Source organism: Rana temporaria, chromosome 11, assembly GCF_905171775.1.
Source record: "Rana temporaria chromosome 11, aRanTem1.1, whole genome shotgun sequence".
In the NCBI taxonomy this organism is placed as follows: domain Eukaryota; kingdom Metazoa; phylum Chordata; class Amphibia; order Anura; family Ranidae; genus Rana; species Rana temporaria.
The window spans coordinates 124852802-124982607 of NC_053499.1; the positions used below are offsets into that span (position 1 = coordinate 124852802).

The 129806-nt window shown below is 45.4% G+C and overlaps 2 protein-coding genes, 1 long non-coding RNA gene and 1 pseudogene across 3 annotated transcripts; 3 read left to right on the plus strand and 1 right to left on the minus strand.

Annotated features, from left to right (window-relative positions):
- Window positions 1-13794: 13794 nt before the first annotated feature.
- Window positions 13795-22630, plus strand: LOC120917624. The gene is made up of 2 exons (XR_005744219.1): window positions 13795-13973; window positions 22219-22630. It is a non-coding gene; the product is annotated as an uncharacterized LOC120917624 (long non-coding RNA).
- Window positions 15817-15922, plus strand: LOC120918042 (annotated as a pseudogene).
- A 26185-nt stretch (window positions 22631-48815) lies between the features above and the next one.
- On the minus strand, window positions 48816-61561 carry LOC120917625. The gene is made up of 4 exons (XM_040329066.1): window positions 61359-61561; window positions 59392-60080; window positions 54298-54606; window positions 48816-49958 (listed from the first exon to the last, which is right to left on the minus strand). The coding sequence occupies exons 2-4, from the start codon at window positions 60074-60076 to the stop codon at window positions 49693-49695; spliced, it is 1260 nt and encodes a 419-aa protein (XP_040185000.1). The 5' UTR covers window positions 60077-60080; window positions 61359-61561; the 3' UTR covers window positions 48816-49692.
- Window positions 61562-75943: 14382 nt separating this feature from the next.
- On the plus strand, window positions 75944-118470 carry LOC120917626 (rab9 effector protein with kelch motifs-like). Its single transcript, XM_040329068.1, has 11 exons — window positions 75944-76129; window positions 87175-87360; window positions 88433-88523; window positions 89837-90023; window positions 90192-90314; window positions 91558-91745; window positions 91849-92045; window positions 95519-95610; window positions 107445-107499; window positions 114733-114830; window positions 117795-118470. The coding sequence occupies exons 1-11, from the start codon at window positions 76065-76067 to the stop codon at window positions 117998-118000; spliced, it is 1488 nt and encodes a 495-aa protein (XP_040185002.1). The 5' UTR covers window positions 75944-76064; the 3' UTR covers window positions 118001-118470.
- Window positions 118471-129806: the final 11336 nt, after the last annotated feature.

Here is a 129806-nt window from a genome sequence, read left to right on the forward strand (position 1 = left end):
TGGTCGGGTTCTACTCGTCCCTTTATGGATCCAGGAGCACGTATTCCCTGGATTCGCTGAGGGAATATTTAGACCCAGTCCAATTGCCACAACTATCTGTCTCCAATAGGGAGATGTTGGAGGCACCCCTGACCCTGGGGGAATTACAGATGGCGACCAGCCTGTTCCCAAATTCGAAGGCCCCTGGAGACGATGGTCTCCCTGTGGAGATATACAAACAGTACGGGGAACTGATGCTTCCACATCTCTTGAAGGTGTTCAATGCCGCAAGGGAGGTGGGCACTCTCCCCACGTCCATGACCAGAGCAAACATTGTCCTGATCCTAAAGCCCAACAAGGACCCGCTTGACCCAGGATCCTACAGACCAATTTCCCTGTTGCAGAATGATGTAAAGATTCTCGCCAAGGTCCTGGCGGTCAGGTTGAATGGTGCCATATCCACTATTATTCACTCTGACCAGTCAGGGTTTATGCCGCAGAAATCGACGGCTATAAACTTGAGGAGACTTTTTTTCAATATGCAATCCCAGGCGGATAATATGGGGGACAGAGCTTTGTTGTCTCTCGACGCACACAAGGCGTTTGATAGCATCGAATGGGAATATCTTTGGGCGGTGCTGCGAAATTTTGGGTTTGGAGAGGGATTCATTTCTTGGGTCCAACTCCTATACTCATCCCCGGTGGCGGCGATAAGGGAGGGTGGTAGGGTGTCGCGCACTTTCGACCTGCACAGGGGCACGAGACAGGGGTGCCCGTTGTCGCCCCTCCTCTTTGCCCTAGCCATTGAGCCTCTCGCGGTCATGATACGGACGGATCCATTAATTCATGGATTCCATTTTGGGGACCTACACGAGAAAATTATGTTATACGCCGACGATACCATGCTGCTTCTTGGGGACACGACCGGGTCATTGACGGAGGCCATGGAGGTGGTCCGGAGGTTTGGCGTATATTCGGGCCTGACCATTAATTGGACTAAGTCCTCTTTGCTGCTGCTTGATCGACGGCCTCTCCTACCCATACATACTATTCAAGACATCCCGGTCTCCGAATCTTTTCGGTACCTCGGTGTCCAGGTTACCGCATGCCCGCTAGACTATGTCAGACTCAACCTCACCCCCTTGCTTAATCGCTGTAGGGACAGGGTCAAGGTGTGGAGCAAACTTAAATTGTCACCGGTGGGAAGGGTGAACTTGATAAAGCTGATCCTTATGCCACAATTACTATATATATTGCACAATTCCCCGATGGTCATCCCTCTCAAAAAGTTCAGAATCATTAATTCTATTTTCCGCTCTTTAATCTGGCTAGCAAAACCCCCCAGGGTTAAACTTGAACAACTGCAATGTCCAAAAGAGGCCGGTGGATTGGCATTGCCCAATCCCTGGCTTTACTATTTGGCCTCCCAGGCGCAGCATGTTGCGAGGGTGGTTGGCCCTCAACAGGACCTCCAGCTGAATCTGAGGGACTCATCGGTTCCACTGCTCAGATTCACGACCGGGGGGGAAGTGATAGAAGGACTAGAGGCCCTGAGATACGCGAAATCCAACAAACGGTTTCCCACATATGCACTCATGCAGAAAGTCTGGAACAAGGTCAGGATGATGCAGGGTGTGACTGGGTACACTAAATACAGCCCCGTATGGGACAACTTACACTACCGTGAGATAGCGAAAATACCGTATGGTTCAAGGTGGAAACAACATGGCATATCCCTCATGACACACATTGTAAGGGCAGGACGACTGAGACCTTTTGCTGAGCTCAGGGCTGACTTTCAACTCCCGACTTCCATGTATTTTTACTACCTACAACTCAAACATGCATATGAAGCCCAAAGGGAGGATGACATATGGGTCATGAATGTGGCACCGGTCTTTAATTACCTATCGGATGTGTCCTCCTACAAGGGTTTTATATCCAGCTGCTATGCTATGCTGCTCAACCTTTTTTTACCAGGTGCCCCTCACAAGGCGGTGGCGAGGTGGGAACAGGATGTAGGAGCGTTTGAGGATGAGCAGTGGGAAGAGGCCTTGCAGGCGGTTCCCGCTTGCTCCCTAAACGTGGCACAGAGACTTTCACAGCTGTACATACTCCTACGGGTTCATTACACGCCGGCCAGGCTGGCGAGGATGGGACTGGGGGTAGACCCCTGCTGTACTAGATGCTGTAGAGACCATGGAGATCTCATTCACCTCCTGTGGCGGTGCCCGAAGCTCCATCTGTATTGGGCAGGGGTGGTGGAAACGATTAACAGGGCCTTCCAGGCTCAGGTTCCTTTGGAGCCCAAGGTGTGTCTCCTGGGGATTACGGAGGGTCTCCTGGCAGAGGATATACCCAGGCAGGCTATAGGTAGAGCTCTGTTTCAGGCCCGCTTGTTAATACTGAGACACTGGAAAGACACTGAACCACCGACAGTGCAGGAATGGGTTAAACAAATGGGAGTTACTCTGAGGTTGGAGAAGGTGGTGTATCAGAGACGGGGGACTAGCGGCAAATATGAGAAGTTATGGGCCCAGTGGCTTGACACTCCTGGACTTGCCCCAATAGATTTGGTATACGACAGGTTATTTTAGAACCCTTTTCAGCCGGGTTGGGAGCAACCTTATAAGCCCCGCAGGGGGAGGAGACGGGATTTGTTCCAGGGAATTTTACCATGATGCAGAGTTTTGAATGTAGTACAAAGTTTTGTTTTATGTGTACTCTCCCATGTGATTTTCAATGTGAATATGCTCTGGAGACTGTAAACTGTTTTTTTTTATATATATATGCTCAATAAAAACATTTGTTTGAGAAAAAAAAAAAAAAACGTTTGTCCTAAACTTTTTTATGACTCTGGACACAGCTCTATTCAGTAAAACCTTGGTTTGAGAGTAACTTGGTTTGAGAGCGTTTTGCAAGACAAGCAAAATGTTTTAATACATTTTGCCTTGATATACAAGCGATGTCTTGATATAAGAGTAGCATCATGTCACAACTGAGTATAAAAGAGAAGAGAGGAGCCTCTAAGTTTAGCAATATGGTTACATTTAATGAAGGTACAACATTTAGCAACTTATTGCTACACTTAGAGGCGCCTCTCTTCTCTTTTTTATACCCTGTAAAAAAAAAAATGCTATGATATACAAGTGCTTTGGATTACAAGCATGTTTCTGGAACAAATTATGCTCGCAAACCAAGGTTTTACTGTATTATCTCATGTGTCCATACACATTGCAGTATTTAGATGCATATTAATTTGCCTATTTTAGAGCAGCGTTTAGGAGCAAATGGGAAGATGCTTCAAACCTGCGTCCAGAGAAGCGTATTGGCATCATGCACACATATAAATGTGAAATTACATGTATTAATTAATGCAAATGCACACATCAACCTATGTCTTACACCTTTGCAACAGACTGAGCATATTTTATGCTGGATTTTTCCATGACAGAATAATCCAGTGTAAATGTGATTACTGTATTTCCATTTGCCTGTGTGCATCATGTAGCCTAAGAGCCGGTTCACACTGGGGCGACTCGTCAGGCGACTCAGCCGCCTGACAAGTCGCGTCCCATTCTATTCAATAGAACCGTTCTAATAGGAGCGATGCAAGAAAAAGGTTCTTGTACGACTTTGGGATCGACTCGGGGCAATTTGCATTGACTTCTATACAGAAGTCATTTTGCAGGTCGCCTCTGAAGTCGTCTTCAGGACGCCTTGCCGAGTCGCCCACGAAGTCGTGCCGCCCCAGTGTGAACCGGCTCTAACACTTTTTTACACTATCCGAAAAAAAAAAGTTTTGCTTAAAGGTACACTTTATGATAGGCGAGAAAACATCTTGTCACCTTTTTTAAAACATGTTTCTCTCACTTCCTCTTGCATCTTAAAGCGGAACTTCACTCTCTCAAACAGCATTGACTATTTTGTTTTTAAAAGAAACGTTTTTATTTATCTCCAACAGGAGATACATTTTCACATACAACAAAAAGAAGAAAAAAAAAAGAGGAAGAAAAATAAAACATTTACACAAAGCAAGCAGTACAATAACGTGGGTCATATTAGTTTACAGGGTGTTAGAATCCAACAGGTTAACAAACACGGTTCTACAGCAACAGTAGGTAATACAGTCTATTTCATAGTGCAGTAAGAGATGGGTCTATGAGACAGTTTGGGTACATAGTCGTTCCTCTGGACCTATGCGGTCTACTGTAGTCAGTCACATAACGCTAATGTGTTCACCGGTGGGGGAGGGGGGGAAAGGAGGAGGAAGAAGATGGGGGGGGTGATACACAAGTGAAGCGGCTATCAGTTTTTCATCCAGGCTCCCTACATTTTTCAAACTTCTTGGGACACTTACGGCTCATGTATGTAAGTTTGTATAGCGGGAGGACAGAGCCTATCAGTGCCCTCCATTGTGCCACCGTAGGGGGTTCTGGTTGCTTCCACTTAATCAGTATAGCTTTTCTGGCATAGAAGGAGGCATAGAAGATGAACAACCTTTTGTGTGTGTAGCGCTACCCCCGAAGGAGCTGCTGGTTGATTTGGGATCTACTCTCTTCTGGCTCGACCCACCCCTGTTTAACTAGCTCGAACCCTCCCTTGACACATCAGTCTAGTGGTGGGATATTGTGACCCCTGCTGGGCTGAAATCACAATAGCAGGCATGCAACATACAATGACAAAATGACAATGAATTACCTGCAGTGACGAACAGTCCCTCCAGACAAGAAAATGTACTCCACACAGTGAATGTATTTGAATGTAAAGGGTAAGTTTACTGCATCAGGACTCAGGAAACAAACAGGTATAGGATTTAGACATAAACACAGTCAATAAACAGTAACTCAGTCTGATTCGCAAGGGCCCTTGCAAGAATCAGTAATTAATGTAAATTAGTGAGACTCTCATGAACCTAGGAATGGTACCATTCATCTAACTAAGAAGGCAGTCTATGCTCGCGAACGCCCCTAACGGGCAGTTCTACAAATCAGTCAATATCTGTGCTGCGGCCGGGTGGTGCACAATAAAATTGTAATCCACGGGGGACAGTTAATGAAGAGACTATGCAACAAAATGTCTGAGGTAGTGGAACGTTGGTGGATTGATCGCTCGTCAGCGTCAACCGCTTCTGTGTAACACTGGAACAGTTAACTAGGCCGTTAAGCTCCGACTATGGGCCGAATGCGGGTTGGTGGCCTGTGAGATGGCGCTAGGTATCTGTACTAAACAAGAGTCTGAAGTCGAGCAGGTGTTCTCTCACCCAACAGGCCGATCCGCCTGATCTCTCCTCAGAAAAGGGGCGCGTTGATAGACACTACTCCGCAGTCTGAAGAGTCCCGAACGAGGGTGCTCCACTGTGTCTGTTGTCAGCTGGGCTGCCTCTTCGATCTCCAGGAACACAGGCTGGATGCTGGGGTCTTACTTCCGTCTGGATGGCTGGTCCCCCGGTGAATAGGCCCAGGCTTCTGGCCTAGTAGCACGGCTGGGTTTATCAGCAGCTCCGCAGAGGAGAAGAATGCAGGTCCCGAGAGAGCGAGGTAAGCCCCTCCCTTCTCTTAAATAACTTTCCACGTCCGTTCTAACTGGCTGAATGGAGTTGTCATGTGCTCCAATGGCACATGGCATTGCAAGGGGCGTAGTTTGTTTTCTCCTCAGAGTCAAATGGAGTCCATATCTCCTGCTACTCATAGCCCCGCAATGCATAACTTCATAACAATGTCTAACATATTTTACAAATGTGAATGTAAATACAGCGGGGGAGGGCCTGCCAAGATTCTGACAGGGTGACCCCGCTACATGTGTGTTGGGGGTGACAGTGTCGCAGACACCCAGGAGGGGAATGAGAGGGTTGACCCCTATGTTCAAGCCACCCAGAGAGTTGACAGTTCGAACCACATCCTGCCAGAACTGCTGCATATAGGGACAAGACCACACCACATGCCCAGAGTGCACTTCGGGCATCTATCAAATTGCGCTGGGTAAATTCTCGACAGCCTCTGAGGGGTGTAGTATGCCCTATATAGGAACTTCAGCTGGATATATCTATCCATGGCTGAGATCATCAGGGGGATATATTGCTGGGTCCCCTCCTCCCAGTCATCACCCACTAGGTGTGGTATATCCTCCTTCCATTTCTGGAAGAGTCTACTCCCTCTGTCCTCATCTGCACAAGACAGATGGAGATAAAGAGACGAGAGGAGGCGGTCAGCACCAGTAGAGGAACCGCTCCACCACATGTGATGGCAGTTGTATGACCGTTGGAAACTGCGCCCGAACCGCATGCCGCATCTGTAGGTATCTGAAGAACATTTTTGATGGTAGTTGGAAAGCGTGTTTCAGATCATCATAAGAGAGAAGTCTACCCTGAGGCATGATATGTTGCAATGTCTTAATTTTGTGTTGGGCCCATATCGCAGGGTCTGGGATCAACTGAAGGTGGCGTAGCCTGGGATTGCCCCATAGTAGAGTGAAAGGGGACAACGTGGTAGGATCGTTGAATTTGGCAGACATCTGATCCCAAACCCGTGCGACTGTGCGCATTGGAATTGTCATCGTCGGATACGCTTTAGGGCCCCTGAACAACAGATTACTCAGCGCTGAGTAGGACCCCAGGATGGCCGTCTCCAAGTTCACAGATGGGTTGCTACGTGACTGAACGAACCACCAGCGCACTGGTACCAGAACCACCGCCCAGTAATACAATTTAAAGCATGGGAGCGCTAGGCCCCCCCTAGAGATAGGCATCTGTAAGGTAGCCCTGGCCACCCTGGGGGCCCGGGCAGCCCATACGAAGACGCCCACCACCCGATCTAGTTTTTGGAAAAAAGAGTTTGGAATAGGAACTGGAGTATTTCTAAATACGTATAGGAACTTGGGAAGGAACGTCATTTTGAGTAGATTAATTCTCCCTACTGGTGTCAGACACTTAAGTGTGAGTTGGTGTAGGATCGGGTACACGTTATTCTTCAGGTAAGCAGAGAGATCGTTTTGGATTTCAGAACTGGATTTCAATACCCAAATATCTAAATTTAGTAACTGCCTTCAGGGGTATGTGAGCCGGCGGAGGGGGAATACCCCCTGGGCATTGGAAGTATTGGCATGGGAGATATTGGTATATAAGCGACGAAGATTAATGTCTGTGCCTTTACCCGGCATGAAGCCTGTTTGGTCTCCATGTACCAGGGAAAGGATAACCGAGTTGAGACGATTCGCTAGGATCTTGGTGACTATTTTGGCGTCTACATTGAGAAACGAAATGGGGCGGTAAGAGGCGCAGAGCTCAGGGTCTTTGTTGGGCTTGGGGATGACAACTATTACCGCCTCTGACATAGAAGGTGGGAGGCAACCTTCCTTCATCATGGTCACCAATGAGGCTTGGAACTGGGGAATGAACAGTTCACTGTGAGCTTTAAAGAATTCCGCCAGGAGGCCATCGGGGCCAGGGGTCTTTGCGGGTGGAAGTGAGACAACTGCCACCTGCATTTCCTTAATGGTGATTGGTTCATCTAGTTCATCTAGTCTATGGTGCTCAACCGCTGATAGGGCAGGGAATTCTACCTGGCCCAAAAATTCCTGTAGGGAATCTGGTGTGAAGTCAGCCTTGGATGTGTAGAGGTGTTCATAGTATTGTGCAAACCCCCTGATCATTTCTGATATTAGCAATGTGGGCTGTGGTGGAGCACTCCCTGGCCAGCCACGCCAGCAACCTACCCGATCTCTCTCCCTGCTCAAATATCCTCTGTGACTGCGACAATAAAAGCTTCCAGGTCGAGGAAGCTCTCAGTATCGAGATTTCCCTGTGCAGTGATTGCATGGCTGCATAAGTCCCTACATCCCTGTTAAGCACATAGCTGCCTTCTAGGGCCAGGGCGCATCTTTCGACTTCCTCCAGAGTTAGTCCTGTAATCTTTCTGACCTTATTAATAACCGTGCGGTACTGCCCACTAATATAGGGCTTATAGGCATCCCACAGCACCGGCGGAGGAGCTGTCCCCCTGTCGTGCGTCCAGTAGATGCCCATCTCACCCCCAACCTCAGGGGCCACCCTCTCATCCGTCACCCAGAAGCCCGAGAGTCGCCACAGTCCCGAGCTCGGAGGCGAGTCCGTAGCAAAGCTTAGCAGTAGGGGACAGTGGTCAGAGATACCACGGGGCAGGATCTTGATCTCCCGGGTGCGGGCGAGGAGGGGGCCATCGGCAAAGAACAAATCTCTCCTGGAGAAAGAGGCATGCGTAGCAGAATGACATGTATATTGCCAGAATATCGCCACCTCCACACATCAGTAAGCCCATACACATCCGCCCACCTGGCCAGTGGGGAGTCTGTGGCTGGGTCAGGGCTAAACTTATTCAAGCTAGGATTCAGAGGCACGTTAAAGTCCCCTGCCAGTAAAACAGCAGCCGCTGGGTAATTTTGGGGCTATTTTGTGAAGGACAGTAAGGTTGGCTGGAGGAGGAATGTACACACCTACAACAACTAATTTCAACCTATCACACAGAGCATGGACAACAACATACCTCCCTTCAGGATCTAAATGTAAGTCCAATAGGATAAAGGGAAGTGACTTATCGACCAGGACACTGACTCCTCTAGAGTAGGAGGAGAATGTGGAGTGGTAATATGAGCCCACCCAGGGTTTTCTGAGGGCCAGTATCCTGCTCCCTGTCAAGTGTGTTTCCTGCAAAATTGTTATGTGGGGGCTATATCTCTTGAGATAGGTGAATACCAAGGATCGTTTGTGCTTGGAGTTCAGGAGGGCCATCAGCTCAATTGAGGGGATATCCAGGGGCGCCACAGCAGCCCCAACAACCTGTATAACAACAGAGTCATCCCAGCAAACATTTTAATAGATATTGTCTCAACAGCATAGTAATATACATTACCCTCTCCCTCTTGTGGGAGGAGACCCGTACTGCACAGCCTGCAACCAAACACATAAAAGAAGGACCAAAAAAAATAAAGAACACAATGGAGTGTAGCGCCTGTGTACTTTCAGTCCAGGTGCTATGTTAAATTTAGAGGGGATGAGAGAGCTACTTTGCTCTCATCCAGTTGATTCATGTAAATTGGGTTTCTGTCAGGCTGGGCTGTCCTGTGATTCCATTCTGTGTTCCAGAGATACCTTTCCATCTCTGGGTGACAGGTGGCGCCAGAGGGGTGCAAGCGGTAGCGCCTTCCTGCCAGCAGCCAATCAGAGGAGCTTCTCCCTCGCAGACGCCATCTTTTTGGGGAGTTCTGTTCCTGGTTCCGGGTGCGGCACTCACCTTCAGGGTGTGCGCACATCACGTGCCCCGGCCATATGGCCTACCAGGCCGGGGCGCACGTGCTACGCAGAGTTCTCGGTTCTGGGCCCTCATGGCCCGGAGCAACTAAAGCTGTGGAGGGGCCCCAGAGATCGACTGGGTCCCCACATTCTGAGAGGAAGATCCCAAGCGAGTTGTGCTGTTCGATGGGGAGTCAGTCTGAGGTGAGCCCGGAGAAAGGTGATCCAACAGGGCCTAGACAATCCATCGGGGATCGGGGTCGCTGGACACTGGGAAGTTGTATGTTGCAACTTGTGACCCAAAACTAAGGAGGTTACCTGAGGGAGATTCAGGCAAATTTGCATTCATTGAGAAGACTTTGCTCTATCATCTACATTCCAGAGCACGGGCCTGTGGCAGAGGTTCCACTCTTATTTCTATTTGAGCCAAGTCTGTGGCAGAGACTTGTTTCCTTATCAAGGTATTCTCAAGGCATTCTGCCCGGGGAGTTGGTCTGCTCTCCTAGCTCAGAGTCTGTGTCTGCCGCCTGCGTCGCCATGTTGCCATGTAGTGGCGGGAGCAGGCGGCTGCTTGGAAGACGATTTAGGGGTATTGTGAGACTTGCAGGAGGATGTATTGCCCTTCCCTCTTCTCATACCGCTCCTGGTCGGTCTGTCCTCCGTTTCGGGCAGAATGCAGGTGAAAGGCTGCAGGGATACAGAGAAAAACTCGGACAGGGTCTCAGAGCTCCCTCAAGGCACGTCCACTTCGGTGGCTATCTTGGACATGCCCCGCATTGACTATTTTTAATCCTTCTGCTGCTACCATTAGTAAATGGATAAGTGTATCATATGTACAGTACTTATTTTAACCACTTAAAAACAGCCCACCATAGATATACTGCGGCAGGGTGGCCGCATATCATGTGCCTAGTACATGATCTGACACTTGCGGGCCTGATTATACACAGAGGGACTCGATGTCCGACGGGCACCCACCGATTACACAGGACACAGATGTAGCACCCTGGTGTTTCGGCAGGGTTGGTAGTAAATTTAGTTTGCCAGGTGGTAGTTGCCCTGGATAATTGTTAGTAGATCCACTAATTCCCCTCTAGTTCTGGACTTGCTGCGCCTTCTCTCTTCTGTCGCTAGGTGGCGTTATGCTGGTGACATTAGATAGACAAGGGCTTAGCAAGGTCAGGTTTTGAATGGATGGGGTGTCTCAGCCAATTGGTGGGGGTCTCTTTAGCCCCTTGGCCTGCTGGGAGAGCCTATTTATTTGAGTGGAGTCAGGTGATTGGAGTTCTGTACCACCTGGACGGTGATCCAGTGGCGATTGGGTCTGAGAGTCCAGTGAGAGACTGGAAACTCGGAGGGTGAAGATCTACAGTGAGAGACTGTAGAGTGCGGGGAGAACTATTTGTGTTACCAATAGTTAAATACAACTACCGTTAGTGACTGTTACAAGTTTTGTTGCCATAGGAGACAGCGGTCCTACCTATACAGAAATGGTATCCGGCTGGAGGCCTTCAACTGTATAGCTGTCCACCTATAGAAGTCTCTGAGTCTGCCAATTAACATTGCATCTACTAAAGGGTGTCATGGCCCTAACCACAGTCCTGTTAAGAGACAATAAATCTCTTTTGCATTCAAAAAGTGTCTGGCACCCATCACTTAATTTTGCATTACACCCACCATGCCTTGTAACCTACTCTACAAAGATGTATGGCAGCTCTCTCTAACGCTGGAGTTCAACAATTTGGCCTTTAGAGGTCCGGGACCTTGCTAGGCAAAACGACATTCTGCCTATGTAAACAATGGCTGATTGTCGTTCTGTCAGAAGGGAATACATTGATCAAGTGTTTATACAAAGAACACGGATCTTTGCCTTCCCATAGTCAAAGCACCTCCCCCACAGTGAGTAAGCACATTCATCATGCTGTAACAGACAGAAAATCGCGAATCGTCCTTTACTAACACAAAATCAGCTAAAGCAGCCCAAAGGGTGGCGTCATCCAAATTGAACTTCCCCTTTATAGTGCCGTCGTACGTGTTGTACGTCACGCGCTTTGCTAGAGCATTTTTTTTTTTCACGATCGTGTGTAGGCAAGGCCGTTTTAATGATCGGGTTGAAAAAAAATCGTTTTTTCTAGACCTTTAAAAACGTTGTTTTTTTACAACCCGAAAAATGATCGTGTGTACGCGGCATTACTGAAGAAATAAAAAAAAGTTTAAAAAAGTAAATATGATATACTTTCCTATTTATTTACTAAAACTAGCAGCATGAGGATTAAAAAATAATCAATGTTGATTACAAGTACACTCTATTGAGGGATATGCGTTATTCATATTTTATGTTTGAGGTTTACCATCACTTTACGTGTTCAATAAATCTCACCTTGCTAACAGTGCAGATGGGAGAATCTATCACTTCTGGCCATCACATATAAACAAAGCAGGCATAACGTGATTGTAAAGTCAAAAGGTCACGCTACTCACCACAATGAATCCCTAAATCCTTTTTTACCCATAAAAAACAGCTTTTCTCCTCCTTTTTATGGGGACCCCAAACCCCCAGGTATAAGTGGTCCACATTAATGCGCCCTACTTCTCAAGTGGACCTGGCATTTCCTGATTTTTTTAAATATTTCCTAGCTGCTCAACTGGTCACGGCTGCTTGGTGGCTGAACCCAGACCCTAATAATCCCTCCACTTTAGTGGAAGCTGCAAAGGTAAATTCTCTTGAAGCATTAACCACTTCGGACCCGGGCCATTGTAGAATGACGGCCACAAGGTGGCTCTACAATGCCGGAAGGACGTCATATGACGTCCTTGGGCCTCCAGCCGCTGGGGGGTGTGCGCACCGGATCACTCAGGTGCCGATGCGTGTGCCTGGTGGCCGCGATGTCCGCCAGGTACCCGCGATCGGCAGTCACAGAGCCAGGGACGTGGATCTGTGTGTGTAAACACACAGATCCACGATCTGTCAGGGCAAGGAGACCGATGGTGTGTCCCTTGCAGTGTTGCCAACCGTCAGTATTTTTACTGGCAGCCAGTAAAAAATGGGCACTCTTCTTCTGCCAGTAAGAGGCAAAGGTTGTCAGTAAAAAATATGGATGCGACACTCTGCTCGGAACTGCGCATGTGCAGTTCTGGTCCGGAGTCGACCGAGACCGTCCAAGTGCCTTCTACAGTGTGTTCAGTCAGTGCCGGCAGGGGACGGGACTGGTGGAGGTGGTGCCTGAGAGTGTCGTGTGATGTCATGGTGCAAGGGTGCCAAGTGGAGTGGCCGGAGTCTCGTGTGCAGATCTGAGGGACAGGAGCAAGGCAAGCCAGGAGCAGGACTGTCAATGCTGTTTGGAGTGGAGGGACCACCTGGTGTGGAGAGAAACTGTCATTGTGACTCCGGAAGGGACGTGTTCTGTTGGGGATCTTTGCTGCTACACACTGCTGTCAGTATCGCTGTGAGAGTCAATTTCATGTTTATGTGCTGCCCATTCTAATTCCTTGCCCTCCTGAGTCCTGTCCCTGAGCTACATACTTACTATATCGGAAAAAGAATAAGAACTATGTTTTTTGCCTTAATATCTACCTTAAATCACATATTATACTTATTTGTAGCCGAAATACTGAAATTTTAAAACTGTAATTTCGTAACTTTTGGAAATGCCAGTAAAAACTTGGCTTTGCCAGTAAATTTTGGATGTCGTGTCCGTAAATTTCAGTCTGGTAGGTTGGCAAAACTGGTCCCTTGTACATAGACATTATTTATGGGTTTGAAATATTGTTCAAGGAAAAGAAGGAAAAAGAGACAGGAGGGAAAGGGGGGGGGGGGGGTTGAAAGAAAGAGAAAGAGAAAAAATGGGGGGGGGGGGAGAGAAGGAGGAAAAAAAGAGTAGGAGAAGAGAAACTTACCTGAAAAACAAAAAACACAGGGCCCTTGATAAGATTGATAGTAGTTTATAAAACCAGTGAAAAATGCTGGTGGGCAACTGTTCTGGAGCATATAGATTAATGAGGGGATCCCCCACTAATTACAAAAACAGTGACGTTCCGTTGCCGCCATCTTGCTATACCCCGCACAGCGGACATCTTGTTACACCCACCGAATTTTTGTATTTTACACTTATATTTAACAGTAAAGTGAGATGATTTACTGAATTCCAGTACTTAGAACTCCGTCTGACTGTTATAATGTTGCATTTTAAAAGCAGCGGCAAGCCTGCTCATCTCACAGGTTTACTAATCTGACAGAAGTTTGCTGCTTTTAAAATTCAACATCTAACCAGTCACATGGAGTTCTAAGTACTGTATATCACTATATAAACTCACTTTCCTGTTAAATATAAATGTAAAATGCAAAAGTGGGTGTAACAAGATGTCTGCATTCCCCCTTCTCAGTGTATCATTACTATTGAGGAGTGCGGGGTGTAGCAAGATGGCGGCGACGGAACGTCACTTCCGTTACCAATTCTGACGATTCACTAGCTCACTCCGCTGCGCGGGGCTCGCGCTGGCTGGGAGGCCGCTGTGTTGTCACATTCTGCTCCGGAAGTCATGTGACACTGCACCGCTCATACATAATGTTCACTGACAGGAGTAGCGTCATATAGATGGAGAGAGGATTGGGTTTTTTCCTCCCTCCAGCCTGCAGGTGGCAATAGAGAGCGCCACTGTGCAGTGAGGACAGACTGCAGTTTATTGTCTATCCCCTCGTCACTTAGCTGGAGGGAGAAAGGAAGAAGGTGTAAGTACATGGGGGGAAGAGGGGGGGACAACTTAGCCCCAGACCTTCCCTCTCTACTCCAGACGCCCCCCTCTGTTCCTCAGACCCCCCCATCTCCTCACCTACCCCCTCTTCTGACCTATCCCCCCAGACACCCCCCTCTTCCTCAGAGCCCCCTTTTCTCCTTCCCTCTCTCTTCCTCAGGGCCCCCTTCTTTTCACCTAGCCCCCCCCCCCCTGACACCCCTTCTCTTTCCCCACCCCCCTCTTCACACCTAGCCCCCTTCTCTTCCCTAGACCCCCCCCCCCAGATGCCCCCTCTTCTTCTCCCCCCCCCTTGCCTATACACCCCCCCCCCCATCTCTTTTACTCAGAGCTCTCTCTCTCCTCTTCAGACCCCCCTCCTCACCTTTTTCTCCCTCACTTCCTTAACCCCCCAGACACCCCCTCTTTCTCAGACCACACTAAAACACAAAGCAGTACACACACTACTCCTAGATTGTTCTACAATTCATGTAGACCTATGCCTTATCATTAAAAAAAAAAAAAAGTTATTCTGACAATGTTTATGTCTCTGTAATAAAAGTGTATAGAATATCATTTGTATTTAAAGGCACCCATCTTGAAACAAAATGTAATAATTGCATCCATATTAAATCAGAACTAAAGACAGCTTTCCGCCAATGGTCCCCGTCCCTCCCTGGCTTGCATACTCATTTGTGTGCCCTTTTCTTTCCTCATCTTTTTTGGTCCGCACAAGATGACATCACTCCTGTGCATGCGTGGGAGGCCATGAGTCTGGCATACGTGAAGGATTCTGTCCCCTATTTTGTAAGCGCTATAACTTTTGCGCAAACCAGTCGCTTATTGCGTTTTTTTTTTTTTTTTTTTACCAAAAATATGTAGAAGAATACGTATCGGCCTAAACTGAGAAAAACATTTTTTTTTTTTTTTTTAAATTGGGATATTTATTATAGCAAGAAGTAAAAAATATTGTATTTTTTTCAAAATTGTCGCACTTTTTTGTTTATAGCGCAAAAAATAAAAACCGCACACGCGATCAAATACCACCAAAAGAAAGCTCTACTTGTGGGGAAAAAAGGACGTCAATTTTGTTTGGGAGCCACGTCGCACGACCGCGCAATTGTTAGTTAAAGCGACGCAGTGCCGAACGCTGAAATTTCACCTGGGCAGGAGGGGGGTATATGTGCCCAGTAAGCAAGTGGTTAAAGCCTTACTCGACATTGAATAGAGTAGGGAAGTGCTACATTTCTGTCAGGTTCCTATTTTGTCTGGGATGCAGTTGTCAGCTGAACATTATAGACATTCACAATAAACACTATTTCTATTCTACAGAATTCCACTTTTCTGTGATGGCATCAGAGAACAACACACTATTAGTAAGGGCAAGATGCCAGTATTTTGAAAGTGCAAGAAGTAATTATCAAAGTGAAGTAGCAAGAAACTATTACAGCCGAGACACAGGGGGTGACTATGGAAGAAGTAAAGCAAGCTATCACAATCAAACGGGAAAAGCAAGAAGCCACTAATAAACATGAATTGCCAGTTACAGTGTGGAACTCCTTACATGAAACTGCCCCTCTCCATGAAACTGCCCCTCTCCATGAAACTGCCCCTCTCCATGAAACTGCCCCTCTCCATGAAACTGCCCCTCTCCATGAAACTGCCCCTCTCCATGAAACTCCCCCTCTCCATGAAACTGCCCCTCTCCATGAAACTGCCCCTCTCCATGAAACTGCCCCTCTCCATGAAACTGCTCCTCTCCATTTACTCCCTCTCTCCATGAAACTGCTCCTCCCCTAGTGAAAGTAGAATCTCTAGGTATCATTAGTAAGGTAAAAGAAGAAGCTTCTCGGCCTTTTGACTAAGATCAAGTGTAGTATCTATTCTTATCAGTTATCAGAGGAGCGCTGAAGCACCTCCTACATGGGAGGGTGGATGCAATCCAATGATGTCATTGCACCTGGAAGGATGGTTTCAGCAGGGACTACGCCGAGCTGCCCGACAGATACTGGGGGCCGGCCTATGGTTGCGTCTGAGCCATCTGGAAGGGTCCTCCTTGTGAGGATGGGCTGATCCCCGCTGAGCAAGAAGATGACAGGTCTGTCTCCGCTCACTGTGCAGAGTGGAGATGGAATCTGTCCCACTCTCCTCTATGGGGAAATTGAGTGAAAATAGACCGCCTATCTGTTTTCATCCAATCATATCCAATCCACCAAATGGATGGAAAATAGGACCGCCATCCGTCTGGATTTTGCGGACAGGATCGGATAGCAGCAGATGTCAGCGTACATGTCACCGCTGACATTCGCCGCTCCATAGGGTTGAATGGAGGGTCCGGTCAGGTCTGCCTGTCAGTTGGACCTGACAGGTGGACCTGATCGGACATCCTGTGTGAAAGGGCCCTTAGGGAGGTCTTCTGTCATTTCCTGCACCAATTACCACACAGAAAGTGAAAAGGATCTGTTCAGTAGGCGCACAGAGAGCAGTTAAAACCTGACAAAAGAACAAACTTTCCTCCATTCTCCAAAAAAAACAATTAAAATCTGTTGCATGTGTGTTTATAAAGAGAATAGACCCATCCTATCCCTGTGTCAATGCTTTAAAAAAAAAATTAAGCATTTGCTTCTCTAAATGTGATGAGCGAAAAGTTGTGTGCAGTGTCGCATGCATAGGTGTGAATGAAGCCTTATACATAAGCAGGGCCGTTTGAAGGAATTTGGGGGCCCCAAGCAAAATGGACATGGAGGCCCCCAACCCCCCCCCCCCCCCGCACACCCGCAAAGCCTACAGGAACCACAGCACAGCGATCCAAATACGAACAATTGAACATTTGCAAAAAAACATCACTGTACCAAAAAATCAGCCACTGTGCCGCATCAAACGCAGCCACTGTGCCCCATCAAACGCAGCCACTGTGCCCCAAACGCAGCCACTGTGCCCCATCAAACGCAGCCACTGTGCCCCATCAAACGCAGCCATTGTGCCCACTAAATGCCACCAATGTGCTTTTGAAGCCTATTAAAGCCTATGAATTCAGCCACCCGGCTTCAGAAAAGGGGCCGGATGCATGAATAGGGGGTGCAGTGGTGACGGTGTCCATGGATAGATTCATGCAATGCATAAATCTATCCATTATTCATTAAGGGGGTGGCTGGAGAGAGAGGGCAGCCTTAATGGGTGCACCGCCATTGCCTGGGTGGTGGACACAGAGAAGCCTCCCCATCAGACCAGCTATATAGCTGTGTCTGATAATAATTGTCACCTTGCAATCCACTTACACCCCTGTGAGAGTAGTGTACATTTCTGGCACCCTGAGCTGGTCTGATAAGGGGGGGGGGGTACTGTACAGATAATATAGCTGTGTCTAGCACCCCCCTCCCCTTATCAGACCAGCTCAGGGCGCCAGAAATGTACACTACTCTCACAGCACATAAAAAAATATAGCAGTTACAGCTATATTAGCTATATAGAATATATAAATTATATAATACAGTTATATATATTATAAAAATATAATATAAATAATCTGTGACTGCTATATATTAATATATATGTATAAATAAAAATAATAGCTGTACAGCATCAAAAACTAACATCTCATCATCAAGCCAGAAGTGCCCCCCCATCCCCCCCACACACACACAAAAACAAGAACAGGGCACCGGAGTTTGACACAAACACTGCACTTATTATCCGACCAAGTTCTCTGAGCGGCTCAACCCACCCATCACAATACCTTGGCTCGGACGGCGAAAAACAGGACACCCCACTGTCCCCAACCATCACAAGCTGACCCCCGCCCGTTACTGCACCAGGTACACAGAATGCGGCAGCTGTAGAGGACACAGAGCGTGCAGCCGCGCCGCCCAGGCAGAGAATAGATAGTTACACAGGCTCATCAGCGCAGGAGTGAAGAGAGGAGGAGGAAGACACAGGCTACGGTGCTGGAGGTGTGTTCCGGGCTGGCTGAAAAAGACTGCCTAAGGGAGTCTGGGCTTTTGTTAGATTCATGATGGTGTCACTCCTCCAGCGGGACCGCACCCACCTAGCAACGCCTGTGACCGCAAGGGCCCTGCTTGGGGGCCCCAGGCCAGTTCGGGGCCCCAAGCAATTGCTTGCATTGCCTCTCCTGTTCCGACGGACCTGTACATAAGTCTGCCATTGATGGTTTGAATTCTGGCGGGTTCAGCAGGAAGCAGCTGAGATTCAAACCATGTATGGGCAGGTACAACCAGCATGTTGGATTTTTACATGGGATTATTGCCAATGGCTATAGACGCTAGCAATGATCACTGTGCTCTCCCAGCAGGGAGAGCTCCTTGCGCCCCCCCATTTGGAGAACACAAAGCTCTGCGGGACAGATTTCCCCAACACTGACTGTGTTCATGGAGGAATCTAGCTAATTTCTTTCCTGCTACCAGAAAATCGTATCATATTTGTCCGGAGTATTACGCTATGTGCCTGTTTTCTCTTTACTCTTCTGGCTACTCCACACTTGGCTTCATGTTCTGACCACCGTTGGGTCACGGCACGCCATACACATATCCAATCATCCTCTCCTGGATAACATCGTTTGGAGATCTGGAGGTCGTCTGTGAGCTACAGCATTGTTCGGTCCAATCGCATCCACATTATGTCTTATTGACCCTCTCGAACATATGTTCCTTAGGGTTCAATCCCTCCAGTAAGCCTCTCTTCAGTTGGTGACGGCTTTTCTCTTTTTTTGGTTTCACGTTTGGAATTGTTTGGAGCACCATCACTTTACAAGTTTTTGGACTTTCATTCACTTAAGTGACTGTGTTTACACATATCATTCACCCATGAATTTATGAGATTCATATACATCATTTATTTAGTGCATTCATTCTTGTTTGTACCTTAGCGCTACATTTGTTTGTTTTACACGGAGCTACAGCTTGGCTTGGGTGCCCCTTCAGCAATCTGCTTGCTGTGGAGGCTCTCAACAAGACAGAGGGGCCAGGAGCTCCAGCCAGGAACCTGAGAAGAGGAGAATCTTGGCTGCCCTGTGCAAAACCACTGCACAGAGCAAGTAAGTATAACATAACTATCCAGACAGAGGGTCAGGAGTCGTGCAGCCTCATAGGACAGTCAGAATGACAGATGAGAATGAAGACTGACTGGATCCATTCATGAAAGCTTACTTACTATTGTGATGCTGTGATTGGCCCTCAGCCATCACTTGGAACCTGGGCCAATCATAGCACCTTGCACCATGTGATTAGTTGTAGCCAATCACAGCATCGCAATAGTAAGCAAGCTGTCATGAATAAATGCCATTCATGACAGTTACAACAGTGATTGTCACTGTTATAAGAAGTAACCGCGTAAAAAAAAAAATCTCTAAATACCCCCCCCCCCCCCCCCCCAAAATAGTATAGTTTCTCAGCTGAGGAATAGGACTGGGACACTACTGGTCAACCGGAATTATCAGTTGTGAGGAAGTCAGGCAGCCTATGTGTTAACCGGTTCCATAGCGGTCCGGACGCTGTGCACAGGCTCTTAGCCATCCTGTCTCTTGGACATTTTGATATGATGCAGCCTCAATCCCCTTTTGATTTCACATTCTACACAGTCCACCCTTGTGAGTATAGTTACAGGTCATACTACACCTAGTCTGCACTAGGTGTAGTATGACCTGTAGAGGCTTTTTAAAGCAACGTTTATGGCCAAATTTTGCATACTTTCATTTTTTTGCCGGTTTACAAGTGTGCAGTTATATGGCTTAACAAGTCTTAGGTAGAATTAATATCTCCTAAACCTGTACGGTTTAGTAGATATTCACTTTGCATGCATGCGCTCTGAATGCCCGGCTGGACCTTGCCTGGAAGAAGACTCCCACGCAAATGCGCGGGAATTACGTCATCGCAGGTCCGGCTACTCACAGCGCTGGAGCCGCGAACCCGGAAGAAACGCAGAGGGCAAAATGTCAGCTCCCTTGGCGTGGACCGGGCTACGATATGGGTGCTTTGATCTAAGGTAATTATTTCATAATGAGCTAGTATACGGTGCATACTGGCTCATTCTGCCTTTGCCTTGCAGGTTTTTTTTTTTTAAATGCAAGCGCTTTAAGCTCATCTCTGTGAGGAAAGACTTTGTTCTGTCCAGTGATCTCACCTAGGTGTATGTATAATTAGTGAGATCACCACATTTAAATCCATTGACAGACAATGAATGACAAATGTAATTCTCATCAAGATAAAGAGTAAACACTGACGCAGACTTAATTTTCCAAGAACTGTGATGAGAGGTCTGGGCAAGGGTGAGGTCATGCATCTATAGTCTAACCTGTGAGTACAGAAATGTAGGCATGCAGCAAAATGCTGCATTTGCTGAATTGTTTTTAAAGGTGTGGGCTCCAAGGCTGTCATCCTTAACTTGGCTTGACTAACTAGTAAGTCACTGACTTGCCACAAGCAAGACAGAATTTTCAAACTTCGTTGGCTGCTTGCTTGTCCAAGGTCAATGACTCGCTAGGTAGCAAAGCCAAGTTAAAGATGCCTGCACTTTAAAAAACAAGTAGGCCATTGTATTTTTCATATTTCTGTCTTTACAGGTTCACTTTAAAGGTGAGGTTCCCCCTTAAAACAAATTTCTAAAAATACATTTGGAAGACTGCTTACACTGCGGGTAGGCTGGCTTTTTTTTTTTTTTGTTGTTGTACATACCTCGATATCGCCGTTTCATCCCTCGACTTCCGGGTATGAGTCTTGTGGCGGTGGGCGTTCCTAGTTGATTGACGTTCCTCCGACCGACGCATACTTGACTTCACGACTTTCCGAAAAAAGCCGAACGTCGCTGGGCAGGCGCCGTATAGAGCCGACTCTATACGGCGCCTGCGCAATGACGTTCGGCTTCTGTCGGAAACTCGTGACGCGCAGTATGCGCCGGTCGGAGGAACGTCAATCAACTAGGTCCAGCAAGACTCATACCCGGAAGCCGAGGGATTAAACGGCCATATGCGATATGATCGAGGTATGTACGGAAAAAAAAAAAAAGCCAGCCTACCCGCAGTGTAAGCAGTCTTCCGAATGTATTGTTAGAAATTTGTTTTAGGGGGAACCACCCCTTTAAGGCTAGGTTCACACATGTCTGGCACAAATTTCCCCTCAGTTTTCAATGTGAATTTCTAAAGCAGCGGTTCAGCTGCGATTTAGATGCGGTTCAGATGAAAATTTTGGAGCCAGAGGCCACCGGCATCTTTAAAGTAGAACTATAGGACAAACGTTTGTTTTAATTTTGGATAGAGTGAGGAAGGTTTATACCCCTGTCAGATTATTTTTCCCTATATGTGTGCCTTTGTAGAGATTTCACTTCCTATCCCATAGGCAAACATGAATGAGAGGAAATTCCTGCAAATTAAGGGAATTCCTTGGGGACTCCTAGCTCATCAGAACTAGTGTCCCCATTGGAAGTTTTTCAACCTTTTACTTTTCTGGGATTTCTTTTACTTTTTCTTTGATTTTTAATGGTAAACAGGACAAATGGAGAGGGTGAATTTTCCTAACGTGAGAACAGACAGCAATAAAAACTTGACATGTGTTTTAATTCCTATTCAGTCTATCCAAAACCCCCCCAAAAATATACTTTAACATTAGCTGGTTGTTAAGGAGCAAGCTGGGAAACCAGCCGCGGTGTCCTTACCAACAGATGACTTATCAGCTGTCATTTGAGTGTAAAAAAACAATGACGGCAATAAAAAATTGTAAAAAAAAACGGCGTGGGGCTCCCCTCAATTTTACCAGGTTCTTTTGGGTCTGGAATGGATTTTAAGGGGAACCCCCCAACGAAACAAAAAAAATATATATGTATTAAAAATAGCATGGCAAAATACCAGGTCACCTACCCTCAAAACACCTTGTCTCCATGTTGATGGGGACATGGGCCTCTTCCCCACAACCCTGGCTGATGGTGGTGGGTGCCTGTGGGCAGGGGGCTTATTGGAATCTGGGGCCCCTATATTTTGCATTGTACCCCAACTCATTCACCCAAAAAAGTGTAAAAAAGAAAAAAAACAGAGACATTTTTTGACAATTCATTTATTAAAAACAAATAAAAACAATGCCCCCCCCCCCCCCCCATGTAGATCTGTCGTCAATCACGAAGCATGGCAGCAACGCCTCCACAACTCAACAATATCACTGTTATTTGACAATGACAGTTTAAGTATGCCAAATCTTCTTCTAAGTAAATTGGTATCTAAATCTTATTTTATTTTTTTTCAGGACTGCATGCATGGCAGGAGGTTTGTAAGGAAGAACTTGGAATAAAAAGATTGCAACTATGCAGGATAAATTGACTCCCATTGTCCAGCATAACGATAGACTCCCAGCACAGCAGAAGGCACAGAAGTGTCTGTATGCCCAGCAACAACAAAGCACAATTAATGAAAGTAGGGTAAATAATCAGAGTATTTCACTGTACAGTGTTCAACACAATGTGAAGATAAGGAATCTTAACACCCACTTAAACCAGCCAGATATCCAACACATTTGGAATACCCACAGAAAAAAAGAAATGCCGCAGTTGGTATTAAAAAAACAAAAACAGATGCGTAATTTCCAGGAACACTGGCGCCAGAAGTTCTTGGTAGACTATGATTGGAAGACAGAGGAAGCTGTCTGTATACTGTGTGGGTTGCACATGCGGTCACTAAGAAGCTGCACTTTGGAACGTCATGCCCAACGTCGCCATCCAGAGTCTGTCCATTACCCTGAGAAAACCTGCAATGCCCTGTGGAAGACTTGGAACAAAGAAAAGCACATCTACCCTCTATGTCAGTGGTTCTCAACCTTTCTAGTGCCGTGACCCCTTGATAGAATTTCCCAAGTTTTGGGGACCCCTAACGGTAAAATTATTTTCCTATTGTGGGTTGTCGGCACAAGTAATTTGCACCCCTAACACACGGACATTTAGCGCTCCCTGAGTCCCTTCCACTCGTACAATATTAAAACCCCTTATAGTACATTTTAAGATGTACCACTCTTTTTCTTTTTCCTCCTTTCTTTCCCTTTTATCTCTCTCTATCCTAATTTCTTGTTTGTTTTCACCATCCCCTCTCTAGCCGTCTTTCTTGTTCTTTCTCTTATTCTTTCTCTCCCTTTTTTTTGTTGGTCCTCCCTCTCTTTTCCTCTCCCTTCCATGTATTCTCTATTTTTATTCCTTCTCTTACTCCCTGGTGGGCAGTATGGGATCAGTTGCAGTGCTGGCGGGGAGTTGGGATCAGTGGCAGTGCTGGCGGGGAGTTGGGATCAGTGGCAGTGCTGGTGGGGAGTTGGGATCAGCCAACTTAGGTGCTCCTGATCAAGGTCATCTGCTGATCTGAGAACTGTAGTGGGGACTTTTTAAGGCAGCTCTAATCACAGGTAGTGTTACTCCGACTTTGTGGTTTCTTGTAGAAGTGACACCTATGCTGAAATCAGCAGATAGGGTCTCCACCAGCCCCTCCCACTTCACATTCCTCACCAGTCAGCTGACCTCTAGTCCCTGCCCCCCAGCTATGCCGTGAACTGAATGGGGGCGGCTGTGAAGATGCTGAGTTGGCCGGCCGCGGGCTTCAGGAACAGCCCAGGTTTTGGTGACCCCTGGCAAATCCTCATTTGACCCCCAAGGGGGTCCCGACCCCCAGGTTGAGAACCACTGCTCTATGTCATGCTGGAAGCAGTATAAGTGACACAAGCATGTGCCAGGAAGAGATGGAAAGTCAGCCAAATTGGCACGAAAATCATAATCCAAGTATGAACGCAGAGGGCTATATGGCTATGCAACAAGAGCAAATAGAAAGTGTTTTGAAGAGCACAAATTCACAGCATGAAGGTGTATAGCTGATAAAAAGCTGATATACACCAAGAAAGATAGGCTATGCAATGTGACTCTATTTTGTGCTATATAGGCACACTTGGCACCAGAAATTATTTGCTTTCTGTTAGTAATGGTTACACTGTTTAGTGTTTCTTTTTAATAATAAAAATTACCTGAAATAACCATTTGTGAAAAGCTTTTGTCCGTGTGCATAGGACTGTCAGGCCTCGTACACACGACCGAGTTTCTCGCCAAAAACCAGCAAGAAACTTGCTGGGAGATATTTTTTGCTGAGGAAACCGGTTGTGTGTACATTTTTCGACGGGGAAACTGTTGAGAAACTCGACGAGCCAAAAAGAGAGCAAGTTCTCTATTTCCTCGACGGGAATGGAGAAACTTGCCTTGTCGAGTTCCTCGACAGCCTAACAAGGAACTCGACGAGGAAAACGATGTGTTTCGCCCGTCGAGTTCCTCAGTCGTGTGTACGATGCTTAACTCTCAAAACGCTGGTGTTTTTTTCTCCAGTTTAAAGAAAAACTCTGCTTTTGCTAAAGAAAAAAAATTACCCTTTCCATTTCAGTCTGACGGCAGTTATGATTTTCTAAGATTGGCAACCTGGCATCCTTATATGGATACCTCCTGTATAACGGTTATGTACAGAACTCCCCACAAATGTATTTTTTGCTCAGTTGATTGATTTGTTTATTAGGCTGGCCATACACACATAGGTTTCTTTTGTTTTTCACTGCTGGCTATTGTATTCTGACAGATGACACCTGCGGCTGTCAGATTACCCGAATAATGGCTGCATCTGTTTTGATGCAATCACTGTTCGGCTGACAGTTTCCACCCAGGTCCTTCAACCCTACCCGTCGATGGATTGAAATTCAGGAGGTCCATGCTGAACCAGCTGAATTTCGATCTATGGCTGTCTTAAAGGAACACTAAAGGTTCGTTTTTTATTAGATCAATTGATTGCTGTAAGCTAGAGCATTTAAATATCACTTACCTCGTTTTTCCTTTTGACCTCCAAAATACAGTAATCCAGGTTTGAAAATGCCATTTCCTGTCTCTCCTCTTCTTGCTTTCCACCAGCATCTGAGCCGTTTTGCATGGTGGAAAGCAGAATGTGCTCACCCCCTCCCTATGACTACAGCCCTGCGTGAAGATGCTCTCTTATCCCTCACAGGCATGGAGGCTAAGCCTAATGGGAACTGTAGTTCCCATTAAGCCATGATGTAGCAAGAATGAATGTGCACCGCAAACCAGGAAGTCAGTGAGAATAATGATTCAGGAGTGACGGAGGTGAATAAAACAGCTCGATTTCAACAGGTATCAAACTAGTTATAATGCAAAATATTACTTTTTACTTAATCAGCTACTGTCAGACTTTAATTTAAGAGGAAAATATTTTTGTCTTTACAACCCCTTTAAGGAACAATAATTAGAGGTAGAGAGTGAAAGAGAAAATAAAAGAAGATTATGAGGCCCCGTACACACCTCCGAGAAACTCGACGGGCAAAACACATCGTTTTGCTCGTCGAGTTCCTTGTGAAGCCGCCGAGGATCGCGGCGACCCAACTTTTCACATTGACTAACGAGGAAATAGAGAACATAGAGTCATAGAGTCTCTTTTTGGCCCGACGATCCTCGTCGGTTTCCTCGGCGAAAAGTGTGCACACGACCGGTTTTCTCGGCAGAATACGTCTCCCATCGATTTTCTGGCAGAATTCTGCCGAGAAAACCGGTCGTGTGTACGGGGCCTGAGAGTAGATGATCCAGTTTGGAGCCTATCCAGTGATTTCCTTAGTTGACAATAAAATCACTGTCTAAAGTTTATTGAAAGGACTGAAGTTTGACTGAACAAATTAAGTTATTCCAAGTATACCAGACATCCGAAAGCTTTGATTGATGCTCTCTTAGGTTTGATGTTAGTTCCTCCATCCTCATATTATATTCCCTAATGCTAGAAATTTGGGTCATCTTCCAGTGCTTAAGAATCAAGGCTCGACCTGCAGAAAGGAGGAATCAGAGCAGGCCTTTTTCACTGTTGTAACTAATCCAGGTATGATGGATAGTAACCACTTGGGTCTCCAGGCCAAGCAACTCCCATGATTTGGTGGCATAATTTAAAGATAAATCTCCAATAGGATCTGATAAGTTGGCTGGACCACCAGATATGGAGCATAGTGTCATCCTCCCTCTCCCATCTGCAATAATGGTCAGCAATCGATGGAAACGTCCTGTGCAATATGGCAAGGCATCTATACCATGTAGTTAGTAGCTGTAATTTCTTTGATTGGCTATACTTGATTTAAAGGTCAAGAAAAATAAATTTCCCTCAATCATCTTCTGAGATGGGGTGTCCCAGTTCCCTCTCCTAACCTCCGGGGGCTGAATGGCAGTTTTGCATTGCAGGAACACGCTGCAACTGTGAGCCAATAGTTGTGTTTGTGGTTGTGGCAACCCCATACACTTACATGGGAGAGTTTGACAGGAGGTGCCACCTGTCTAATGCTGCTGTACCGTTAAAATTGACCCGGCAATGTGTACACACCTGAGCAGCACTACGACCGTTTGTAGGAGAGTGGTAAAAATGTGAAAGAGCACTAAAGAGATTTACCCTTGATTTGTTTTTTCCTTACTTCCTGTCTAGCAAAAAACTCCAGCAGGACAGGAAGTGAAGGTAAATCTCTTTGATGGATCCATGGAAAACAGCACAACCTGACAGCACTTCTGTTCTCATCTGCAAAAGGAGCTTGGACAGGTGGGGGTGGAAAAACAGCAGGACACTGATCTTTCCAGTGAATGGTTGTGCAAAGGGGGCGTGTCAGCACAAGTCTGATCATTGAATTACAGGCAGGCTGTTCTCCCACCACAGTCAGAAAACTGGTCACACAGAAATAGATGTGCTCTCATGTTTAGTATGTTCAGTTTGAACAGGAAACTGGTGGCACTGGCAAAATACAAAGAGAACAGGATACTTGTTAACACAGGTACATGGTACAACAAACACATATCTGGAATATGTAATGTTGGGGTAACAACTTTTTTAAGAGAGTTTTTAGAACACAGTTTCTTACTACTTATAGAGCAATTTGAAGAATCAGCAACAAGTCTTACAAGGGCTATCTTGTGTCTGTGGCAAGTCTTTACCAAACCAGTCTTCAGAGACCACTTACTGGTCATAGCTTCCAGATTTACATGTGCTTAAAGTGGTTGTAAACCCTTACAGACCACTTTAACCTACAGGTAAGCCTAGATTAAGGTTAACCTGTAGGTGCAACAAATATCTCCTAAACCTACACGGTTTAGGAGATATTTGCTAAAGAAAGGCACCGATGTCTACGGCGCATGCGCCATAGACAACAGCACGCAAGCGCAATGAGCGTGCCATTACTAACGGCGATCATGCGCATGCAGGAGTTACGTCATCGTGGCTCCGGCCAGTCACAGCGACGGAGCCGCTATATGCAGAAGTGAATCGTGGAGAGATGGCGCAGACGGAGATAGCGTGATAGGTGTTTTAAAAAAATAGAATAGGGTTTACTTCCTCTTTAACTGCTTGCCGACCAGCCGCCACAGTTATACGGCGGCAGGTCGGCTCTGCTGGGCGAGAGCACGTAGTATAACGTCACCTCGCCCAGCAGCCAATAGGGGCGCGCGCGCCACCGGAGGCACGCATGCTCGCCCCTGACTCCCATGCGCGTGCCCGGCGGGCGCGATCGCCGCGGGGAACCCGCGATCGCCGCGGGGAACCCGCGATCGCTCGTTACAGAGCGAGGAACGGGAGCTGTGTGTGTAAACACACAGCTCCCGGTGCTGTAAGGGGAGAAATGCCTGATCGTCTGTTCATACAATGTATGAACAGCGATCAGTCATTTCCCCTAGTGAGTCCACCCCCCCTACAGTTAGAACATACCCAGGGAATATATTTAACCCCTTCCCCGCCCCCTAGTGTTAACCCCTTCCCTGCCAGTGGCATTTTTATAGTAATCCAATGCATTTTTATAGCACTGATCGCTATAAAAATGCCAATGGTCCCAAAAATGTGTCAAAAGTGTCCGCCATAATGTCGCAGTACCGAAAAAAAATCGCTGATCGCCGCCATTACTAGTAAAAAAAAAATATTAATAAAAACGCCATAAAACTACCCCCTATTTTGAAAACGCTATAACTTTTGCGCAATCCAATCAATAAACGCTTATTGCGTTTTTTTTTTTACGAAAAAATATATATATATAATATTTGGCCGTTCTGAGTAAATTTCTAGCAAAAGAAAATATGATTTTTACATGAAGGAGAGAAGTGCCAGAATTGGCATGGTAGGGAAATGGTTAATTAGAGATTTTGAGCAGACTAGCTGGGGAATTTTGTTTTGTTAAGTGAAAAAGAATCACAAAGTAAATCTGTCATAAGTGTTTGCAAAACTGTTGCAGTCAGCTATCTGGGATTGCAGAGACAGAGGCCTAGATTCGCATACAAACGCCTATCTTTAGGCGGGCGTAGCGTATCTCAGATACTCTACGCCGCCGTAACTTAGTGAGGCAGGTCCCGTATTCACAAAGAAATTGCGCCCAAAGTTACGGCGGCGTAGTGTAACTGTGCCGGCGTAAGCCCGCGTAATTCGAAGTAGGTTGGTGTGGGCGCGTTTTATGGTAATTAATAGTGACCCGACGTGACTGACGCTTTTAACGAATGGCGCATGCGCCGTCCGTGAATGTATCCCAGTGCGCATGCTCAAAATTACGCCGCAAATAGTCAATGCTTTCGCATAGTTGTATGTGTCCTTATATGAACCTGTTTGATGGGTACAAGGGATTACATTTAATCTCCCTGGAAACAAACAATATTAAGATATAGTTTCTTCATTACTTATATAATACAGCACAGGGATACATTTAAATATGACATAATCTTAAACTGTTGCCCATTTTTTTCTTTGTGCCTTTTTATTAAATTATTGCACAATCATATTTTTCGTTGAAGCCTATCAGTAATGTGCTGACTGGAAAAACTGGAAACAATACTGTGTTCTGAGATTATATTCACTGTAGATTTAGGGCCCTTTCACACGGGGCGGATCAGTAATGATCCGCCTCCGTGTGTCCGTAAGCTCAGCGGGGATCGCTCCGTATATCCCCGCTGAGCCGGCGGCTGACAGGGCGGTCCCCGCACACTGTGCAGGGACCGCCCTGTCTTTTCTCCGCTCTCCCCTATGGGGGGATCGGATAAACACGGACCGTGTGTCCGTGTTCATCCGATCCGCAGACGGAAGAAAAAATAGGATTTTCTTCCGTCCGCAAAATCGGACCTTTGCGGAGGCGGGTGATTACGGGTGTCAGCGGATGTTTATCCGCTGACACCCGCAATCACATAGGGACCAATGTATGTCCCTTTTTCATCCGCAAACTTTATTCCTTTATTCCTGATGGGTCCACTGCCTTGCTGCCAGAAGAGGGGATGGAGGGGTGCAGGAGCAAGCGGGGGATTTTACATATAATGGATACAAATAAAGATGTGAGCCCGACAGAGATATATATACATCCTCATGGTGGCCCCATCCCACTTGAGTATATATAAGACCACATCATAAACTCTGTGAAAGGGAGAAACGCATGCTCACAAAGAGGGGGAGGGACTTTAATTGTGCCAGGAAACAAAATGAAAAAGTTCAACTATAAAAGAAATTCATTTTATTATATCATATTAAAAATAAAGTGCTATCAAGATAAAAAACAGAGGGCCAGATTCACAAATGAGATACGACGACGTTTCTCCTGATACGCCGTCGTATCTCTGTTTCTATCTATGCGCTGGATTCATAGAATCAGTTACGCATAGATATCCATAAGATCCGACAGGTGTAATTGTTTTACACTGTCGGATCTTAGGATGCAGTACCGCGGCCGCCGCTGGGGGGAGTTTAACGTCATTTGCGTAAGCCGTCCGGGAATACGGAAGTACACTACGTGCGTCGCCGTTCAAAAAAATGACGTCACGGCGCGCAAAGCACGGCGGGAGTTAGGAAACGGAGCATGCGCAGTAGGTCCGGCACGGGAGCGCGCCTAATTTAAATGGCAAGCGCCCATTTCAATTGGTCCGCCTTGCGCCGGACCAAAACATGTAGTTTTCATCGCAAGTGCTTGGTGAATCAGGCACTTGCGATGAAAAATTGCGGCGGTGTAACGTATCTAGAATACGTTACGCCGCCGCGATTCTATGTGAATCTGGCCCTAAAGGTATAAAACCAGTGAAGTATTGGAAAGTCAACAATGGGTATGATAAGCCTGTGTAATCAATGCGTTTCACTGTAATAGCTTTTTTAGGATTCATGCTTAGTGATAAACACTGGAAAAATAAAGAAACACTCAACACAAATCAAAAAGAACAACTTGATTACACACATTACTTGTTAAAAAAAAAAAAGAACAACTTGATTACACACGTTACGCGTTGATTGCACACGCTTATCATACACACTGTTGACTGTCCAATACTTCACTGGTTTTATACCTTTTGGTCTTTATCTTGTTGGCACTTTATTTTTTGTTTCAAACATTTTATTAAAGTTAAAATAGGAATACAAGTAATTTAAGTATACATACACGGGGTTTTACGGCACTTTATTTTTAATATGATAAAATAAAATTATAATTTTTATACATTTGATCTTTTTAATTTTGTTTCCTCAATTGTTGGCACAATTAAAGTCCCTTCCCCTGTGGACAGCGAGGCTCCTTCCTCCTCTTTGTCAGGTTGCGGTCCTCCCTTTCACAGGGTTTATGGTGTGGTCTGGATTTTACATACAGCCCGCAGCTGCACCTCTCAGGCCTCGTACACACAACCGTTTTCCTCGACAGAATCCATCAAGAAAATTGGTGGCAGAGCTTTTTTGCAGAGGAAACCGGTTATGTGTACGTTTTTCATTGAGGAAACTGTGGAGGAACTCGAAGAGGAAAAAAGAGAACAAGTTCTCTTTTTCCTCAAAGGGAGTCTCAATTTCCTTGTTGTGTTCCTTGTCGGGCTGGTTTTCGACAAGAAACACGTTTGTGTGTATGCTAAGAAACCGGCACATGCTCAGAATAAAGTATGAGACGGGAGCGCACCTTCGGTAAAAGTAGCGTTTGTAATGGAGATAGCACATTTGTCACGCTGTAACAGTCTGAAAAGTGCAAATCGTCTCTCACCAAACTTTTACTTAACACGCAGTAACATGAGATTAGCAAAAGCAGCCCCAAGGGATGTGCCAGTGGAATCGAACTTCCCCTGCCATTGTATGTGTTCTACGTCACCGCGTTTGAGGAGATTTGGTCTTGACCGTGTGTACGCAAAGGAAGCTTATCGAGTTCCTCGACAAGCCTAACAAGGAACTCGTCGAGGAAAACGATGTGTCTTTTCCAACGAGTTCCTCGGCCGTGTGTACGAGGCCTCACTGATCTCAGTACAGCCGCTGTGTCACTGCCTTGCTGGGGGGGGGGGGGGAGGTAGGGTGACCACGTGTCCCGGTTTGCCCGGGATCGTCCCGTAATATACATTTTTGTCCCGTGTCCCGGGAGCCTTCAAACCGGGACAATAGACAGTCCCGGAATCAACTGCCTGCCAGTCTGCCACACTCACTGCCACTGATGACACAGTGCCGCTGTAATAAAATCATTCTAAATCACTGGTTGCTAGGGACGCCCCGCTTGGCGTGTAGCAACCAGTGACGTCACCGTGTCCCGCTCTCTCTCTGCGGCTCCGACGCCACCCCCACCTCCTCCTCCTCCAGCGGCCAGCCGCAGCAGAGAGAGCAGCAGCGTCACCTACCGCGGCCAGGGCCGTCTTACCGAGTGGGCACAGCCTGGGGCCCAATCAGGGCCAGACATTTGAAGCAGTAATCCGCCGCTCACCGCTCTCTGGCATCGGCACTTTTTTTATGCAGCGGGCTGCGGGAGCGTGACAGCAGCAGGGATTCGGAGAAGGTGGCCAGAGAGGATGTAAAAGCTCCCTGACCACCGAAGAGATGAGGTCTGCCTCCCCCCCCCCCCCCCCCCCCAGAACTTGGATGCCTCCAACTCCTCTGCTTCAAGAACCGATCTTACTGCTACACCGGGCCGGAGGAGTGGAGAACAGGCTGGCTGGGAACCCGGAAGAAAGACCATGCGGAGCAGCGAGCAACCCCGGATCTAGAGGGAGACTCGGCGCTGCCACACTGCTGGCTATCAGGTACCGTCTGTACTTACATGCCAGCACACTGAGAGGGGGCAGGGTGAGCAGAGGAGGGACAGCGCTATGTGGTCTGTCTCAGCCCCCTATTCTGCCTGTCAGACCCCCATCCTCTGCCTCTAAGACCCCCATCCTCTGCCTCTAAGACCCCCATCCTCTGCCTCTAAGACCCCCTTCCTCTGCCTCTAAGACCCCCATCCTCTGCCTCTAAGACCCCCATCCTCTGCCTCTAAGACCCCCATCCTCTGCCTCTAAGACCCCCATCCTCTGCCTCTAAGACCCCCATCCTCTGCCTCTAAGACCCCCATCCTCTGCCTCTAAGACCCCCATCCTCTGCCTCTAAGACCCCCATCCTCTGCCTCTAAGACCCCCATCCTCTGCCTCTAAGACCCCCATTCTCTGCCTCTAAGACCCCCATCCTCTGCCTCTAAGACCCCCATCCTCTGCCTGTCAGACCCCCATCCTCTGCCTCTAAGACCCCCATCCTCTGCCTCTAAGACCCCCATCCTCTGCCTGTCAGACCCCCATCCTCTGCCTGTCAGACCCCCATCCTCTGCCTGTCAGACCCCCATCCTCTGCCTGTCAGACCCCCATCCTCTGCCTGTCAGACCCCCATCCTCTGCCTGTCAGACCCCCATCCTCTGCCTGTCAGACCCCCATCCTCTGCCTGTCAGACCCCCATCCTCTGCCTCTAAGACCCCCATCCTCTGCCTGTCAGACCCCCATCCTCTGCCTCTAAGACCCCCATCCTCTGCCTGTCAGACCCCCATCCTCTGCCTGTCAGACCCCCATCCTCTGCCTGTCAGACCCCCATCCTCTGCCTGTCAGACCCCCATCCTCTGCCTGTCAGACCCCCATCCTCTGCCTGTCAGACCCCCATCCTCTGCCTCTAAGACCCCCATCCTCTGCCTCTAAGACCCCCATCCTCTGCCTGTCAGACCCCCCATCCTCTGCCTGTCAGACCCCCATCCTCTGCCTGTCAGACCCCCTATCCTCTGCCTCCAAGACCCCCATCCTCTGCCTCTAAGACCCCCATCCTCTGCCTGTCAGACCCCCATCCTCTGCCTGTCAGACCCCCATCCTCTGCCTCTAAGACCCCCATCCTCTGCCTGTCAGACCCCCCATCCTCTGCCTGTCAGACCCCCCATCCTCTGCCTCTCAGACCCCCATCCTCTGCCTCTCAGACCCCCATCCTCTGCCTCTCAGACCCCCATCCTCTGCCTCTAAGACCCCCATCCTCTGCCTCTCAGACCTCCATCCTCTGCCTCTCAGACCCCCATCCTCTGCCTCTAAGACCCCCATCCTCTGCCTCTCAGACCCCCATCCTCTGCCTCTAAGACCCCCATCCTCTGCCTCTCAGACCCCCATCCTCTGCCTCTCAGACCCCCATCCTCTGCCTCTCAGACCCCCATCCTCTGCCTCTAAGACCCCCATCCTCTGCCTCTCAGACCTCCATCCTCTGCCTCTCAGACCCCCATCCTCTGCCTCTAAGACCCCCATCCTCTGCCTCTCAGACCCCCATCCTCTGCCTCTAAGACCCCCATCCTCTGCCTCTAAGACCCCCATCCTCTGCCTCTCAGACCCCCATCCTCTGCCTCTCAGACCCCCATCCTCTGCCTCTAAGACCCCCATCCTCTGCCTCTAAGACCCCCATCCTCTGCCTCTCAGACCCCCATCCTCTTCCTCTCAGACCCCCATCCTCTGCCTCTCAGACCCCCATGCTCTGCCTCTCAGACCCCCATCCTCTGCCTGTCAGACCCCCATCCTCTGCCTCTCAGACCCCCATCCTCTGCCTGTCAGACCCCCATCCTCTGCCTGTCAGACCCCCATCCTCTGCCTGTCAGACCCCCATCCTCTGCCTGTCAGACCCCATCCTCTGCCTGTCAGACCCCCATCCTCTGCCTGTCAGACCCCCATCCTCTGCCTGTCAGACCCCCATCCTCTGCCTCTCAGACCCCCATCCTCTGCCTCTAAGACCCCCATCCTCTGCCTGTCAGACCCCCCATCCTCTGCCTCTAAGACCCCCATCTAAGACCCCCATCCTCTGCCTCTCAGACCCACATCCTCTGCCTCTCAGACCCCCATCCTCTGCCTGTCAGACCCCCATCCTCTGCCTGTCAGACCCCCATCCTCTGCCTCTAAGACCCCCATCCTCTGCCTGTCAGACCCCCATCCTCTGCCTGTCAGACCCCCATCCTCTGTCTGTCAGACCCCCATCCTCTGCCTGTCAGACCCCCATCCTCTGCCTCTAAGACCCCCCATCCTCTGCCTGTCAGACCCCCCATCCTCTGCCTCTAAAACCCCCATCCTCTGCCTCTAAAACCCCCATCCTCTGCCTCTCAGACCCCCATCCTCTGCCTCTCAGACCCCCATCCTCTGCCTCTCAGACCCCCATCCTCTGCCTCTCAGACCCCCATCCTCTGCCTGTCAGACCCCCATCCTCTGCCTGTCAGACCCCCATCCTCTGCCTGTCAGACCCCCATCCTCTGCCTGTCAGACCCCCATCCTCTGCCTGTCAGACCCCCATCCTCTGCCTCTCAGACCCCCATCCTCTGCCTCTAAGACCCCCATCCTCTGCCTGTCAGACCCCCCATCCTCTGCCTCTAAGACCCCCATCCTCTGCCTCTCAGACCCCCATCCTCTGCCTGTCAGACCCCCATCCTCTGCCTGTCAGACCCCCATCCTCTGCCTGTCAGACCCCCATCCTCTGCCTCTCAGACCCCCATCCTCTGCCTGTCAGACCCCCCATCCTCTGCCTCTAAGACCCCCATCCTCTGCCTCTCAGACCCCCATCCTCTGCCTCTAAGACCCCATCCTCTGCCTCTCAGACCCCCATCCTCTGCATGTCAGACCCCCCATCCTCTGCCTGTCAGACCCCCCATCCTCTGCCTGTCAGACCCCCCATCGTCTGCCTGTCAGACCCCCCATCGTCTGCCTGTCAGACCCCCCATCGTCTGCCTGTCAGACCCCCCATCCTCTGCCGGTCAGACCCCCCATCCTCTGCCTGTCAGACCCCCCATCCTCTGCCTGACAGACCCCCCATCCTCTGCCTGACAGACCCCCCATCCTCTGCCTGTCAGACCCCCCATCCTCTGCCTGTCAGACCCCCCATCCTCTGCCTGTCAGACCCCCCATCCTCTGCCTGTCAGACCCCCCATCCTCTGCCTGTCAGACCCCCCATCCTCTGCCTGTCAGACCCCCCATCCTCTGCCTGTCAGACCCCCCCATCCTCTGCCTGTCAGACCCCCCCATCCTCTGCCTGTCAGACCCCCCCATCCTCTGCCTGTCAGACCCCCCATCCTCTGCCTGTCAGACCCCCCATCCTCTGCCTGTCAGACCCCCCATCCTCTGCCTGTCAGACCCCCCATCCTCTGCCTGTCAGACCCCCCATCCTCTGCCTGTCAGACCCCCCATCCTCTGCCTGTCAGACCCCTCTCTCAGACCCCCCTCCTCTGCCTCTCAGACTCCCCACCACCACCAGTGACCAGACGAGGAGTCAGTCAGACAGTCACTCCATCTCCATTATATGACTCCATATCAAAAGGTGAGCAAATAGGGGCAATTGACACTGGGTGGCAGCATCTGATGGGGCACAGTAGCGACAATTTATGGGCACACTGGCATTTGATGGGGCACAGTAGCGGCATTTGATGGGGCACAATAGCGACAATTTATGGGCACACTGGCATTTGATGGGGCACAATAGCGACAATTCATGGGCACACTGGCAGCATCTGATGGGGGCACAGAAGGCGACAATTCATGGGCACACTGGCATTTGATGGGGCACAGTAGCGACAATTCATGGGCACACTGGCAGCATCTGATGGGGGCACAGTAGCGACAATTCATTAGCACACTGGCAGCATTTGATGGGGCACAGTAGCAACAATTTATGGGCACACTGGCAGCATCTGATGGAGCACAGTAGCGACAATTGATGGGCACACTGGCATCTGTTGGGGCACAGTAGCAGCAATTCGGCACACTGGTAGCATTTTATTGGGCACACTGGCGGAAATTGCTGGACACACTGGCAGCATCTGAAGGGGCACAGTAGCAACAATTGTAGGACACACTGGCAGCATTTTATGTGGCACAGTGGGAACATTTGATGGGGCACAATGATGGCATTTGATGGGGCACAGTGGCGGCATTTGATGGGGAACAGTAGGTGCATTTGATGGGGCACAAGTAGGTGCATATGATGGGAACAGTGGCGGCATTAGATGGGGCACAGTGATGACATTTCACGGGCACAAGTGACTGCATTTGATGGGGCACAAGTGTCTACATTTGATGGGGCACAACTAGTGACTGCATTTGATGGGGCACAAGTGACTGCATTTGATGGGGCACAAGTGACTGCATTTGATGGGGCACAACTAGTGACTGCATTTGATGGGGCACAACTAGTGACTGCATTTGATGGGGCACAACTAGTGACTGCATTTGATGGGGCACAACTAGTGACTGCATTTGATGGGGCACAACTAGTGACTGCATTTGATGGGGCACAAGTGACTGCATTTGATGGGGCACAAGTGACTGCATTTGATGGGGCACAAGTGACTGCATTTGATGGGGCACAAGTGACTGCATTTGATGGGGCACAGTGGCGGCATTAGATGGGGCACAGTGGCGGCATTAGATGGGGCCTAGGGCCCACTTTTGATCTTGCACACAGGCCCGCTGATTTCATGATATGCCCCTGCCCCCAAAACTGGCAAAAAAATATGTAAAAAAACGTCTTTTTTTGGGGGGGGGGGGGGTGTCCCTGAATGGCAGTTTGGAAATGTGGTCACCCTAGGGGGAGGTTGAAGGCAGAGAGCTAGCACAGGGATACACAGCCTATTCCACACACAGCCAGCGGGCACCTGGCTACACATATTCTAGGCCAACTAATAAAAACTATTCCAAGCACCTTCCCTCACCATTTACAGAATATATATTAAAGAGAAAGTAAACTTCCTCTGCTGACATTTACCTATAGGTAAGTCTATAATAAGGCTTACCTATAGGTAGTGTAAATATCCCCTAAACATGTAAATTACATGCAGCCGCTGACGTCATCGGCGCATGCGTTCTGAAGGGTTGGCCACCAGTGCCGTTCCTTCTGAGCCCTATGCGGTGAACTACAGGAGTGACATCATCGTGGTGCCAGTCAGTCACAGAACCAGAGCCTGTGAACCCGGAAGCAAGAAGGGTGAAGCTATAAGCGGCTGCAGCTCTGACATTGCGGTGCTGGAACAGCTTTGTTTATAGGTAATAATGCAATGGGATGCATACTAGTACATTATGACTTTACCTTGCAGGAAGAAAAAAAAAGCCAAGTGGTATAAAACCACTTTAATATTTATTTCTCCTTTTATTTGCATAAACAGAAATTCTTGACTTAGTAGGTGCTATAGTGGGGTGGTTATACAAAGTTGGGGAGGGCAGTGCTGGGCATCACGGTAGAACTGTTAGTAGCGTGCGAGATGTGAATTGCTCCATTGCAACCCATTGCTTGGTTTGTTGGTGTCTGGTAGCGTGGGAGATCTCTGTTACATCAGCAAAAAAATAAAATAAAAATCCAACAAAATGCAGAGTACAATAAATACAAGACAATGTAAAAAAAAAATTAATAAATACTCACCTAGATGTCTGCAACATAAATCTGACGTTATAGCTGTCCTCTGAGTCAAAGTGTCAAAGACTGCTGATTGCTTAGTTCTCAGATCTTTCAGTCACTGGCTCTGCCCCTCCAGCTTTATTGATACTGGCCTGGATTCAAGAAGTAATTGCGCCTGTGTAACCATAAGTTACACAGCGCAATTGCTTACTTGCCCCGGCGTAACAAATGCTCTAGATTCAGGCACCTCGTTACGCCGACTGCAGCCTAAGATATGCGCCGCATAAGGCTCTTATGCCCGCATATCTTAGGCTGCATTCTTGCGATGGCCGCTAGGTGGCGTTCCCGTTGTGCTCAGCGTATAGTATGCAAATTGCATACTAACGCCGATTCACAACGTTGCGCGAGCCCTGCGTACGCAATTTACGTCGTTTCCGGACGGCGGTTTTTGCGTAAGGCTGCCCCTGCTATTAGCAGGGGCAGCCAATGTTACGTATACCCGTCGTTCCCACGTCGCGAAATTTAAAATTTATGTAGTTTGCGTAAGTGAATCGTGAATGGCACTGGACGCCATTCACGTTCACTTTGAAGCAAATGACGTCCTTGCGACGTCATTTGCCGCAATGCACGTCGGGAAAGTTTCCCAACGGAGCATGCGCTCTACGCTCGGCGCGGGAACGCGCCTAATTTAAATGATTCCCGCCCCCTACGGGATCATTTAAATTGCGCGCGCTTACACCGGGCATTTTGCCGGCACGCCCACGCAATTTACGGAGCTACTGCTCTGTGAATCAAGGGCAGCGCAGTAAATTTGCGGGGGGCGCAGGGCAAAAACGTTGCCCTGCGCCTCCGTAAAAAATGTGCAAAACTACCTGAATCCAGCCCTCTGTGTATACCTAGTCCTTACCACTCAACATTCTGTATGCTAATAGTATTACCATCATTGTTGATTCAACCTTGTGCTTGCTTTTTTTTTATCAACTTTGTTTAGTGACAATATGTTAGGTCGCTTTACTGACTTACCTAATGCTTGTTTCTTTGACGAAGTGTTGCTGATTGCCAAAGACTAATTCCAGTGAGTTCCTATATCATTGCACTCAACCCAGTGTGTCAGAGAATCTGAGGTTCTTGAGGAGGTCAAGGCAGAGAGCAAGGGGACCCATTCTATTTAGTGGCTCCTATGGGGGTAGTGCTAGGGTTGCCACCTTTTCTTTAAGTCAAACCCGAACACTTTAGCGGCGCACAGCAATTTTTTTTATACATAGATTTTGCTAATAAATAACATTTCTAATCATATGAAGTTAATAACAATAGTCCCCCTTTACATCAGAGTCCACAGAGTTCCCATTTTACATCTGAACTCGCAGAGTTCCCTTTCACTGTAAGGGGGGACTCTGCAGACTCTGATTTAAGGGAGAATGCTGGGGACTCTAACATAAGGGATGCTCTGGGAACCCTGATTTAAGGGGGAACACTGAGGCCTCTGGTGTAAAGGGGAACTCTGATATAAGGGGTGCTCTGAGAACGCTGATTTACCTTAGTGTACTTATTCAGAGGCAGGAGAGAGAAGGGGGAGATTTCAATCACAGACAGAGATGGTTGGTGAGCTCACTCACCCCCTGGCAGTCAGCACCTCTCATCCAGATGTATCTGAGGCTGCTGGACTTCAAATTCCCAGCCCCCACTTTACTTTTCTGAGGCACAGCCCTAGGGATTGGAGTGTAGGCAGGCACAGAGGTGTAGGGGCAGGAGGAAGAGGTGCAGATCGAGTCCTCTCTCCTTTCCCGTCTGTGTGTTGTAGCAAGAAGAAAAAATATTGAATTTTTTTTCAAAACAGTCAGTCTTTTTTTGTCTATAGCGCAGGTAATCAAATACCACCAAAAAAAAGCTCAATTTGTCGTCAATCTTGTTTGGGTACAGTGTCGCACAACCGCGCAATTGTCAGTTAAAGCGACTCAGAGCCGTTTTGCAAAAAATGGCCTGGTCAGGAAGGGGGTAAATTCTTCCGGGGCTGAAGTGGTTAAAGGAAAAATCTAAAGAAAATTGAACAATAAAAATTGTATAATGTGTAGCCAGCTTAAAGTGGTTGTATAGTCAAATGTTTTACTTTTACCTACAGGTAAGCCTATAATAACGCCTATAATAAGGCTTACCTGTAGGTAAAAAAAAATATCTCCTAAACCTTTACGGTTTAGGAGATATTCCCCTTGCAATGAGCAGCTGACTGCAGCGGCGCATGCGCGGGGGTGACGACATTGCAGCTCCAGCCACTCACAGCGCTGGAGCCGCGATACCCGGAAGACACACCAAAGCAACATGTCAGCTACCTCTGTGTGGACCAGGTAAGTTACCGACACCTAGTTCTAAGGTAAGTATTTTATAATGAACTAGTATGCGGTGCATACTAACTCATTATGCCTTTTGCCTTACAGGTGACCAAAAAAAAACTCTATTTGTTATGGGACTATACAACCGCTTTAAGGTCAAAAAGTTTATTAGCCTATTGTGCACTTTTTTGTAGATATGGTGGCCAATTTTAGTCAATGTGACTGCTTGTTCAGCCGGGGGACGCCCAAGTAAAATGTCATCTTGCAAGTGCATTGAGCTGACAATGGGTAGGTAGGTATCTCTTCTGCGTCTCTGTGGCCTCACGGCCATCCTGGTTATTACCACAGGATCATTGGCTCCCTTTCAATGGGTTATTGCCATATGCTATTTGCATAAGTTCCCAGTCATGCACAACCCTATTTGCATAGTTCCAATTCTACTAAAGCCCTGTACACACAATCGGTTTGTCTGATGAAAACAGACCGATGGACCGTTTTCATTAGACAAACCGATCGTGTGTGGGCCCCATCGGTTTGTTTTCCATCGGTGAAAAAAATAGAACATGTTTTAAAATTTTCCTATGGATAAAAAAACGATAGAAAAAAACGATCGGTCAAAAATCCAGGCATGCTCAGAATCAAGTCGACGCATGCTCGGAAGCATTGAACTTCATTTTTCTCAGCACGTCGTAGTGTTTTACATCACCGCGTTTGGACACGGTCGGATTTTTGACTGATGGTGTGTAGGCAAGACTGATGAAAGTCAGCTTCATCGGATATCCGACAAAAAAATCCATCGGATTAGATTCCATCAGATATCCGATCGTGTGTACAGGGCTTTAGACGCCCTTAATAAAGTGGATGTAAACCCAACAAAAACATTTTTTTGATGTCACAATGTTGAGTATAAGATTTCCTATCATCTGTGCCCAGTCTTGCCACACAGAGTTAATCCAGCTCTGAGCAATCCTCTTTTATTGTTCAGTGAAATACAACAGACTTCCAGATAAAAACCAAAGTCCTTGCTTCTGAAAAAAAGTGCACAATTAACATCCCCTCCCCTGTGTTTTGATTAAATGTTTTCAAAATATGGGGTGAGTCACAGTTCAGTGCCATGAGAAAATGCAAAAGCCATCAGAATATACATAGAGCTGGAGGGAAGAGGGGAGGGGGGTGTGAATTGAGCACTTTTTACAGAAGCTGTGCATGTCTGCAAGCTAGTGCACGAGATATGTAAATAACCTGTCACTCAAGCAAGGACTTTGGTTTTTATCTGGAAGTCTGTTTTATTTCCCTGAACAATAAAAAGAGTATTGCTCAGAGCTGGATTAACTCAGTGTGGCAAGACTGGGCACAGATGATAGGAAATCTAAGGGGTAGATTCACGTAGATCCGCGTATCTTTGCGGCGGCGTAACGTATCCGATTCACGTTACGCCTCCGCAACTTAGACGGGCAAGTGCTGTATTCTCAAAGCACTTGCTCCGAAAGTTGCGGCGGCGTAGTGTAAATCGGCCGGCGTAAGCCCCACCTAATTCAAATGTGGGACAGGGGGCGTGTTTTATGTTAATGTTCTGTGACCCGACGTGATTGACGTTTTTCCCGAACGGTGCATGCGCCGTCCGTGGAATTTCCCAGTGTGCATTGCTCCTAATACGCCGCAAGGACGTCATTGGTTTCGACGTGAACGTAAATGATGTCCAGCCCCATTCACGGACGACTTACGCAAACGACGTAACTTTTTCAAATTTCAACGCAGGAACGACGGCCATACTTAACATTGGTACGCCGCACTTACGCCACCATATAGCAGGGGTAACTATACGCCGGGAAAAGCCTAACGTAAACGGCGTAACTGTACTGCGTCGGCCGGGCGTACGTTCGTGAATTCGCGTATTTAGCTGATTTACATATTTTGACGCGTAAATCAGCGTACACGCCCCTAGCGGCCAGCGTAAATATGCAGTTACGATCCGACGGCGTAAGAGACTTACGCCTGTCGGATCTAAGGGAAATCTATGCGTAACTGATTCTATGAATCAGGCGCATAGATACGACCCCGCAACTCAGAGATACGTTGTCGTATCTCCACTGAGAATCTGGCCCTTATTCTCTACATTGTGACATAAAAAAAAAAAAAAAAGTTTGGGTTTACATCCACTTTAATTAAGGGCATCACACTTATCTAGCTTTCTCAGTAAATCTAAAACTATGTAAATTATTAGGAAACATAAGCTTGCTGTAAAAGGAAACGTGAGCTGTTCATGTGTGGGGAGTATTATGATTGTGGAAATAAGCATAACCTTTATACATAACACTACAACCATTATTACACAAACACATAACAAAGCACTTTTTTGTAAAAAAGACTTTATTTTAATAAATAGCTCAGAATAATAAATAAAGACCATTGGTTCCCCAGATAAAATTTAGGGAGCAATGAGGAAAACATAGGGATGAAGGGCATTTTTGTTGCTACCTCCTCCATCTTTGGAGGATGCCCAGTTTCACAGTGTAATTAGGGGATTTAACGCCCGAGGTAATTCAGTCTCCAGCACGGAAGATTTAAGACACACAAAACGGAGGTTGGGCAGAAGTTGGCATTGAAAACACCCCTGGTTCTGGACAGGAATGGGCAAAGGTTGCTACGTTTCTGGCAAATACCTAATTTTTCCTACAATGAAATATTAAAAAAAAAAAAAAAACACAAGTCTGTCACGTCCTTATTGCACATGATTATTATGTTGCAAAATGTTTTAAAAAAATATTGTTCGATGTTCATTTTTTTTTTTTCTTCTTATTTTTTACAAGTAAAAAACCCTGGTATACTTTATTGTTCTTCTTTCCATTTGTCGTTCCATGCAGCGTGGTTAAAAAAGAGATTACCTCCGTCATCCTGCAGATTAGTGTTGTGTAATTGTGTAATCTCTTCTTGTTCCATGTGAACCTCTGCTGTACTTGGTAATGAAGGTTTATATGATGTAACAGTTCAATGTATAAAATGCAAAAGGCATAAAAAATCGTGTTTAGTATACAGCCTTTGCATATTAATAGCGTACATCTATCTCTCTCCATGTCTGTATAGATATATAAATATATTAGTGCTGTCAAACGATTAAAATTTTTAATCGCGATTAATCGCATTAATGTCATAGTTAACTCACGATTAATCTATCTAATTTATGACGAATTTCCCCACAAATATCGCACAATTCTGCAAGTGATTATAATTTATTATCGCTGTTTTCTAGCTGATCTAAAACCATTTTTGACATAAAGGGACACTTTTGGACAATCTACAGTTTTTCAGGCAGAAAGAATAGTTTTTATTTTATAAAAGAACATGTAGGGCACTGGGCAGACCACTAGGGACAAGGGGGGTGTGTATTTTTTACATACAGTACTGTAATCTATAAGATTACAGTATACTGTGTGTATTGTGTGTGTTTACTTTTTTAAATTTGGCGCCGTTCTCCGCTCCCGTGCGTCGTAACGTCACAGGGAACGGAGCTCGGCGGCACACAGGCACTGTGAATCGAGCGAGGAGGACCCGCCAAGCAAGGAGGACCCGCCAAGCAAGGAGGACCCGCCAAGCAAGGAGGACCCGCCAAGCAAGGAGGACCCGCTCGATCACACAGCGGGGTGGCATCGCTGGATCCAGGGACAAGGTGAGTAACTTGCCTGTGAATCCAGCGAGAAGGTAAGCCGCGCCGCGCCGCTGCACACTCTGCATGTCCACCCCGAGGGGCTCCTGCGTTAATCGCGCGATAAAAATATTGACGGCGTTAACATGGGTTTGCGTTAACGCCGTTAATATCGCGTTTAACGCACAGCCCTAAAATATATATATATATATATATATATATATATATATATATATATATATAATATAAATATATATAAATATATAAATATATAATATATATATATATATATATATAATATATATATAGCTATATATATATATATATATATATATATATATATATATATATATATATATATATATATATATATCTATCTATCTATCTATCTATCTATATATATATATATATATATATATATATATATATAGCTATAAATATATATATATATATAAATATATATATATATATATATATATATATATATATATATATATATATATATATATATAGCTATATATATATATCTCTATATATCTATATTTACTCAATTGGTATGCAAAGTCTCCACCAATCCCATTTAAAGCTGGACGCCAAACAAACCGCTAAATACACAGTTCAAATGCAAATATGTAAACTAGCAAATTGTAAATTGTATCTAGCCATGCTTGTGATTCATACACCACTAACCAGAGGTGGCTCTAGGCTTTGTGAGGCCTTAGGCAAAACTTGACATGGGGCCCCACTCACACCCATGATGGGAAAGATAATTCAAGGACAAGAGGCTTATCGGAATCTGGAAGCCCCCTTTAACAAAGCGGCCCCCAAATCCTGCTCTTTAATAACTAAGGGGCGGGGCCACCCGGTGATGTCACCTGGTGAACCCACCCCCTTGTGACGTCATTGACTGAGGGCATGCTGGGCCATTGACGTCACAAGAGGTGGTGTCACCGATATTTACTGGTTGTTAGGGACGTTGGTGGCCCCTGAGTCAGGGCTCTTAACGCTGCCTGAGCGTTAAGGTTCCCTGTCCCTCAAAACTGGGGTAATGCATTGGGTAAGTTAGGTCAGCAAGGCCCCTGTGAGTGCGAGGCCTTAGGCGACCTCCTAATTTGCCTAATTAAAGCGCCTCCTCTGCCACTAACACATCGCAAAGTCGGGAGGCCGACACCAATTTCTCAGTTACCAATAAGGGATAAACTGGTGTCACATCCCTGTCTACAACATACTTATTGAAAAATGAGGATGAAGGTAAGTCATCAACTCTGCTCTCTCATTTCCATCATGTTCCCGTTCAGCACACATGCATGCAGCGGAGCCTGATTGGCTCTAAGTGCTACCCCTCCCTCTCCCAGTCTCCTGTACAGGGGAAGACAGAGGCTGATATCAAGGCAGTTTGGGGTATACTAGTTATATGTATCCATTTAATAATGTACCTTAAATGGTATTAAACCCAAAAGCAAACATGTTTTATATTGCAGCTTACCAGTTTTCAGAGGTGATGGCTGCATTTGTTTCCTATTTAGGTCTCTATTTCTTTTATTTTCACCTGGGGGTCCAGCTAGTAAGCTAGCAAGCTGTTCTGCAAATGTATCAGTCATCCCTCTATGAGACAAACCATTTTACACTGACAGCTGTGCTTACAATGGTCAGCTTTTATATATTTTTTAGTGTATCTAAATCTGCTAACACTCCCCTCCCCCAGATTAACAATGGCCCTGATTCAGGTACGACTTGCGCATTATTTGCGGAGGCACAGGGCAACGATTTTGCCCTACGCCCCCGCAAATAATTTGCGCTGCCCTCGATTCACGGAGCAGTAGCTCCGTAAATTGCGAGGGCGCGCCGGCAAAATTGCCCGGCGTAAGCGCGCGCAATGTAAATGATCCCGCCGGGGGCGGGAATCATTTAACTTAGGCGCGCTCCCGCGCCGAGCGTACAGCGCATGCTCCGTCGGGAAACTTTCCCGACGTGCATTGCGGCAAATGACGTCGCAAGGACGTCATTTGCTTCAAAGTGAACGTGAATGGCGTCCAGCGCCATTCACGATTCACTTACACAAACGACGTAAAATTTGAACGTCGCGACGCGGGAACGCCGGGTATCCTATAGCATTGGCTGCGCCTGCTATTAGGATGTGTAACGTTACGCGAAACCCGACGTACGCAAACTACGTAATTTGCGTACGCAGGGCTCGCAATTTGCATACTATACACAGATCACAATGGGAGCGCCCCCTAGCGGTCATCGCTAGAATGCAGCCTAAAATCTGCGTGGCATAAGAGCCTTATGCCACGCAGATTTTAGGCTGCAGTCGGCGTAACGAGTTCTCTGAATCAGGAGAACTCGTTACGCCGGCGCAAGTCAGCAATTGCGCTGCGTAACTATGGTTACGCAGGCGCAATTGCTACCTGAATCTGGGCCAATGTTGCTGTCCAAAGGTGTCTGAAGGCTGGGTTCACACCTATGCGAATTGGATGTGGTTTTCACTGCATCCAATTTGCATAGCAGGAGAATGTGACTGGCTCTCTATGGAGCCGGTTCACATATGTCCAGAGCGGCTGCGGAGCGCACTGCACAGAAACGCTGTGGGTCTTTATCTTAGTTTCAGGGCCGAATTCAGGCGAAGATTCGACCCTGATTCGTCCCTGAACCGGAGAATGGGGACACACAGCATTCCTGTGCAATCCGGAGACGGTTCCAGTGTGAACCATGCCTTATTGCTCCTTCATCCAGAGTGTAAGCATTCTAACTCAGGCAGTGTGTTACTGGCCAGATCACCAGGTGTAAATAGAGGGAAGAAATAAAAAAAAAAAAAGAAAACTAATGCAGCCACCACATCTAATGATTCCTAAGCTGCAATATATAACATTTTTGGTTTAATATGGCTTCAGCCCCAGCTCACACTATGAATGGCACAGGAATGTGTAGCACATTCCTGTGCAGTTCACATGAGATTCAGTCTGGGGCAATTTGGGCCCATAATGGGCTACAATTGCACTGCATCACACCAAAAGTAGTACATGGATTACTTTTGGAAACGCACTGCAACCAGCTATTTGCACCATGTGATCTGCTGCAGGCAACGCACTGCATTTGTGACCTGCATTTGGGGCGTCGTTAACATTGCACTGACACCCGCTGCAGATTGCAAGGCAGTGCGTTTTGAACACCAAGCATTCTAGTGTGAATATAGCCTTAAAGCGGAGTTCCGGCCACAATTTCACTTTTTAAATATAAATACCCCTGTAATACACAAGCTTAATGTATTCTAGTAAAGTTAGTCTGTAAACTAAGGTCCGTTTTGTTAGGTTGTTACAGCATTTAGACACTTTATAAAATAGAAATTGACTGGGGCCATCTTAAGTGTGGGCATCATGAAGCCAGACTGTATGACTTCCTGGATTTCAGCCTTGCAGATCTCGCACATGCTCAGTGCTGCACAAGCAGTGTAATAGGTTTCAGATCAGGTTTCAGCACCTGTACTGTCCAAGTCACATGATTCTTCGAGACTGGGGAGTGCACAGACTCCTGGAAAGTTACACCCACTACATTCCCAGGAGTCTGTGCGGTGTAGGTTAGGAAGCTTAAGCACCTAGGTGCAGGAAGAGGGAAGATTAACTATTCTGCCTAGCAACAACACTTTGAAGGCATCTAAAAAAACATTTTTTTTTCTTAAAGGACTAATGACATTTTTTTAAAACTACTGATGTAATGTTATATTTATGGGTGGAACTCCACTTTAAGGAATATACAACTACAATGCATGATGCTTTCCTTCTGCCTGGGATAAACTTTCAGAACAAATCAGCCCTAAAGCAGCCAATTAAATACGCAATTTTCTTTCCTTCCACCACAGGTGGATAAAAAAAAAATAGCTTGATTCCCCATCAATACAGTTAGTGTTCATGAGGCAATCTCTACCGCAGCACTCTTGTGTTCTGCCGATGGAGCCTTCCCTGCCGGCAGAGCACAATGATCAGAGCTATAGCCGCCAGCAGTGATTGCATGAAAAAAATCCAACAGGTTGGATGTACTGCTGTCGATTAATGGATCAACTTCAATACAACCAGCCTATATAGCATTTACTGCTCACATGGGTAGTAAGTGCATTCTGGAATAATGAGAACTTGCTGGCTGACAAGAGATAAATTCACAAGCTTTTAGGCTGTCATTTCTAAACATGTATAAAAAGATACATACACTATATTGTCAAAAGTATTGGGACACCTGCCTTTACACGCACATGAACTTTACTGGCATCCCAGTCTTCATCCATAGGGTTCAATATTGAGTTGGCCCACCCTGTGCAGCTATAATAGCTTCAACTCTTCTGTGAAGGCTGTCCACAAGGTTTAGGAGTGTGTCTATGGGAATGTTTTGACCATTCTTATAAAAGCGCTTTTGTGAGGTCAGGCACTGATGTTGGACGAGAAGGCTTGGCTCGCAGTCTTCGCTCTAATTCATCCCAAAGGTGTTCTACCCGGTTGAGATCAGGACTCTTCCTCCACCCAAAACTCACTCATCCATGTCTTTATGGAACTTGCTTTGTGCACTGGTCAGTCATGTTGGAACAGGAAGGGGCCATCCCCAAACTGTTCCCACAAAGTTAGATGCATGAAATTGTCCAAATTGTCTTGGTATGCTAACGCTAAGTATGCCAAGTGCTAGCAGATTTCCCTTCACTGGAACCAAAGGGCCAAGCCCAACCCTAAAAAACAACCGCACACCATAATCCCCCCTCCACCAAATGATTTGGACCAGTGCACAAAGCACGGTTCATAAAGACATGGATAAGCGAGTTTGGGGTGGGTGAACTTGACTGACCTGCACAGAGTCCTGATCTCAACCCGATAAAACACCTTTGGGTGGAAAGGGTGGGCCAACTCAATATTGAACCCTACGGACTAAGACTGGGATGCCATTAAAGTTCATGTGTGTGAAAAGGCAGGCGTCTCAATACTTTTGGTAATATAGTGTATATGTTCTCAGTGTAACACTTTGGGGGATATTTACTAAAACCGGTGCACTCAGAACCTGGTGAAGCGGTGAATGGTAGCAAATTATCATCTAACTTTAGCTTATTCAATTAGGCTTTGACAATAAAACCTGGAAGCTGATTGGTTTCTATGCAGAGTTGCACCAGATTTTACACTATACAACTTTAGTAAATAACCCCCATTGTCTTTGCTGGTCATGAACCTAGTGCTATACTTCCATCCAACAGTGTGTATGCAAATCAGCATTTAATTATGAGTGTTGCACATAGCAAGGCCATGTTACCATAAGAGAAAACAAAAACATTAGCCATTACCTGCTTACACGGGCAGATGTGGCCTGGCAATGACTAAATGATCTGGCTAGGTTTGGAGTAGGCGGTAGTAATCTGATGTGGAAATGCAGACATCCAAACTAGGTTAAGCATGGCTATGGTCAGTGAGTAAACAGAGACAAGCCTTAGTTAACCTAAAGTAATTTGAGGGCATCTAAATAATCTCCACGACAGAAATCGCACAAAATGCCACTCTTGCACGATATGTGTAATATCGCAGTCCTCAGGGGCATTTGAGGCTAACTCGTTGTTGGATGTTGTTCAGCTGTTTCTACAGGTCACCCGAGTTCCTTACTGATCAAAAATAATATAAAAGTATTATAAATTATTGATATTTCTGGAACCTAACTGCAGGATTTGTCCTTTTTTTTGCAAAAGCAATTAGAGAACTGTGACATATAAGTTTGCATCCGAATCACATTATGTGATCATGACGTCGGCGCACATTTTCGTCCCATAATACAGTGTCTGTGGGAACTGAGATGTGAGATTTTGAGGCTCCTCTGGGATTGCAGATTGCTGCTGTAGTATTTTTACTGTGAATGGGCTGAAAGACTGCTGGAGTGTGAAGTTGGATTTTCTGCAGACGCAGAGGCTGTGCGTCCACTGGGATCTGACTCGGCTTTTCTAAGTGGGCTGCAGGCTGTCAATGATATGTTGCTTTTTTGTAGATTTTGCTTCTTGTTTAATCATGACTCGTTTATGTTGCTCGCCATTCTCCCCCCCCCCCCCCCCATTCCGCAGCAAAGTCTCTCCTTTCTTCTTTTCTGTTCATCACACGTCGCTCTCAACACCACGTAGTCTGGGGACCAAAATTCTTGGGGTAATTCCAGCATTGAGATCAGATTCAAACTCCAAAAGCTGCCCCATAAAATTTAGGTTAGGAGATATAATTGGGCGCTTCCCCTTGACAAACTTGTATGCATCTCCCACAGTCATCAGAGTGTGCTTCATTAAGTAGGCGATGACCACGGTCGCAGATCGAGAGACCCCAGCCTGGCAGTGGATCAGCACTCCTTTTCCTTCCTGCTGAGCCTCTTCTACAAGAAATAAAAATAGATGATTGAGAAACATCTATAGAATGCATTCTCATGTGCTGAAAATACTAACAGGAAGAAAGAGCAGAGAGATGACCTCATTAGTCTGTCGCTGCTCGTATACTATGCAGTAATAGGCTAAAAAAAGACAGTTACCTAGCTTTGTTCAATAACCTGCAGCAAAGAAAATTCAGGTCACCAGATTGGCTGTAATGTGTACACATCTTAGGACTGGACAGACATACATAACAGGAAATACGAATTCTATCACAGGTGAAACAGCTTCAATATATTGATTTCAATGGTGTATTTAGCTGTTTGCCTAGAGGTAAGCTATAGGGAAAAAAATAAAAAATAAAAGCATGAAAAGCTTAGTGTAAAGCTAGCCAAAGAGATAGAAATTTGTCTGGTTCAACAGAGACTGTTCGAATTTTGATCCATCTATAGCCGTTAGTGCTCCAGAGAAATTGATCTAACAATCAGCTTCAGAGTTGGCTCTAGGCTTTGTGAGGCCTTAAGTAGAGTTGAGCGAACCCGAACTGTAAAGTTCGGTACGGACTTTGGGTTTTTCCCGAACCCGGACCCGAACCCGAATAATTGGAAAAAGTTCGGGTTCGGGGAAAAAAATGCGCGGAGGTCCCCCCAAATTCAATAACCAGACCCTTTAGGTCTGGTATGGATATTAAGGGGAACCCCGCCGTCAATTTAAAAAAAATGACGTGGGGTTCCCCCTAAATATCCATAACCAGACCCCTCAGGTCTGGTGTGGATTTTAAGGGGAACTCCACCCCAAATTTAAAAAAAAAATGGCGTGGAGTTCCCCCTAATATCCACACCAGACCCCTTATTCGAGCATGATGACCTGGCCGGCCGCAGAAAAGAGGGGGGGACAGAGTGCGGCCCCCCCCTCTCCTGAACCGCACCAGGCCACATGCCCTCAACATTGGGAGGGTGCTTTGGGGTGCCCCCCAAAGCACCTTGTCCCCATGTTGATGGGGACAAGGGTCTCATCCCCACAACCCTTGCCCGGTGGTTGTGGGGGTATGCGGGCAGGGGGCTTATCAGAATCTGGAAGACCCCTTTAACAAAGGGGACCCCCAGATCCTGACCCCTCCCCCTGTGTGAAATGGTAATGGGGTACACTGTACCCCTACCATTTCACGAAGGAAGTGTAAATAGTAGTTTTCAGGAAAAAAAACACACACACCGTAGAACAAATTACTTTATTAATTAAACCAAATAAAAATCCAGCGGTGAAAATAGACGATCGCTCCAACGCTGTCTTGTATCCAGCGACGGGTGAAAACTCCAGTGATGGGTGATTGGTCCAGCGATGAGAAGTTCCATCCATTCAGAGCACAGCTCAGCGAATGACACGTCGATGCTGTGACGTTTCTTTGATGGGGGAGGCGGGCCACGCGTCACGTGACCCCATCCCCTTCTGACGCACACTCTGCCCAGTGACGTAGCAGAGTGTGCGTCAGAGAGGCACGGGGTCACGTGACGCGTGGCCCACCTCCCCTATAAAAGAAACGTCACAGCATCGGCGTGTCATTCGCTGAGCTGTGCTCTGAATGGATGGAACTTCTCATCGCTGGACCAATCACCCGTCACTGGATTTTACACCCATCTCTGGAGTTTTCACCCGTCGCTGCATACAAGACAACGTTGGAGCGATCGTCTATTTTCACCGCTGGATTTTTATTTGGTTTAATTAATAAAGTAATTTGTTCTACGGTGTGTGTGTTTTTCTTCCTGAAAACTACTATTTACACTTCCTTCGTGAAATGGTAGGGGTACAGTGTACCCCATTACAATTTCACACAGGGGGGGGTGTCAGGATCTGGGGGTCCCCTTTGTTAAAGGGTCTTCCAGATTCTGATAAGCCCCCTGCCCGCATACCCCCACAACCACCGGGCAAGGGTTGTGGGGATGAGCCCTTGTCCCCATCAACATAGGGACAAGGTGCTTTGGGGGCACCCCAAAGCACCCTCCCAATGTTGAGGGCATGTGGCCTGGTGCGGTTCAGGAGAGGGGGGGGCGCACTCTGTCCCCCCCCTCTTTTCTGCGGCCGGCCAGGTCAACGTGCTCGGATAAGGGGTCTGGTTATGGATATTTAGGGGGGAACCAACGTAATTTTTTTTTAAATTGACGGCGGGGTGCCCCTTAATATCCATACCAGACCTAAGGCCCCATGCACACGAGACGCTATTACAAACGCCTCTAATCTCAGCTTTTCAAAGGCAAAAACCGGCATTTAAAACGCCCGTTTTTGCCACGAATTGCGTGGCGTTTTGCCACGATTTGCAGCGTTTTATCGCGATTTGCGGCTGTCAGCGTTTATCCCCAAAACACTGTAGACCCTCCCCAAGCTCAGAATCAAACTATTTGTGCCGCGTTTTGCCGCGTTTAGCCGCGATTTGCGTCTAAAACGCAAAAGCTGAAAGCTTCTGAACCCAAAATTTTGGGTTTGGAAAAACGGCCCTAAACCCAACTGCTTTGAAACGCCAAAAAACGTGATCGTGTGCATGGACACATAGGATAACATTAAATGTGTTCAGGGGCAGTTGAAAAAAATGCCCAAATGCCTCTGAACTCGAGTTTAGCAGCGTCTCGTGTGCATGGGGCCTAAAGGGTCTGGTTATTGAATTTGGGGGGACCTCCACGCTAAAAGTCCGTTTTCAATTGACTTCAATGGGGTTCGGGTTCGGGTTCCCGAACTTTTTTCTATGGCCCCTTTCACACTGGGGAGGGAGGTGTGGTGGCGGTATAGCAATACCATCGGAAATTGCGGCGGTATTCGGCCGCTAGCGGTGCGGTTTTATCCCCCGCTAGTGGCCAAAAAAGGGTTAATACCGCCCGCAATGTGCCTCTGCAGAGGCACATTGCCGGCGGTATAGCCACGGTTTCCCATTTATTTCAATGGGAAGGAGCGGTGGAGGAGCGGTAAACACACTGCTTCTCTCACCGCTCCAAAGATGCATCCCCAGAGCTTAGAGAATGTGAAGAAATTTCACTTGGCAAATAATTCCTAATCACATGCAAGGAAAACAGGAACAACTGCATTTTTGCTTGCACATAATTGGATTGGACAGTAGAGCTTCACCTTATTTACTAAGCTCTGCGGGAAAATCCCTTGCAAAGTTAACAGTCTACTTGCCTTTAGTAAATCAACCCCAGTGCCTTTATTTACATTACAATACTGAACCGTCAAGACTATAAAGAAGCACCTGGTCTATGGATGAGTTTCAGGAAATGATATCACTAGGGGGGAGCAGTTGCTAGAGGTGGACAAAACAAAGACGAATATTCAAAGAGGTGTCTGGGCAAAGGCTGTGTTTTAAAGGAAACCTTTTCTGATACTTCTTATTCTGGAAATGCTGGTTACCTTCAATAACATACACCGTTAAGCCAGAACAAGTATGCAATTAAGACTTCTGACTTTTCTAATATGTTTTAATGTTGTTTTAGATAAGTCACTCAGCAAGCACGAAAGCATATCAGCCTGTCAACAAGCATTTTCATAAGGTGGTCAGCTATTGCAGCCCCCATATAACTTTTGGCAACTGTACATAAAGCAGTGGTGGCAGGTGGTATATTTTTTTGGGGGGGTGGCAAAAAATCCACCCAAAGCCACCCCCTGGTCGATCGGGTCACAGCACCCCCCACCCCTGTCGGGATGGTATTTAGCCCATTTAGGCTGTGGGCAGCGCTTCCCCTGGGTGGCAGCATCGCCTCCTTCTCCTCTGTGGCCAATAGAATTGCTTCTTTCAGCCAATCGGGTGACGGGTCTCAGGACCCGCTTGCTGATTGGCCGGGAGGAGAATCAGGAAGACAATAGCGAATGTTAATTCACTATTGTCACAAAACTGGGTGGGCTCAGGGCACAGTGCTCTGAGTCCTAAGTCCACCCTTTTCTGGAGCCAATTAGAGCCTCAGGCTCCAATCACGTGCTTCTAAAAAAAAAAAAAAACATTAGAATCCATGTGTCCGGCTCCCTGCATGTAAATTAGGGGCCGGGCGCATTAATTATGGGGGCGGCATCCCTGTGCCTCTAATAGATGGACCGCCACTAATATATAGTATATAAAGAGAAAGAAAACACAGGGGTTGACTTACTAAAACTGTAAAGTGCAAAATCTGGTGCAGCTCTGTTTTGTTGTCAAAGCTTATTTGAGCAAGCTGAAGTTAGAAGCTGCCATGGCTACCATGTACAGCTGCACCAGATTTTGCACTCTACAGTTTTAGTAAATGAACCCCACAATGTCAAATTTCCAACCCTCAATGTCAGATAAGGAATTTTCTGACAACATGTTTTTTTTTCTTAGGGCACCTCACTTACCAATAAATTCAAAGGCTTCCTCAAAGTATTGACGCAGATCCTGCTTGCTGTTATCAGTGGCTGGTAGTCTCTTGTACCTCAAGGCCCCAGAGTCAGCATGGTACAAAGGCAGATGAGTTGTGACGTTCAACACATGGCCTATATTTAGGGTAATCATGCAGGCTAGGTCTTGGGCATCCTTCTCATTCCCCAGGAACAAAAAAGGCAAGATAAGGCTAAGCTCAGCTTTCTCAAGGTCAGGAGATAGTGGCACAGGAGGCGACACCTCCACTGGCAGAACACAATCATCAGCCGGGGCATCATTCAGAGCTTTAAAAAAAGAAAATCATATATTGTACATTGAGTGCAACAGTCGCAATGCAATTTATCATTTGCATTCAAAGATACTAATGTAACTGAGACAATTATAAAACAATGTGAGGATATAATTGCATCTTATGCATGCTTAGTTTCCTTAGTTTTAATTTCTAGCAATCTAAATCAGGGGTCTCCAAACTTTTCCATCAAAGGGACAGTTTTCTGTCCTTCAGACTTTAAGGGGGCCAGATTATGGCCATTGGGGGTAGAAAATGTCCTCGGCCCGACATCAGTAAGGGTGAACATAGTCTCAATTTTAGTGATCAATAGGAGGAGGAGTAGTGCTCCATCACTGGTATTAGTGAAAGAAAAAGTGCCCTATTGTTGGTGTCAATGGAAAAAACAATTCCCTATTGTTGGTGTCAGTGGGAGAAATAGTACCTCATATCACATGGAAGAATAGTGCCCCAAGGGCCGGATAAAGGCTAGCGAAGAGCCGCATCCGGCCCTCGGGCCACAGTTTCGAGACCCCTGATCTAAATAAACAATTTTCCTTAGCTAGCCTGAAACAGCTAATAGCATAAAAATATTTATTTCAAATGACCTTGAAAATTCGTAAAATGCACAAATAAGTTTCTCAAGCATATATTTGTGGGTTTCATTAGGTTTTTTTGTATAAAACCTTTTTTAAATGTAGAAAAATGAGAAATCCCAATGGAAATAATAAATCATAATAGTTGATTTAACTGACTTCATGGCATAACTAGTCTTGTGTTTAGGGAAAATAATTTCACCTACATTTCAGGACAATTGAAGATTACAAAATTGTTCTTTTTAGGATGCATGGTACCAACCAAAGCAGGAGTTTCCTGTGCTGCAATTTAGGCAACAAAACATTTTGGTGTAGAATGTGGTAAAAAAAAACGGCACGGGGCAAAGTGAACCTTATTCAGGTTATAGTTACTGTATCATGTAATAGTTCCAGTGACAATTACATTTTTAGGAATAAAGAAACCTTCGCCAAGAGGAGTATGGAAGCTGCAATTTGTAAAAATTGTAGCTGCCTTGCAAAAATGGTAGCTGCCTGTGATGTAAAGATTGTGTGGCTACTCTGACTTAAAGGTAAAGTGCGTAAAAACAAAAAGAAAACTAAACCGGCCCACATACGGCCCATGTGTACTGCAGCCGGTCCAACAGAAGCCAGACATTCGGCCGGCTTTTGTCGAAGCATGATTAAAAAAGGTCTGCCATCGATCACTACTCTCTCCCCCCTGTCAGAACACAATAGAACATCGCCGTACTAATGTCGGATAGTTAGACTCTGACCTGAGCTGTTAGTTTTTTTAGCTGGGTTGAACAAAAAAAAAAACTAGCAGCGTGTACCAGGCTATAGGGTGAGAGATTAGGATGTTAAGGTTGAGAAGGAGGGATAGGGGGTAGGGTTAAGTGTAATGCCGCGTACACACGATCAGTCCATCCGATGAGAACAGACTGATGGACCGTTTTCATCGGTTGACTGATGGTCCGTCGCGCCTACACAACATCGGTTAAAAAAACAATTGTGTCAGAACACAGTGACGTAAAACACAACAACGTGCTGAAAAAAACGAAGTTCAATGCTTCCAAGCATGCGTTGACTTCATTCTGAGCATGTGTGGATTTTTAACCGATGGTCGTGCCTACTAACGATCGGTTTTGTTCTATCGGTTAGGAATCCATTGGTTAAATTTAAAACAAGTTGGCTTTTTTTTAACAGATGGTTAAATAACGGATGGCGCCCACACACGATCGGTTTTGACCGATGAAAACGGTCCATCAGACCATTCTCATCGGTTTAACCGATCGTGTGTACGCAGCATCTGGCTCCATGCACACTGGGTTTAAAAAAAAGTCTGTTCTCTTTGGCGTAAAAAACGTCCATATAGAGCATTTTTTGTACATCATTTAGTCGAGTTTAGGAGAGTTTTAATTTTTTTCTGCCAGTAAGCTCCAATCAGAAACGTGAATGAGAAGGTTTTTTTTCCATGCCTCTAAATGTTGTTCTCAAAATATGCCTGTCAGTCCTGGTTCACACTGGTGCGATTTGACATGCTGAAATTGCAAAAAGTAGTACAGAAACTACTTTTTGAAGTCGGTGCAGCACCGCAGATGCAGCGTCGCACCGATTAGGAAGATGCCATTGCCGGCAAATGCAGCAGATTTGACATGTCAAATCGGCGGCATTTGCCAGGAATTGCCGGCAACGGCACCGTCCTAATCGTTGTGAGGCTGCGGCGCTGCACCGATTTCAAAAAGTTGTTTCTGTACTACTTTTTGTGATTTCAGCACGCGATTTACATTGACATCTGTGCACAAACGGCACAGATGTCTCAGTAATCGCGGCCGAAATCGGGACTGACAAGCGGGAGTGAAATCGTGCGAGTTCAGCTGAACTCGCACGGCTTCACTCCCGCAGCCCAGTGTGTACCTGGGCTAAACGTCCTAATGTGTATGGACACATAGGATAACATTGAGTTGCTTCTACAGGCAGAACACAAAACTCCTGTAGAAGCAACATTTTTTATGCCAGTGTGCATGGAGCCTAAATTAAGTGTTTGTTTATTTTTACATATTAATTTAGAGGATTATGATGAATTAAGTGCTAATTTTGTTAGTTTTGGTTTGGTTTTATTATTTGGTAGAGACATAGTGGTAAGTTTAGGTATAGGGCATGGGTGATTACATTAAACATTCATGTTTGCACTGAAACAAATTCAAAATGCATGGTCCCAAATCCAAAGCAACTTAGACTAATGCACAATTTTCAGACTTGTGCTGCATATTCTTTTAGATGCATGGTTATGTGTTTATCTATAACGTTTATAGTCCATGTACAAGGGTGCTTCTCACGCAGGCACATTTACAACAGGAAAATGCTATTATAAGAGGAATCTGTCTGACCTCACTCCTCAGGGACACATTCATTTTCTCTGCAAGTGCCGTCATACAGACAATTTAGAAATAGCTGCATATTTGAGTCTGTGTGTCACAGAGGAAACATGTAACTCTAATAAATCACAGTCACGTGCATATCGGCTGCCTTCCTGTTTACATGTTTGTTTTGTTGCTATTAGTACAGTTCATTGCCACTGTATGTTGCATCTAGAACAAATATAGTCACATTCACTGAGTACATTATGCCATCACTATATCTTAATTATGGCGCGTGGTTTTTGTTTTTTTTAAGCAAACATGTGCCTTTCACCTGCCCTGTCTTAAGCCAACGTTTCATTATATGAATGATCTGTTTATATTTTAGTGCTCCTTCACTCTTGGCTATGAGAACCTTTTAAGAATGTTGAACAAAGCTACACATGTGCATATGTGGTACCTAGAAATTTCACCGATTTATTTTTGTCACTAATTCATGTGTTTTTTTTTTGTAAAAGTACAACTTTATCAGTAGAGAAAGTCACTATCATTTATAAAACAACAATTTGTACAAAATGTTATAACCAAATATTTGGCCATTAGTCTGATACGTTCTTATTTCGATGGTTGGTCTTGATTAGGGTTCTACTTTTTTGTTCCTGCATCTTCACTATGGGCCAGATCCACAACCAGCGGGCGCAACGTAACTTTTGTGATTTAAGTTACACCGCCGCAAATTACACAAGTTAGTGCCCGATCCACAAAGCACTTACCTGGAAATTTGCAGCGGTGTAACTTAAATCCGTCCGGGGCAAGGCGGGCCAATTCAAATGGGGCGAGTCCCATTTAAATTAGGCGCGCTCCCGCGCCGGACGTACTGCGCATGCTCCCAACGCTATTTTTCCGACGTGCTCTGCGTGAAGTTACGTTGCGCCGAGTTTTGTGAATCGCGACGTGTAAAAAAGAGATGCGGCGCAAAAAAATAAATAAAATAAAAATTTGACAGCGACGCGGGAAAGACGGGTATACTTTTACATGGTGTACTAACTTTACACTTTGCAAAAGTAGCCCTATCTTTGCGACGGCAAACTAACACTTACAGCGACTTAACGAAGGGAAAAAGCTTTGTGGATCTCCGTAAGTGCTAATTTGCATACCCGACGCTGGATTACGACGAGAAATGCCCCCAGCGGCGGCCGCGGTACTGCATCCTAAGATCCGACAGTGTAAGTCCATTACACCTGTCGGATCTTAGGACTAGCTATGCGTAACTGATTCTATGAATCAGCCGCATAGTTAGAAACAGGGATACGACGGCGTATCAGCAGATACGCCGTCGTATCCCTTTTGTGGATCTGGCCCTTTGTCTTTATTTTGTCATCTTCATCTTGTATTAATGCAGTAACTATAATAACTGTTTTTAATTTAATAAATTAAAATTTCAAGCTGGCATGACAAAAGTGTCTTGGTTAGGTACGATACAGTCAAGTGTTTTACAAATGTTGTCCTCAATGTCCACTAGAAGGTCATGTTTTCCATGCTTTTGGGTAAACCTTATAGTCTTTATGAAAAACACAAATGCTTAACTGCTTTCTACTTTATCCTACCCAATTACTCATAAAACAAAGGTATAACAACTATATTTTCCTACAAATTTTGATGGACCACATCATCCTTTCATTGTGGTCTATTAAACTATTTTTGTTATCTTGCAAGGATGGGTAAAATTGGTCAGTGAACCATAAATGCAAGATAGAAGGAAAAGTTTTTTGTTAGGATATATATTATTTGCCACACAGTACACTTCTCTATAAAATAATTTGCTTTCCTTTATTTTATTTTTTATAAAGACATCTGAACATTTTCATTTTAATTCCCGACACTCACCTCTGCCTGTTCCCTGTGAACTGTCTTTGTCGGTTAATGGCTCAAGAAGAAGGTATAGACTCTGAATCCTCCTGTTTGTCCCTTCAATTGGCGACAAAGGTGGTGGCGTTGATGGTGGAGGAGGAGAACGGGGACGTGCTGGTTCATCTACCTCCAACCCCTCTAAACCTCTGGGGTCCAGTAGCATGGGTGACCCCCCAAGCATTCCACCCCTTGTCCGTGACATAATTTTTCGAGCCAACTCATCTGGCCAAATAGCACGTACGCTGTAATCATCATCATCATAGCTCACCCTTGAGCTCCCCATAAATTGTGGATCAAAAGTTACGATAGGGTCACAGCTACAGGAGGAACCCACGGATTTTCTTGGAGGACGAAGCAGGCGCCAGCAGCCTTTGCAGCCACATTTTAGAGGGTGGAGTGCCCAACGGAAGCATGAAGGGGAGCGTGTGGATGGTGATGGAGGAGAACCCCTCCGACGAGAACAGGATTCCCGTGGCCAGCGGGGGGGTTGGAGCTGTGGAAGATGTCCAGGTAAAGTGAGGTCAGCATGTGATGGTGCCCGGTGGCCAGGCTGCAGGCCTCTGACTTCAGGAGCCATGCGTGAATGAGGTGCAACCCGCAAAGGAAGGGAGCGGGGACGAGGCAGGGGAGCAGAACGATCTTCTAGAGGAACAGGGGGCATAGTGCTGCAATGAAAAATATGAATTACCAATTTAAACCATGTAATACGGGAGTCTAAACAACATCATTTTCTGTTAAGAGTCAAATGTAATATAGATCATATGCCTCATTTTAACAATGTCTTTTGGGTTATCTAAACAACTGACAAACAATATAGAACATATCTAATGCTCATTTAAAACCTAATTCACATACTGTAAGTAACAATAACCTGGATCTGTATTACACACATTGCATTACTTAGTCTTTGAGCAAAAAAATGCATAGTGTCTTCATTTTCTCTGCTGTACATCGGATTTGCTGTGCTGCCTGTTTGCGGTTATGCAGTGGCTTGCCTCTTTCAAACGTGAGCTCCATCTAATACGCAGAGATCACCTTCACATATACTGCAGGGATTCTACGACACTGCTGCCTTGCAAAACATAATGTACAGGCCATATTCACCAAATACGCTACAGTGCAATAAAAATGCCTAATATCCAAAAGTGAGGTCACAAACAAATTGCATTTAATATTGTAACGACTTGTATCATTTGCATTGGCATGCATATCCCACAAGTATCACAGCATGTAAGTGTACCGCTAGGATGCAGTACATCAACTGTAATGTATGATCACTGAACATCAGGATAATAGAGACTGCTTAGGATATAGGAATTTTGAATGCATACTCAATAAATATATATATATATATATATATATATATATATATATATATATATATATATAATATATAATAATAAATAGTAAATAGTATTTAAAAATAATGTTTGCTTAGAATAAAAAAAAGACTAGCATGCACAGTAAATGTGTGTGTGTATATATATCTATCTATAGATATATATATATATCTATTTATTTTTCTATAGATATATATTTATCTATAGATAGATATATAGCTATATATATCTATAGATAGATATATATATATCTATATCTATCTATAGATAGATATAGATATATCTATCTATCTATAGATATATATATATATATATATAGCTATATATCTATCTATAGATAAATATATATCTATAGATATTTATAGATATATATATATATCTATAGATATTTATAGATATATATAGCTATATATCTATCTATAGATATCTATAGATATTTATAGATATATATAGCTATATATCTATATATAGATATATCTATATATATATATTTAAAATGATACTTTCTGTATTATACTTATTTATTCCTTGTAATGTAAAAACATGCAAGAATTGGTAAAATATTATAAATTAGTAATTGCGTATAATTTCAAACAATTGTACCTTTTGTCAGCTGTTCCCCTCCTCAGTTAATACGGATTCCTTAATAGTTGCCCTCATTTGTGCATGACTGACTCCTCAGTGTCAGTGCTTGTGCATGTCCTTTGTGTTGGAGCCTGTTGGCGTGTGTGTATATGTGTGTGTGTGTCTAGTGTGTGCAGAGGGTGACACTGAATGACGACTGCAAGCACCCTCCCTTCCTTACAGGATGACATCACCATCAGCCAATCAAAATTCGCCGACATTTATCCAAACAGACAAACCAGCCCAAGCTAATTACTACCTTACACATTGTGCTGATTACAAGATAATACTTTGTCTGACAAAGAGGAGATGAATACTGTTGAGACACAGACTGACAAAAGAAACAGACGTTTGTGAAGTTACAAAAGAGATTTTTTTATTGTATACAGAATTATTTGATGCATTCATGCATGATTAACTTACAAAGTATTAAAATTATTACTCTGATTTCTATTACTTTTTTTTTACTTTAAATTAAAAGGAAAAAATTGTAATTGTGGATAACGCATTGTACTGGATGTACAAGTGCTCATTCAGATGAATCAAAGCAAATAGAAATTTGCAGAGCGGATAGAACGCCATTTGCTGATTTCAGCAGATTTCCTCTTTCTCAGGGGGATTGTTCTGATAAATGAAGCATCTTCTGCACATGAATGAATCCACACACTGCAATAAAACACATATTTGGGATTAAAACACCATCCCCCCCATGCAGGGCATAACAAAAATATAGTTAAAATAAAAAAAATAGTTCGCCGTTTTCAATCATGCATGTATAAAATACAGCTAAATTACAGATCTTTTCTTCTTACAAAATAATAATTTCAATTGTATACATTCAGACATTTTGGAAAACATTTATACAAATGCATAACAAGTCCATAAAATTCAACCAAGAAAAAAAAAATACAATCCCATATACACAAACCTGGGCCGTCTTTAATGTTGATTGGAAAAAAATTCTCGCCCCCCCCCCCCCCCCCATGCAATTTCGCTCTCCACCTGCTCTGATGCCACGTACACACCATCACTTTATGTGATGGAAAAAAACGACATTTTCTGTGAAGTAAAAAACGACGTTTTTGAAACTTCAATTTTCAAAAACGATGTTGCCTACACACCATCGTTTTTTCACAATGCTACGTTCACCACGTCTTTCCATTGAAGCTCGCTTCATAACTAGCTTCTGGGCATGCGCGGGTGTAAAAACGTTGTTTTAAACGTCGTTTTTTGCTACACACGGTCAATTTCTGTGAAGTAAAAAACAACGTTTTGAAAAACGACACATAACATTGAAGCATGCTTCAATTTTTTTTTGTCGTTTTTCACAAGACATAAAACAATGTTTTCCCCCACACACGGTCATTTAAAGTGACGTTTTTAAAAACGTCGTTTTTTTTCATCACATAAAGTGATGGTGTGTACGCGGCATGAGACATACAATAAGTATCAGCTAGACTTAAAATCAGTTTACTGTATCAGATCAGGCAGCAATTGCGATTGGTTTTTAGAGGTTACAGCATATCATTACCACTTACTGACTGGTTGCTAGAGGTTACAGCATATCATTACCACTTATGCCGCATACACACGATCGGTTAAACCGATGAGAATGGTCTGATGGACCATTTTCATTGGTCAAAACCGATCGTGTGTGGGCGCCATCGGATATTTAACCATCGGTTAAAAAAAAGCAAACTTGCTTTAAAATTAACCGATGGATTCCTAACCGATAGGTCAAAACCGATCGTTAGTAGGCACGACCATCGGTTAAAAATCAACGCATGCTCAGAATCAAGTCGATGCATGCTTGTAAGCATTGAACTTCATTTTTTTCAGCACGTCGTTGTGTTTTACATCACCGCGTTCTGACACCATCGGTTATTTAACTGATGGTGTGTAGGCGTGACGGACCATCAGTCAGCTTCATCGGTTAACCGATGAAAGCGGTCCATCGGTCCGTTCTCATCGGATGGACTGATCGTGTGTACGCGGCATTACTGACTGGTTGCTAGAGGTTACGGCTCACTAATTAGTTACTAGAGGTTACAGCACATGATTTCTGCTTGTTGATTGCTTGCTAGAGATTACTGTACAGTAATACTGCTCACTGATTGATTGCTAGAGGTTACAGCACATCATCTCTTCACTGCAGAAGAGCATGATATACATATTAATGCCGCCTTTATTTACATATGAATGCCGCCAGTGTCTTGTCGTGCTGGTTCCTCGACTGCCGGGCTCGGCGCATGCGCGGTATGAGGCCACGGAAACAGCTGATTGTCAGCTTAGACGAGCTCGCTCCCGATGCCTGCTTATACACTGCGCTCTATAGTATACGCCGCTCTACACAGCAAGGGGCGGATGTGATATTGAGCAGTGCTTTTTTGATTGGTTATCCACGCCCTCTATACAGCAAGGGGCGGATGTGAGACGTCTATTTTATTGAGAAAACCATCCCCCAAAAAAGGACTGCTCAATATCACATCCGCCCCTTGCTGTAAAGAGCGGCGTGGATAACCAATCAAAAAAGCACTGCTCAATATCACATCCGCCCCTTGCTGCCCCTCGCTGTATAGAGTGCCGTTTATTACCAAGCATCGGCAGCGTCTATAATCAGGCATCGGGAGCGAGCGCGTCTACAGCTGTTCCCGCTCGGAGATTTCGGTCTCCTCGGAATGCGCCTGCGCACTCCGGAGGGAACCTTCTCGATAGGAGGAACCAGCTCGGCAGAGCAGCGGCCGCCGCTATTTACATATGAATGCTCCTGTTATTTGCATATGAATGATGGATATTTACATGTAAACACAGGGTCTGCAGGTGAGTCACCTGTGCACAACAATAGTACAGAGCTGGAGATATTGGGACACAGCACAGGACTAAAACTTAAAGGGACAAGGGAATTTAAACTGGGATAGTTGGCAAGTATGAGGCAGCTGCTTTGGGCCCCACAACAATGACAGGGCCCAGGGCAGCTTCCCCTTTTGCCCTGCCTTAAATATGGCCCTGCCTATACCCACAGTTGATTCAGAGGAAGGTGAAAAACCCCAGCAAAGCATGCTCCAATTTGCTACAGCAGGCGAGAGGCAATCGGATTTTATAGAAGTCAGCTATCTTTATATTGACAGTATGTAGTTATATTAATCATACAGGATTGTGCATGGGTTATTATTCGTACTGCTTTTTCTCTATACTTTAAAACACAAGTTTTTGGAAAATGAAGAAAGAACATGAAAACACATACAGTATTCTTTTACACACAGTTGTCAATTAAGATATATTAATAATATTTCTCACACACAGCATGGGCATACTAAGATTTACACAGAACAATTGTAGTCTTAGCGATCAGCAATTGTAGTGATCCCTAATGGCCCGTACACACGATCCGAAAATCGGATGAAAAATTCAGATTTTGAAGCGATTGTACAATAATCGTTCATTAGTACAGAGCTTTCAAGAAAAGATCACGACAGTTCATCTGATATTATCCGATCCAATAAGCACAAAATTATTTCTCGTATGATACCAAATTGTACGATTTTCATTTAATCAGTACAGTTGTCGTGCGAAAATATAATACAAAAACACATTACATCACTTCCGATTTTTTATTCTGTTGTAGAGAATTTTCATAACTTTAGTAACCTCTCCATTTTCGATATGCGACTACTATACACAAAAAAAAAACAAAAAAAAACGGACGATCTGTTGTCCGATTTTCGGATTGTGTGTACGGGCCATTAGGGTGTGCACTGACATCTAAATAATTATAGGTGTATAATTATAGGTGTGCATACTTAGATTTACACCTCAAACCACATTCTGCTATGTTTCCTGTGTGCGGGGATACCACATTTGTGGGACCTTTTGCAGCCTAACCCGCATAGAGATGCCTAAAAACCAATCAAGCTTTCAAGTGGCAAAATTAGGCATCTAATTTCATGTACCTATCACATATTTAAAGGCCCTGGAGTGCCAGGACAGTAGAAACATCCACAAAATGATTGTGTTTTAGAAAAAAGACACCCCGAGGTATAAGAGGCATAAAGAATCTTTTGAAGATTTCCTTTTTCTCACCCAAATTTTTGGAAAATGTGAAAAGAAAAGAAAAGTAGTTGTAAAGCCTCCTACTGGCTTGTAGGATTGGGGGCAGTATTTGTGTGCCACCAACGTTTCTTACTTGCAGATGGTCAGGGTAACAAAGAATTGAGTCTGATATGGAGGATTGGTAGCTCTGCTACCAGTCTGGTATTGACCTTGGCCTGGACTTTGATCCTGCTGCTGCCTACTGAATCAGTACCTCTGATGCTTGGCTGTTGCTGACCTCTGCTCATCCTGACTACGACCTGCATCTGAATCCAGAGCCTTTCCTACTTCAGCTTTTTGCGCTAGCACTGGTCTTATCATCTTCAGCATCTCAGCAGGCCCAAAACTGTTTTCTGACCAACCACTGTGTCTGGACCCACTGCAGACACCTATACCACTCCTTATCCTGCTACACTCTGTTACTGCCTCTAGAGAGTAAGAGAAAGTAAAGTTAATCTCTCTCTTCTACTTGACTTCGACCAAGTATGTGACAATTTCGTTAAGTAGACTGCAGGGGCATTATTAGGTACTCATATTGACCATCCCTGGTATTAAAGGCAGTCCTTCCATTTTTCTACTTCTTTAAGCAAGTTAAATTGTAAGCATATAATAGATTAGGTTTAGTGAATACTTGGGTTCCACAGAGGTGATCAAAAATGTCCTCAGAACAGGGCAGCAAGTTGCGTTTTTTGAGAGTGACGCCATTAATTCTATTGTAATCGATGCAGAGGCGGAGAATACTATCTTTCTTTTTATACAAAGAGGAATTCTGCCCCAAAAGGAGAAGATTTGCTAATAAAACCCATTTGTATTTGTATTGTATGATATGGTCTTGAGACTAAAAGGGTATATAGGGCCAAATCCTCAAAAGAGATACGACGGAGTAACTGCTGTTACTCCGTCGTATCCCTGGTCCTAACTATGGAACTGATCCACAGAATCAGTTTTCCATAGTTAGGGAGAAGATCCGACAGGTGTAATTGAATTACACTGCCGGATCTTAGGATGCAGTACCGCATCCGCCGCTGGGGGCATTTTGTGTCGAAAGCTTTTCAGCTTAGTTTTTTCTCCGTAAGTTTTAGTTTGCATACGCAAAATTAGGGCTGCTTTTACAAGGTGTAAAGTTAGTACACCATGTAAAAGCAGACCCTTCTGTCTAGCGACGCGGGTTTTTTTCGAATTTGAATTTTTTTTTTCGCGCCGTATCTTTTTTTTTTTCCCCGACGCAACTTTATTGACCCGTCACAATCCACAAAGCCCGGCGTAACGTAATTTCGCGCTATGCACGTCGGGAAAATGACGTCACGAGAATGCGCAGTACGGCCGGCGCGGGAGTGCGCCTCATTTAAATGGGAATCGCCCCCATGAAATGAGGAACGCCTTGCGCCGGCGGAATTTAAGTTACAAGGCCAGAAATTTCTAGGTAAGTGCTTTGTGGATCGGGCACTTAGGTAGAAATTTTAAGGCAGTGTAACTTAAATTATAATTTCGCCGTTACGCCGGGTCTTTGTGGATTTGGCCCATAGTCCCTATTCTCCAAGGGAAGTATAGTTCAGAAGTAGGCTGATGGTGTAATCAAAGGGACGATATGGTGGGAACTGATCTGCATTGCACTTGAAGAAGACATTTTGGTAATCCAGGTAATGAGCTGGAAGTGAAGAATTTACCTCGAAAATAGCAATAAAAGAGGCTTGGCTGGCAAGTCTTTGGTGAAACACATTGAATGACAGGAGGACACCTTAGACCATTAACTTAGAAAAGGAACAATCCAACGCTGGGTAGTGTAGTTGGAGCCTGGGAAAGGCCTAGGATGTAGAAGTAGCTTGTATCTTAATGAGAAAGAAATTAGAATTGTGGTAAAACGCACCAACGGGCACAGTTTGAGATCAGATGGGCTCACTGAAAAAGATAGTGCCATCTACTGTGGAGTTTCAAAGGGATTGAAGGGAGGCTCGAGGGACCAGGCAAACTTGCAGATGAGGTACACAGAAATTGAGTTGCCAGATGCTTTCCCGAATCTATGAGGGTTTCCAAGGTGACAGTGGACTCGTCAAGGTGCAGCTGCACTGGAAGTGTTGGCAGTTATGAGGAGGGGAGAGTAGAGTGGTCTAGCATGCTCTCTACAGGTTGCAATGTTCTCAGTGACTGTAGACATTGAGAATAAAAAGTTATTTTTGTCCACAGTAAATACCAAGGCCTTGGGACTGACACTGAGACATTACTTCATGGGATAGTCGTGAGCAACCAAGTTGAAAAGGTTCCTCTAGGGGAGTTGAAGTAGACCTCTTTTGGAAGCCCTCTTAAAAGTGAATGTCTGCATAACCATGTGGCCAGGTCATCGAGAACAGTAGGAATATCGCGTCTAGTCAGTTCATCTTTATTTCGCTTAGACAAACCCTGTCAAAAGGTGGATGGGAGGGCTTCATTATTTTAGGCAAGTTCAGCTCTAAAAATTTGAAATTTCAGTCATTCAGTAATTGATCCTTGGCTGAAGTGTAGAAGGGCACATGCTGCAGATGAGGTTCGAGAAGGTTCATCAAGCATTGATCGGAAGAGCGATAGAAAAGCAGCAATGTTTTTAGGCACAAGGTTGCCTTTTTTCTCAGAACAGGGTTGCCAAGGTCAAAGCCTTGCCAGAAAGTGGGGAAGTTAAATAGGCCCCTTTAGCATGGTCTGTAGGAAACTTTTGTAGCTGCAGCTTAAAATGTACACTACACTGATTTATAAACCCGCAACAACCCTTGTGATCCCTGGAAAAATGTGAAGGAGGCAATAAGTGAAATGTGGAGGCCACAAAAGTCACAGATGACTGAGGAGGGTATGATGGGCAAGAGGTATGGCGACTGAGAGCTGAGTAAACATAGAAATGTCATATCACCTTGACTTGTCTGTTACCCTGAGCATGGACTGTATGAGACACTAGATGACACAGGATGCTCTGGGGTTCACTTGGAGTCACATTGTCACGGAACTCCTGTGAGACGTTTTGCACACAGACGTCCGCAAGCGCATAACCTTTGCCATAGAATGGCACACAGGCGCGCGCATGCGCGCCAGAGCTCGCAATTGCGGGCACGTATGCGCACAGATACGAGCACGCGCGCGCACGTACAAGCCTAATCCTGTTTGGCGCCAGACAGCCTATTTAAAGGGAGTCTGGGCTCTTGTGCTTTGCTGACTGATGTTCAGCTGTGTTCCTGAATCTTGCTCTGATCCTGTGTGTTTTCTTAGTATTTGACCCGGCTTGCTCTTGACCTTGGCTCTGTGTTCTGTTCCTGTACCGATGTCCATCCCTGACCCGGCTCCGTTCCTGACTCTGGCTCTGTTTATGATTTGGTACCTCTCTGCCCGCTTGCTGACGAACCTGGCTATCCCTGAGACCTCGCTCCTGTCTACGCTCCTGGTTGCTGTTAACCCTTGGTTACCTGCCTGGCTATTACCTGTTCCTGCTAAGCTCATTACAGTCTGTTCCAGGCCGCTGAACCCTGCCAAGCTGTTCCTCAGGGACCTCCGGCTCCAGGCACTCGTGTCCCTCTTGTCCTTCGGCTTCCTCTGTTTCACCTTCAGCGGAGCCAGGACAGGAGATTTAAGAGAGGCCGACCTCATCAAATCAGTCTCCCATCTGATCCCTGACACACATAGGTGCACATGGGCCCCCTGGAGTCAGTTGATGACACAGGTTGCCTTTGGGTTGTACTTGGATATATGGGAGGACATAGGAGTCACTAAATGACACAGTATACATTGGAGTCACAGGGGTTCACAAAGGTGCGTTAGGAATCACTATATATGACAGGGCTCTCTGGAGTACATTTGGAGTAACAGGGGCACCCTGGAGTCACTAGGCGACACAGGGTGCCCTAGAGCCATAGGTTGTACAGGGGTGCAATGGAGGGGCAGAGGTACTGTAGACACTTACATCTGATGATGCATGGAGGAAACACACTGAGGTCTGATGGCTGGCTTGGAGGATGCACTGGGATGCTGAAGAACACTGGGACTCAGGAGGCACAGAGGAGATTGAAGCTTTTTCCATGGTATACACTGAGGGGCAGGAGGACAAAGGCAAGACTTTAGCAGTATAGGGTGCTTGGCTTATGCTGGCCATACACTATACGGAAAATCGGCCAAACCCATTTTGGAAAAACAAACGTTCGGCCGTGAGCGCAAACGATAGTGCCATCATGTAATAAATCATTCAGTGGATATGAATTAAAAAAAATTGGTTCCTTTTTTTTACATATAGCTACTGCAGACAGTTCGGATGGAAAACACATTAACCTTTCAATTTTTTTTTTTTTTTTTTACATTAACCTTTCAATTTATCGTTCGTTCGGCCGAAATTTTCCAAACTTGTCCTTCGTTCTTTCGGCTCAAAGACGTCCCAACGATTATCGATTTTTTGCCCATTAACTGTTTGAAAAACGAACAAACTGTCTAAACGACCGAATTTCAGCCGATTTTTCATATAGCGTATGGCCAGCATTAGGCGCAGCAATGAAGTGCTTAAATGCTAAACCATGTGTCGCTTTGCAATTTAAAGCCGCCGCAATCAAAAGAGCTTTCTCCTCACTTTGCCACAAAGCACCAGATGAAACCCAGGAGCGCCCCCGGTTTAATATGCCAGATAGGAGACCCGGCGCTAAATCTCAAAAGAGGTGAGTGCGACAGAACAAGGGTTTGTTTGCTGCATTGCAGAATAAAATTCAGGACAAGTCTGCTCAGTCTCTGCCTTGTGCATGCTTACCACTTCTACTAGCAGCTAAGCTTGTCTCCCTTGCACCATAATCCCACTATCAAAAAACAAATTGGGTAAGCGTTATAAGGACATTCAAGACTGTTATTTCTGTAGCAGTAACAAATAGACATGTGCGATTTGTTTAGTTATGAATCTAAATTCTGCCCAAATTTCCATTATTTCGTAGATTCTAATGTATCTGAATTTCCGAATCACAACAGTAACAAATTTTAAATAGTAAAGTAAATTATAACTAAACTAATTATCTGAATTAGAAAAATAATTTAAATTCTAAATGCTTTGAACATGTCAGAGCATATGATCAATGATTCCAGGTCAGAGCACACCCGGTGGAGGTTTTTGAGCACTGCATGAAGCACTTTGGATAACAGTGGATTGTCACAAAGAACAGAGTGGATTACACTTTCCTGGTGCCTTCATGGCAGCATACATATGGTTGGTGGCTTCGCCCTCATCCATCCCACAGGACCAATTATAACTCTTTAAAAAAGAGAGCGACAGCCTCCCATCTGACATTCTTTTTTCTGTGCTCAAACCTGCAGGATCATGGATCACCTGGATACAGCCCTTACCATGCCACTATGTCGGCACAACCAGTACAGGTTCATGCTCCCCTGTATGCATGGGCATCCGCTGAAATTTTTTCAGGGGGGGGGGGCACTTTGGCAGCGGCGATACAGTCGCATTTAACCCTTTCTTCAAACACTAGCGGGGGTTAAAAGTGCCCGCTAACGTCCGAATAGCGCAGCTAAAAGATGGTAAAATGCTGCTTTTTAGCGGTGCTTTACCGATAACGCGGCCAGCTCTTGAGATAATTCAGCTTCGCTCAATGCCCATATGAATATAGCCTAGAGAATGTACAGACCCCCCCATTCAGCACAGACCCCCCCCCCATTCCGCACAGACCCCTCCATTCAGCACAGACACCCCCTTGAGCACAGATGGACCCCCCTTTAAGCACAGACCCCCCTTCAGCGCAGATGGACCCCCTATTCAGCACAAACCCCCCCTTCAGCACAGACAGACCCCCCTCCCCCATCCCATTCAGTACATCAGATCAGCCATCAGCGCGGCACAGGCAGCAGGTTCCCTCCCCCTGTGTACACATAAACATTGGAGGGGGAGGCGGCTTCACTCTGCTCGCTGTGCCTGTGTGACATCCGGCCCGGGACCGCTCAGACAGCCCGCAGCCGCAAGACTCTTCAACACCTTCTTGATCTTCCAGGGGGGGTCATTTGCCCCCCCTTCCCCAATGGAGCGGACGCCCATGCCTGTATGTGAAGTCCCATGAAACTTAGGCTGCTAAAGGCGCTAAAAAGTTTGGGAACCCGTTTTTTTCTGTGGGTCTTTTTTTGGGGATCTGGAGTTCAGGTATGTTTTCCTCTTTTTATATGGGAAAAGGCACTGCTCCATAGCCAGTCAATTCTCACCTGTTCAGCTTGTTGTGAGTATTCCGTGGGAGGCTGGCAAATAGAGGTTATGCTGTAACATACATGTGTCTTTCTCACCATTACTGGTCCTGCGGCGCTTCGCGCGCGCCGTCCGAGTCTAGTTTATTCCTTCCAAGAAGGAGGCGGTGTCGCGCAGTGATGACGTCATTAGCGCATGCGCATTAGCGCAGAAAGACCGTCAGCGGCCATCTTGGTACACCCAGTACGGCTGCCTGTATATAAGAAGACACTGTGTCTGCATTATGGCAACAGTCCTCGCCAGGGAAGCACCTCCCCACATGTTGAGAACAGGGCCGGATTCCAGACAAGGCCATAAAGGCCAGGCCTCGGGGCGGCAGTGGTTGCAGGGGCGGCACTGCGGCTGAGAGGACACTTTCACATCGGGAGTTCCCCCCTGTCATGCGGGCGGTGAGAGGAGAAAAAACAGAGGGAAGAGGAGGTGAGCTAGTTCTTGGCAGCAGCAACCCCCCTCCTTCTCAATGTCATTTTGTCATTTTCGGCAGCAGCACCCCCCAATGCTCAATGTCATTTTTGGAAGCAACACCCCCCCCCCTTCTCAGTGTCCTGTCGAAAAAGTCCCCCGGCGGATAATGTCCCCCCCAGTACTGCGCAGGCGGGGGCGGCATTGAAGGACCCGGCCTTGGGGTGGCAAAGGGAGTAAATCCGGGCCTGGTTGAGAAGGGGTTTTTTCCTGCTCCTACAGTCAGACTCGTGCATCACAGTATGGAGCCAGCCCAGGGTGAGAGGCACAACTTTACTGGATGTTATATAACAGGGGTCTTGAATTAAAATTCAAGGAGGTCCGGTCACTAAAATTTTCTTTGGGCCGAGGTCCGAATCTCAAGTCCCCATTTGTCCCCATCACAGCGCCCCTTTACATCAGGTGTCCCCATAACAGCGCCCCTTTACATCAGGTGTCCCCATAACAGCGCCCCTTTACATCAGGTGTCCCCATCACAGTGCCCCTTTACATCAGGTGTCCCCATCACAGTGCCCCTTTACATCAGGTGTCCCCATCACAGTGCCCCTTTACATCAGGTGTCCCCATCGCAGTGCCCCTTTACATCAGGTGTCCCCATCACAGTGCCCCTTAACATAAAATGTGCTCATCATTGTGCCCCCTAACATAAAATAAGGGGCACCCTGATGGACACCTTTTATATTAAGGGGCACTCTGATGGGCAGAACAAAACGTGATCCTTAACATAAAATTTGCCCATCAGAGTGCCCCTTAAAATAAAATATGTCCAACAGCGTGCCCCTTAACATAAAATGTGCCCATGGACACATTTTATATTAAGGGACACTCTGATGGGCAAATTTTATGTTAAGGGGCACTCTGATGGGCGCATTTTATTTTAAGGGGCACGCTGATGGGTATATTTTTAATGTGTACGCTGGTGAGCATATTTTATGTTAAGGGGCACTCTAATGGGCACAACAAAATGTGTCCATCAGTGTGCCTCTTAACAAAATATGCCCATCAGCGTACACATTAAAAATATACCCATCAGAGTGCCCCTTAACATAAAAAAGTGCCCATCAGCGTGACCTTTAACATATGCCCAGCAGTGTTGACAATAAAAAAATATTCCCAATTAATAGTTATCGCAAACTATATGAACGTGCCACATACCTAGAATGCAGGAGGGGCGGATGCTGCAAGATAAGGAGCCGGGAACGAGTAGCAGGGGGCGGGGCGCGCATGTGACGTCACGCCCCTTCTCGCAAGGAGAGGACCCGGGAACCAGGAGCAGCAGGGGCGGGGCATGCAAGTGACGTGAGAGCCAGGCGTGGCCCCTACTCGCAATCTGTGCAAGGAGTGGACTGCGAGCTGCAGGGGGCGGGGGAAGGAACGTGACGTCACACCCCCACTCGCGGCCGTACGGCTTGTAAACTTTCAAGACCTGCAGTGAGGAGCAGGGGGCGGGCGCACACTGACAGCGTCACTGGTTGCTGGGGAAACCCGCGGTCCCAGCAAACCAGCGCTGCAATTTGTAATTATACTTTAGTGACGGCTGTTATATAAGTCATACAAGGCGCTTCTGTGTATTAGCAGTCTAAAGGATCTTTTTATATATAATTTATACGATCTACTTCAGGTGTATGGTGTGTGTGTGGATATATATATATATATATATATATATATATATATATATATTAGTGCTGTCAGTTAAACGCGTTATTAACGGCGTTAACACAAACCCATTTTAACGCCGTAAATTTTTTTATCGCGCGATTAACGAGGTTCACCCTTTAAAACATTTTTTTTTTTTGTCAGCACGTACCTCTTAACCCTTTCACGCCGACGGTACGCATATATGCGTCCTCGGCGTTCGGGGGTTATACCGGGATGATGCCTGCAGCCCCAGGCATCATCCCGGTACCGTTGTTTAGAGCGGGCGATCGGCTATCCAAACATAACAACCGATGCGGCTAAAAGCCGCTCGGTTGTTATGCCGGAGGAGCGGGAGGGGACATCCCCCCCTCCCGCCGCCTTTCGCCGATCTGACCGGGCCTCCCGTCCCACCGGGAGACCCGATCCTCCATCCGCCGCGTTCTGTGTTCAGGCGGAGACTGACACTAAGCCGTAAACGGCTTTGATTCAGTCTCCGCATTGAAACCACGGAAGCGGCGTCATGACGTCACTTCCGGGTTTCTCGGCTGCCAATGGCGCCGGATTTAAAAAAGTACACAGTATTCAGAATCGCCGTTTTCGGCGATCTGAATACTTTGAAGTGCAAAAGAGGGCTCGGAGGTCTTTTAGACCCCGATCCCTCCATAAAGAGTACCTGTCACCACCTATTGCTGTCACAAGGGATGTTTACATTCCTTGTGACAGCAATAAAAGTGATCAAAATGTAAAAAAATAAAAAAACACAATTTAATATTATAAAAAAATAAATAAATAAATAAGAAAACAAAAAAAAAATGTTTTAAAGGGTGAACCTCCTTAATCGCGCGATTAATCGTGAGTTAACTATGACATTAACGCAAATAATCGCGATTAGAAATTGTAATCGTTTGACAGCACTAATATATATATACATATTTGTGTGTATGTTTATCATAGATATTAAATATAAATTAATAGTATAGTTGCTGTAAGGTTAACCCTTTTTCTTGGGTTTTTACTTTTTAATAGCCGCCTCCCACAGTGCAGTAACACAAAAAGACCCTCGCCATACGACTAGGTAAGTGACTGCAACTACCAGGTAAGTTCTAATATTAAAAGAGCATCTGGGTGTTCAAGGAGAAAAAACAGACCCTTTTCTGTTTTCACAGCCCGCAGCACCGTTCATCCCATAGGGATTTGCGGGACAAAAAGTCCAAGAACCACAGCACTTCAAGAAGGGAACACTCTTCTTCAGCACACACGTCTCATAGCCGCAGGTCTTCCCCACATACGGCAAGGAAACCTCTCTCCCCCATTGGTCGTTAAAAACGATTGTGTGTGGGCTCCAGAGCATTTTTCTCGACGAGAAAAATGGGCATTAAAAATTTAGAACATGCTTTAGTTGTTCTCGTCGTTTTTCTCATTATGAAAAACGGTCGTGTGTACGCTTTAACGACGGGGAAAAACACACGCATGCTCAGAAGCAAGTTATGAGAAGGAAAATTTGTATAATCAGCACAAAGACTTTGAGTCTGTCCCACACCCTGATTGGCTCCCCTGCTGGCACACAAAATAGAGTTCACGCCCCGACGTACAATGACGGTGATTCACGGGAAGGAAACCTACCGGCAGCCGTCCGATGATGGCAGCTGGTCAGCAAGTAGTTAATATTGAAATATATGATTGTTGTGCACATGATTTGTATGTGTGTTTTTTATTGTTTGATTATAAAATTAATAAAAGTAGACCTGATTAAAAAATAAAAAAAAACTGACAGTTGTTCTAACCCATCTCCCCTCTAAAAACCAAAAAATAGATTTTTGCCTTTAATTGTACCTTCGGTAAAAGCGGCACTAAAAAAGTAAGCAATAAAAAAACAAAAGGAATGTTATATGCTATCAGGAGATCACACAGAGCTGCATGCTGGTGATAATTGTATAGAAAGGAAGGAGATGTCCGCTGTGATGATTGCGATTTGCACCATTCCTCCCATCCCTCTGACAGTCTGCAGACACGCCCCGTCTTCTTCCATTCCAGCGATCAGCTGACAGAGCAGACAGCCAACCGCCGCTCTCCATTCCCCACATTACAAACAAGAGGCGTGCCTAAGAGTGAGCTCTGCGGATGCTGATAGGGCAGATGGGCGGAGATAAGAGCGGCATTAAACGATGTGGGCGTGGTTTGTGTGTGGCGGGTGTTTTCGGAGTTAAACAGTATAATCTGGCGGGAAGGTGTTTTAGGACACGGAGAGGCGGAACTATACGGAGGACATGGAGGGACTGCCGGAATTCTACGTCCTGTGTAATACCTGGGAGCCCCCCGTGAGACTGCACCGGTAATGAGAGGGAGGGGAGGGGCTAAGTATTTATATCACCTGTGGGGGGATTATTCGTCCTGTGACGTCAGGCGGGAGCGGGTCTGGGCTCGCTCTCATTCATGCTGCACACTGTCTGGTACATGGCTCAGTGTGGCCATAATGGGCACATGCTGGTTATAGGGGGGCTGTGCAGTGTGGGGCTCATTCACACAATCATGTTGGGCTGTATTGTGCAGATTAGGGTCGCGTCACGTCTCTGCGACTGGGGTATGCATGCAAAATTGCACGCCTTTCTTAGCAGGTGCACAGAGATGTCTTCAACCACTTGACCTCTGGAAATTTTACCCCCCCTTCTGACCAGGCTATTTATTGTGATACAGCACTGCGTCACTTTAATTGACAATCCCGTGGTCATGCGGTGCTGTACCCAAATAAAACGTGTCATTTCCCACAAATAGATCTTTCTTTTGGTGGTATTTGCGCTATAAACAAAAATAAAGACCGACAATATAAAAGCACTTCAATGCCGGCCATTTTCACCCCCTTCCTGCCCAGGCTAATTTTGAGCATTTGAATGACAATTGCGCGGTTGTGCGACGTTGTACCCAAACAAAACTGACGTCCTTTTTTTCCCCCAAAAATAGAGCTTTCTTTTGGTGGTATCTGAAGTTTTTATTTTTTGCGCTTTAAACAAAAAAAGGCAGACAAGTTTGAAAAAGACAATGGGGCAGATTCACGTACCTTCGGCGCATATTTGCGTTGGGCGTAGCGTATCTAAGATACACTACGCCGCTGTAACATACTTTTTTTTTTTTTGGAATCCTCAAAGAATTTGCGCCGTAAGTTACGGCGGCGTAGTGTATCCTTGGCGGCGTAAGGGCGCGCAATTCGATGTGATGGGAGCGTGTTTTATGTAAATACGTCGTGACCTGACGTAAACAACATTTTTTTTAACGGCGCATGCGCCGTCCGTGGGGGTATCCCAGTGCGCATGCTCGAAATTAAACCGGAACAAGCCAATGCTTACGACGGTGACATCATACTACGCAAATCCCTATTCGCGAACGACTTACGCAAATGATGTAAAAAATTCAAAATGCGAGGCGGAAAAAATGTGTCAAAAGTGTCCGATGTGTCCGCCATAATGTCGCAGTCACGAAAAAAAAATGCTGGTCGCCGCCATTAGTAGCAAAAAAAATTATTAAATAATAAGTCTGTCCCCTATTTTGTAAGCGCAATAACTTTTGCGCAAACCAGACGCTTCTTGCGATTTATTTTTTTCCAAAAATATGTAGAAGAATACGTATCGCCTAGACTGAGAAAAAAAAATGTTTTTTAAAAAAAATTGGGCTATTTATTATAGCAACAAGTAAAAAATGTTGTTTTTTTTTTCCAAAATTGTCGCTCTATTTTTATAGAGAGGCGATCAAATGCCACCAAAAGAAAGCTCTATTTGTGGGGAAAAAAAGGACGTCAATTTTGTTTGGGAGCCACGTCGCACGACCGCACAATTGTCAGTTAAAGTGACACAGTGCCACAAGCTGAAATTTCACCTGATCAGGAAGGGGTATATGTGCCCAGTAAGGAAGTGGTTAAAGGAATTGGATCCAGTTGTGTTTGTTTTTTATTTAGGGTAACAAAAACTTTGAAGCTGATCTCCATCTTATGATATTTTACATATGTCATTTAAACCAGCTTGGCCCAAATGAATATGACGCTGTATGTAGCGGCATAGTTCAGGTGGTGACATCATCAGTCTGCTTCTCTGGCTCAGCCAATCAGAGGAGTTTTTTTTTTTTTCATTGATCAAATAAATTGGTTTCTCTGAATGGTTGAGCTTAAAACTTCAAAGGATAATGTTACCTTTCTGAACATGTTAAATGTTACACCCCTATTTGGGGTGTAACATGTAACATGTTTTTCGCTCCTCCCTTCCTATGACAGCAGACGGGGATTCTTCTCCCTGCATCCACTGTTGCAATTTAAAAACAGTGTTGCTCTCTGGGGCTCCTCCCGCACAACCACACAATTTATTTACAGGGTTCTGTGAATGAAGGAACTACAGGTTCTGTCTTCCATCGTGGCAGACGGTTTGTAGTTTTCAATGAACTGCAAAGGCACTGGTGAGCACTCTCGTAGCTCAGGGCTCGACTAACCAGGGCTCGATGGACTAGAATTAGCGACCTGGCGCCTGAGGCGGGACAGCTGGGGTATCCTGTCTGTGCACCCCACCTCCCCCGGCACAATCGCATTGGGCCGCGCCGGCCAATAATTGAGGCCGTGGCCTTCTGCGGTCCTATGCTTCCTTTTGAAATATGGTGCCCTCTTGTGGTGGCCGTTGGTATGACAAGACAACCAGCAATGCTAATAGAGCTAATTAGAACCCCCAAACATTATATATATTTTTTATTCTAACACCCTAGAGAATAAAATTTGCGGTTGTTGCAATACTTTCTATCACACATTTTTGTGCAGCAGTCTTACAAGTACACTTTTTTTTAATTAAAAAATAGGACAACAGTAAAGTTAGCACAATTTTTTTATATTGTGAAAGATAATGTTATGCCAAGTAAATTGATACCCAACATGTCACGCTTCAAAATTGCGTCCGCTTGTGGAATGGTAACAAACTTTTACCCTGTAAAATCTCCATAGGCGACGTTTAAAAAATTCTACAGGTTGCATGTTTTGAGTTACAGAGGAGGTCTAGGGCTAGAATTATTGCTCTTGCTCTACCAATCGCGGTGATACCTCACGTGTGGTTTTAACACTGCTTTCATATGCAGGCGCTACTTGCGTATGCGTTCGCTTCTGCACGTGGGCTCGGCGGGACATGGCGTGTTCCTGGCTCCTAACTTTTTTAGCTGGCTCCTAGATTCCAAGCAAATTTGTCAAGCCCTGTCATATCTCATTGATTGTTCCTGGACTTCACTAACTGTCTGCTGATTACAAGTACAATGTTCTGCATGTTCCTAAAAAAAAAAAAAAAAAAGGCAATAAATGCATGATTTTTTATCTGCAAACAAATATGCATTTTTTTTGTATAAGTTTTAAAGGAAAAAAAGCCTTTTAATAACTTAATAGCCAATGAAAATTATAATTTTAACTTCAAACATTCTGCATTAAATCAGTGTATAGCAAAGTACAAGACTCTCTACTTATGTTTTAACACTGAGGGGCAGATCCACAAAGAGAGTACGTCGGCGTATCTAGTAAAAACGCCGGCGTACTTTCAAATTTCCCGCGTCGTATCTTTGTTTTGAATCCTCAAAACAAGATACAACGGCATCTGGTTAGATCCGACAGGCGTACGTCTTCGTACGCCTTCGGATCTTAGATGCAATTCTTCGGCGTCCGCTGGGTGGCGTTCCCGTCGTATTCCGCGTTGAGTATGCAAATTAGCTATTTCCGACGATCCACGAACGTACGAGCGGCCGTCGCATTCTTTTACGTCGTTTCCGTTCGGCTTTTTACGGCGTATAGTTAAAGCTACTATTTGGTGGCGTAAGCAATGTTAAGTATGGCCGTCGTTCCCGCGTCGAATTTGAAAATATTTTATTTTGTTTGCGCAAGTCATCCGTGAATGCGGCTGGACGTAATTTACGTCCACGTCAAAACAATGATGTCCTTGCGACGTCATTTAGCGCAATGCACGGCGGGAAATTTAGGAACGGTGCATGCGCAGTTCGTTCGGCGCGGGTACGCGCTTCATTTAAATGAAACGCGCCCTCTACTTATCCGATTTAAATTACGCATCGTTACGCCGCGAGAGATACACTACGCCGCCGTAACTTGCAGCGCGAATTCTTTGTGGATTCAAAGATAAAAAAATTAAGATACAGCGGCATAGCGTATCTCACATACGCTGCGCCCATGCATTTGTATGTGGATCTGCCCCTGAATATTTTAATTTATGCACTTGACTAAGGCTTCATTCATGGGTCTGAGACCTCTAGTTTTGAATAGGCCATGTGCTTACTCAATTTTAGCCACTAGGTGCTGCGTGCAGGCAGTGATTTAGGTGTATGGGGACTCGGTGACTGCACAGACATAGCCACTCATTCCAATTTCACTGGTATGTAGAGGTGGGTGAGTGACCCCAAAAGCTCAATGTCTGAGTTTCAGGACCACATCCCTATTAAAATTGGATGGGTAACTGTGTCCATGCAGCTGCTGCGTCTCCACAAACTTAAATAGCCCATTCATGAACTAGGGGCCTCAGTGCCTGCATGAACAAGGCCTAATTGTGACTTGTTCTAAATAAAGATGTGCTTTGTTTATAAATGTAATCTAAGGTGTAAAGTTAGCCGTGAAAATAGGATGATAATATTACAAATATGGTTCTAATTCATCCAAGTGAACAAATGCTCATAGTTCAGAGCCTGAATAGGCCTGCAGACTCTAATGAACACATAGCTGCTGACAGGAAGCCCCCCTCAGGCTCCCTGACAAGATCCTGTAGGCTTGTGGCTGTAGGTAATTACTGTTGCCCGACTGGGGGGGACAAGGCATCAAAGGTTCCTTTTAGATTCCTGCCTGGCTGATTACTCGGCTCCACACTGTTGGCAATCAGAAATAATTTTCTAAACATCAGATGAAATGTTTAATTTCTCGTAAGCTCCAAAATATTAATTGTGGGAAGAAGAGTTCTTCCCTTTGTATGAGCTAAGAGCTTCATGCAGTGCCAAATGGCATGATCTGGCCTAATGGAACCATCTAGGAACCGACCAAACTGTTTTATGGACCCCTTGGAAGGGGGGAAATGTTTGAACCTGATTTGATTGGGATAATGTACTGGTTTCAGAAATTATATATATATATATATATATATATATATATATATATATATATATATATATATATATTACACACACACACACACAATATCTCCCAAAAGTGAGTACACCCCTCACATTTTATTATATCTTTTCATGTGACAACACTGAAGAAATGACACTTTGCTACAATGTAAAGTAGTGAGTGTACAGCTTGTATGACAGTGTAAATAATCCCCTCAAAACAACTCAACACACAGCCATTAAAGCGGGAGTTCACCCGAAATTTTTTTTTTAACATTAGATTGATGCTTATTTTGTCAAGGGGAATCGGGTAGTTTTTTTTAACCACTAGAGCACCGGGCCATCGTCAAATGACGGCTCCACGGTGACTCTGAAAATTCAACAGGACGTCAATTGACGTCCTGTATTCTTGCGGCCACTGGGGGGCGCGCGAGCGCGCCGGCGGCCGCGCGCGCCCGGCGCGTCCCCGAGATGCCGATGCGCGTGCCTGGCGGTCGCGATGTCCGCCAGGCACTCGGAATCGGCGGCTACAGGGACAAGACATGGAGCTCTGTGTGTAAACACAGAGCTCCACGTCCTGTCAGGGGAGAGAGGAGACCGATCTGTGTCCCTTGTACATAGGGACATAGATCGGTCACCTCCCCCAGTCACCCCCCTTCCCCCACAGTTAGAACACAATTTAGGTATACATATTAACCCCTCCCTCACCCCCTAGTGTTAACCCCTTGAATGCCAGTCACATTTATACAGTAATTAGTGCATATTTATCGCATTAATCGCTGTATAAATGTGAATGGCGCCAAAAACGCGTCCGATGTGTTCGCCGCAATGTCACGGTGACAGTAAAAAAATCGCAAATCGCCGCCAATACTAGTAAAAAAATTAATAAAATAAAAATGCCATAAATCTATCAGCTATTTTGTAAACGCTATAACTTTTGCGCAAACCAATCAATATATGATCATTGCGATTTTTTTTACCAAAAATATGTAGAATACATATCGGCCTAAACTGAGGAAAAAAAACGTTTTTTTTTTTTTTTAAATTGTGATATTTATTAAATAAAAAAGTAAAAAATAGTGTTTTTTTTTTAAATTGTCACTCTTCTTTTGTTTATAGCGCAAAAAATAAAAACCGCAGAGGTGATCAAATACCACCAAAAGAAAGCTCTATTTGTGGGAACAAAATGATAAAAAAATTGTTTGGGTACAGTGTAGCAGGACCGCGCAATTGTCATTCAAAGTGCGACAGTGCTGAAAGCTGAAAATTGGCTTGGGCAGGAAGGGGCGTAAGTGCCCAGTATGGAAGTGGTTAAAAATGAAGCAGGAATTACCGTTTTAGAGAGCGATCTTCTCCGTCGCTTCCGGGTATGGTCTTCGGGACTGGGCGTTCCGATTTGATTGACAGGCTTCCGACGATCGCATACATCGCGTCACGAGTAGCCGAAAGAAGCCGAACGTCGGTGCGGCTTTATACGGCGCCTGCGCACCGACGTTTGGCTACTTTCGGAAAATCGTGACGCGATTGATGCGACCGTCGGAAGCCTGTCAATCAAATAGGAACGCCCAGTCCCGCAGCCCATACCCGGAAGCGGCGGAGAAGATCGCTCTCTAAAACGGTAAGTACTGCTTCGTTTTAAAAAAAAACACCCGATTCCCCTTGACAAAATGAGCCTCAATCTAATGTTAAAAATTAACATTTCCGGGTGAACCTCCACTTTTAATGTCTAAACCGCTGGCAACAAAAGTGAGTACACCCCTAAGTAAAAATGTCTAAATTGTGCCAATATTTTGTGTGGCCACCCTCTTGGGCATGGAGTTCACCAGAGCCTCACAGGCTGCCACTGGAGTCCTCTTCCCCTCCTCTATATCACAGAGCTGGTGGATGTTGGAGACCTTGCGCTCCTCCACCTTCCATTTGAGGATGCCCCACAGATGCTCAATAGGGTTTAGGTCTGAAGACATGCTTGGCCGGTCCCTCACCCTTACCTTCAGCTTCTTTAGCAAGGCAGTGGTCGTCCTGGAGGTGTTTTTGGGGTCGTTATGTTGGAATACTGCCCTGCAGCCCAGTCTCCGAAGGGAGGGGATCCTGCTCTGCTTCATTACGTCACATTACATGTCGGCATTCATGGTTCCCTCAATGAACTGTAGCTCCCCAATGCCAGCAGCACTCGCGCAGCCCCAGACCAAGACACTCTTACCACCGCGGCATCCAATGAGGTGTATGTCACCTCCTGAACTTCGCTTAATTTAGATCTGAGAGGTTTATTGTGCTCCAGGAAGATGGCTTCCATGCTGGACGCTCTGGTCTCAGCTCCTTCAAGTGCAGAGTCAATGCAGCTGCTATATCACCCCCTCCACTTGCCCCAATCACAGAAGCCTTTGTATTACTTGAACCAGGGTGGATAAAATCAATTTTTTTTCTTTATTTAAATCAGATTTCCTTTGATTTGCTTTTTTATTTTTATCAAATTTATTCTAATAAAATGCTTTTGGAGTAAAAATCTATTTAAATATAGTTTTCTATTTAAGATACTTTAGTTTATTTAGCATGAAATGGAGATTAGTTATGTAGCATGAGGCTGTATATTCTGCAATATTATTTTTTTGTAAATTCATTCAATCAGTCCCAGCTCTGCAAGCTGAGATAACATGCACTGCATTCACACAATTTAACAGTAACCATGAGATAAAATAAAGTTCAGGAATATTCCTTTATCCAATTGTTTTGCAAATCTATGTACACTACAAACTGTATGATTGTTTGAAGAGAAATGCATCTGTACCGGGCTTTAAGTGAGGAGGAAGGGCAAGCAGTAAAAATAAAAGTGAAACCTTCTAAGCAGCTTATAAAACTTGCGATTGTTCTGCATGTAGCTTGAAGTGCTTTATTTCTCCTTTGAGGAGCAAAATGGCAGAAGGACTTAAAAGACCTAGTTTGGGAATATTTTAATGAAGTTCCTCTACCTATAGGTAAAGCAGGTATGCGTGCAAAATGCAAGCAATCATGAGAAGACGTGCTGATGAATGGAATGTTTGAAGTTTTTATTTTATTTTTATGTGAACCCAGCTGCTATATTCAGTTTTAAGTTCTTTCTTTTGTTTGTTTTCTCAAAAATATTTTGTTTATGCACTTCAACATTGATGTTTAAGCAAATACAAGAATATGTACTATAATGTTATTGTTTTAAATAAAATAATTTTGAGTAGTTCTCCAACTATGTGTGATTAACCTATTTAACCTAAAATCTTATTTTGATATCGCTGTTTTACTAACCTGACAGATTATTATTCTAAATAGGAAACCTTTATTTTGTTTACAAATATTAAAGATTCTAACTACCAGCAAGAATTGGTCCTTACATTTAAAAGAGCACCTGTCATTTCAGATCCATCATGGCAGCGCCTGTTAGCGGGCATCCACTCACCCGCTGCTGCCACGTCCCTCACCTTGTTGTGTCACTGCCGCATCACCAGCCGTCCCATTAAAGTGAATGGGACTGCCAGTGAGTTAAAGCGGGAGTTCACCTGAAATTTTTTTTTTAACCTTTAGATTGATGCTCATTTTGTCAAGGGGAATCGGATATTTGTTTTAAAATCTAAGCCGTACTTACCGTTTTAGAGAGCGATCTTCTCCGCCGCTTCCGGGTATGGTCTTCGGGACTGGGCGTTCCTATTTGATTGACAGTCTTCCGACAGGCTTCCGACGGTCGCATACATCGCGTCACGAGTAGCCGAAAGAAGCCGAACGTCAGTGCGGTTCTATACGGCGCCTGCGCACCGACGTTCGGCTACTTTCGGAAAATCGTGACGCGATGTATGCGACCGTCGGAAGCCTGTCGGAAGACTGTCAATCAAATAGGAACGCCCAGTCCCGCAGCCCATACCCGGAAGCGGCGGAGAAGATCGCTCTCTAAAACGGTAAGTACAGCTTCGATTTTAAAAAAACTACCCGATTCCCCTAGACAAAATGAGCCTCAATCTAATGTTAAAAATTAACTTTTCGGGTGAACCTCCACTTTAACAGCGGGTCAGAGGAGGAGCCACTACAGGACAGAGATGACAGTTGCTCTTTAACCACTTGCCGACCGCTTCATGCCGATTTACGTCGGCAGAGTAGCACAGGCAGGCAAATGGGCGTACCTGTACGTCTCTTTGAATTTGCCACCTTGTAGGCGCACGTGCCCGCCGCAGGAGTGTGCCCGCGGCTCCCGCAAACTCTATGTTCGCGGGTAGCCCGCGATCGTGACACAGAGAGGCATTTTCCTGTTCTGCCTAGCAACATGACGGGAATCTACTGCTCCCTGTCATCAGGAGCAGTGATCTCTGTCATGTTGTAGTGAGACCACCCCCCCTCCCCACAGTTGAACACATCCCTAGGACACACTTAACCCCTTGACCCCCCCTAGTGTTTAACTCCTTCCCCGCCAGTGTCATTTATACAGTAATACGTGGCTATTTGTAGCTCTGATCGCTGTATAAATGACAATGGTCCCAAAATAGTGTCAAAGGTGTCCGATGTGTCCGCCATAATGTCGCAGGCCCGATTTAACCACTTAAGACCCGGACCTTTATGCAGGTAAAGGACCTGGCCAGTTTTTGCGATTCGGAACTGTGTCGCTTTAACTGACAATTGCGTGGTCGTGCGATGTGGCTCCCAAACAAGATTGGCGTCCTTCCCCCTCCCCCCCCCCCCCCCACAAATAGAGCTTTCTTTTGGTGGTATTTGATCACCTCTGCGTAGGGGATAGATTTATGACATTTTTATAAAACAAAATGTTTTTTACTACTAATGGCGGCGATTTGTGACTGCGACATTATGGCGGACACATCGGACAATTTTGACACATTTTTGAGACCATTGTAATTTTTACAACAAAAAATTATTTAAAAATGCATTGTTTACTGTGAAAATGACAATTGCAGTTTAGGAGTTAACCACTAGGGGGCACTGTAGGGGTTATGTGTGACCTCATATGTTTTTCTAACTGTAGGGGGGGTGGGGCTGGACGTGTGACGTCATTGATCGTCTTTCCCTATATCAGGGAACACACGATCAATGAAACTGCCACTGTGAAGGTGTGTTTACACACACCTTTCCCTGTTCTTCAGCTCCTGTGACCAATCGCGGGACACCGGCGGCGATCGGGTTTGCGGGTCCTGCGGTCACGGAGCTTCGGACCGGCCTGTGCCTAGCCGTGCCATTCTGCCGACATATCTGTAGGAGGCGGTCCTTAAGTGGTTAAAAAGATCGCCGACATTACTAGTATAAAAAAATAATAATAAAAATGCCATAAATATATCCCTTATTTTGTAGAAGCTATAACTTTTGCGCAAACCAATCAATATACATTTTTTTTTTTTTTTTAACAAAAATACGTAGAAGAATACATATCAGCCTAAACTGTGGAAGAAATTTTTTTTTTTTGGGTGATATTTATTATAGCAAAAAGTAAAAAATATTGCTTTTTTTTATTTATTTTTGTTTACAGCTCAAAAAATAAAAACCACAGAGGTGATCAAATACCACCAAAAGAAAGCTCTATTTGTGGGAAAAAAAAGGTTGTCAATCTTGTTTGGGTACAACGTCACACGACCGTGCAATTGTCAGCTAAAGCGACGCAAGTACAGAATCGCAAAACATGCTCTGATCAGAGAGGGGGTAAATCCTTCCGTGGCTGAAGTGGTTAAAAATTATGATTTAAATCAAGCTGTTTTTACTAGTGATTTAAATCGACTTGATTTAAATCAAATCCACCCTGTCCTGAACTCATTCACAAAATACACAGGCTTCAAATGGGTCTGCTGGTTTCGTAGTGTCCAGGAAAGAGCAGGTCTACAGTATAAAATTTCCCATGACAACTTTACAGAAATAGTGATATGGCCACAATTTTCCAGGGAGTGGAAGGAACTTTTTGTCAGCACCGTATGCCCCATTGGGGGAATACGGCAAAGGCCATGGTACCTCACACTATGGCTAAGAGGCAAGGTCGTGGAAACAATTCTGAGTCTTCCAGAGCACCAAAGAATAGGACCATGAGGACATTAAACGAGCCGTAAATTAAATGATACCATCTCCCTCCAAACATGTATGGCACATAGGGATTGTTTACTCTGGTTTCTGCTAAAACACCATCATACCTACTGAGCAATTAATGCAATTCCTGTGTCCATTAGACTATAACGAGCATGCCCTGTTGGCTAAACAATTGAGAAGAATGCATTTTCATTAATTTCTTGTCTTTTTTCTTTCTGTTTTCTTCAGATTGCCATCTGATTCTCAAGAATCTTTCCAGCTTTCTGCACCAGTGTTGCCATCTGTTTCTTCCCAGCTCTTACTTTTCAGTGTCGGGGATTGGTCTGGATTGCCCCATGATAGTAAATTTGAGGTCCAGCTGGAAGCAACTGGAGGTAAAAAAATCAGCTTGGGAACACTGTCCCGTGAATTTAGGTAAGGTGTACACAACTTTAAGGTTTCCAGTGCCGTGTTTATGTTTTTCGTAATAACTGTCCGGTATCAGATTAGCATTTATTACAAGAATTGTGTGAAAATTCAGTAATGCATGAAGAGAAAAGAAAAACACAGATTTTAGATAGAAAATAAAACCATCATAAAATAAAATTATGCTTTTCTATCTCTTCAGACTGTTATCTGCTTTTATCAAACTTTGAAATATGCTGCGGTAAACAGAAAATGGTGCAGTTATTTGTGGAAAAGAACAATTAGTGTGTTTTTTTTTTTTATACGTGTGCAGTGAAAATCGTGTACTGCAGTTTTATTTTGTGCTTTGCTATATTTACTGTCAAAATAACTCGCCACTACATACACAAGTATATGCAAACTAAGCTGGGATAGTTCTAAAAGCTTTCAAAAGTTCTCATCCGCTGACATCCGCAATCACATAGGGACCAATGTATGTCCCTTTTTCATCCGCAAACGGATGGATAAAAAAGCGGATATACGGTCCGCACGTGTGAAAGGGGCCTTACTCTTCCAGCATTAAGCATCATTTCCCAATGCAAGGCATCATTACCAGGTGGATGTCTGGGCCTCACCTAATGCCAGCTTCGGGTCTATCATTCAGGCAACTTGAGCAGCTTTAATTCCCCAGTTTTTATGTTTTTGGGCTTGTTGGCAATTGTTTACTGTGTTACCAACCCATCAGCTGGACTGTTTTTGGATGTCTTGAAAGTGATCGACCGGTGGTCTTAAATCGATGAAAAAGAAAATAGGATTTCACTGTAAATTCTTTTTTTTTTTTCTTTTTTTTTGGGAGTCTGAGGGACACAAGTACTCTGTGTGTTTGATCATACTTTTGGTACTAGTTGGCATGCTGGTAGTTGGAGGTGCTTGTGGGTGGGGGGTATTATTCTGGGCAGTTTTTTTTTCTTTCTTTAGTTTGTCAGTGTCCAGTTCTTCTGTAGGCGGTAGTATAACCCAATAGTGATTCCTTTGTCCCTCAATAAACTACAATAAATCAAATTTTTTGCCATGATCTTGATAAATGTATCTTGTACTGCAGGTGTTTCATCTGGGACTGTGATTCGTGTAAAGATACAACCTGTATGTTGAAGGACTCCAAGGTGCATGTCGCCATCCTTGTACAAGGGCAGGTAAAAATATGATATTGGTACATTGCAGTCAAAGTGAGGCCCCAAGATTTTAAAATGGGTTGTTCTGGTACCTCAACAAGATGGCAAACCACACCCAAATTCTTGCGCAGACGGGCAGTTTTATTATCCTCAACTCTGCACTGACTTGATCAATAAAGCTCATTACATTTAGAACTTGATGCAACATTTACCCCCGGGTTCACACTGCTGCAATCTCTGCATGTGATTTGGACTCACACCGCAGGTGCCGATCACATGCGATCTCTGAGCAATACGAGTTCAGCCATACAGTTGCATAGCTGAACTCTCTAGATTTGCATAGAAAATAGTGCAGGGACTTGTTTTCCCCTGCACTAGAATCGGTTTGCATGAGTGTTCTCACCTATGCAATCCGATTCCTGTGCTAGTTCACAATTCGCACTGCGATCTGTGACTGACACCAGCAGTGGTTTGCACAAGGCATGGTTTGCCTCGACACAGGAAATGACCTCACAGGATATGAATGTCAACACAGGAAATGACCTCACAGGATATGAATGTCAACACAGGAAATGACCTCACAGGATATGAATGTCAACACAGGAAATCCTTCCAACAGGATGAGTTTATACAACAACCAATGAACAATGACTAGTATAGTCTTATGGGTGTGTCTGGACAGGGTGTACGATTTCCCACCCCACTGTACCTGGAAGCTATCATCATGGCTGGTCCTGGAATCAAGAACTCTGTCCCTGACCATAACAATTCAAAAGCTCCCGTTTTTACCGTTGGCATGAATCCTTATTCTGCGTTGTTCAGAGAACAACGCATACCTGGATTATACTACCAATACTGTGGATGGGAGATTATCTGCAGGGGCACATCACGGCCTCCCGAATGTGTTGATCAGGTACATCGGGGTGACAGCGTACATCTCCCCCCCCCCCCTTCCCGGACGAACGTTCTGTGCATTGCACAGGGGCCCTTTTGCTGGCAGACATATCGCCACGCTGCAAACGCCTTTCTCCAACCTCAGGAAGTTTTTCACTACCAGATGGGACTTAACCAGCGTCAATCTGCCCCAGTCGGCTTTTTAGAGCGGGCTGCGGGAGTATGAACACTGGGAGACACTATGACAATACATATTAAATACATCTTCATAATATTTCCACAACAATATATACAGCCCAGTGAGTGAACATTATCACATTTGGACAGGAAATGTGATACTAGCAGGATTATCAGGGGGAATCCAGAGAAGGAAAAACGAATGTGTCCACCACATTTAATGAGTGATAAGCTGTAGTATAATGTTTTGTTCTTGGGTTTAGCTACATCAGAAGAAGAATCGACCAAAACAAGAAAGCAGAAAGAGAAAACGATTGAAGGATGAAGAGAACATTTGCCCTAACAAGGGGCTTGTTAAAGGTGATGCAGCAAAATCGAAGAATAAGAACAGCAAAAGTGCTCCATTGCCCAAGCCAGTAGCTGTTGCAAAAACAACCAATGGCATTTCAGGTATGTAAGGGATCTTTTAAAGATTCCATTTTATTTTAAAAATTAAGAAATATAAGTTCCCCATTTTGCTTTTAGCCTTCTAGAACCTGAAATAATATAGTTATTAAGCTGTGGTCTGGCATAATAGAATTCACTCAGCTAAACTATGTTTTTTTTTTTTCTATTTAGGTGTCCCATCAGGACGTTGGGGTCATACTTTATGCCCTGCTGATTCTGAAACCGTGATACTGATAGGGGGGCAAGGGACGCGCATGCAATTCTGTAAGGATTCCATGTGGAAGCTCAAAACAGGTAATCATAATTTCAAATTCATTTTTTGCTCTAGAAGTGTGTGGTTTACTATTCAGTGGGGGAGATTTACTAAAACTGGTGCACTCAGAATCTGTTGCAGCTGTACATAGTAGCCGATCAGCTTCTAAATAAACCTTGACAATAAAATCTGGAAGCTGATTGGTTTCTATGCAGAGTTGCACCAGATTTTGAATGTTGTAGCTTTGCTCCTTCTCACCTCAACTTAAACGTTTAACCACTTAAGGACCGCCTCCTGCACATATACGTCGGCAGAATGGCACGGCTAGGCACAGGCACGTACAGGTACGTCGCCTTTAAGAGCCCAGCCGTGGGTCGCGGGTGCGCGCACGCGACCCGGTCTGAAGCCACGGGACCCGATCGTCGCCGGTGTCCCCGCGATCGGTCACAGGAGCTGAAGAACGGGGAGAGGTGTGTGTGTGTAAACACACCTTCCCAGTTCTTCACAGTGGCACTGTCATTGATCGTCTGTTCCCTGATATAGGGAAAGACGATCAATGACGTCACACGTCCAGCTCCGCCCCCCTACAGTTAGAAACATATGAGGTCACACTTAACCCCTACAGCGCCCCCTAGTGGTCAACTCCTAAACTACAATTGTCATTTTCACAGTAAATGCATTTTTTTATAGCACTTTTTGCTGTGTAAATGACAATGTTCCCAAAAATTTGTCAAAATTGTCCGATGTGTCCGCCATAATGTCGCAGTCACGAAAAAAATCACTGATCGCCACCATTAGTATTAAAAAAGAAAATCATTAATAAAAATGCCATAAAACTATCCCCTGTTTTGTAAATGCTTTTTTTTTTTTTTTTACCAAAAATAGGTAGAAGAATACGTATCGGCCTAAACTGAGGAAAACACTTTTTTTTTAATCTTTTTTGGGGATATTTATTACAGCAAAAAGTAAAAAATATTGCATTTTTTTTTTCAAAATTGTCGCTCTATTTTTGTTTATAGCGCAAAAAATAAAAACCGCAGAGGTGATCAAATGCCACCAAAAGAAAGCTCTATTTGTGGGGAAAAAAAGGACGCCAATTTTGTTTGGGAGCCACGTCGCATGACCGCGCAATTGTCAGTTAAAGCGACGCAGTGCCGAATTGCAAAAAGGGGCAAGGTCCTTTACCTGCATATTGGTCCGGGTCTTAAGTGGTTAAGATGTTTTCTGCTTTAGGCAGGTGGCTAGATTATTGATCTGGCTAATACATTATTCTTATGAATTTAGAGAATAACACATGGTTTCCTGTGGAGGCAGTGGCTGATGGTTCTACTCCAGAAGCACGCACAGGTCACACTGCAGTCTTTGATCCAGAGAGCTGCCGGATTTATGTGTTTGGAGGTTCCAAAAACAAGAAGTGGTTTAATGATGTTCATATCTTGGATACAGAGGCTTGGAGATGGAGAATTGTTGAGGTTAGTGAGTACGTGTGTTTCTTGCTTATATTATTGCTCTCACCTTTACCTGTTTTTGTCTATTTTAAACTGAAATGAATATTGCACTTATTCTCTCTTCTAGGCCCAGGGAAAAGTTCCTCCTCTCTCTTATCATTCTTGTTCCCTATTTCGGGGAGAATTATTTGTATACGGTGGGGTATTCCCTCGTCCAAACCCACAACCAGATGGTTGCAGTGACTCATTATACATCTTTGATCCTCAGCATGAAATTTGGTATCAGCCCATTGTTTCAGGAACAAAGCCTTTGGCTCGCTCAGGGTAAGAATGTTTTGCAGCAAATTGAGCATGTGTGTCCAGATACAAAATGTGGCAAGGTGGCTCCTATGTGGCTATCCCTGGTCCAATCCCCTCCACCTCTGTGGGATTTTATTTTTATACTTTCCTTCAGAAACCCCTGTAGGTTTTAAACTTTCCTCTGCCCCTTAATTTACTTGTTGACTCATCCAATGAGGGGCACAGAAATTCCTTAGTCCTAGGACAGTGTTTCTCAACTCCAGTCCTCAAGGCGCCCCAACAGGTCATGTTTTCAGGTTTTCCATTATTTTGCACAGGTGATTTAATCAGTTTATCTTAGTAATAACCACAGCTGTTTCATCTGAGGGAAATCCTGAAAACATGACCTGTTGGGGCGCCTTGAGGACTGGAGTTGAGTAACACTGGCCTAGGAGGTAGAATGCCTTTTTTTTTCCTCAGGTCTGCTCATTTTTTGATAGCCTTCCTTAAAGCGGAGGTTCACCCTAAAAAACTACTTTCTACCATGCCATGCAGCATACTAGCGTCAGCTACAGTATGCCTTTATTTTTTATTTTTGCGCTGTACTCAGTGTTTTCCAATAGTTTCGTTTTAGACACCCGCGGGGAATAGGGGTTCCTATCAAGAGGGGAACATGATTGACTGTCGGCTATGGCGCGTCACGCTTCCCGAAAATAGCCGGAGTAGGTCTCGGTTCTTCACGGCGCTATACGGCGCCTGCGCACAGACTAGGAGCTGACTACGCAGGCGCCGTGAAGAGCCAAGTCCTATTTCGGCTATTTCCGGGAAGCGTGACGCGCCATAGCTGGCCGTCAATCATGTTCTCCTCTTAATAGGAACGCCTACTCCCCGAGGGAGTCTGAAACGGATTAAACTGTGAGTACAGCGGAAAAAAATAAAATAAATGCATACTGTAGCTGACGCTAGTATGCTGCATGGCATGATAGACAAAAAAAAATTTTTTTTTTTTAGGGTGAACCCCTGCTTTAAGCTTCGTATACACGATCGGATTTCCACCAGACAAAGCGTATGACTTTTGTCCTTGAGCTTGTCTTGCTTACAAACTGCAAATTATTGTCGGCCAACAAACACGAAACTATGTTTTTTTTTAGCGCCACCTTTGGGCCACTTCTGCTAATGTTGTGTAGCATTACCCCCGGAGGAGCTGCTGGTTGTTTTGGGTGGCACATTTACCTCATGGCTCCTCCGAATTTCTAGGGGTGAATGATACGTATTGCATTTGGTAGAAGTAAAGGAATGTCCGCAACAGGTGCTCTTTGCTGTGCTCTTTATTACCCAGCGAGGTAAAAACAATAAACATGTGGTGAGGAAAGTAAAGTTGAAGAAGAGAGAACAGCAGATTCAGGCTTGATGGTAAGGAAACCGTCCTGCTCCCAAGAGTAACACTTTTCTGCGCCACTCCTATGTGAGTGGGTTTAGTGTACCCGGACAGGTCTCTCTCACTGACCTGGCAGCCGGAATATCACTCGAACATTTGTAGGATAAAGTCTCTGCCACAGACCCTCCTTGGTGAATGTCAGGGAGACACCTCTGCCACAGGCCCTCTCTGATTTGTAGTTACGGAGATGATCCTCCTTAGATGAATTACGCCTGGATCTCCCTCAACTTGTCGCCCAGGTACCGACTGACAGGTGATCATTCCCTCAGTGTCCGGCTACCTTGATCCCCGGTGGTTTGTCGAGGCCCCTCTGGACCGCCAGCCTCTCAATGGCGCTCCTCAGACGGACTCCCCACCGAACAGCAAATACAGCTTGGGATCCCCAAAGGTGGGAACCCAGTCGTCCGCTGGGTCCCCGTCGCTGTTCATATGCTCCGGGCCAACGTGGTCCAGGAACACCGCGTGGCACGCATGCCCCTGCCAGGTAGGCCATAACGCTGGGGCGCCGTGATGTGGTTCACCCTAAAGGTGGGTGCCACACTCGAAGAAGAAGACCCTGAACCAATGTCGTCTGCCCCATAAATACCCTCCCCAGCATGCAGTTAGGTCAAACCCTCCTAAATGGCTGCTGGAAAAGAGCACCCAAACCTTGACTCCACTGCTGCCACCTGCAGCACCGGGTTGGAAGAACACCCCAGTACAACAGAATATGCCTGCAGCACAGCCAAGCTGAGACAGAGAACCTGTTTTACACATAACAATTTGGATCAGAGTTTAACTACACTCTGATCTTCCTCTAAATTTAACTAGCACTGGTACTATAAAGTACACAGGCGCTACAGTTGTGTTATGGTAAGCATTGCTTTCAAACATCCGCGTTTGTACATTTTGTTGTCGAAAAATTTTAAAGCATGCTATCCAACATTAGTTGGCGGATTCCGACAACAATTGTCCGATGGAGCATACAAGCGGTCGGATTTTCCGACAACAGCCTGTCGTCACACTTTTCCTGTCTGAAAATCCGATCGTGTGTACGGGCCTTTACTTTGTGGAATTTTTTGCTTAATGACTTAAGCTTTAGAGGCTGTACTCCGACTTTGCTTGACTGGACACGCAGGTCTAGCCTAGGAATGTGAGTTTTGTGCACAGGGCTCTTCATTGGGCACTTTCCAGACCAGAATGTACTACGTTAACTGCAGAATGCTTTTCAGGTCCAGAGCTGTGACACAGCCTCATGTAACTGTAAAATCTTTTTTTTTTGGCGTCCAATTGAGGGACCCAAGTCCAACTCCTCTGCTTTTTTTGCTTTTCCCTGGTGCTGTGTTTTCACAAAACTGAGGCATGCTGGCTAGAGTAGGGGTTATAGAAACCACATGTAGGCATCGGTATAATCTGAATTCCTGTGTCCCTCATGCACAGAAGCGAACACATATGTGAGTAGCACCCGCATATGGAAACGATGTTCAAACCACACATGCAAGGTGTCACCGCGATCAATGGAGTGAGAGCAATAATTCTAGCCCTAGACGTCCTCTGTAACTCCAAACTGGTAACCTGTAGACCTTTTTAAACGTCGCCTATGGAGATTTTTAAGGGTAAAAGTTTGTCACCATTCCACAAGCGGGCACAAATTTTAAGAGTGACATGTTGGGTATCCATTTACTCGGTGTAACATTATCTTTCACAATATAAAAATATATTGGGCTAACTTTACTGTTGTCTTTATTCTTTAATTCAAAAGGTGTATTTTTTCCAAAAAAGTGTGCTTGTAAGACCGCTGCGCAAATACGGTGTGTCAGGAAGTATTGCAATGGCCGCCATTTTATTCTCTAGAGTGTTAGAACAAAAGATAGATTTTATTTATATATATATAAATATAATGTTTGGGGGTTTTAAGTAATTTTCTAGCAAAAACAATATATATTTTAACTTTGTAAACACCGAGTCTGAAAAATAGGCCCGGTCCTTAAGTGGTTAAGTAATTAAAGACAATGCAGTGTATGATTATTATTTTTTTGCCATCTGTAAATTGTATATTCAGAAGAGTGGCCGGTATAACTACTTGTTTCCTTCTGTTCAGGCACACTGCCAGCTTAATAAACCGGGAGCTTTACATATTTGGAGGTTGGGACACGCCGGTGTGTTATAATGATCTCTTTCTGCTCGATCTGGGTAAGTGAGGTTTGTAAATATTGCAGAATAGTTTAACCACTTCATTACTGGGCACTTAAACCCCCATCGTGCCCAGACCAATTTTCAGTTTTCAGCCCTGACACATTTTGAATGACAATTGCGCGGTCATACAACACTGTACCCAAATTTATATATATATTTTTTTTTTCCCCACAAATAGAGCTTTCTTTTGGTGGCATTTGATCACCTCTGCGGTTTTTATTTTTTGCGCTATATACAAAAAAATACAGAAAGTTTTTAAATAAACACAATTTTTTACTTTTTGTTTATAATATCCCATTTTTTTTCTTTTTATTTTTTTTCTTTGGTTTAGGCCAAAACGTATTCTTCTAACATATTTTTGTTAAAAATCGCAAAAAGCATATATTGATTGGTTTGCGCAAAAGTTATAGCGCCTACAAAATAGGGGATAGATCTATGATTTATTTTTTACTAGTAATGGCGCCGATATGGGTTTTTCTTTCTCGTACATCACGGGACACAGAGCGGCATATTCATTACTATGTGGGTTATATGGAGTACCTTCAGGTGATGGACACTGGCAATCTCAAACAGGAAGTGCCCCTCCCTATATAACCCCCTCCCATAGGAGGAGTACCTCAGTTTTTTCGCCAGTGTCTTAGGTGTTGGTCACGGAATAGCTTGCCTCCATATCCTTAGGATTTTGGCAGGCTAACCGGATCTGTCCAGAGTGCCTCAGTGCCGAAGTGGACAGTACCCGGGCCCCAAAATCCATGGGGTTTTGCCTATAATGCCCTCTCTGGAGGGCTGGACCCCGGGCCCAGGACTTGGAGCTTTTTTCCTAAGCCAAAAGTATCCTGCTTGCCGGGGTGCTATATAGGTCCAGGACAGCGGTTCCTTCTAGGACCCCAGTGCCTGATGGTCTACTACACTACCCACGGAGATGGGAGAAGATTGGACTATGTTTGCTTGCAAACGTCCTGCGGCATGGAGCAGGTAAGTGGGGAGCCTGCGGAACTTGGTTCGACAGCGGGCTCCCCAGGGGTGATCAAAAGGGGGGGTAGCCTAAGTATGCTCTGCATACGCACCTTGGTCACTATGTCTGTGTGTAGACAGGATGGTCTGATTTCCCCCCCCCCATCTCTGGTTCCCCTGTCCAAGTAAGTCTTTGCTGGCTACCTGCTGCCCTGCTGGTCAGATAGGGTCATCTTTGAATTCTTTCTGGGCAAAAAACGGAGTCCTTAAAAGTCTCTGTTAGGTGCCTACCTGTCCGGGGGTTCAAATTTGCCGCCCTGCAGCCGTCGGCTCGATCCTCTCTCCCTGCCTCTGTAGCGCCTGGCGCGCGTCTCCATGTGTCTCTCTCCTTCCTGACAGGTGCGCGCGCGTGCGCACACCAAAATAGACGGTTTCGCGCCGTTCGGGAGGAGGGGGCGGAGAGAGCGCAGGAAGAGGCGTGCCTTCGCGTCTGTTAAGAACAGACAGGCTGCATTCATGGCTCAGTCTGAGCTGATGCTGGAGGAGAAGGGACGCAGAGCGGCACTCCGGTGACCCCCGGTGGCAGGAAAGGGGTAGTACATCCTAGGCTTGGCCTATTTTCTTTCTACAGCCAAAAATTCCCCTTTGCAGCAGGTTGGAGGCCGCAAAGGATATCTGGTGGGGCCGTATGTTTTAAAAAAAAAAAAAAAAAAAGAAGAATATATATACATTCTATTTAAAGGAACATAATATCATAGTAAAAAAAAAAAAAAAAAAGAGATTTTTTCCTTTGTTTTTTGAATAAACATACTCAGCCTCACCAGGGGTTTTTGGACACTAGTAATCCTGCTGTTCCCTAAACCTCTTAACTATTCCTAGCTGCAAACAGTCAGTTGTTGCATGCAGGGGTACCTCGGTATTGTACTATGGCTCCCAAAGGCTCAGGATCAAGAGGGGCAAAAAATGCCAAAAAACAAAAGGGCTCCCCCTCGGATTCTGAGGACATGAGTCAGGCTATGCCGGTACTCTCCCCACCTAGTAGCCAAGTTGTGGCCGCCTTGGTTGAGCCAATAGGGGGGTCTGGTGCGGCGGCTGGCCCAGATCCACCCAACCCTGTGTTTGTCACAGAGAAAATGCTAGCTGCCTCTTTGGGTGGGCTAGAGGAAAGATTGGCGGCTATGTTCGCTAAGTCTTTACCAGGCAAGAAACGGACTAGATCCCCTTCGCCTAAATGTGTATCCTCAGATGCTGAAATTCTCTCGCCGGAGGAATTAGAGTTTCAGGAAGACCTACTGGACGAGAATCCAGAGGGTTCAGAAATTGAGGAATCTACTGTTGAAGAACCATTCTCAGCCTCCCAAGCGGAGAGTCTGTGGGTCCAGTCTTTGACAGACATGGTTCACTCAGCATTTAAGTTGCCTTTACCGGAGCGCCGGGGTCCGGTAGTTTCCTCTTTGGGCTCCTTAAGGGCGCCCTTGAACAACGCAGTTTTTCCGGTCCATCCTCTTTTGGAGGAATTAATTTTCCAGGATTGGGTACGACCAGACAGAATTTTTCTGCCGCCTAAAAAATTTTCTGTTATCTACCCGTTGGAAGAGAAGTTTGCCAGAAGATGGGCGCTCCCAGCTGTGGATGCTGCCATCTCGTGTGTGAATAAATCACTAACTTGCCCGGTAGAAAACATTCAAATGTTTAAAGACCCGGTTGATAAACGTTTGGAGACTCTTTTAAAAGCTTCCTTTGCTACGGCAGGGGCAGTGGTACAGCCAGCAGTTGCTGCTATCGGAATCTGTCAAGCTTTAAAGGACCAGACTAAACAGATGCTTAAGGACATCCCTGCCCAGCAGGCAGAGGAGCTATCTGATATACCCAGAGCTCTATGCTTTGCGGTGGATGCTATAAAGGACTCTATTCAGCAGGCGTCTCGTTTATCACTATTTTTAGTGCATATAAGAAGACTCTTATGGTTAAAAAACTGGGCGGCCGAGCCCCCGTGCAAGAAGCTTCTGGCAGGTTTTCCCTTCCATGGAGGGCGACTCTTCGGAGAAGATCTGGATAAATACATTCAGACTATTTCGAGTGGTAAGAGTACGCTTTTACCAGTCAAAAAGAAGTTTCGGGGGCCTACACGTAAAAGGCAGCTTTCTCCGGCTTCGGGGCCCTCAAATTCCAGGCAGTACCGACGGCCTCCTGTACGATCAAACTTTAACAGCAAAGCGCAGGGACAGGCCTCTGGCGGCAAGAAACCTTGGTATCGCAAACCAGCTAAGCCAGCCCCTAAGTCTGCCTTATGAAGAGGCGCCCCCACCCATGAGGGTGGGGGGAAGGCTTCACCTCTTTGCAGAGGTTTGGGAAGCCAACATCCCCGACGAATGGGTCCGGTCTACTGTGGCCGCAGGTTACAGATTAGAGTTTCTAAAAATCCCTCCTCCTCATTACCAGGAGTCAAGAGTACCAGGCGACCCTGTGAAAAAAGCCGCATTGATAGCGGCATTGAATCATCTGCTATGCCAAAAGGTGATAGTAGAAGTACCAGTCCGGGAACAGGGATTGGGGTTCTACTCCAACCTGTTTATCATCCCAAAGCCCAACGGCGATGTCAGGCCAATTTTGGACTTAAAGGGAGTAAATGCGTACCTAAAGGTCCGCCCATTCCGGATGGAAACTATTCGGTCAGCTGTCGCCGTGCTCCAGAAGGACGACTTTATGGCGTCCATAGACATAAAGGATGCTTACCTTCATGTGCCAATTTTTCAGCCACATCAAGTATTTCTACGCTTCTCGGTGGCTCAACGTCATTTCCAATTTATGGCGCTCCCTTTCGGGTTGGCTACGGCCCCCCGGGTATTCACGAAGGTCCTAGCCCCAATCCTAGCCAATCTAAGGACCCAAGGGGTCACGGTCTTGGCTTACCTGGACGACCTCTTGGTTGTAGACCACTCGTCTCCTGGCCTGGAGCGAGCAGTGGCCCTCACAGTTCAGTACCTCGAAAGGTTCGGCTGGGTCCTAAATCGAGACAAGTCAGCATTCCTGCCCACAAGGCAGCTGGAATATCTCGGCATGAGATTGGATACAGAACAACAAAAGGTGTTCCTACCCCTATTAAAGGTCAAGGCCATCAAAGAGCTAATACAAATAGTTCTAAGAAAGAAAAGGCCAACTATTCGTCTATGTATGCGACTACTAGGCAAGATGGTGGCCACATTCGAGGCGGTTCCGTACGCTCAGAGCCACACTCGCATCCTGCAGGCAGCCATCCTGTCAGCATGGAGCAAGAGGCCTCAGGCCTTAGAAATTCCTTTGCCACTCTCGCCAAGAGTGCGGCAAAGTCTATCTTGGTGGTTAAACCCTCAGAATCTCCTGAAGGGAAAGACTTTCAGTCCTGTGAACTGGAAAATAGTAACCACAGACGCCAGCCTGATTGGCTGGGGAGCAATATTGGAGGGTTGCACACGCCAGGGCACTTGGGCAGCGGCAGAGAAGCAGTTGCCCATCAATATCTTGGAGCTCAGAGCTGCTCGACTTGCCCTCAGGGCTTGGACGTCCAAGCTGCAGGGGTTCCCGGTGAGAATACAATCGGACAATGCCACGGCGGTGGCATACATAAATCACCAAGGGGGAACCAAGAGTCAAGCCGCTCAGAGAGAAGTGAGCTTGATTTTCTTGTGGGCAGAAGCCCATGTACCCTGCATATCGGCTATATTCATTCCCGGAGTGGACAACCTACAGGCGGACTTCTTAAGTCGCCAGACTCTGTTGCCGGGGGAGTGGTCTCTGCATCCACAGGTCTTTCAGACACTCTGCCAAAAATGGGGAGTGCCGGACGTGGATATCATGGCATCGAGACTGAACAAGAAGCTAGACAGGTTCATGTCCCGCACAAGGGATCCCAGGGCCTGCGGAACCGATGCGTTAGTTTGCCCTTGGCATCAGTTCAAACTTCTTTATGCATTTCCCCCGCTCCAGTTACTACCCCGCCTGCTGCGCAGGATCAGGGTGGAGCACATACCAGTTATCCTGGTAGCTCCAGCATGGCCCAGAAGGGCATGGTATTCACTAATCCTAAAGATGGTAGTGGGAGACCCTTGGACTCTACGGACTCTACGGCCAGACCTGCTATCGCAAGGTCCGATCCTCCACCCTGCCTTACGGCATCTAAATTTGACGGCCTGGAAGCTGAATCCCTGATTCTCAGGGGTAGAGGTCTGTCTCGGAGAGTAATCTCTACCCTAATCAGAGCCAGGAAACCGGTCTCTAGGGTGATTTATTACAGGGTCTGGAAGGCCTATGTAGGCTGGTGTGAGTCCAAACGATGGCTTTCTCGGAAATTTACCATCGATAGAGTATTAAGTTTTCTCCAGCTAGGAGTGGATAGAGGACTGGCATTAAGCACAATCAAAGGACAGATTTCAGCTTTGTCAGTATGGTTTCAGCGGCCGCTGGCCACCCACTCGCTGGTTAAGACCTTCATGCAGGGGGTCTTACGTATTAATCCTCCAGTTAAATCCCCGCTTTGTCCGTGGGATTTAAATCTTGTTCTGTCAAGTTTACAGAAACAACCTTTTGAGCCGTTGGCTGAAATTCCTTTGGTTTTACTGACAAGGAAGTTAGTATTTTTGGTCGCCATGGTTTCCGCCAGAAGAGTATCGGAACTGGCAGCCTTATCCTGTAAGGAACCATATCTTATTTTACATAAGGACAAGGTCGTTCTCCGCCCTCATCCTTCCTTCCTACCAAAGGTTATATCCAGTTTTCATCTAAACCAGGATTTGGTATTACCATCCTTCTTCCCTAAACCTACTTCCAGAAAGGAGGGGTTGCTGCATACCTTGGATATTGTCAGGGCCATGAAGGCCTATCTTAAAGCTACAGAGAAGATCCGGAAAACAGATGTGTTGTTCATTTTACCGGATGGGCCCAAGAAGGGGCAGGCAGCTGCAAAATCCACCATCTCGAGATGGATTAAACAGTTAATCACTCAGGCCTACGGCTTGAAAGGGTTGCCTCCTCCGTTATCATTAAAGGCTCATTCTACTAGGGCCATGGGCGCCTCCTGGGCAGCACACCACCAGATCTCTATGGCTCAAGTTTGCAAGGCGGCAACCTGGTCTTCTGTCCACACGTTTACAAAATTCTACCAGTTGGACGTAAGAAGGAATACTGATACAGCCTTTGGGCAGGCAGTGCTGCAGGCTGCAGTTTGAGACCCTCGGATTCCGGGGGGCTCCCTTTTGAGTTAAATTTAAAAAAAAAATTTTTTCAACTAAGTTGGATTTATTATGATTTGAGTATATCTCTAAATTAAATCCTTTTGTCTTGGGAAGATGTTCTCCCTCCCCTCATTGTAAGCATTGCTTTGGGACATCCCACATAGTAATGAATATGCCGCTCTGTGTCCCGTGATGTACGAGAAAGAAAAAGGGATTTTTAATACAGCTTACCTGTAAAATCCTTTTCTTGGAGTACATCACGGGACACAGAGCTCCCACCCCTCTTTTGGGGACCATTTTTGGGAGGCATACTGCTTGCTACAAAACTGAGGTACTCCTCCTATGGGAGGGGGTTATATAGGGAGGGGCACTTCCTGTTTGAGATTGCCAGTGTCCATCACCTGAAGGTACTCCATATAACCACATAGTAATGAATATGCCGCTCTGTGTCCCGTGATGTACTCCAAGAAAAGGATTTTACAGGTAAGCTGTATTAAAAATCCCTTTTTTTTTGTCAGGCCTGCGATATTGCGGCGGACATATTGGACACTTTTGACACAATTTTGGGACCATTCATATTTATACAGCGATCAGTGCTATAAAAATACACTAATTACTGTATAAATGTGACTGGCAGGGAAGGGGTTAAATGTATTCCCTGGGTGTGTTCTAACTGTGTGTGGAGGGGGAGTAACTGGGGGAGGTGACCAAAGCTGTGTCCCTATGTACAAGGGACACACATTGGTCTCCTCTCTCCCTGACAGCACGTCCCTGCTGTCCCTGCCGATCGCGGGTACCTGGTGGACATCGCGGCCGCCAGGCACTCGCATCGGCTTCCCAACGATGTGCCGGGCACAGTGTTTCCCCGCTGTGCGCACGGGGAATGTAAACAACAGGACGTCCAGGGACGTCCACCCGGCACTTGAGAGCTGGGTTGTGGACATCTTTCGTCTACAGCGCGGGTCCCAAGTGGTTAAAGATACCTAAACACATAAGGGTCTATTTATATTTGTTAAAGTTGAACTCCGGTAAAAAAATGTTTTTCCTTGTTTTTGTTGCTGATCTCCTACCTTCACTGACCATGCCATCCATGTTCTTCTGAAATCTGTAGTTCCTCTTCAGTAGCCTGCTGATTTTGGAAAAAAACACTACTGCCTGGTGATATCTTGTTTGTAAGATCGCTGGCTGCTATTTCTTCTGTACTCCCAGCCAGCGGTCTTGTCACTTCCCACTTGTAGTTCTTCACAGCGAGCAGGGACTTGTATGTCCGTCCCTGCATGCTGTAGTAGATGGAGGGGTCTCGCAACCCCCAGTCTGTACCGCCCATGGATCTTCTTCTTTCTTCTTCTTCCTTCTTCCTTTTTCTTTTTTCTTCTTCCTTGTCCTCCAGAAAGATCTCAAATCTGCAGGAGGAATATTTCTAATACTGAATTACAGCAGAGTACAGTGTGCATAAATATAATTATGGGCATGTGTCTACAGTTCAGGAATGATTACATAAAGCAAGTAAGGGCAATATGTTTATCTCCTGTTGTCTGGAGGGGGAGAGCACAAACATGCTTTGCATTTATAAGTCTGTAACCTACTGTACCTATCCTGCTGTGTGTTACTGAGTAGTCTCTGTCTGTCTGTCTGCAGCCCAGAAGTGGGCTTGTTTACATGTACAAGCCTAGTGTACCCCCCCCCCCCCCCCACATTCAGTGCTATTCCCGAAGCATAATGGGAAGTGTAGTTGTGTAGTTGGAGAGAGCAAAGAGGATATGATGTAATCACTGTTCTAACAGTTCCTACTTGGCAGAATACATGATGCATTTTTTTGAAATGCAGAGAGCACTTCCTGGAGTTCTGCTTTAAATGAACATCGCAAGCATTTGTGCAGGTTGCACAAATTTCCCTGTATTTTCTGTAATGAACCTTCAGTTCCATCTAGTGACCAAAATGCAATGAAATAACAATGCTGTAATAAATTAAATAACTCGGTGAGGAAACTGCACTGCATTTTGACCGGTCTGTAGATCATAAGAATTAACCTACTACAGAAAATTACAGGAAATGTTGGGCACTCTACACGAATACTTGTAACATTTGTTCAACACATTTTTTTTTTTTTAGATAGTTTATTAAACACACATTTTATTTAAAAAATCTATTACAATTGTTTTTATTGATAAAATCCTTTCATTTTCTTCCCTTTTTTTCATCTACAGTTAAAAATAGTTTTAAAGCGGGGTTCTTCAAACTTTTCAAACAAAGGGACAATTTACTGCCCTTCAGAATTTAAGGGGGCCAGATTGTGGGCATTGAGGGTGAAAAATATCCCAGGCCAAGCCAGCATCAGTGAGAATAAACATATTTTTCAGGGTTGGTGGTTAGTAGGTGGAGGAATAGTACCCCATCATTGGTATTGGTGGGAGGAATAGTACCCTATCATTGGTGTCCGTGCAAGAGTAATGCCCCACTGTTTGGTGTTGGTTGGAGGAACAGTGCCCCATCATTGGTGTCAGTGGATGGAATAGTGCCCAATCATTAGTGCCCTATCATTGGTGTCAGTGCAAGAATAATGCCCTTGTTTCGTCACATATGGCTACCCATCACAGTTTGCTCCAGAAGTGACATTCCGCTAAAACATTTAACACTGCACATGCGCAACGCCGCCATATGCGTCCCAAGAAACTTTTACGACATAACGGCACACTAAAACCATGATGGGTAGCTGAATGTGACAAAACTTCAAACATATAAACAGTCAGTCGGACCGAGTACTGTATTTCACTAAAGAATCTCCGTTTACTGTAATAAATAAGTGAAAATGTAAAACTCCGGGGGTGTACAAAGATGTCCATTTGTCCCCTTCTCACTGTATCCTTAGAGTGGAGGAGTGCGGAGTGTAGCAAGATGGAGGTGTTTCGTCACATTCGGGTATCCATCGCGGTTTTAGTGTGCTGTTTTAAAGTAAAAGTGTTGCAACGCATATGGCGGCGTCGCACATGCGCAGTGCTAAATTTTTCAGCGGAACTTCCGGAGCAAACTGTGATAGGTTGCCATATGTGACGGAACACCCCACTGTTTGGTGTCAGTTGGAGGAATAGTGCCTTCTATCATTGGGGGAGAATAGTGCATCAAGGGCTGGATAAAGACTAGCAAAGGGCCACAGTTTGGAGAACACTGTTTTAAGACCCCTTTCACACTGAATGCGCTTTAGTGCTAAAAATAGTGCCTGTAAAGCGCATGAAAAATGCCTCATCTGCAGTCCCAGTGTAAAAGCCTGAGTGCTTTCACACTGCGGCGCTGCGCCGGCAGGACAATAAAAAAAAAAAGTCCTACAAGCAGCATCTTTTGGGGTGCTTTGGGAGCGGTGTATACACCTCTCCTATAGTGCCCCTTTCCATTGAAATCGATAGGCAATGCTGCCAAAGCGCCTCGGCAGCGGCGCTTTTTAACCCTTTATTCGGCCGCTAGCGGGGGTTGAAAGCTCCCTGCTAGCGGCCGAAAAGCACATTTAAAATGACAGTAAAGCCTTCTGCTTTACCGCTAACGCGCCCGCGCTGTCAGTGTGAAAGGACTCTAAAGAATGCATGAAATCTGAGGTATTATTGTGATTGTTTGTGCACATTGCCTCCACAGTGTGGTTTTTGTTTTGTTTTGTTTTGTTTATACAGTCGCATTAAAATTCCAAATTAGTAGTACACAGAAAGGTGTAATCTGCACACAGTACTCACCCAAACGTGCATCATTAATTTAATCTTAGTGGATCTTTCAAAAAAAGACTTGTATTCACTTTTGCAAGGGAAATATAATAATAATAATAAAAAAAATCCTCTTTGCATTTGACTGGATGATTGTATTTAGTACAACTTCAACTCATTCACAAAGTTTAAATAAATTACAGCGCTGCAAATTGAAAAAGAAAAGTAATTTTTAATAACATTCAATTACAGTATGACGTTTCATTTGTATATGGAATAAAATGTAATTAGCTGTTTTTTCCTTTCCACAAAAGTGTAGTTACTGTTTTAACGACTTAAGACCCGGACCTTTATGCAGGTAAAGGACCTGGCCAGTTTTTGCGATTCGGCACTGCGTCGCTTTAACTGACAATTGCGCGGTCGTGCAATGTGGCTCCCAAACAAAATTGGTGTCCTTTTTTTCCCACAAATAGAGCTTTCTTGTGGTTGTATTTGATCACCTCTGCGGTTTTTATTTTTTGCGCTATAAACAAAAATAGAGCGACAATTTTGAAAAAAATGCAATATTTTTTACTTTTTGCTATAATAAATATTCCCAAAAAGATATAAAAAAACTTTTTTTTTTTTTTTTCCCTCAGTTTAGGCCGATACGTAGTCTTCTACCTATTTTAGGTAAAAAACTCATTATGAATAAGCATTTATCGATTTGTTTGCGCAAAATTTATAGCGTTTACAAAATAGGAGATAGTTTTATTGCATTTTTATTATATATATTTTTTTTTACTACTAATGGCGGCGATCAGCGTTTTTTTTTTTTTTTTTCGTGACTGTGACATTATGGCGGACACATCGGACAGTTTTGACACATTTTTGGGAACAATGTCATTTTCACAGCAAAAAAGGCTATAAAAATGCATTGTTTACTGTGAAAATGGCAGTGCAGTTTAGGAGTTAACCACAGGGGGCGCTGTATGTGTTGTGTGACCTTATATGTTTTTCTAACTGTAGGGGGGCGGGGCTGGACGTGTGACGTCATTGATCGTGTTTCCCCATATTAGGGAACACACGATCAATAAAGCTGCCACTGTGAAGAACGGGGAAGCTGTGTTTACACACAGCTCTCCCCGTTCTTCAGCTCCGGGGACCGATTGGGTCCAACGGTCACGGAGCTTCGGACAGGGTCGCGGCCCACGGCTGGGCACTTAGAGGACGTACATGTACGTGCTTGTGCCCAGCCATGCCATTCTGCCGACGTATATCTACAGGAGGCAGTCCTTAAGTGGTTAAGGTACATTTAAAACATAAGTTTACCTTTTGTGAATATGTTGCACCCATATTCAGGGTGTAACATGTTATGAATGCATCAGCTCTCGCCCATCCCTGCTGCGACAGCAGACTGGGGATCTCCTCCCCTTGTCTGCTGCCACAATAAAAATAAAAAATAAACTGTGAGGAGCTCTGCCCATCCGGCCTTGTCACTCATTCACAGTCATCTGTGAATAGAAAACAAGATCCGACAAGATCCTTTGCGGCTGTCAGCTTGTAGTTTTCAATGAACTACTATGGTGCTGTGAGCGCTGTGGTAGTTCATCGAGTCTACAAGCAAGCCAATACACTGACCAGTGTGCTGATCACTGGTTCAATGCTTTACAGGCCCCATTAATAAATGCATTTTTTTACCTACAAAAAAAATGTGCATTTATTTTTTTTGTCAAAAAGTGAACTTATCCTTTAAAAAGGCTATATAGCTCCTATTTACCTTTTTTTCTCAAGTCCATTTAAATGTTAACACACATTTCTAGATAAAGCAAATGATAATAAATGTGTTTAAAAACACAAAAGTGTGAATAGATCAATAGATGGGTATTATGTACAAAAATAATAATGATAAACATTTCTGTTTGAGCCTTGAATGTTTTCATATAGTTGCTATCTGTGTTTTTCTTTTGATCAAACTCCTAATGTTTTTACTTTGCTATAGGACTTATGGAATTCTCGCCAGTTGAGGTGAATGGTAGCTCCCCCAGTCCCCGAAGGTAAGGAAAACGTAGTAATTCTGCCTGGCCTTATCTGTCGGAGTGAGCCCCCATAAGTTAAAATATCTCAATGAGCTAACTGCCTTTTCTATTGCAATCACATTTCCACTTTAATTTTTTGGTTACATGCAATGAAGGAACTTATTGTTGTGGGCAACATGTGGAGATTTATGTACAAAAACTGAGCAAAATATTGAGCTCCTAGAACCAAAGATGTTACAACTGTTATGCCGCGTGCACACGACCGTTTTTCGGGATATAAAAAATGAATTATTTTTTTATGTCTTTAAAAACGATCGTGTGTGGGCTCCAGAGCATTTTTCACGACATAAAAAATGGGCATTAAAAATTTAGAACATGCTCTGCTTCTGTTTTTAGCAGCCGGGAGGTGACCGGTGGGTGGTTCTGCCTTGTAGTGCCGGATGACACAGCGGTGGGGCATTATGGAGCCTGAACCTGGTGCTTCTGCCCCAAAATGCCTGAGTTAACCCTTGATGCCCCTGCCGCATCTGTTGAGGCAATGTCGGCTGTCCTGGAGGCGTTTCTCGGCAGGTTTGAAGCAGAAAAGTGGCAATAAGGGGGGTAAAAAGCGCCCCCTCCCTGAGCCTGCTTCTGGGGATGTCTCTGACACAGAATCAGGCCCTGCTGTTGCGTCTGGCTCTGGTTCTGTCATGTCAGATGATGCAGGCTTAACCCACACGGACAGTGAGGATGACTCTGCTTCAAGGACAGTAAATGATAAGGAATTTGTTGGAGCTCTTATTTCTGCAGTGCGTGATACTCAGAAACTTGAGGATTTGGCGGAGGCATCGGATGTGCCAGTCCCTTTTGGGTTCCGCAAACCGCCACGCACCACAAAAGTGTTTCCTTGTGTTCCATGTTTGGACAAATTATTGTACAAGGAATGGGATACGCCACAGAAAGTTTTTGCTGTTCCAAAATACTTTGCGACCAGTTATCCCTTTTGAGGATGTTTTTTTAAAAAAGTGGGTCTCTCCTCTGTATGTGGACCCTCCCGTGTCCAGACTGAGCAAAGCCACCACGTTGCCTGTGGAAGGGGCTCTGCCTTTAAGGACCCCGCAGATAGGAGAGTGGAGGCTGTGGCCCGCTCCATGTTCACAGTAGTTGGTTTGGCTGTGAGACCGGTTTTGGCCGGGACTCTGGTGTCACAGACTCTGACCAAAAGGGCAAAGCTTTTGCTGCAGGAGCTGGAGGCACAGGATGCTTCCGAGACCTGTAAGGACCCGGCTGAACAGTTGGTTCAGGGTCTGAAGTTTTTCTGTGAGTCGGTCCTGGATACGCTCCCCTTGCTTTCCAGGGCCTCCGCCTATGCAGTGGTTCTGCGCCGCCTTGTGTGGCTGAAATGCTGGGCGGCGGACCAGTCCTCAAAGAAGGCCTTAGTGGATTTACCCTTTAAGGGTGAACGGCTTTTTGGGGCATCCCTGGATGACATCAAGGATGCCACGGGTGGTAAGAGCACGTTGCTCCCACAGTCTGGGAAGGGCAAGGAGCCTCGCCATAAGCAAGGGCCCTCCTTTACTACCCCCAAGCGTTTTTTTCGTGTGGCGGGAAAAAGTTTGCAAGGTTCTAAGACCCCCGCTGCGGGGCAGAAGCGCACCTGGTACCACAAGCCCAACAAGCCTGCGGACAAGACTGCTTTCGCCTGTGTCTCGGGTGGGGGGCCGACTTCCCGGCTCGGTGGAGGTCTCTTCTTTCCGACCGTTGGGTTTGCGAAGTAGTTTCCTCGGGGTACAAGATCGAGTTTCTCTCTTGTCCACCAAACAGATTTTTTCCTTCCAACCTCCAGCTTCCTCCGGATTGCCAGAAGGATCTGTCAGGGGCTGTCCAGGATCTTCTGGTCAGGGGAGTGATTGTGCCAGTTCCCTCGATGGAACGGTTTCAGGGGTTTTACTCCAATCTGTTTGTAGTCCCCAAGAAGGAAGGGGTCCGTCCAATCCTGAACCTTAAGGCCCTCAATTGTTTTGTCAAAGTGCAAAAATTCAGGATGGAGTCGTTTCGCTCGGTGATAGCAGCGCTCCATCAGGGTGACTTTATGGCGTCCTTGGATATCATGGACGCGTACCTGCATGTTCCCATGCACAAAGCACCAGAAGTTTCTGCGCTTTGCGATCGGGGAGAACCATTTTCAATTTGTGGCCCTCCCGTTCGGCCTGGCATCGGCACCACGGATTTTTACCAAGGTGCTCGCCCCAATACTAGCCCTGCTGAGGCAGCGAGGGATCGCTATCGTGGGATCTCTGGACGACCTTCTCCTGAGAGCTTCCTCAGGCTCAGAATTAGAAGAGGACGTGTCTATCACGTGTCAGACTCTCCAAGAGTTCGGCTGGCTTCTGAATATCCAGAAGTCAGTGTTAGTTCTGTCTCAGCGACTGGAATACCTGGGGCTAGTCCTGGATTCCGCGGAGGCGAGAGTTTTTCTCCCAACAGAGAAACTTCAGACACTGCAATCAGCGGTGCAGCAGTTGTCGACCCAGAAGTGGTCATCTCTTCGATTCTGCGTGAGGGTTCTGGGTCTGATGGTGGCCTCTTTCGAAGGCAGTTCCGTATGCCCAATTCCACACCCGAGTGCTACAGAAGAAAATTCTGTCACGTTGGGACAAGTTCCATTCATCTCTGGATTACCAGATTCAGAGTCATCTGGTCAAGTCTTCCCTGGTGTGGTGGTTGACGTCTCCGGTGCTTCGGACCGGAAAGTCGTTTCTGCCGTGCTATTGGACAGTGGTCACGACGGATGCCAGCCTCTCCAGTTGGGGGGGCGTTTGGGGCACCCAGTCAGCCCAGGGGCGCTGGACTCAGGAGGAGTCCCGCCTTCCAATCAATGTACTGGAGCTCCGAGCAATCAAGCTGTGCCTTGCCAGGTGGTCCCTGGATCTCCAGGGCCGACCGGTCCGGATTCAGTCCGACAACGCCACGGCCGTGGCATACGTCAATCATTAGGGAGGCACACGGAGCTCAGCTGCAGCGATGGAGGTCGCGCACATCCTTCGGTGGGCTGAAAGGTCCGTTCCGGCTCTGTCGGCCGTGTACATTCCGGGAGTACAGAATTGGCAAGCCGACTTCCTAAGTCGCCAAACACTAGACCAAGGAGAGTGGTCACTTCACCCGGAGGTGTTTCAGGCTCTGTGCCAGAAATGGGGCACTCCAGACGTGGACCTTCTAGCATCCCGTCTCAATCGGAAGGTGCCACGGTTCGTGACCAGGTTAAATGACCCGTGGGTGGACGCGTCAGACGCGTTGGTGGCACCTTGGGGGTCACTATCGCCTAATTTACGCCTTCCCTCCTCTGAAGCTTCTTCCTCGACTGCTGTGCAGAGTGGAAACCGAAGGGATTCCAACAATCCTGATCGCCCCAGATTGGCCGCGCCGCTCCTGGTACGCGGACCTGGTGCGTCTGGTGGCAGATGCCCCCTGGCGTCTACCCCTGAGAGAAGATCTTCTGTCGCATGGTATGATCTTCCACCCTGCTTTACAGTCGCTGGCTTTAACGGCGTGGCTGTGTAACGACACTACTGTGTGAGTACTATTAATTGTGTTGGATCACAGCTGCAGAGGCTTCTCAGGTCTAACCGCCAGCTCACTCTCTATATAGTCAGAAAGTTTGGGGTTTACTCATCACATCCTCATTCTGAAACCAACATAAACTAAATAAAGTCTCTCAAGTAATATGGAGCGTTCCTCTCTAATTAGCATAGGCTGTATTCAGGAGATTATTATGTTTGAGTGACAGTTCTCAGTATATGGCAACTATAATGTTACTTCACATTAATAGACTTAATACAGTACAGGAATAAGCATAGTCCATCACAGTAATCTGAGCACATAGTAGAAATGGTCATTGCTGCTCTCCATCCAAGCAAATAACATACAGACTGGTTATGCTATTAAAGCGATATGATACTTGCGGTTCTGCTGAGTCTTGTAGTACACAGTGTGGAGGTTGCAGGTGGAGAGTAGAGAAATCCCAGGTTCCTGGATGCTGGATGAATCTGTGTAGCACAAACAGGGTGTAATGGGCTGTGGTAGTCAGCCTGCTTGAGTCAAGGAGACAGGTAATCCTTTGGCTGGATACAGGTGGGGTGTGGTATCTGGCGATCCTGGGGTTGTAGGTCCGGACAGGGTGTTCCCAGGTGACGGCAGGTATCCAACACAATAACGGAACACCCTGCCGTCATCTCTGGGACATTTAAATAGCCCCGAATTCGCGGGAAAAGCGAGGAAGGACGCTGGGTCGCAGTTCCGCGTTCCAGCGTGGAGCGCAGACGTCCGCGCACCGGAAGTGACGCGGACGTCTTGCAGAACGGAGCGCAGCTGCCTGAACAAGGCACAGCTGCGCTCGTTCTGCGGACAGGAACAAAAGAAAAAACATGAGGGATGTTAGTAACATCAGAGATGTTACAGGCTGTTGAGAGCCAGGTGTTGAAGGACCGGGGCCTATCAGGCTCGTGGTTTCTACCATGCTGCGTGCACCGAAGTCTACTTCACGGAGGATTTACCATCTTACCTGTGTGAAGAGATGAAATGGCACCCCCCTTCATATGTGGTGCCCCGGATTCTGCTGTTTTTACAGCAGGGTGTGGACCAGGCTCTCGCCTTAAGTACGGTTAAGAGTCAAATTTCGGCTCTAGCTGTTTACTTTCAGCGACCCTTGGCAGCGCACTCCTTGGTGCGTACGTTTGTGCAGGGAGTCTGGCATGTGGCCCCTCCTGTGCGCCCTCCACTGCCCCCATGGGGCTTGAATTTAGTCCTCTCGGTGCTTCAGGATGCTCCCTTTTAGGACATTCGGAAGATCCCTTTGTTGACTCTGTCACAGAAGGTGGTTTTTCTGGAAACAATCACATCGATCAGACGAGTGTCTGAACTGGCGGCCTTGTCCTGCAAGGCTCCCTACTTGGTCATCCATGAGGATAAGGTGGTGCTGCGGCCGCAGCCGTCTTTTCTCCCGAAGGTTGTTTCAGCTTTTCACATCAATGAGGACATTGTGTTACCATCCTTATGTCCTCGGCTGAAAAACCCGAAGGAGGCCACTTTACATACCCTGGATGTGGTTCGGACCCTACGGGTGTACTTATCTGCTACGGCTCCGTTCCGGAAGTCGGACTCACTGTTCGTGTCTGTGAATGGTCCTAAGAAGGGTCTGGCGGTCTCGTTGGCCACCATTTTCTAGGTGGATCAGACAGGTTGTGCTTCAGGCCTATGCCCTAAAGGGGCGGGCGCCTCCCTTTCAGGTTACGGCGCATTCGACCAGGGCGATCGGTGCCTCCTGAGCTTTTCGTCATCAAGCCTCTGTGCTACAGGTGTGTAAGGCTGCGACCTGGTCGTCGGTCCACACTTTTTCAAAGTTTTACAAGGTGGATGTGAGTGCATCTTTGGATGCCTCCTTCGGCCGCAGGGTGTTACAGGCGGCAGTTTAAGGTTGGAGTTCTTCCGTTGAGTAACTCCGGTTTTGTTTGGGGTGAAGCTTGGTTTGCTGTGTTGTTTTCCCACCCCTCCAAATTTTTGACACTGCTTGGGGACGTCCCTAAGGTCAAAGGCTGCTGTGTCCGTCCATGAATGGAAGAGAAAATAGGATTTTTGTACTCAGAGTACAGTACTGAGAGAGGGGATACTAAAATTGATCGTTGGGTTCGTGATCAAACCCAAAGCCTATAAGTTGTTGTGGTATGGTGAAAGTAATTAGCAGTTGTTTCAAGGAGCTGAGGAATTGCATTTGAAGAAGATGGCTGAGGACTAGTTGGGAGTGTGCCAGGCTCAAGGTATCTAGCCAAGGTTGCCATATTTTATAGTACTTGTTGGCAGTGTTTCTATGTCGATACATTAGCTTTTTCTTAATAATGATGTTATTTACCTGCTCAATCCACTGTTTCCTTGTTGGATTATGCGGGGATAGCCATAAACAAACTATCTGTTTGCGGGCAATATACAGTAATCTCAATACTGCCACATTAATTGGAGGGGTAAAAAAATTCCCATCAACCACGCCTAGCAAGCAGGTAATTTGATAAACAGACGATCTGGTATCTGTTACAGCTGTCCAATATCCTCGTTGGCTCCCTTATATTTGGGGCACATTGGGGAATCACTCCTGCCCCATCTGTGAAGCATCACCGGAGTGCGTTAGGTTCTGTTTAAATAGCTGAGAGAGCCTGTACAAGGGTGAGACCGAGACGGCTGGCATAGACTGCAAACATAATTCCCAGGTCTTGCTCCCACCTATGTCTACGCGGTAGTTTAGCTGCATCCCGTGTTGAAAAAGTATTGTATATATGTGAGATCATGCCCCTTTTGTTCTGTGTGGTAAGTATGTCAGTTATTAGCGGATGTTCTATGAGTTCCAGCCTGAACCGTTGTACCTGTGATAAGCATGCCTAAGTTGGAGGTATCTATAAAATTGGTGTTTTGGCAACCCAAACTCCTCCTGCAAGTCCATGAAGGATTTCAAAGTGGTTTGATTATAGAGTTGGGAAATGTAACAAATACCCTTGGTCTCCCAGGACTGAAACCCCTCTAGTTTATGCATTTCCTTGTAGCAAGGGTTATTCCACAATGGGGTATGTACCATGAAGCCTGTCATACCCAAACTGTGTTTGATCAGGCCCCATAGTTTTGTCAGTAAATGTATGGTTGGCGTTGATTTAGGGTACCGGGGAAGTTCAGCCTCAAGATGAGAAACAGCTGGGATACCCTGTGTGCCAGAAAAGAGTAAACTACAGATAGGGTCTGCCAGATCTGCCTCGCCCCAGCCACCCAGGTGTTGGAACTGAGAAGCCGGAAAATAGAGTCTGATGTTGGGCACTGCCAGACCACCCTGGTCCTTACTGTACTGCAACGCTGAGAGTTTTATTTTTGAATTTAAGCATTTGCTTTCTACTGGTTAGTTAGGGGGCGGGGGCTGGAAGTTGTTTTAAAGCTTTGTTTGGATCTACCCAGGACTTCCACTTTAATGCCCCTTGTATTAACAATTCCTGGTATTTTCCAGTAGTTGCCCTGATCACCAGGTTAAACTGCAAACTTTACTTGTAATGATGTCTTGTGCCAGAACTGATGGTGGGAGAAGCACAGATAAATGTCAGCATGTAGGTTTTAAATGTACACTGTCGTGCTTACAAAGCAAGGTGTTTTTTTTTGTTTGTTTTGTTTTTTAATAAGTTACTTTTACTTTATTTATATATCTGTAAAATGTATTACATAGTTTTGTTGTTTTTTTTTTTCCAGTTGGCATTCAGCTGCCTCAGTGTCTGATATTTCTTTCCTAATCCATGGAGGCTATGATGGAAATCAGGCATTAACTGACACCCATATGTTTAATACAGGTACAAATGTGACTTGTTTAACTTTTACCTTATTTACAGTGTTTGGCTTTTGCTACTGAAGGGCTTAGAATGAGTCTGTTGGCCGTTTTAAACTCTTAAAAGTTGCCTACCAGTACATACTGTTATTGTAAGCTCGAAAAATCTCTTGTGTGCCTACAATTTGCTAAGGGCTTGGCTTCAGGCATAAAGATCATTAACTGCTGTTTCCCTGTATGATGAGAGTGTGCTTTTTAGCAACTGAGGTATTTGAATTGGGCATGGGAATTGAAAGGTAACATGGATCGTTTCCCATCTAATAGTGATAACAGGCACGTGGGGCTTCCTGTCAGACATTATCAATCAAAGAACAGGCAGAAGAAAAATGTAAGAAAGTACACTGCCTTGAGAAGGAGCAAAACATGATAAACATATCTAGCATTTTGGAAACATATGGAGGCATATAGGTCAAAGGTTTTTTTAAATCCAATTTTTTCAGCCATGGGCTACAGGAAAAGAGGCCACTAGAAGTGGGAAGCCCTCATGCAGCAGGTCTGCCGGTAGCCATTCTCAACCTGCAGAGTGGAACTTTTTAGGAACTCTTCAACAATCAAATCAAACTCTTAATATACCAATACGGCAACCTTAAAGTGGTTGTAATTTTTAACTAAAATAAAACCTGAGACTTTACAAACCTGTTATACTTACCTGCTCTGTACAGGCGTTTTGCACAGAGCAGCCCAGATCCTCCTCTTCTCGGGTCCCTTTTCTGCTCTCCTGGCCCCTCACTCCTGACGAGTGCCCCTACAGCAAGCGGCTTTCTATGGGGGCACCGAGCCGGATTCACAGCTCCGAGTGTCCATTTAGACATGGAGCTGCAGCCCAACTCCTTTATTTCTTCATTGGCTGACTTACAGCAGTGGGAGCCAAGGGTGCCGTGCTGCTATCCAGCCAGTGATGAGGGGGAATCCCGGGGCAGCCGAGACACTCCTACAACATTGCTGGAACTAGATGGGCTCAGGTAAGTATATTGAGAGGGGGCTGCTGGACACAGAAGGCTTTTTATCTTAAAGTGGAGGTTCACCCAAAAAATAAATTTTTAACATTAGATTGAGGCTAATTACAGGAAGCAGAATCAGGTGTTATTTTTTAAATCAATGCAGTACTTACCGTTTTAGAGATAGATGTTCTCCGCGGCTTCCGGGTATGGGCTGCGGGACTGGGCGTTCCTATTTGACAGCTTTCCGACGGTCGCATACAGCGCGTCACGAGTTCCCGAAAGTAGCCGAACGTCGGTGCGCAGGCGCCGTTTAGAGCTGCACCGACGTTCGGCAACTCGTGATGCGCTGTATGCGACCGTCGGAAGGCTGTCATCAAATAGGAACGCCCAGTCCCGAAGATCATACCGGAAGCCACGGAGAACATCTATCTCTAAAACGGTAAGTACTGCATTGATTTTTAAAAAAAACACCCGATTCTACTTCGCACAATTAGCCTCAATCTAATGTTGAAACATTTTTTTTCGGGTGAACCCCCGCTATAATGCATAGGATGCATTAGGATAAAAAACCTTATGCCTTTACAATCACCTTAAAAGCACATATTGGGTTGTGCCAGCCATTGGTCCTGAATATTGTATTTAGAGGAACATCCTTTATGTAAATGTAATAACTTTTTATATGTCAGGGTGGAGTTTAAGTCCACCAACCATTGTTCGAATGATGAAGGAGTTGTCTACATCCAGGTCTGCTGATAGTCACTTCAAATACTTATTTGCTATTGTAAAAAAATGTGCTACAAATTAGATGATTGAAAATGATGTTAAAGAGACCTAGTCATGGGGGGAAAAAACAACTGCTGCAGGTTTAAAGTGCACCTTATCTGCAGTAACCTCCCACAACCTCCTGTCACAAATGAATTTCGGGCCTCTGACCAGCAAAGCTCCAAAATGTCCAAATAGAGTTAGAGTTTGCCTTTTCCTTCTGCCCCCACATTTTTTTTCCGGCCCATTATGGGCAGCCTTGTTGGGAAAAAGGTGTGTATAGAAGGCAGGAAGTGTATGATGCTATTAAGAAGTATGAAAGCTTTGCCCATTCAGATATAGGAACAAGATTTTAGAGACTGCCTGCATGTAATATCTGTAATGCGGCATACACACGACCATTTTTCATGGCGAGAAAAGGGCAATTTTTTTTTAATTGGTCATGAAAAAACGGTCGTGTGTAGGCTCCAGAGCATTTTTCTCTTTAGAGCCTGCTCTATTTTTTCTCGTTGTTTTTCACATCGTGAAAAACGGTCGTGTGTACACTTTAACGAGGGGGGAAAAAACACGCATGCTCAGAAGCAAGTTATGAGAAACGAGAAATTAGCATAAACAGCCCAAAGGGTGGCGCCATTTGAATGGAACTTCCCCTTTTATAGTGCCGTTGTACGTCACCGCGCTTTGCGCAAGTATTTTTTTTTCCACGATCGTGTGTATGCAAGGCAGGCTTGAGAGGAATCGCGTTGTTTTTTCCCCATGACATGAATAACGGTCGTGTGTACGCGGCATAACATTTTTTTTGTAGATTTTCCATGTTCTGTCCTTTGTGCAAATTACACATTTAATTTGGTGGGAGAACCTTTGATGAAAGCTGAACTATAATCTGCATACAACTACTGCATCACATTTCTAAAGTACGTATGCAACATCAAAATAGTTCAACTGTTGCAACTCTGTTTTCCTCTCCATCAAAATAAATGTAATGTGTAGCTAGTTGTTACATGACATTTTGTCTTGTTGCCAGTTGACTCAAAATGAAGGAACAGTATGGGTTACAGCTTACAACTCTTTGAGCTTATGCATGAAACCTTAAGTTCAATAACAGAATCGCCAAAATGTGTTCACCTTATTTACAAATTGGCTACTGTACAGTGGAATAGTACATTGTATTGATTTGGAAAATATTACATAATTCAAATGTTAAGGTTTTTTTTTTTCTCTTACAGTGACAAAGACTTGGACTGCTTTGGTTCACAAATCATTGCCTCGTTCACCCCGCGCAGGGTACGCTATGCTGACCCTCCCCGCTGTGCAAGAGGAAAGTAAGGATTGCAGTCCTCAGGAATTGCTGATCTTTGGTGGAGGAGACAACGAGGGGCAGTTCTACTCTGATACTGTCAGACTGCAGATAACAGATATTGTGAATCTCTAGAGTCCGGACTTTGCTTCTGTTTATAAATCTGACTTTTTATTTTGTATATAAACATGTATTGTATAGAATTTTAATAAAAGCTGATTTGCTTAAAGTGGTAATAAAATGGCTACTTAAATACAAATTAAGTGGGCCCCCCTGCAGGGTAGGGTTAAGTCGTAATGTACTCATATGCACAGCATACTAGCACATTTTGACACTTGCCTGTAAAGCGGCTCCCTCCTGCACATCGTTGTTATGGATACCTGGCGCTGCCATCTTCACCCGCTCTGCCTTCCGGGCTCGTGGGCTCTGGCTGTGTGACTGGCCAGAGTCATGGCGAGTCGGGTGCCCTTGGCTCCGGCACTTGGCTCTCAAGGTACGACACTAGTATGCTGTCCCTTTAGAGCGCATGCACCGGTGACGTCACTGGCAGCATCGCTTGTGAATATCTCCTAAACAGTGTAAGTTTAGGAGATATGCACTGTACCTATAAGTAAGCTTTATTATAGGCTTACCTGTATGTACAAGTTCCTGTGCAGTAGTCTACTTTTACTTTAAATAAAAATTTACTGTAGGTAGTCATATTTAACCGAAAAATGTATGTATACAGCAAAACGTTCAAATGGGGATAAAAAGCGACTTTTAAGTGTGATAACAGAGCTTGTTTTATTGGGTTGTACATATGAATTCTACATGCTTGTTTCACTGTAAGGGAAGTTTTATACAATTATGAGTAGTTGGCAGTTTTACATATTTTTAAAATGTTGTTCTTTGTGTCTAAAAGCTGCCTATTTGTTATTTCTGTCATACGGAATGCTATCAAATACAGGTATTTGTTAATAGAAGTGCTGTTTTTCTTTGCCTCTTTTTGATTTTTCATGTTCGCGTCCCATAGACTTTAACTGTGTTTAAAGGCTTACCTGTAGCATAAAGTGGTCTGTAATGCCCTGTACACACGATCGGTTTGTCTGCTGAAAACAGACCGATCGTGTGTGGGCCCTATCAGTTTGATTTCCATCAGTGAAAAAAAAAATAGAACATGTTTTAGATTTTTTCCTATGGATAAAAAAAAAACAATGGAAAAATCCGATTGTCTGTATGGAACTCCATCAGTCAAAAATCCACGCATGCTCAGAATCAAGTCGACGCATGCTTGGAAGCATTGAACTTAATTTTTTCGGCTCGTCGTAGTGTTTTACGTCACCGTATTTGGACACGATCGGATTTTTGACTGATGGTGTGTAGGCAATACTGATGAAAGTCAGCTTCATTGGATATCCGACGAAAAAATCCATCGGACTAGATTCCATCAGATATCCGATCGTGTGTACGAGACTTAAGGGTTTACAACCACTTCAACTGTGCTTATATCATGAAATACGGTATTTAGAAGTCTGTGACACTGTTCTGATGTTGAATTGGGTGTAAAAAAGCTGTCTGCTTGGCAACTTCAGACTGTAGGCTTAGTATGGGGCGAGTGTGGGTTGTACCAAGATGGCTGTGATGGACATCACTTCCGATATGCCTAATCTGGATGGAACACAACAATGTTGCAGGGTCTTATGATACTGCAGGCAGGATAGCCAGCTCCCTGCAAAATACTGTATATTTTTAAAAGTTAAAATTGAACTGGAAATTGTTTTGTTTTAACACAATAATGATCTGAAGCACACTAGCAAATCTACCAAGGATTTATATACACTAACAAATTGAGGCCGAACTCCAGCTCACACTGCCTTTACAGCAACTGTTTTTTTTTGGGGGGGGGGGATAGAGGTTTTACATGAATAAAAAAAGCTGATCATTGTAGGCACCTGTCAGTGGTAAATGGTTTGTCTCATCCTTGTAAATTGATACATATGGAAGACCGCTTGTTCTCTTGAAAAACAGACTTATTGGCTATGAATATAATAAATTCTTTCTTTTGGGTTTAATAATGCTTTAAATAACCAAAGGCTAATACTGGGAAAAAAACGGCCAAATAGGAAGTAATTTAACTATGTATATCTCTTAAAGCGGGGTTCCCCCCCCCCCCCCCCCCAAAAAATGTTAACATTACATTTAGGCGAGTTTTTAGAATGACAATCGGGTGTTTTTTTTTTTTTTTTAATCGTTGCCGTACATACCGTTTTATAGATATATGTTCACCGCGGCTTCCGGGTATAATCTGCGGGACTGGGCGTTCCTAATTTATTGACATGCTTCCGACCGTCGCATACAGCGCGTCACGAGTTGCCAAAAGAAGCCGGACTGCGAGTCGGCTCTATAAGGCGCCTGCGCACCGACGTTCGGCAACTCGTCGGAAGCATGTCAATCAATTAGGAATGCCCAGTCCCGCAGATTATACCCGGAAGCCGCGGTGAACATATATCTATAAAACGGTATGTACGGCAACGATTTAAAAAAAAAAAAACACCCGATTGTCATTCTAAAAACTCGCCTGAATGTAATGTTGAAAACATTTTTTTGGGGTGAACCCCCGCTTTAAGATTGTAAGACAAAAAATACTTAAAGCGGGGGTTCACCCTTAGAGGGCACTTTTCCCCCTTAGATTCCTGCTCGTTATTACTAGGGGAATCGGCTATTTATTTTAAAATATGTGCAGTACTTACCCGTTTACGAGACGCATCCTCTCCGTCGCTTCCGGGTATGGGCTTCGGGAATGGGCGTTCCTTCTTGATTGACAGGTTTCCGAGAGGCTTCCGACGGTCGCATCCATCGCGTCACGATTTTCCGAAAGAAGCCGAACGTCGGTGCGCAGGCGCAGTATAGAGCCGCACCGACGTTCGGCTTCTTTCGGCTACGAGTGACGCGACGGATGCGACCGTCGGAAGCCTCTCGGAAGGCTGTCACTCAAGAAGGAACGCCCGCTCCCGAAGACCCATACCCGGAAGCGACGGAAGAAGATGCAGCTCGAAAACGGGTAAGTACTGCTTATATTTTAATATAAATAGCCGATTCCCCTAGACCGAACGAGCAGGAAGCTAAGGGGAGATTTTTTTTTTTTTTTAAATGGGTGAACTCCCGCTTTAATACCTAAAATATTTGGACAAAATCGGCAACAATATATAAACAGAACCATGATAGACATGTGACCCGTCTACTCTTCAAGCACATATACAATCAATATGTGAATCATGGTGACATCTAGTGACCAAATTCAGTAATGCAGAACAATGTCACTACATACTGTAGTGTGCACAAAATATAAAAACAAGGAAAAAGAACAGAACAATTTTAATGTAACAAATCCAAGGTAAAAATGAAAATAAGGTGGCATTTGCCCTCCTAAAGAGGCGCTCCAGTCTCCTGCAGAAAAAAAGTCAGAGGCTACAAATACTGCAGCTGCTGACTTTTAACATTAGGACAATTACCTGTCCAGGAATCCAGCAGTGTCCTCACCTGAGCTGATTTTTTTTCCCAATCGTCTGTATATAGGGTGCTGCCGCAGCCATCTCCACTAAAGGAAACTGTCAGTAAAACTGTGTGACTTTACAGCCGGATCCTTGCTGCACATGTACCAAGCGCGCTACACTCTCCGATTGGGCTGGCTGCGGGGGAAGGAGGATGGGGCCAAACTTCCGACTGAGTTCGCCGTGGTACCCAGGTACACCAGATGGTGGAGCTTCCCTTTTAGCCTTTCCAGATCTTGTAGTTTTTTTGGCCTGAAATTAAAATGGATTTGATTGGGTTTTTGATTTACACATCTTAAATCCAGGGTGCAAAATATGTATAAAGTTGAACTCACTGTAAAATGTGTTGGAATATTATGTGTTAAAGCAGAACTATAGGCACAACTTTTTATTTAATTTTGGATAGAGTAATTAAGGGTTATAACCCATATCGGATATTTTTTTGCCATCTTTGTGCCATTACAGCGATCTTTCTTCACTTAGTGTCCCATAGACAAACAGGAAGTGAAAAGAAATCCCTGCAAATTAAGGGAATTCCTTGGGGACCCCCAGGTCACCAGAATTAGTGTCCCCATTGGAGGATTTTTTCTCTATTACTTTTCTGGGGATTTTCTTTTACTTTCACTTTAAATAACGGTAAACAAGATGAACAGAGGGGGTGAATCTCCTTAATGGGGGCACAGACAGCAGTAAAAACTGACAAGTGTTCTAATCCCTCTCCACACTATCCAAAACTAAAAAAAGTTTTGTCTTTAGTTTTACTTTAATTTCAACATGGTGCATGTTAAATGTGTGTTGCATCTAACAGTTTTATGCAGTTCTGGGCGTAAAGGAAAGACAATTAGGTGGATTCAGATAGAGTTAGGCCGGCGTATCAGTAGATACGCCGACCTAACTCAGAATCTGCGCCGACCTAAGTTTAAGTGTATTCTCAAACTGAGATACACTTAAACCTATCTAAGATACGACGGCGCAAGAATGCAATATTTAGGCTGGCCGCTAGGTGGCGCTTCCATTGCGCTCGGCGTAGAATATGTAAATCACTAGATACGCCTATTCACGAACGTACGCGCGCCCGTCGCAGTAAAGATACGCCGTTTACGTAAGGCATTTTCAGGCATAAAGTTATTCCATCAAATAGCTGGACTAGTAATGTTAAGTATGGCCGTCGTTCCCGCGTCGAAATTTGAAAATTTTACGTTGTTTGCGTAAGTCGTCCGTGAATAGGGCTGGACGTAATTTATGTCCACGTCGAAACCAATACATCCTTGAGGCGTACTTTGCCGCAAAGCACACTGGGATATGTACACGGACGGCGCATGCGCCGTTCGTAAAAAAACGTCAATCACGTCAGGTCACCATCCATTTACATAAAACACACCCCCTCAGCCTAATTTGAATTGGGCGCGCTTACGCCGGCCGCATTTACGCTACGCCGCCGTAACTTAGCAGGCAAGTACTTTGTGAATACAGTACTTGCCTACCTAACTTACGGTGGCGTAGTGTAAATACAATACGCTACGCCGCCGCAAAGATGCGGCGGTCTATTTGAATCCAGCTAAATGTCTTCCCACACACTGCATCTCTGCCCACCCCTCCCCTCTGCTGTTCATTCACAGAAGCCTTTGTATTTTTTTTTATGAATTCACATAATACAAAGTGTTCTGTAATTGGACAACAGGAGGGGAGGAGTGGGCAAAGCGGCTGCATGGAGCCGAGACCAGAAGGTCCAGCATCAGAGTACAGGAAGTATAGCTATGCTCCCAGAGCTCAGTAAAAAACATCAAATTTGAATTAAATGCCAAGTTCGAAGTTTATTTATTCTACAGTATAAAATAAATGCTCATACTTTTGCTGGAAAAATTAAATCTGAATTTATAATTTTTTCCCAAGAGCCAGCAACGCATTGCACCCACAATCAGTAGATCGTGGGTGCATTGTCAGGCTATTGCACACTCTCCCTCCAGCTTTCTGCCTGTATCTCCATACAGGCTTTTAGTAAAGTCTCGTACACACGATCGGACTTCCATCTGATATTTTTGCCCGAAGGGCGTTGTCCTTGAACTTGTTCTGCAGACAGACGGCAGAACATTTTCAGCCAACATACACCAAACTACATGTTTTTTTTCAGCTCTTTAGCGCCACCCTTTGGGCAACTTCTGCTAATGTCTGATGGTTAGCATTGGTTCAGAGCATGCATGTTTTTACTTTAGATTTTAGTCTGACAGACTTGTGTACACATGATCGGATAATCCAACGGAACACATTTGTTGTCGGACAATTTGAGAGCATGACCATCCAACATTTGTTGGCGGAAATTCCAACAACAATTGTCCGATGGAGCATACAGACAGTCGGATTATCTGACAAAACACGTCCATCGGACAATTGTTGTCGGAATATCCGATCGTGTGTACAGGCCTTTAGAAAGCGGTAGGAAGTGGGAATGAACTATAAGCATGCTGATCAGTGCACTTATGTGGCTGAGGGATGGAGCCCTGCACAGCTGCACCGATTTTTTTATATCTTTATTTGATTTTAAACATCGAAAAAAAAAAAACTGGTATAACAGGTATAGAAATTGGGGGTTATTTACGAAAGGCAAATCCACTTTGCACTACAAGTGCAAACTACTGAAAGTACAAGGGGAATCTGGTGTTTTTTTTTACAATCGAAGCAGTACTTACCGTTTTAGAGATGCATCTTCTCCGCCGCTTCCGGGTATGGGCTGCGGGACTGGGCATTCCTACTAGATTGACAGGCTTCCGACGGTCGCATACATCGCGTTGCGATTTTCCGAAAGTAGCCAAACGTAGGTGCGCAGGTGCCTCATCGACGTTCGGCTTCTTTCGGCTACTCGTGACGCGATGTATGCGACCGTCAGAAGCCTGTCCATCAAATAGGAACGCCCAGTCCCGAAGACCATACCGGAAGCGGCGGAGAAGATCGCTCTCTAAAACGGTAAGTACTGCTTTGATTTTAAAAAAACTACCCGATTCCCCTTGACAAAATGAGCATCAATCTAATGTTAAAAAAAAATAATTCGGGTGAACTCTTTAAGGCAGTCCGACAAGCCAGAAGGAAAAAGAAAAAGAAGATGCGCCAATCTAAGTGCAGTAAAATTAGAAAATGTAATGGGAATGTGTATCACATACAGCCAAATGGCTACTCACAAAACAGGAGAGGTACAAGGCATAGTAATGGTAAAGCAGGTCCGGTGTCACTAAAGGTGCTCCGCGGTCTCTGGTCCCGAACTGAAATGCTCGGCAGGCAGGAGAGCTTGGTATGATGGAGATCCAGTGTCACTGAGAGCCACGGGGAAGCAGGAAATAGGAAGCGCTGATCGAGACGGCGTGCATGTCAGCGTGGAGCGCAGTGCTCCGTCGTCGTACCGGAAGTGACGTGAAACACGGAGCCAGCCAATGGGATGACGCGTTTCACAGCCTCCGCTGTTCCTTCAGATCGCAAAGCGCAGAAATCTCTGGTGTCTGGCGCAGATGGGGACATGCAAGTATGCATCCTTGATGTCCAAGGATGCCAGAAATTCCCCAGGATGGAGTGCAGTAACCACCAATTGAATTGATTCCATCCGGAACTTTCGAATCTTTACAAAAGCATTGAGCGCCTTGAGGTCCAAGATAGGACAGACTTCGTCCTTCTTTGGGACCACAAACAGATTTGAGTACAATCCCTGAATCCTTTCCTCCAATGGCACAGGTAAAATTACCCTGCACTTCAGCAAATCTTGTAATGCCCCCATTAAGGCAGTCCGACGAGCCGGAAGGGGAGAAAGATTAGAGGGAAATAATCTGTTTGGCGGACAGGACAGAAACTCGATCTTATACCCCGAAGTGACCACCTCGCAGACCCACCGGTCGGAGAGCAGGGAGGTCCACCGAGCTGCAAACCCACAAAGCCGCCCCCCCCCACCCATGAGTCGGGCGGGGGCAAAACTTCATGCGGTAGCAGGCTTGTATGGCATGTGCACCCGGGGACTGTCCCCCAGCTGGACCTTTGTCTGCTTGGGAGGATCTGCCAGCGGACCCTGACTGACGAAAATACCGCCTTTGCGCGGGAAAGGAGGGCCCCAGATTACGGCGCGACGCCTTCCCCTTTGTGTACTGAGAGAGAAGTGTGCTCTTACCTCCAGTGACATCCTTAATAATGTCGTCCAGCGAGGTACCAAAAAGCCTCCCACCTTTGAAAGGCAAATCTGCTAGGGTTTTCTTGGAAGCTTGGTCAGCGGACCAGCATTTCTGCCAAATCAGGCGGCGCCACCGCAGATACAGAGGCTCTGGAGATAATGTGTCTACCCTATTTTGTAGACACATTAACTTTTGCGCAAACCAATCAATAAACGCTTATTGCGATTTTTTTTACCAAAAATATGTAGAAGAATACATATCGGCCTAAACTGAGGAAAAACATTTTTTTATATATTTTTGGGGGATATTTATTATAGCAAAAAGTAAAAAATATTAAATTTTTCTTCAAAATTGTCGCTTTATTTTTGTTTATAGCGCAAAAAAATAAAAACACAGAGGTGATCAAATACCACCAAAAGAAAGCTCTATTTGTGGGAAAAAAAGGACGTCAATTTTGTTTAGGAGCCACATCGCACGACCGCTCAATTGTCAGTTAAAGCGATGCAGTGCCGAATCGCAAAAAGGGGCCTGATCCTTTAGCTGCATAATGGTCCGGGGCTTAAAGGGGGGTTCCAGACAATTTTTATGTTTATTAAAAGTCAGCAGCTACAATAAATGTAGCTGCTGGCTTTTAATAAACATACACTTACCTGCTCCATCGTTCCAGCGACGCGCCGGCCGGGGCTCCGCTCTTCTCCCCCCCTCCCTGGCCGGCGTCTTCATTTCAACTGTGGGCACCCGGCCGTGACAGCTTTCGGCTTCACGGCCGGGCACCCACTGCGCATGCGCATGTGGCGTGGCCCGGCGCTGCGCCGTCTGATTGGACAGGAGATCGCCTAGGACCTGTGACGTGTCCTAGGCGATCACCTACAGGGAGGGGCTGCTGTAGGCGATTAAGCTTAATCGCCTAACCAGCCTCTCGGCAGAAGGAGGAAGTGGGACAGGAAGTCCCACTCCTCCTGAAGCCCCCACTCCCCCCCCAAAAAAAATTACATGCCAAATGTGGCATGTAAGGGGGTGAGGAGTGGGATAAGCGGAAGTTCCAATTTTGGGTGGAACTCCGCTTTAAGTGGTTAAGCTGACAAATGGTCCGTGGCTGAAGTGGTTAAGGTAAAAACAATTATTGACTTTAGAACCACTTCAAATTTACTAAAAAGTGTAAAAAAAAAGAAAGAAATTGTAGTGAAATAATAATAATCATCATCATAAAAAAAAGGAATGCAACCCCATACCTCTGCCCATACATGCAAACGCAAACATATGCCTAGGTCCCGCACGTGTATATATAACATACTGTACATGTAGGACCTGCACATGTATACATAACATACGGTACATGTAGGACCTGCACGTGTATATAAAACATACTGTACGTGTAGGTCCTGCACGTGTATATAACATACTGTACATGTAGGACCTGCACGAGTATATATAACATACTGTACGTGTAGGTCCTGCACGTGTATATAACACATTGTACATGTAGGACCTGCACGTGTACATATAACATACCGTACATGTAGGTCCTGCACGTGTATAACATACTGTACGTGTAGGACCTGCACGTGTATATATAACATATTCTACTTGTAGGACCTGCATGTGTATATATAACATAATGTACATGTACGTCCTGCACGTGTATATATAACATACTGTACGTGTAGGTCCTGCAGTTTATGTATAACATACTGTACGTGTAGGTCCCACACGTGTAGATTGCGCCACACATGTGAGGTATCACCATGAATGTCAGACTTACAGCAATAATTCCAGTGCCATTGTTTATGGTCATCTGTAAACTGACAACCTGTAAAGGCTTTTCAAATCTAACCTATAAAAAATGTAGGCACTGTACTTTTACACTATTTCACGGGAGCACACAATTGGGTATTATATTGTCTTGGTGTGCCCTAAAATTAATTTTATTGTATTTTTTTTCTTAACCACTTGCTGTCAAACAACGTACTGGTATGTTGCAGCAGTTTGAGTGGTTATAACAGGACTATGGCTGCAGTCATGACCCTGTATCGTTTTTTAGAGCTGGCGATGCCCTACAATGTAAAAGCGATCCTAGTGGCTAATTACCCACTGGATCACTTTTACAGGCTGCTGCCCTCCGTTGCCCCTCTGGGCTCTCTTGTCCCATTGGGGAGCAGGACTGAAGTTGGTGGTTCCATTGGAGGATCATACAGCTGAACGGGACAGGCCCCAATCATCTCTATGGTCTAAGAGAGCAGAAGCAACTAGTATTTTGTCATTTTCGATTTGGGCAGGAGTTAAACAATCCATTTTTTAATTGGGAAAACAACTGTTAAAACTAGGGCTGTGGAAATTAAAGATTAATTCCTTGATTAATCGTAAACATTTTTGATCGATCAAAATTCTTTTGATAGGCACTAGTGGTGCAACGGATCATAAATGATCCGTGATCCGAACGGGTCACCATATGCGGATCGGCACACCACATGATCCGCGGAGCTCCGCTGCTGCCTCGGCCATAGGAAAAGCTTAGCTCCCGGAGTGGCGGCCATCTTGGTACACCCGGCGGTGGCCTAAGTGAGCCTAGAGTGGCGCACTGACGTCATCACCCGGCCTCAATTGCTCGTGTTTGGCCAGCTTCTCTGGTAAGACTAATCAAGCACTAATCTTCCTATACAGTGGGGGAGATGTGGACCATAATACAGTGGGGGAGACATCTGTGGATATTCCAGTGGGGGAGATGTCTGTGGATATTCCAGTGGGGGGAGATGTCTGTGGATATTCCAGTGGGGGAGATGTCTGTGGATATTCCAGTGGGGGAGATGTCTGTGGATATTCCAGTGGGGGAGATGTCTGTGGATATTCCAGTGGGGGAGATGTCTGTGGATATTCCAGTGGGGGAGACGTCTGTGGATATTACAGTGGGGGAGATGTCTGTGGATATTCCAGTGGGGGAGATGTCTGTGGATATTCCAGTGGGGGAGATGTCTGTGGATATTCCAGTGGGGGAGATGTCTGTGGATATTACAGTGGGGAGATGTCTGTGGATATTATAGTGGGGGGAGATGTCTGTGGATATTACAGTGGGGGAGATGTCTGTGGACATTACAGAGGGGGGAGATGTCTGTGGATATTACAGTGGGGGAGACGTCTGTGGATATTACAGTGGGGGAGACGTCTGTGGATATTACAGTGGGGGAGACGTCTGTGGATATTACAGTGGGGGAGACGTCTGTGGATATTACAGTGGGGGAGACGTCTGTGGATATTACAGTGGGGGAGACGTCTGTGGATATTACAGTGGGGGAGATGTCTGTGGATATTACAGTAGGGGGGATGTCTGTGGATATTACAGTGGGGAGACGTCTGTGGATATTACAGTGGGGACTATATATGGTGGTGATCTGAAAAATCTATGTTCGTTATAATTAATCAAAATTAATCGATGAAAAAAAATCAATTAACCACTTAAGGACCGCCTCCTGCACATTTACGTCGGCCCGTGACCCGGTCTGAAGCTCCGTGACCGCGGGACCCGATCGCCGCTGAAGTCCCGCAATCGGTCCCCGGAGTTGAAGAAAGGGGAGAGCTGTGTGTAAATGCAGCTTCCCCGTTCTTCACTGTGTCGCGCCGTGATCGATCGTGTGTTCCCTTTTATAGGGAAACACAATCGATGATGTCACACCTACAGCCACACCCCCTACAGTTAGAAACAGACATGAGGTCACACATAACCCCTTCAGCGCCCCCTTGTGGTTAACTCCCAAACTGCAATTGTCATTTTCACAGTAAACAATGCATTTTTAATGCATTTTTTGCTGTGAAAATGACAATGGTCCCAAAAATGTGTCAAAATTGTCCGAAGTGTCCGTCATAATGCCGCAGTCACGAAAAAAATCTCTGATCGCCGTCATTAGTAGTAAAAAATAAATAATTAATAAAAATGCAATAAAACTATCCCCTATTTTGTAAACGCTATAAATTTTGCACAAACCAATCGATAAATGCTTATTGCGATTTTTTTTACCAAAAATAGGTAGAAGAATACGTATCGGTCTAAACTGAGGACATTTTTTTTTATATATTTTTGGGGGATATTTATTATAGCAAAAAGTAAAAAATATTGCATTTTTTTCTAAAAATTGGCGCTCTATTTTTGTTTATAGCGAAAAAAATAAAAACCGCAGAGGTAATCAAATACCGCCTAAAGAAAGCTCTATTTGTGGGAAAAAAAGGACGCCAATTTTGTTTGGGAGCCACGTCGCACGACCGCGCAATTGTCAA

Excerpts from the sequence above, each read along its gene's own strand:
- LOC120917625 (XM_040329066.1), bottom strand. The coding sequence starts at position 60,076 with ATGCCCCCTGTTCCTCTAGAAGATCGTTCTGCTCCCCTGCCTCGTCCC. Across the intron at positions 54,607-59,391 it reads TTCACAGGGAACAGGCAGAG|CTCTGAATGATGCCCCGGCT; the intron begins GTGAGTGTCGGG and ends CTTTTTTTAAAG. Across the intron at positions 49,959-54,297 it reads GGAAGCCTTTGAATTTATTG|AAGAGGCTCAGCAGGAAGGA; the intron begins GTAAGTGAGGTG and ends TATTTCTTGTAG.
- LOC120917626 (XM_040329068.1), top strand. The coding sequence starts at position 76,065 with ATGGAGGGACTGCCGGAATTCTACGTCCTGTGTAATACCTGGGAGCCC. Across the intron at positions 90,315-91,557 it reads CATGTGGAAGCTCAAAACAG|AGAATAACACATGGTTTCCT; the intron begins GTAATCATAATT and ends TTATGAATTTAG. Across the intron at positions 95,611-107,444 it reads TCTCTTTCTGCTCGATCTGG|GACTTATGGAATTCTCGCCA; the intron begins GTAAGTGAGGTT and ends ACTTTGCTATAG.